The sequence below is a fragment of the Protopterus annectens genome, chromosome 3.part0 (genome assembly GCF_019279795.1).
Source record: "Protopterus annectens isolate FY-2018-M chromosome 3.part0, PAN1.0, whole genome shotgun sequence".
NCBI lineage: Eukaryota > Metazoa > Chordata > Ceratodontiformes > Protopteridae > Protopterus > Protopterus annectens.
Genome location: NC_056731.1, coordinates 1,491,890,976 through 1,492,035,154, shown reverse-complemented (window position 1 = coordinate 1,492,035,154; position 144,179 = coordinate 1,491,890,976).

The window sequence follows — 144,179 nt, the reverse complement described above, 5'->3', positions numbered from 1 at the left end:
AATTTGATCTGAAGAATTGAATTGGTAGAGAAATTTGGGGAGAATATTCATTTTAATCACTGCAGCTTTGGATAAAAGTGATAGGTTAAGTAGTTCCCATCTACGCATATCAAGCATTATTGATGTCCATAATTTATTCAAGTTATTTTGAAATGTAGATAGGCTATTTTGATCCACATGTATACCCAAATATTTAACCCCATAAGTAATGTTAAAAGAAGTTTCAGGAAATAAGTATGGTTTATGTGCCAAATGATTTAAAGGGAGAATATGAGTCTTTTGGGGGTTAATGTGGTAATCTGACGCAAGGGAAAATTTCTCAATAGAGTTAACAAGTTTGTTTAGATCTGTGATAGGTGTTTGAAAGTATATTACTAAATCATCCGCAAAAGCTGAGAAAGGTAACTTAGTGTTCAAAACCCTAGGAATTCTATGGAATGTGTTTTGTGTTATTTATAAAAGTAATGGTTCTAAATACAGATTGAAGAGAAAAGGAGATAAAGGACAGCCCTGTCTTGTACCATTAGTAATCTTTATAGGAAGTGATGTGGATCCATTAATATACAGTCTGGTAAAGGATTCTTTGTATAAAGTTTTGATAAAGTTTCTAAATGATATAGGATTATTAAAGCAGGTCATAACTTGAAAAAGGAAGTCCCAACTCACTCTATCAAATGCTTTTGAAGCATCAAGGATCAGTGCATATAGTGGGTTATTATCATTTCCCGTGAGGTGTATAATGGATTCCATAGTCAGAGTGTTGTCCCATGCATGTCTGTGAGATGTAAAACCTGTTTGGTATGGGGAGGTTATAGATGTTAAAACTTTCTTTAGTCTATTAGCTAGAATAGAAGATAGAATTTTAATGTCTAAATTAATTAATGAAATGGGTCTGTAGTTATTGGGATCCGTTTTGTCTTTATTATTCTTTAAAATTAGTATAGTTTTTGAGGTGTTCCAGTGGAGATCAGCTATGTCATTTATTTTAATGTAATTATAAACCTTGAACAAGAAAGGAGCAATTACTGACTTAAAGGATTTAAAAAATTCTGGTGTGAAACCGTCTGGACCTGGGGATTTACCAAGTTTGAGTTTGTCAATGGAATCCGAGATTTCAAGGAGACTTAGAGGAGCTGACAAAATGTTTTGTTGTTTTTCACTCAACATAGGGAACATTATAGAACTTAGAAAACTATTTATCTGACAATTAACTATAGGTTTAGAGTTTTTGGAATATAAATCAGTATATAATAATGTAAAAAATTGTAAAACTTCCTTGTCCGTGTTATATACTTGATTTTTGTATTGTATAGGCGATATTTTAGGCCTGTCGAAGTTTTTTTTTTATTATTCTTGCTAGAGTTTTGGAAGGTACTTGAGCCCATTCAGAGTAAGTAGCTAATAATCTTTGCTCCAATACTGAGAGGTCATTTTGATGTAATAAAAGAAGTTCTTTTTGAAATTGTATAATTTGCTTATAATATGAGGGGTCAGAGTTTAATCTATATAGAGTTTCAAGAGACTGAATCTTTAGTTTTAGGAATCTTTCTTTATTATTAAATTTTTTTTTAAGGTATGAAGCCTTACTAATGAACATTCCCCTCAACCTAGCCTTGCAAGCAGCCCACTGAATATCATAAGGAATATCTGTTAAGTCTAGGTTATTTTCCATTTCCTGAATTATTTCTATACATGTTTTACTAATGTCTTCATTAGAGAGCAAATTATTGTTCAAAGTCCAACTATTTTGTTTGAATGTATGTCTAGAATAAAAGTCCAAATTTAATTTTAGTAAGATTCTAGAGTGATCAGAAAGAAATCTGGGCTCAGTACTAAAATCTAATAACAATTGTGTAGAAAAGTAGATACAAGAAAGAAATCTAACCTTGACCATGAATGATAACATTTTGAGTAATATGTATAAATATCTTTTTTATTTGAGTATTTAGTAAGTTGTAGAGGGTCTATAAGATTATGGTCCAATATTAAGTCTTCAAGGGATGCTTGTTGATTATAAGAAGAGGAACAGCTAGTGCGGTCTATAACTGGGTTAATTACAGCATTCCAGTCTCCACCTACTATAACATAATGATCTTTATAAGAAGAGAGAATATTATATATCTGTAGAATAAAGAAATGTTGATGACTACAAGGACCATAGATATTTAGAACCAAAAGTGGTTTATCTAGATTTTATATGGTGGAGGTAAAGTAGCACCATCTGCCCTCATTGTCATGTTTTTCTTCGATAATAATCCCCTGAAATTTTTGTTTAATTATGATAGCCACCCCCCTGGAGTTAGAAGTGTCACCAGAAGCTATTATTTTTTTGATCCATTTTTTACTTTTATCTTTGTGCCAGTCATCCCTAGGGATATGTGTTTCTTGCAGAAAACATATATTAGCATGTGATTTATACATTAAATGAAATAGTAAAGATTTCTTAGCTTTGTTCTTAATCCCTCTTACATTCCAGGAATCAATTATTAATAAGTTAGTCATGTAATTATCAAAGGTCTATTTGAAGAAATGCAGGAGAATAAATTGTATGTGCATGAAAAAAAATAAACAAGAAGAAAAAAAAAAACAAAACTTAGTCCCAGTACAACAATTATTATGTATAAAGGTATGATTCGAAATAAAATTAACTTTAGTCTCAGAATCTTCCCACTTCCCTACCCCAGTGCCTACCCACCTTAACTTATCTAAAGAAGGAAGATATAAATAACCTTATGTATGATGTGTATACTTGGTCACCAATAAGTCGCATGTATCAAAAGAAAATTTGAGTAAAGTCCTAAGAAGGACTATAATAAAGTTAACAAAACTAAACATATTTACACAATAATCTAACAACAAGATGCCCGGCATACTTAACCCCATTCACATGTGTATTCACAAACTCCTATATAGTTAATTAAAATTTTGTCAAATAAAGAAAATATTGTTAATCTAACACTATAATATATATTAGTATTGATAGGTGCATGTGAAACATAAATATCGTAGTAGAATTTTAATACATCTAGAGGCAAGTAATCATGTAAGTGAATGTATTAACATAAGAGTATATCTCAAGCGCTATAATTTAAAAGTATCCCGAATAAGAAGTATTAACTTATTTATTTAAGATATTGAAAAGGCTTAAGTAAATGTCATTAGATATGTAAAATAAATGTAATTAAAAAATAAAGTATTGTCAACTAGAAATAAAATATAATATTTATATGTTAATAAACTATAAAAAAAATTAACACAAATGAATCTTCCCCATTCTAAATTCAATTTGTAAGGCTCTAATAGATGTGAAAACTTTTGTTAATAAGAATACTAACTAATCTAGTACAGATTCACACTGTAACTATTAAATCACATTACTTCTATATACTATATATCAATTTACAATATTTATAACGTGTTATTATAGGAATAAATGAAGTCTATTTATGCAATATAATATTATTATGCCCTAGTATAAGTATATATTAATTTCAGGCTTTTGAAACATGCACATTGAAGTATAAACCAAGGGTTTCTAATGACCCATAACATCTATGAACAATACTTATTTAAATAGTGTAACATGACTGTAGTATTTATGAACTTGTAAACCAGTATTAATATTTGCACTATCTTGAAGAATCAGTAACAAATACAGGACCCCTGTTGGCGGGTCACAATTTCAGATTCAGTGTGATAGAGAAAACAAAAAAAATAAAGCATTTTTAAAATTTAAATGCATATCATGCCTGCTAGAATAAATGCAGCCAAAAAAATCCAAAACACTAGATCTGATCAAGTGACATACTAAAGACTTTCATCGCATTAAGAGATCTGGAATACAGATCTTACATTAGAAAGCCTGATTAACATGCGCAAATGCAGCGATAGTATCGCACTTCCGTGGTAAGCCTCCTGATCACGTAAAAAGCTTCTTGCAGCATACAAGTCTTTGGAGCCGTTCTGAGTAAAAAAAAGAAGTTACATGCATGAAACCACGCTGAAACAAGCAGCAACAGTTCACGGCACTAAATACTTGCAATTAACATCAGGAACATCATCTCGAAGCCAGGAGACCACACAATTAACGATCATAAGCCTAGAGGGAACAGACCATATTTTCGATCCCTTCAAAAGCAAACAGCCAAGCAGCAGGAAAGATAACAGCAATCAGGATGTCATTGATTGTACCAACAAGACACTGATCTCCTGGGTATAGCGACATCATCAGACAGGCAAACAGGAGGGAAAGTGAATTGTGCTTGGATACGGATAGTAAATAACAGAATTCTATCCAGGTTGGTAGCGCTGCATTAGCTCGAGAGTTCAGATGTCTTTTTCTCCTTTCAGTTTGAGTGACATTTATGACAGAAGGCCATATTACCAAATAAAACACTCTATAATGAAGATTCTCAAAAACTCTATAAGCATTATGCAGTGAAATAAAAATATTTAAAGCAGTGACATCTCAATAAACCATTAAACACAAATAAAAATAAAACACACTATAAACCAGAGTGTCTTTCTGTGGTAAAGCTTGTCATATACACTGAAAATGAAAAGTATATATATTGAAATGCAAGCTCACTTTTTGGAATTCAAAGTACTTACATTAGTTAGAGGAATTAATTATTGTTTAAGAGTGTCAGGAAGGACCTTGAATATTTTTAAAAATATATCCTTTGCTTCTTGTGGTTCAGAAACTGTATGACTTCTGTCACTGTAGCTAAAAGATAGTGTGTTTGGATACCTCATCCGAAATCTAATTCCCCTTTTTATCAGGTCTGCACAATATGGTGATAGCTTTTGTCTGTTCAATTTTATTTGTGGAGGTAAATCCTGTGAAAAAGTCAGCTTATGATTGTTCCATATAAGATGTTTTTTACTTTTGGCTGCTTCTAAAATACTTTGAGTGTCCTGGTAGTTTAGTAATCTTGTGTAAATAATCCAAGGTAAAGTAGAATCTTGTCTGGCATGCAGGGCTCTGTGCGCTCTTTCAACAATTATGATATTGGTGGCAGTCTCACAATTAAGTAATGCCTTGAATATTTGTTTAGACACTGAGATTAAGTTCTGATTATCATAAGATTCAGGTAGTCCTCTAATTATTATATTATTTCTGCGAGACCTTGCCTCTAAATCCAGTAATTTGGCTTGTATTTCTACAAAGAGAGTATCCTTGGATTTTAAATCACGTTCAATAGAATCTGCTCTTATTTCCATATCCAGATTTTTATTTTCAAGTAAGTCCATTCTATCATTTATTTGTTTTAGAGTTTTACCAAAGTCAGTAAATTGTTCAGAGAAACTCTGAATAGCACTTTGAATGGGTAGTAATGCAATCTTCAATTCATCTAAATAAAAATTAGAGTCACTTTTATCTTTGGCACTTACTTTAATTTTCTCAGTAGGTTGTTTGGTGGTTCTTAATCTCTTAGAACCATTGTCTTTTTCTGGAGAAAGCATAGAGGAGAATTTGGCCTTGGTTGTCTGCGTCTCCATGGAGTCAGAGTTGCCAGCCATGCCCAGAAGAGAGGTGTGAAAACAGGAATTCTGACACAGTGAGGAGCTTCTAGAGTGCACGTGCTCAAAGACTGTTGAGGCCAAAAATGCTCTGAAGTAAATTAATATAAAAGTTTCACTCTTTCATAAAATGAATAATCCCAAAATGAAGAAGATGAGTCAGAGATAAATTCTGTAAAAAAAAACTGTGGAGAAACTTCGCTTAAAAGTTGTTAAAAATTGCAGGTAAATACAAAGCTGTGAGGAGCTCAGTGAATAGGGAGCAGTCTAGCCGGCGATCATCTTGGAATGTTGTTTGGACTTAATCTTGTTTGTTCTTTTCATTGTAACTGAGGGTGCTGATTATTGCTGCTCTGCCTGGTAAAAGAAGGATAGTACTTTTCTTGATATTGCAAGTGTTGCTTAGAAGTGCTGTAATCAGTTTATTTGTTGACACATGACCAACCAGTTGCATTCAACTCTGTTATCTCTGCTAGTATTTATTTTTATTTATTTATCATTTGTTGACCGGGAAAGTCCGACTAGGTTCCTTGCTCCATCCTATTAGAAGCAAAATTTATATGACTACTTCAAAGTGTATGCCTAATAACTATGGTGACCTGTCTTTGAAAAGGTGGCAATAATGTGGTAATCCCTGACCAAGGGTAGCAGGTATTTGGTGTAAAAATATCTCTCATAGGTATCAGTATGCAGCTAGTCCAGTATGGTTTAATTTCTGGTGAGAGTGTTGGGTCTAGTAATGAAGGTGATCAGCTGTCTGAAGGACAGTTTGTTTAAGCAGCTTTCTATATATCTTGTACAGTATAAATTCAAAGGAAAGTGTATGTTATCCTTAGTGTGATATTGTTAGTTATATTCATATATGGAGTATATTCCAGAGCCAGTGAAAGAGAGAGAGAAATATGTAGGAGATAGAACAAGTTTAAAGGTGGACTATAATAAACCACATACACATTAACCATTTAGATTCTAGATCTGTTTTATTAGGGTACAGGATAACTAGGAAAATGAAGGCAAATTCTGGAGCCAAGGAACAATTTTTTATTGGAGTTAGGATTGATGTCTGCTGGCTTTAGCCATGATTCAGTGATTGCTGTTTATTACTAGTGAAACTATATTGTGCATTCACAACATTTGGAGCAAGTGATTCCTATGTAAGAATCATTGAGCTTTATCACCTCTGGTAGGATGATGCCAATAGAAGTATGTTGGATAAAGTGCCAAGGATGGACTTTTAAAAGACTTCAGAAAAATGTTAAAGATATTTAAGAAACATTTTGTGGGTAGCAATAGTGGCAACTATAACAGAGCAATCAATTGATTGAGCCATGTATCCTTTGCAGCCACAACCTACAGTATACAACAATCTGATACAATAATAAGTCAAAACACAGTAATCAAATGAGATAAAATATTAATTTGTCAAGTACCATTTGTTTAGACTTTGTGGGACTAATGTCTATTTTTTGTGATGCAAGTTGTTCTACCTTACTGTGCTACTGGTTAGGTGAAACAAGGTTGAAATACTTTACTGTGGTTATTTTGTTAATTACCATAGACATATTAGGTCTACATAGTTAATACATTATCTATAATTGCCTGGTATGAGGCATGTCTGTGTAAATGCAGAAAACTGAATATGTAGTCATTAACTCAGAATAAGCAGTCCTTAATCTGACTTTGCAGGAGTAGTGTCATTTACATATATGAAGTTGGAATACTTTACTGTGACCAATCTTTAAGTAATACTCCAACATCTGAATTATACAGTCATTATAGTGACTGTAATTGATGGTTGGTGGGACTTTCTGTGGATAGAATGACTTGCCTCTGTTATTGTCTGATCATAGGTAAACAGTTACTAATCTGGCTTGGCAGAAGCAATGTTAACTGCTACATTGTGTTTGCTGAAATCAGTGTAAAATTGTCATTGTTATGGGTTATAAATGTATGTATTTGTAGGGGTGTTGTTGTGTACTTTACATTAACAAGCTAGCCATAATTTCTTAAATTCTCCATTACATATAAATTCAGCACTGGACATAATAAGTAGGCATATTTGGCAGTCTGAGCAGGATGTGTGTGAAGTTAACTGGCTATTCACACAGTGGTACAGTGAGTAGTATTGTTTTCATATACTGTTTGGGCCTCTGGTTGAGTTATTGGCTGTGGTTCCTTCTCTCTGAAATATACATATCGTCACTGCCTCTCTGTTGGTTTTATCCAGATGTTCTGGTTTCCTCCAGCACCCAAAAAAAATTTTGTAGGTGAATTATTCTTCATATCTGCCTGTAGGTAAGTGTGTTTGAGTACATGTGTATGTCCAACTTGTTAAACATCAGGCTTCTTAGAGAAAGGGTCAGAACGCATGTATGTGTATGAAAAATAATATTGCTGATGTTACCTGTGGATCTACATAGTATTGGCTATCAATAAAAAAACAGTTAACAGTTAATAAGAAATAACCATTCACAATTATTGCATAAAATCTAATACAAAACTTCTAGACTTTTAGAACTTCTGAGGACCTGGTGGCTCACAGATTCCCTCTGGATAAATGGATTTTGATCCAGTCCTCAACCTCTGCTCTAGGCTCCACAAATAATGAAACTGTCCTTGTTCATAGATATACATAGAAGGTCACTATAGCTTGTGTGGGGGTGAGGAGAATGTGTTCATTAACTTTCTCCACAATCAAACCTCACCTTCTTTAGGAGCATCAAACTAGAATAAGTACTGTGATTTTTTTCACTTTCATCACAAACATCACACATGTATACAGATGGCTATTTTTGGGTAATGATAAGGAGGAGTGCTGTGAGTGTCTGTGTGAGGTTCTTCCCATCTACCAAATGCACATTTAGAGATTCAGTATCGAGGATGGAAGGTACTGGGATCAAACTTGAGAGGTCTGCAAAATAGTGCACCAAAATTCAACAGAGTCATAAGCAGCAGCCACTTGGGGTAAGAGCTACTTTAAGCATCAGCTGTTGTGTGTGGTACCCTCTAGATAGGAGAACAGACATCACAGACTGTATGTCTAGGTGATTTGGTCATTTCAACTAAAGTTGCCAGCCTTGGGTATTTGCTGGTGTTAAGTGGATTGAGGACCTGATCTATTTTAACCTCTACCAGGGACCAATGATAATGATGGGAGGGGGACTATGTGCCCATATTGGCCAATGTGTGCCTTACTGGGTCAGTGAGCTACCAATTAGCTGGTTTTGAGCTGGCCAGCCTGGGTGACCTGGGAAAGCTCAGCTGAGTGAAAACAGAATGTAAAACCAGTCAATCTGCCAAAAAATGAACTGCTACTCTAAATATAGGTATACTGATAGGATGCTGCTTGGAAGTGGATGACATAATTATAAGGAGGAAACTGAATATTTTGAGTATCCAGGAAAAGAGTGGGAGGACACTGCAGCAGAGTCTACTATTCAAGAGGAGGACAGACTAGAAATGGTATTAGAAATATGGTGACATAGAGTCATCTGAAGACATTGAGGGATGCCATCAGAATTAGTTACAGTGTCATTGCAATTAGTGTAAAGAATAGGGGAATATTCATAATCTCAGCCTATGCACCAAATCAAGATTTTGATAGTGAGAAAGAGTGCATTTCAGCAGCAGTTACAGAACACCCTAGATAAAGGAGGACAAAATTAGTTGGTGTTTTTAATGGAGGATCTGGATTTCATATTGAAACAGACTAAACAAGATGTGTGGTCTGCCTAACTCCACATGGGTGGGAGAAGAGGAATAAAGAATGAAAGGTCCTTACAGACTTCTGCCTGACAAATGAATTGATGGTGGCAACACAAGGTTCACCAGGAAAGATAGTCACAAGATCACATGCAAGAATATGGTCAACATGCAATATAGGCAGACTTACTGGTAAAATTCATCCCCAGTGTAACTGTCAACCTCCAGCAAAAAACACTAATGGTCACAGTTGACTGCAAGTAGTGGGCAGAGATGGCTCTAAGTTCAATAGATAATAGGGTTAAGGTCGGAAAATTGACTAGAGTGAAAGCACACAAGTTCAACACAGTACTCAGGACTCTAGCACCTTAGGAAGAGAGGAAATAGGTGAACCTAAAGAGGAATGGCAATATCTCAAAACAGCATGGATGGAACAGATAAGTGGCTGAGCCAGTAGAGGAAGGAAAGAAAATAGGTGGAGATGGAGAAGAATGGTAGTGCCTTAAAACAGCATGTGTGAATACTATATGACAGATATATGGTTCAGCCAGGTATGGAAATAGGATACATAAGGAAAGTTGTGGTGGAATTCCAAAGACAATGAAGTTACCAAAGGAAAGACGGAATGCAGGAAAAATGGAAAATAGACCATACAAAGAAGGGGTCCTAGATGGCTAACAAAGAGGCAAAAACAGCAATTCCAATAGCAAAGAATAAGGCATCAAATAAACTCTATCAGATTCAAGAAAGTTGACTAAACAAATGATACAAAGAAGCTGTATCAGATTGCAGGGAAATGGCAAAGAGGTAAAGAAGATAGTCATCCAACACCATTCATAAGGGATGCTGGCAACTGTCTGCTCACCAGTGCAGAGGACATCAAAGCAGATGGAAGGATGAAGAAAACCCAACAGAAACTGTACTGCACAACATGCAGCCTGCCAGAGCAGAGGAGGAAGAACCCAATTTAGAAGAAATATGAAGATTCCTGTGGAAAAATTAAGTCATGGAATGTTACAGGCTCAGAAAGTGAAGGTAGACATGAACAAAATGTTGGGTGAATCTGGAGGCAACTCTCCCTTGAAGGTACTTGTGGTATGCAGAAAAAGATATATCTCAGATGACTGGAGAATAAGCATTGTAGTACAGCATGCAAAAAAGGAGACATTCACAACTCTGGGAAGTATAGAGGTATCAAACTCCTATCAGACTGCATGAAAGCGCTGGAGAGGGTAACTGATAAATGAGTACTAGAATAGTAAAAAGTAAGATTGTAGATGTTTAGATTCAGATCAGAAAGCAACACAACCAATCCAATCTTTGCAGTGAGACACACAGTGGAGAAGAAGCTGGAGATGAGAAAACATTTATTTATTTATTTAATATTTGTAACCAGGAAAGTCTGATTTGGAATGAAGCTAATTTTCAGTGGAGGCCCAGAGAGAAATGCTCCAGATGCATTCTTTGTAACATAGGAGGAAACCAGAGCACCTGGAGGAAACCTACATGAATACAGGGAGGACATGCAGACTCTGCACAGCAGGCACCCTAGCCGAGAATCTAACCAGAGAACCTCTTGCTGTGAGGTAACAATGCTACCATTGCACCACTGTGCTGTCCCTACATTCTACCTGTTTATTCATAGACTTTTATATAGCATATGAAAAGGTCTCAGTTTGGGCAGTCATGTGATGGTTCAAAGTTCCAGAAGCATTGTAAAGTGTACTGAGACCTGGAATCTGCGACTCAAAGAGGTCTGCAGGATTGAATGAACTGGAAGTTATTACAGCTACAAAAGTAATTGGCTGTGCTGGCCAATGTATGCTACTTGTTTGTCTTTTCGGCTTTTCCCGGTTAGGGGTCACCACAGCGGAACTCCGGTCTGCTAATAATTGGCAGTGGATTTTTATGGTGTCGAGTTGCCAGCCTGACGCCCAACCTTCAGCGAAGGCACTCCCTTTCACACATGTCTTTTGGAGACCACTCGACCACGCGGAGGACATGCAGACTCCACACAGAAGGCGCTCCAGCCGAGAATCGAACAGGAGAACCTCTTACTGTGAGGCAACAATGCTACCGCTGTACCACCACGGATTGGCCAATGTATGCTACTGCTAGGTAAAAATAGCTAAGGGGGGAATTATCTGGAATCCTGCTTGTTAGTGTTTGACTGTTATGGCATAATAAATGGGGAAGACAAATGTCTGCAAAAAGTCACAATTGTGAATTGTGCCCGCCTATGTGTGTATTCCCTAAGCCATAAGGTGATACTACTAGGGCAGTAGACCAGAGTTCATTTGGATTGTGGTGTTTAAACTAGTTTGGGGTCATAATGGCAATGTAATAGCTAGCAGGGACCACTCTTAGTAGTTAAGATCATTGTTATAGTTACTTACTACACATTGAGCAAGTCTTCACAGACATTTTATTGAAATTTTCAAGACTTTTGTTCATGGGACTACACCCAGAAAACACAGTTTCATTGCTTACTTATGTAATCAAAATGGGAACATGTCATTACTTTGTGTTCTGCTTCTTTCATGACGATTTTAAGTTTTGTCTTCATTTTGGTAACTTGTTGAATGGACTGCTCCTTGATTTTGCTTTGACGTGATGGCTGGCCCTTGGAACTTTGTTGTTTTTGTATTCATTAATGTATTTACTGTACTTTATGGTGAAAAGGCATGACCAAGAGGAAGCAGAACTTTGCAAATGACTTGATTGTTCTTCTATCTCTATGGTACTGCAGCTTCAGTTACCATATTGAAATGGCAGAGATATCAGAGGGATGCAGCACATCCCATGGGATGTAGACAGCTTAGCCCTGAAAAATAGATGTTTATTTTTGTATTTTACTAGTTTTGTCTTTATTGTTTATAATGCTGGTAATAAAATATTTCTTCAAGGCATTTGTATAGCCATGTTGTTAATTTTTCATTTAGTGGGAGACAAGCAGTGATCCATTGAACAAGATGAGATATTTCAATACAACTGTCTCACAGTAAAGCACTTATGAAATGGTTTGTCATTTGCTTACTGTTTCAGTTATGCATTAGTTAGCATATATATGTAGCACATGACAACAATTCTGCTTACCTTGTCAGTTGATGCAGATAACTGCAGCATTATACTAGGATGCATTTATTTGTATTCCATAGTGAGAAAACAACAGAGACTTATCCTCTGGTTCTATTCTCACTGCCACTGAAGGACACACAGACTGTAAATAAGGGTCTTGCAACACACATCTTTGACTACAGTAAATAGAGAAACTACATGTAACCCTGAATGTTCCCCTGCTCTAAAATATGCTATTAGTCAGTTTCTTAAATGCTCCGGTCATCCCCATAAAAGGCTCATACTTTCATACATAAAGCAGTACATGAAGAGGGGCTGCAGCACATTAAAAGCACAAATGTCAAATATTATTCTGATGTATAACACTGACTGACGGTTAGAGAAACATAACTCAGTATCATCAGCACAGTAGCTAGTGACATTTGGTTTATGCATATACCAATATGTACCTTACACCTACCACAGCCAATAGATTATAAAAACACTAAACAGAGCCAGTGGACCACATACTCAGCAATGCAACACTAGGAGTTCACTAATTAGTTATCACAAATACCAGGGTGTGAATCTTCACATCATCTAGTCACAAGACATACAGTCCCTGCTCACCGTATATAATACAAGCAGTACATTGCATTAAACCAGATTTTGTATGAGGATTTACAACTCTAAGAGCAATACAGCCAGACTGTAGATCATGCAAGAAGCCAGTAACATATAAGCATTTGCTGGCAGCAGGGTAAAAACCACAGTCATCCTGCAAAAGATGAGGCAGAATGTCACTGTGCAATAGTTATGCTCCCCACGCTGTGGCACTATCTTGGACCATGCAAGTCTTTAGTTCACTGGACTCTATCCAGAAAATGCAATCTTAATGTATTTAATTATATCAGGCCACTCATATGTTATCACAATCATCCTGTAGTGTAATGATTTTAAAAAAGGCTGCTGTTTACTTAATATCATGGTTTTTAACTAGGTCAGAGGTTAGCAATCTTAAAATAAGTATTATGTTGATTACATTTCTAGCACTCTGTTTCAGAGGTGATACAGATTTGTTACAGATTTGTTTAGTGACTGATTGACTGAGTTTCTCTTCTTGACCTGTAAGTGAACTTGTCTGATGATTCTTTTCAACCCTGACCTGAGCCAGTTTGTCAAATGCAATAAATAAAACAGACATCAGATTATACTGTTGGATGTATAAGAATACAACAAACAGCAGAAGGTAAGCATTACCAGCAGACATCAGAATGTGAGCATTATTACAAATATAATGAAGACAGAAAACAGCAGAATATAAGCATAATTAATGATGCATATTAGTGTAAAATACAACAGTTTTTGTAGTATGTATGTGCAATATATTAATGTTAGGAGCAGTAATGGTTGATCCCATGAGAATGTTAATGTCTACACAATCAAATGAAGAAAGAAATATAGCAACAGGAATGGCAAGGTTTGTAGTTGTGCACACTGTATGTGGTCAAGCACTTATTAAGGTGCTGACCCTTACCCTGCCCCTTCCCCCAACACTAACCATACACCTTGCCTTAAAAAAACACTTCCTTTAACATTACCACTACACAAGGAACTCTCACATACACAAGCATGCACAAACACACTCTACCATCACTACAGTTATACCTTTACCTAACCTCAGCCCTAACCCTAAAATACACACACTTGTACACAAACATAGAAATTCTACCCCTCAGCTATCCCTGACCCAAACCCTAACACTTCAATACATGCACAAACACACTCAGCCCCTCCAAAACTCACTCACTTGTCTTGACAAAACATGCTTTGACATTTTAACTGTACGACTGTCCATACATTTGACATGAAACACCACCCCAGCACTCATTGACCAAATAGACATTTGACAATAGCCATGTAAGTTCGCTCACTCTCTTTCTCAAGATATATATATATATATATATATATATATATATATATATATATATATATATATATATATATATATATATATATATATATAGAGAGATAAACACTATCTTTCTCTTAATATATATATATATATATATATATATATATATATATATATATATATATATATATATATATATATATATATATATATATATATATATATATATATATATATATGTATATGCGCACACATTAGTGTACATTTCTAATACCTATGCAGATGTAGTAGTATGGTTAGATCCTGTATAAATATATGCTAAAGACTTCTTAATAAGCCGTATGCTAAAACAGCATCCATGAAGCAATTGCATTTTTATTCACATTCTAAGTGATATTTTTTTTTCTTGAATTTTATCAGATCATTGATTTGAATAATATTTTTGGGAATGGTTTTCTAACAGGCAGTTGCAAAGGCTTTTTCAGTAGCAGGCAATTTGTACAGTGGCCTCCTTAGAGATGTAATTTCAGATCCTCTAAATGAATATTTTTCTTTAGTTTCAAATAATCTACTGCTAAGGGGGGATAGTAGTTGCTATGCAGTAATATGTACATAAAGATATTAAAGTAAAACATGTCTCAAGTTGATACTGACAGTAAATGACATTTGGGGAGTGCGGTGGTTCTCTCAATCATTGGGCTAGAACAGAGTTTTGAGGAGTGAGTATGGAAATGATAAGCAGTGCAAACTCTTACCTGTACAGAAAAAAAATATTGGCATTGACTGCTATAGCACATTACAATTATGTTGTCAGCATGTTGGAAGTTTTATAAGAAACCTTCACCCAAGTTAGTTCTGTGCTCATTATTGCTTCTTAAGATATTGACGGATACCAAACATCACTGAAGTTGTTTTGTTGTATTAGTTATTGGTTTATTTGGTGTAAACCAATCCCATTGTGACTTGAAGTCCTCCTGTAGTGCTAGGAGATGAAATGCAAGTATTTGCCAGATTTGGTGACAATAATGTTATCTTTTTAAAGAAGAAAATGTATGTTAGAGATGTTCAAGGTAGGTAATTGATAAAAAAATGAATATAAAAGTGAGTCTAATGCCAGCCCCTGAATTCCATGGGTATACTGCTTGTTTTTTTTTAGGAGCTATAATCCATAATCCTAAATGTTCTGTCTGATAGATATTTTTAAATCATATATTTACATTGCTATAGAAACTGTAGGACAATAGTTTTTTTCCCCTAGCAGTCTGATATTTTCCACTGTCTCAAAGGCCTGTTTCATGTCTAGAGAAAAGCAATTACAGGCAGGCCATTGTCCTTATAAATGTAAATTTAGCTTCTAAGGGAGTAGGTAGTGATAAGTGTACTGATATTAGAGTGAAAGTTGTGTTATGACGAAGTGTTACAATGTCACATTTGGTAATGTAATCTAAAATTTGATCATGAATTACTCTTTTCTGAATTTTAACACTGGACAATGGTTTGTGATGGGTCAAAGGCCAGCTTTACTGGTAAAGGAGGGGACTTTAGGTAGTGGGATAATCTGTGCAGAATGGGCCATAAGTGCTATGTTTAGTGGTGCACTAACAATATAACTACCACATTTTAGGAGTTTGGGGTGGATTGGTAGAAATTCATGCTTATAATTGCAGTCAAGTTTATCTTTGAACTTGTAATGTAATGATTTTTTTAAGTAGAATGGGAATATCACAGGTATGTGTACAGTGGAAAGGAAGGACTCATCAGCTCTGTGGTGTTGAACATGGGGTCTGGGACACTGAATGGGGAAACAACATTATCTTTACTGTTAGTTACCAGGTTTTTGTTAAGTAAATCGATGCTGCATATTTGTGAAATAAATTTTAGTGGCTATGTTTCTCATTGTTTTACAACATTGCTTTTGTTGTCTAAAAATGTATGTATATCCCTGACAATATTTTGTGAAAGTATTAGTTTTAATTATTAATCCTCACGATAGCTTTTGGATTTCTAAAAGTTCATTATCACTCTACCAATGGCTGATTGTCAGCCTTCCAGTCTTTTCATGTAGTGTCATTAGCAATATTATTCAAATCCATTGTAAGCCATGGGGACCTTACCCTGAAGTATGAACTTTTTGAGTGGAGATGACTAATCTTGAATGAGTGACAAAAGATTAAAGAAGGTGGATAATGTGATTGTGGAACTTAAAAATTATACTCTATGGGAGAACAGACATTCTTCAACAGGTTACTAATGTCTGAGGAAAGTCTGGCATCGAGTCTGTGGCTTCAAACAAATGGCTCCAATTTTCTTTATGTTTAGTAAATGCTACAGTTTATCAAACTAAAAAAAAGTAAATAAAATATAAAATAAACGAGTTATGGAACAAAAGTAACTGCAGTAGGAGTTACAAGAATTTGCTGTTTTACTTTATCCTCACTAAGGACATGTTTTGTGAGTTATAGAAAATAAGGCAAGTGTGTGATATGCGTATGTGTGTAAGTGTGTATATATATGTGTGTATGTCTGTGCATGTATGTTTGAGAGAGAGTGAGGGAGAGAGTTTGTACTTACATGTTTTGACTTCTTAGGTAAAGAATTGCAGACATAGTCAACAATAACAGGGTATAAAGACTCCAAATTAGGAATATTTTTTTATAATTACCCTAATGCAGCTAAAAGTTGATAGAACAAGAGTTTTTGAAGTAAAATCCTTTTTCTGAACAATAATAAATATGAAACTATAAGGTTTGGATTTATTGACTGACTGTAGTTCACAAATATTTACTAGAAAATCATAGGATCATAGGAAGTTACTAGGCTAATGGCCCTGGGGCCCTTGCAAACCTAGCCAAGAATTTAGCCCATGTTCCAACAAGTCAGCACCCCATGCCACTGTCCAGCAGGTACATAGGTGGAATCCCAGGGGTGTAGTTTCTGTTTCCCATCCATTTATCCAGGTTGTGCTTAAAAAGGTTTAATGAGGTACTCTGCTTTATGCGGACAGGGAGTCTATTCCACAAAAGAGGGAGTCTCTGGGACACAAATCTGTCCCACCAACAAGTCCTATTGATGTCACAGACCAGGATGAGGTGAACATTTTTCAAGAGACAGAGAAAAAAGATGAGACAAAATCAGAGTTATGTGTATTGGGTGAGTTGCAATGGTTTGTACTGTACGTATTTTGTTATCCTTAATGATCATAATGAGACATCTGAGATGTACATAATCAAGAAAGTCACTAATTTCTGCCCTCATTTGTTTGTGTGCATGTGTGTGTGTGTGTGTGTGTGTGTGTGTGTGTGTGTGTGTGTGTGTGTGTGTGTGTGTGTGTGTGTGTAACCCTGTCTCTCTCTCTCTCTCGCTCTCTCTCTCTCTCTCTCTCTGTGATTTCACGTTATACATAACTGTTATTTGTGTATGTTGACATTATTACCTACTTACATAATGTATGGATGTAAAATATAATACAGACAATTTGTAATTTAACGAGTCTTCTGAGCATATACACATCACAGCTTAGGGCACACAGACCATAACTTGGCACCTGGCAATCTACATCTTTGCTTTCATACACTTATGCGTCACAAGACAACAATAGATGTTCCCATGTTGTTTGATAAAGGCATGCTTTATATCCAAACAAAAAGCTGGATACCTAATAGAAAAGATGATTCTAATGGTCTGCCAGAAGGATGCAACTTTTTGGGTTAACTAGGGAAGACGAATACAGGAGTACACTCAGCTAAATGACAGTGTCTTTCAGGAATTAAAGTTAATTGCTGAAATCCATCCAACTTGATAAACTTATTTTATTTAAATTTGTTGAGTGGGGCTGAGCACTGATCCACAGGGACCTATTACAGGCTCAACTCAGGGGTATATACACAACATAATTACAGAGAGAAATACATTCCTAGGGCAATATGCACCTAAGAAAAGCAAACTAGACATTATATGTGAAAATACTACAAAAATGAAAAAAAAGATATATACAGCAAACAGGGATAGTACTGTACAATAAGCCTATGCTTGTCAGGTATTATTCACAATTGTACAATAATTTATGCACACATACATATATATATATATATATATATATATATATATATATATATATATGTATATATATATATATATATACACAAAATTATATACATGCATTTGCCTGACAACTCAAATGACGCTTTCGAAAAAGTAATCAAGGCAAAACCTGGGATTTGCCCTCCCCCTGTTGTGTTGTTGCGTAATGTTATTTATATATATAGTTAGGGGTGGGGGAGCCCCCCCCCCAGTGTGGGGGGGGCCCCCCCCTAGAAGGGGTTCGAGCAAAAGAGCAAATGAGCATGTGTGAGTCATGAGTGTGAGTTGCAAATGAAGTGTTAATGAGAAGTATAACCTATATATATATATATATATATATATATATATATATATATATATATATATATATATATATATAGATATATAGAGAGAGAGAGAGATTAGATACATAGATACTATTATATTATATTATATTATATTATATTATATTATATTATATTATATTATATTATATTATGGTGTGTGTGTCTATATCTACATATCTATATCTATCTGTAAAGAGGGTTAAAGCAGTGTACCATTGCAAGGGGAAATGGAAGTAGTGGATGTCAGCAGGAGTGAAGGGGAAAGGAAGTGTGAAAAGGAAGATGGGATGAGAAAGAAGATTCAGAGAATGAGAAGAGAGAAGTGAGGGAGAGATGTTCAGAGAAAATAAGGAAAGAAACAAGTAGAAAATTAGAGGGCTGAAGGGAAGGTGGTCCAAGGGGGTGGGATTAAGTGAACTATATGGGTTGTAGAAAATGAAAGTGGAAAAGGGAAGCTTGATAGTAAGATGGAGAAGGAAGAATTTCTGCGGATCAGGATGAGGAGGGTATGGGTAAACATTAGAGGGAAAGGTAATCTGGCAAAAGAATTGTTGATGGGGATTAGAGAGGTGTTGTTGAATGTGGTGACAGGAAATGGCTCGTATATCTGTCTACCTATATATATGGATATTATAAGGTCATAGGGAGTATAATGTTAACTCTGGTAAAACAGTCACATTTTGAAGTTTTAGTGGGATACTATTTAAAAGTTATGCTTTTACAATGACATATCAGTAATTTGGAATAGTATGAGGTAATACAGTACAATACAGGTAGGTAATTAACAGAAGCATCGGATTTTTTTTTGTTTATTCAGTAATTTAATTTTATTTCACAGTAGGAAGGTGATGCCTTTCCATAGAGCTTAATCTTCCCATCAGTGTAAGAAGTCAAGATTGTGGTGCCTCATGTCACTGCAATGCTGACAGCACTGTTCTCCCATCTGTGGGATGCCAGCAGCGTGAGTGACAGCCTTGCCAAACTATTCCAGGCTTCAGCGTTATACTTTGTCCCTTTATAACCTTCCTGTAGGAGCCTCCAGCTATTTTCCTTACGGAGAATGTCCAAAAATATTTTGTACTCCTCCTCACACCACCTCTGAGCTCTAAATGGGGCTCTACCCTTCCCCAGCCATGATGTGTAACCTTGAAGAATCTAAGGTAAAATGGCAGAGAATTGGTGACGTAAACAGTTCTTGTGTACCCATCTCTTGCACAAAAACATCGACAGACACCTCATTTGTGTGAAGGATGTCAAAATCGGATAACATAGGCACTGTATGGCTATGGTTCAAATGACACTTTAAGGTGTGAAACATGGCAGTCCTCCCTATTCTGTTGAGATGACATGACCTACAGTGACTCCATTTGCAGATGGTTAAATATGGTAATGTGGAGCTGCCCACAAGGGGCTCAGGTATACTGTATACAGAGCATTGACTACAAGTCTGTGTAGTTAAATAGGTGTGCTCATCACACAAATTAAGTGATTCAGCAACAATAATGAGCTGTGTGCTAATTAGCATACTCATGTTGCCCAAAGGAGTGAATCTAGGTGATATATATGCAGTAAAAACCATAGAGTCTCATCACACTGTGGAATAAAAATACTGTTGTAAGTGTTTGATTCCTGCTAAGGGAGAGTTTGAAAAACTTTCTTCAGAATAAGATATCTGTATAAGGTAAGTGCTACTCCTTTCAAATCTGTTCCTTTGTACAATGGTTGCTTTTGACTGCACTTTACTCTGCTGCCTATAAGGGATGTCAGTTTGTCTGTAGTTTTAAATGTGCTGGCCAAAATGCATTCAAGGGGGATATTGCAAGCGTAAAGCAATTAGTGGCCTGCAGGACTATTAAGCTGGATCAGAGACACATTCCTGAGTGCATGATCTGAGTACTGTTTGGAACAATTTTAGTATTATATGCCTTGCACGTGTCAATAGCATAATATTTGTTAACAGTAGTAGAGTAACAGCCATAAGTCCACGATTGGTTGTAATTCAGTAATTGTTTTGTTGGTGATATGTGCTCAGTAAACTTAGATGCCTGACATTTATGCAGAGTGTAGATACAGCACACTATATGGCCTAGAAGGATAGTAGTAGCAGTGCTAGGATTTGTGAGGACCATGTAGACACAAGGCTTTAAATTCCACTATTTCCTATACCAACAGAGTGATGCCTAAAAAATAAAGCACAAAGAAAAAGACATCTGCCATCTGTTGGAACCTCAACATCTTGTTATAAGCCCAGATTCCCTGATGCTGAGGATAAGATGGTACTACAGGCCCTCTTTCCTTCTGACCAATGGCTCTCTAATGTCTATGCAGCTGACAAGCCCTGCCATGACTGTGACCTGGCTGATATCATCATCAGTGTGAATGTGGTTGGTGTGCAAGACAACCGGCATGAAATTGTGCACCACAGGACCACAGATATGCTCTAGGGTACCATTCAAAGAAAAGAAGCCATGGCATGGGAATGTAGGGTCACAGGTGGGGGATGTCGAATAAGCCACCTCTTGCAGAGATGGAGGAGTTCCTGGCCTTCCTTAAAGACAATACCATTTCTCAGCATCTCATAATGCAGTGCAAAATATCAGAGTAAAGCTGGACATGCCCCAGAGAGTATCCACTGTGGATGCCCTAGATATGTTGCCGAATTTTAGTGTATCAATGCATGAAAGTTCTTTTTACCCCTTAGTCATTGTGCAATTTATCCTGATTATAGTACACCGGTTTTTCTAAGATACAAAAGGTATGACTATCTGCATGAAGTATGGCCAAGGGCATTAATTTTTATCACTTTATAGTTGTAAACATATCATTTGCATGTCTAGTTCATAGGTTCATAGGTGTGTACTAGGCTAATGGCCCTGGGACCTTTACAAGCCTAGCCATAGGATTACCCTGGCATAGTGCCACCCAACCTTAGTTCCCAGTACCTCTGTTGAGTAGAGCCACTGGAGTTATCCTGGGGTGAATTTTCTGTTTCCCATCCACTCATCAAGATTTCTCTTGAAGAAGGTCAGCGAAGTGCTCTGCTTGACATGTATGGGAAGTCTGTCCCATAGCATGAGCAGCCTCTGGGTTAATGACCTGTCCCGCCAGCATGTTCTGTTAATTGTGGTAATGAGGTTGAGGTCTTTGGAGCATGTGGTGTGGAGAGATTGGGATTTCTTTAGATGTAGCATTTCTAAAAGAGCTGGATCAGACATGGCTTTGTAAGTCAAGCAGAGATCATCTCTAAGTAGGCGATATGAGACAGAGAATAGTTGGAGTTTTTTGAGTCTGTCCATTTAGGCAATTGTTTAAGGCCTAGGATCCTCTTCGTGAGGTACTTTTGTGGCCTCGCCAGTTGTTCCAGATGTCTAGTGAGATACTTGCCAAATGGGGCATTGTACTTGATGATTGGTCTAATGAGGGCAGAGTAGAGGGAGACAATGACCTCTTTCCTCTTGGATGTAAAACCCTTAGTAATGAGATGTGGCACATAGAAGGACTTTCTGACCACAGTGGCAATGTGGTGATCAAAAGAGAGGTTGCTGTCAACCTGTGTTCCCAGATCTTTTATAATGCCTTCTCTGTTCAGCGGAATACCATCAGTGTGGAAAGTCATGAGAACTGGGTTTTTCCCAAAAGGGATGACGACACATTTTTTGGCATTGAGCTTAAGGCCATGGTTCTGACACCAGTCATTGGTCTCAGTGAGGCCATTCTGTAGGATGTCAACATCACTTGGGGAGTTGTGCCCCCATTTATGCAAATTTAGTGATGGCAATATGGAAACACAGATATGTTCTCACTTCTGAATTCTCTAAACAATGGGTTATTTATGTCCGATATTTGGATGATATCTTTATTGCTTGGAAAAGAGATGGACAATATGCGAATCAGTTCGTAGATTACATGAACAGTATATGTCCTTATTTCAACTTTACTCGTGTTTTTGATAATGTGGTATTGATTATTTAGATGTAACCATTAATAGAGATCTCCAGCTCAACAGATTTGCTTCCAGGGTATTCCGTAAACCTACTTATTCTAACTGTTTCCTGAGGTTCAACAGTCAACACTCTTATCATATTAAAAGGAACCTTGCTAGAGGGAAGATGATAAGGGGAGCAAGAATGTGTTCCTCTTTGAACTATTTCAAAGTGGAATTGGGAAATCTTGTTGAGATGTTTATGGCATGAGGGTACCCAGAATCAGTAACCCATGAATTGGGTTTGGAGATACTTGAAGGATGGGGTACTAAGTTTATCCCCCTACTGGGTACTTCGGATAGCCACTTCTTGACACATACTGAGAACAGACATGAGAATGTTCTCCAAGACAGTACAATTCCAATGAACTTTAGGCACTCTATGGTGACACAATTTGGCCCATTTGGTTTAAATGTTAGGAAGATTTTAGAGAAAAACTGGACAATTCTGGGTATTAATAATGAACTTTTGGAGAAGTTAAAGTCTCATCCAACATTTACCCATAAGATGGTCAACAACATCAAATACCTCTTGGAACACCCCTCAAATAAGTTGTCGGATAAAAGTATGAGACCATGTGGGATGGGCGCACAATGTGTCTACATACTGAGAGATCAGGTAGTAAGGATAGGTGAACCATTGAAAGAGATTAGATTAGCAGCGGGTAATTGTGGAAGCAAAGGGATGGTGTACATTGGCGTATGTGAAGGATGTAATGGATTTTACATCAGGAAAACTCAGAGGGTTTTTAGAAGAAGGATATATGAACACCTGTATGCTATAAGAACTGCTAATGTTAATAACGCTTTGTATAAACACACATTGATTTGCCCCTCATTTATTGCATATAAATTTGGGATTTTAGAAATAGTGGAGAAAAATGCCAGAGGGGGTAATTGGCACAATAAAATAGAAGAATGTGAACTGCGATGGCAATTGCATTTAAATGCATGTGAATTACCTGGGATTAATGAATTAGCTTTTATAAAGCCCATTTTAGTTGCCAGAGTGGTGGTCTTATGAGACAATATCGCATTCTTTATAATTTTGCAAGTATGCTGCTTGAAATGTATTTTAGTGTAATTTCACTTTAAAAATTAATTATTTGCCTAAATGCAAAGGGTATATAAAGGTGCTGAATGAATTAGAATATGTATTTGATAAAGTCTGCATCTCAGCATACGAAAGCGCTTATACTTGGAGTGTACTTTGGTACTTTGGTAATAAAGACTCGTTTTTATCAATTGGTTCTGAAATCCTTTCAGAGGGAATACAGCTCCATACAGTGGATTTTTGTTTTTGGGTTTGATCACTTGGGGAGTTAATAATAGCTCCCAACTTGCAATTGTCTGCAAACTTTGTCAGCCAGAGTCCCTTTGTGTTGGTATGGACTTCAGAGAAGTAGATACCAAACAGGAGAGGACCCAGGACCAAACCCTGTGGGACTCCACTCATGACTAGTTGGCAGTCTGACTTGGAATCAGCTACTTTCACACAGTGGGTTTTATCTGTGAGCCAGTTTGCAACCCACCTAGTGATATAGGGGTTGATGCCAAGCTTAGTGAGTTTTTCTATGACTCCTGAGTGGGGAATGGTATTAAAAGCCTTGACCAGATCAAGGTAGGTGCTGTATGAATCACCTTGCCTTCATCCACAGCTCTGGTGACTGACTCAAAGTTTTAAGTCAACCAAGTTGAGCAGGCATGATCTACCCTTCACAAAACAAAACTGTGTGGGATCCAGAGTTTGTAGATTCCCTATATCCTTGTTCATTAGGTCCATGATGATGCGTTCCATAGCTTTGCATATCAGAATCGTCATGCTAATGGGGCGATAGTTCCCAGGGTCTGTAGTCACTCCTCCTTTGTGGAGAGGGATGACTGTAGCAGTGTGCTGTTTGGTAGGGACAAAGTCTGAGGTGAGCCGGTGATTGAACAGGGCACACAGGTGAGGTGCCAGTTCACTCTGTAGTTCATGTAGAACACAGCCAGGGATATTGTCAGATCCCATAGAAGCTGTATTCTTGGCATTGGACAATGCTGTTTTAAACTGTGCAGCAGTAATACTGGGTGCCTAGCAATCTACTGGTATTGTGATTGGTCCTTGGGGGGGGTAAATTTGGCAGTAAATCTGTCGGCCAGTATACTGGAAATATCTGTTGGGTCGGTATAGGAGGTACCATTGTGCAGTAGCTCAGAGCAAATCTGGGTATTGCCATGGAGATTCTTTACATAACTATAGAAGGCCTTGTGGTTGTCTTTACTATCTGCTGCAATTCTGTTTTCATAGCTAGATTTAGAGGATTTGATGAGGTATCTCAACTTTTTGTTGAGGCTGATAAGGGAGTTTTTCCAGTCTTGGGATTTCACCTTATTCTGCATCAGTTTCCTCCTTGTGTTGTAAAGTTTGTTTATGGGGGACCATCAGATTGGCTTCCTTTTTTGGAGGAGAGCATCTTGGTTCTATTGGGTATGGTGAGATCCATGCATTTGTGTACATGTTTGTACAGTGCATTGGTGTATGATTCTGCAGTCATGCAACTATTTTCCATTTGCATGGGTGCAGTGAAGTTAGCCACCTCTGTTTGTAGGAGCCCAAAGTTAGCTCTGGAGAAGTCTTTCATGGTGGTTACCTTTGTGAGGGGTGGGTGGGAGGGATGTCAGTTTCCAAGGTGATTAGCCTGTGGTCAAATCTAACTAGGAAGGAGCTGACTATTGGTGTAGAGCAACGGTTGCCCATGTTAGTGATGACCAGTTCAAGGATGTTGCTACCTCTTGCGGGGGTAAGAACGAGCTGGTCCAGGGCATCAGAATTAATGAACTCCAGGAAACATTGGGGCAAGTGAATTGGTACATGAATAATTTACCCAGTTAATGGAGGGGTAGTTGAAGTCGCCTAGTAAGAGAGTGTTAGGTTGGACCTTAATAATCTCCAGGGTGCTTAGGAATGTGGAGTGTGAGTCTTGGGACATGGTTGGGGACTTATAGCAGGCTACAACCTGAATCGCTGTCATATCCAATGTTAACTGCACCTGCAGTATCTCTCATACATTATGTTGGGCTGCCAATCTCGAGGTGTGCACATCCTTTATGAATATGGAAACATCACTGCCTTTGGAGCTTCAGTCCAAGTTCTGGGGCCGAAAGGTGTGGAATGAGTTATAGCCTGGTAGTGCAGGGGTGCTTTGTGCTACCTTGAACCAGGTCTCTTTTACAGCACAAATGTTGGTGTTCTCCATTTTAAGGAGTGCTTTGAGCGAGTGCATTTTGAGATTTAGACTTCTAGCATTGAGCAGCATGACCTTCAGATTGCATTTGTTTGTAGCTGTTATGGTGGCAATTTGGTCTTTGGAACACCATCTATAAAAGGCACTGTAGGGGTGGCAAGAGTCTTTGTTTGTAGCTGTTATGGTGGCAATTTGGTCTTTGGAACACCATCTATAAAAGGCACTGTAGGGGTGGCAAGAGTCTTGGCCAGTATCAGGAAGCCTAGGGGTGACAGATGCAGGCCATCTCTGGCAAAGCATCGAGGTCTGTCAATCATGTCAACCCAGGCAGACAGATACTGGATGACCTTAGAATGACACCAGAAGCTTAGCCAATTGTTGAAATCAATAATTTTATGCTTGTACTGTGCTATCACTCTGGGTGATGGTAGGGTGCTGCTCAAGGCTAGGGTCATACCCCCTGGGCTTCATAATCTGAGAGCTCCTCCATGTCTCTTTTCATGTAGTCCAGGGAGGTACATCTCAGGTCATTCACACCCACATGTACAATGACAGAGTCATATTTGTACCTGTTGTTGAGGGACCTGAGTGTGTGCATTATGTGGTGGATCCTGGCACCTGACAGGCAGCTGACTGTTACTTTCTCTTTATTCAACCTAGTGAGTGGGACATCAGTGTGCCTCACTATCGAGTCACCTATGACTAGTGTGTTGGGCATGCTGTTTTGCCTTAGGGGCTTTAGTTGAGTGGCACACTGTTTAGGGGAGTTATTAGTCTCATGATTAGTGCTGTGTTGTGGTGGTTGAGTGTGTTTCTGCCTTGGCGGTCTCTGCTGCTTGGGTAGAGTTATATTGCGAGCCTCCACAAAGGTGGCTGTGTGGTTTGTGTTTTTATGTGAAGGCAGTGCTAGTGTGTGTTCTGGAGGCTTATGTGTTCCATGTGGTGTGATGCAAGTGTTGACATTCTCCTCTTAACCAGCTCTTCCAGTCTCAGTTTGAGAGTGTGTGGCTTCCAATTTGGATATATAAGTGCATCCCTTGCAAGTCTGAGTGTTGGAAGGTAAGAGGAGAAGGTTGTCGGTTTACATGAGGCAGTTGCTACATTGCCTCAGGATGCTCAAGTTCACCAGGTTAATAGGAGAAAGCACAGGGAACTGACCTTTAGACATGCCTGGAAGGGTGGACATTAATAATAAGTATGGGATCTGTTTCCTTGTAGAATGTTTATTGCTGGTAGCACTTTTGCATGCTACAATAATTGCTATAATAAATCTGGTAAAGTGCTAGACTAATAAGCTAGTATAAGTGCAGAAGAGGAGAGAGGTGCTCAGTCAAACATTTGATAAAGTCTCCTAGAACTCGTAAAATATCTCAGGCTCCAAGACACAAGGAAAGAGCTACTCCTTCTGCACTCATATATTCTGCAAATCCACAAAACTCACCTAGGAATCATTGGGAAAACAGGCCTAAGCCTATAAAGCTCACTAAGTCTGTTTTTACACTGGGAAATGTTTTAGTCACAGGTGACTGTAGATATGCATATAGACTCCACACTCACCAGAATGAGCAAGAACAGGGTGACTGTAAGTTGCTTGTTCAGTGTCAGGATCTGTGAAGTTATAAGGTGCCCTAAGCTCCCTAATGCCCGGAAAATATAATCATGAACTAGTGGTGGCACATATGAAATTGAAGATTGAATGATCTGAGGCACTCTAACCAGTGGGGCATCCAAACAGATGAGATGAAACTTATTTACATGAGTTAGAGGCAGGAAAGACACTGAAAATTTAAGTAATATCTTGATTTCACCAAGAATGATGCCTAGATATAAAGGACATGATAACTGGCTTTAACAATTGCTTAAGTAACTGCTGTCATTTGAAAGGGATACAGTATGTATTAACCTGGGATGATACAGCAGTTAAGACTTACTGTTTCATCATTTATAGCTTACACCCATCATACCAGGGCTTCCCCAAACTGGCAAAAGCCTTTACGTCCTCCATAGTACCTTTTTTTAGGTAGAGTCCTCCTACTCCATATTTCTATTTAGAAAATTCAAACCCAAATTTGGGCAACATCAAGTTAGCACTACTCAGTGCTAGGAGTCTAAATACAAAGATTCCAGAACTTAAAGCCCTTCTGTAACTTGAACACATTTATATTTGTATAGTTACTGAGACATGGTTTCCATTCCATGACTACACTCCCTCTATCAACAGTGCACCCTGCTGAAATGAAAAGAAAAGGCCATGTATTATTGTAGCTGAATTAAATGCATATGTTTCAATAGAGGATACTGGAACAGCAGAAGTTAACTTTAAGAAAAATAAGGGAAATATAAATAAGCTGTTAATCCATTAAAAGGCACTCTACAGTGCTGAGTAGGACTGGACATGCTGGGTCTCGGGAAAGAGCCTTTGTCCATTAGCTCAGCAAAAAGAGGAGAGACTCCAGGCACTGTCATGAACATTTGGATGTGTGTTGTGGCTGTCTGTGCTCAGTTTCAAAGGGGAACACTGTGAGAACTTAGTCAGGTGACCAGATGAGGTCATTCTGCCATCTCTCTTGGAAATGATATTTTAGATATTACAAAGAGAAATCTCACAGTATTGAGTATTCTGTTTGAGAAGCCTGACTAGAAAGATCCTCACTCACAGCATATTTCCTTGCAGTAGTAAGTAACTTAACAAGGGAACAGTAAATATCTTAGATTCAATCAGGACTATAGTGAACCTTAGTTTAGATATTGTTTTTCTTTGTCTGAGTCTGTCCATCAATGTTCTTTTCAATATTTCCTGAGATCTGAACTCTGTGGTTTACTATGAATATATATATTCATAATTTTCATATACTTTTATTATTTATTATTAAATATATTTAAAACTTTTATTGTGTCTGGTCCTTGTAGAAAGTATCTAACCTTGTAGTGTGCTTATATTTATTTGCTGACACTGTGTTGGCCACTCCAGAAAGTCTAGCCATCTTGGTGAACTACTACCATTTGTATTAATTTTTAATATTACACAGTATAATTGGATAACCTTTTAAGAGCCTTATAGTAACTGACTGGTGGCAGTGATAACTACCTTATAGTCTGAGCAAAGTTTCTAGAGTAGGTAATCTGTGCCAGCCTTTCCCAGGTGAGTGTGTGTGTGAAAATTTAAATCTTGAAGTGTGTGTGTGTCAGCTACTTGGGACAGAGATATGAAGCACTGGGTTCACAGAGAGGTTGCTGGAGGACTTGGCTTGGACACTCGGCTGAGGACCTAACCCTACAGCTGCACCAGTGGGGAGTCTTATCGGGGATCTGGGGAGACAGATAAACAGACATTGAGAACCCAGGCTGAGTATGTTCTCTGTGTGTTCTTAAGTGAAATTGTACTTGATGCAGAGAGGTCTTAATCTGGAAATACTAAGTGTATCCATTTGTAATCCAAGTGCATGTCCTTCTCTAGTGCCAGTGGTGAGGATTTATTCTCCTTGATTACTGGCCCAGCATGGGGAAGACACATATTGGTGGCCATCACATACTGGTAGCAGTGGTGGGCATCACATTAATTGGTTGGTAGTGGTGGGACCATCACATGCTCACACATTGTTAAGCAGTGGTGTGGATATTGAACTTCTGTAACCTGTAAGCAGAGGTCATTAAAGAAGGTGTTTGTACTCTCAGCACCCACATGGTGGACATTCAGAGTTTCATATCACAATAGGTTTATTTATTTACTTTTTGTTAGCTTAGTTAGTCAGGGACAGCAGGCAATGATGTCAGCAGAGGATTATGGCAAGACGACAAGGAACCAGTTGGCTGAGATGTGCCAAGCCTCAGGAATGGGGCATGCCAACCTGACTAAAGGGGAAATGATTGCAACCTTAATCACAGCTACACCACAGACCAGCACCCAAGAGGATAAATGTCTGTTGATGGGGAGTTGCAGCTTTCAGAAACAGGAGAGTTCAACTTTTCCACAGAGGACTTAAAAATCTGTCTGGAGTTAAAGACATTTGAACTGGAGGCCAAACAGTTGGAATTAGAATCAGCAGAGCAAATGCACCATTTGGAGGCTGAAGAAAAAGAGAGACTGAGACATCTGGAAGCCGATGAAAATGAGAGGCAGAGGCAACATGAAAAGGAAATACTGACTCTTCACCAGCTTCATGGAGGTAATGCAGAAGGGAGTTACCATACCCCAGAAGCAATAAAGGTCAGTAAACTTCTTCCTCAGTACAAAGAAGGTGATAATTTTGATAGTTTTATTCATATGTTTGAAAGAGTATACAAACAGTATAATGTTGACTAAGGGCTCTGGGAACAGTTCTTCACCCCCTTATTCCATAGTAAAGGTGTAACTGTTGTTTCTAAATTGTCTGATACTGATTGTTTAGATTATGAAAAAGTGAAGTACTGTTTATTACAATGTTTTAAGTTAACACTTGAAACTTACAGAAAAATGATTTGTGAGCATAGACACAAGGCAGATGAAAGTGTATGTGATTATATTGCTGAACCAAGCACTTATTTTCATAGGTGGGTGAGTGGGTGTCAAGTCACCACTTTTCAAGGGCTGGCAGACCTTTTGGTAAGGGAGCAAGCCCTTAGCACTTTGCCTGAGGACATGCAAATCTGGTTGGCAGACAGGGAATGCAACTCTGCAGATGACTTGGGGAAAAAGGGAGATCTATACCTAGGAAGCAGGGTATCACTGCAAAAGAAATGGATACTGAGTGCTGCACATAAGGGAACCCATGGTTGGCAGCCTAAACCACACCAACAGAATCCACCAGTAACAGGGATCATAGGATCGTAGAATCATAGGAGGTTACTAGGCAAATGGCCCTGGGGCCCTTACAAGCCAAGCCAAGATTTTATCCCAAAAAGGAAACCTCAGTCAGCACCTGTCACCCCTGTCAATGAGGGACACAGGTGAAAACCCTTTGACACATTGGTAGTTTCCCATCCACTCGTCAAGGTTGCACTTGAAGAGGGTCAGCGAGGTATTATGTTCAACATGTATGGGAAGTCTATTCCAGAGATGGGGCAGCCTCTGGGCGACAAATCTCCATCAGATTTTGTTGATGTTGCATATTAGATACAGGCCTTTGGAGCTGGTAATATGAGAGGAGTTAGACTTACGGATATGGAGCATCTCTAGTAGAGCAGGGTCTGAGATTGCCTTTTAGGCGAGACACAGATCACCTCTGAGCAACCTGTACAATACCAAGTAGAGTGATAGTGATTTGAGCCTGTCTGCATAAGACAGGTGTTGGGACCCATGGATTCTCCTTGTGAGGTATTTCTGGGGCCTTTCTAGTTGGTGCAGATGTTTGGAGAGGTTCATACCAAACTGGGTGTTATACTCAATTACTGGTCTAATGAGAGAGGAGTATGGAGAAGTAATAACCTCCTTTTTTCTGGATGCATTCTCTTTACTTATGAAATGAACCAAGTAAAAGGCTTTTCTGACCACTGCTGCTACATGATGGTCAAATGTGAGATTGTTATCAACCTGAGTACCCAGGTCTCTCACCACAGGTTGTGTGTTTAGGGCATTGCCATTGATGTGGTAATCAGTAGGAGCCATGTTTTTGCTGACTAATATGATAATACATTTTTTTTTTGCATTTTGCTTGAGGCCATGACTTTGGCACCAGTCATTAATTGCTGTGAGACCCTCCTGCAGTTTGTTAACTTCATTTGGACAGTCACTGACAGCACCCAACTTACAGTTGTCCACAAACTTGGTCAGCCATAGGCCTTTTGTCATTGACTGGACTTCAGAGAAGTAGATGTCAAACAGTTGGAGTCCCAGGACAGATCCCTGGGGAACTTCACTAGTGAGAGATCTGCTATTGGAGGTGGAGGCACCTATTTTGATCTTGAGGGTCCTGTTGGTGAACCAATTTGCCACCCAGCTGATGAAATAGGGATTTACGCCAAGGTGTGTTAGCTTTTCAATGATGCCCAAGTGGGAGATTGTGTCAAAGGCCTTGGCCATGTCAAGTTAAGCTGTATGTACTAACTTTCCTTCATCCAGGGCCTTGGTTACAGTCTCAAGGAGGTCAACCAGGTTCAACAGGCAAGATCTGCCCTTGACGAATCTGAACAGGGTGGGGTCAAGTGTTTGGTGATTGCCTATGTCCTTGTTTATGAGATCCATAATAATGCGCTCCATAGCGTTACAGATCAGACTTGTCAAGCTAACTGGGTGATAGATTCCAGCATCAGTAGTGACACCAGTTTTGTACAAGGGGATGACAATGCCAGTTCTCCAGTCTGCTGGGATGAAGCCTGTACTTAGGCTGTGGTTGAATAGGGAAAGCAACTAGTTCAGGTACATGGTCAGGATAAAAAATTAAATGTTTTAAATGTAACCAAGGGGGCCACGTAGCATATAGGTGTCCATGGGGGCAAGGTGTGGAATATAAGATGGGGGAGCCAGCAAATGGGAATAACAGATTTCCAGTGGTAAGTTTTCTGGAGAGAATAAGGCTACCAAACTGCCAGCAGAGTTTATATCTGATCTTGGTTAATGGAAACAGGCCACTGCCAAGAGAGACAAACAACCTCTGATATAACCTTTGTGAAGCATGCAGTGGGTAAAGAGGAGCAGTACTTGTTTGGGTGGTCCACTTCAGTCAGAGCTTTAGGAGGTATCCCATCCAAATGCTTTTGGCCAGGGTTTACCTTGACTAGGAGGATGGAAAAGTAATCAAGCAAGTAGGTGTGTTTGAAGATATCCCTGCAGGTGTCTTGATATGGAATGATTTTTGATAATGCAGTACGTTGTGTGAATGCAGTGACTGTAGACAGCCATGTGGGTCTGGTAGCCTGGGGAGACCCAGGCAGACCACATACAGGAAACCAGCACTAGTAATGTGGCTACTTCAGGGAGGGAGCTACTCTGTAGTAGTGACTGAAGGTGAGCCAAAGCTGCTGGTGGGTACTGATGTTCCCTTAGTCAGAGTGACTGCAAAGGCAGAGGTGAGTAGGAATACCCTGGATGACAGTGAGGCACCACTGTCAGAGGATGCCAGACTTTTTGTGCCAGGCGAACTGGGAAGAGTTACAAAGAGGTAGTTTAGACAGGCTCAGCTCTCAGACCCTACATTACAAGGCTTGGGGGAGGAAGCTAGGGAGGGACCTGATTCTGAAGGAAAAGGGGATTCTGACTACAGGAACAGAGGGTTAATGTATAGAGATTGGACTCTTGAGGGAGGACTGGAAGGTGAGGTGATACAGCAGATGGTAGTGCCCAGAGCCTACCATCTGGCACTTCTAAACATAGCCCCTGACATTCCCTTTGCAGGTCATATGGGAATAAAGTATAACAAGAAACATATTATGCAGAACTTTTATTGGCCTGGGATTGCCAGGGATGTACCAGGGTACTGCAGGACCTGTGAGCAGTGCCAAAAAGTAGGCAAGGCAGCAGATAAGGTCAAAGCTCTTTTGATGCCTTTGCTGTTTCAGAAGGTAGCTATGGATATTGTGGGGCCTCTGAGTACCCCAAGTTCCACAGGAAAGATGTATATCCTATTGGTAGAAGATTATGTTACTAGATATCCTAAGGCAGTGGCTCTATCCTCCATTAAAGCAGAGAAGGTGGCAAATGCTTTTCTAGAGATTTTCAGCAGGATAGGTTTCCCAAGAGAAATACTGACTGACAGAGGAGCCAGTATCATGTCAGATATGCTGGCTTGTCTGTGAGAGGTCTGGGGGGTGAAACACCTAAAGACAATCCCCTACAACCCCAAGACTAATGGTCTTGTGGAGAGGTTAAACTCTACGCTAAAGACCATGCTATGGGCATTTGCACACCAGGTTAAGAGGGAGTGGGGCAAATATTTGCCCCATTTATTGTTTGCTTACCGAGAAGTGCCCCAGGAATCCACAGGTGAGGGGGGCATTTAGATTTGATTTGTGATGAGTGGGAAGGTGAGTGTGAATCCCACAAGGAGTCTATTGTGGCATATGTCCTTAACCTCAAGACAACTCTTAGGGAGCTCATGGGCTTGACCCATGAGAACCTGGCAGGAGCCCAACAGCAGAAAAATGTCTGGTATGACAGGAATGCTCGAGTCAGAGATTATGCTGTGGGGCAGTAGGTGATGGTTCTCATTCCTATCAGACACAATAAACTGCAGGCAACTAAGGAGGGGCCATTCAAGGTGGTAAGGATGGTCAGTGATGTTAACTTCATGGCAAAACTGCTAGGCAGGAAGCAGGGGCACAAACTGTACCATCTTAACATGATGAAACCTCACCATGATAGAGAGGCCCTTGTGCTGAGTATTTGCAGTGTATGGCAGGAGGAGTCCGAGGGGGATCTGGTGACTGATCTCAGTGAAGCTCAGACTGACACCTCAGTGAAAGAGGTAGCAATGTACCAGCAGCAATCCCCTACCCAAGCTCGAGAAATCTGAGCAGCGTTACAGGAGTTTGGGGACATGTTCACTGGGAAACCAGGGTGCACCCACCTGGTGTAGCACCATGTAGATACAGGGCTACAAAGACCTATAAAGCAGGCCCCTTACATGGTGCCTGAGCAAGTCAGACAGACTCTGAGGGAGGGGATACAGGAGGTGTTGGAACTGGGAGTAATCTAGGAGTTCAGCAGACCCTGGCCTCCCTAGTGGTGCTGGTACCAAAGAAGGATGGCAGCAGCAGGTTCTGTTTGGACTACAAAAAACTAAATAGTTACACAGAGTCAGATGCTTACCCCATGTCTAGGACAGATGAAGTCCTAGAGCAGCTGGGTGGGGCTAAGTATCTGACCACTATTGATCTTATCAGGGGCTACTGGCAGGTCCCTTGACTCCCAGTGTTAGAGACAGGTAAGCCTTTGTGACTCCTTTCAACTTCCATAAGTTCACAAAGATACCTTTTGGTATGAAAAATGTCCTGGTGACTTTCCAGAGGTTAGTAGTTCATATCCTAGCAGAAGCAGGAGATTATACACTTGCTTACCTGGATGATATTGCTATCTACAGCTATTCCTGGCAAGAGCACCTTTAGCATGTCAGGGAATTGCTGGGCAGACTGTAGAGGGCAGGGTTGACCATTAAGCCCAGAAAGTTTCAGGTGCGTACAGCAGAGGTCTCATACCTAAGACGTAGAATGGGGAGTGGTAAGATCAGGCCAGAACCTGCCAAAGTGGAAGCCAATCATGCATGGTTTGCCCCTGTTACCAAAAAGCAGGTGAGGGTATTCTTAGGGACAGAGAGGGACTATAGAAAGTTTGTTCCCAATTATAGTACCATAGCTGCTCCCCTCACAGACCTGACAAGGAAAAACAGGCCAGATAAGATAATGTGGACCCCAGCATGTGAGCAGGCATTCCAGAAGTTTAAAAGAACTTTGGGAGGAACTCCCGTGTTAGACAGCTCAGATTACAGCAAATAATTTGTTGTGCAGGTGGATACTTTAAACCATGGGGTGGAGGCTGTACTTAGCCAGGTTTCCTTAGAGGGAGAAGTGCACCCAGTGGTATATCTCAGCCATAGGCTTCAACCCAAGGAGGAATGTTATGCAGCTGTAGAAAAGGAATGTCTAGCCATAGTATGGGCACTGCAGAAACTTCAGCCTTATCTGTATGAAAGGAAATTCACTGTAGTTACAGACCACAGTCCCTTAAAATTGCTACATAGAACCAGCCAGCAAAATGCAAAGTTATTAAGGTGGAGCTTAGGATTGCAGGCATATGACATGGCAGTACAACACTGTAGTGGTGTCAGCAATGCGACTGCAGATGGGCTCTCATGACAAGGAATGGGGTAGCATATTCCCCAATAGGTTTATTTCTCTCAAGCCTAGTTTCTCAAGGGTCATTTGAAAAACTAGCTTGAGTCTTATGGGGGGGGGGGCGGTATGATGATATGGGGAAGTGTCAGCATAACCAGCTGGAGTTTTGTAAAGAATTATATGTCTTTTGAATATCAAACTGATTTATACAAGATGCTTGTGTTACGAATGCATTAGAACTGTATGTCATTTGTATATCAAACTGATTTTGTACAGATGCTTATGCTGAAAATTTATTTGTGAGCTTTGCTTGTATTAAAATCCATCAACAGTGCTCCCAGCTGAAACTAAGAGAAATGGCCATGCATTCTTATAGCTGAATTAAATGTATATGCTTTAATAAGGCTACTAACACAGCAGAAGTAAACTTTAAGAAAAATAAAGGAAATGTAAATGAGCTGTTAAACCATTAAAAGGCACCCACAGTGCTGAGTAGGACTGGAGATGCTGGGACTGTGGAAGAGCCTTTGTCCATTAGCTCAGTGAAAAGAGGGGAGGCCCCAGGCACTGCCATAAATATCTGGATGTGTATTGTACCATCTATGCTCAGCTTCAAAGGGGGATATTGTGAAAACCTAGTGTCAGGTGACCAGATGAGGTCATTCTACCAGCCTTCTTTGAAATGATATTTTAGATATTACAAACATAAATCTTAGACTATTGAATATTCTGTTTGAGAAGCCTGATTAGAAAGACCCTCATCCATAGCATCTTTCCTTGTGGTAGTAAGAAACTTAATTACGGAACTGTAATTCTCTTAGATTCAGTCAGGAATATAGTGAAACTTAGTTTAGATATTGTTTTTCTTTATTTGTCTGAGTCTGTCCATCAATGTTCTTTTCAATATTTTCTGTGATTTGAACTCTGTATTACTGTGAATATATATATATTCAGTATTTTCAAGTACTTGTATTATTTATTATTAAATGTATTTAAAACTTTTATTGTGGCTGGTCCTTGTAGAAAGTATCTAACCTTGTAGAGTGCTTATATTATATTTGGTGATACTGTGTGGGCCACTCCAGGTGGCGTAGCCATCTTGGTGAACTACTACCATTGTATTAGTATTAATATTACACAGTATAGTTGGATACCCTTTTAACAGCCTTATAGTAATTGACTGGTGGCAGTGATAATTACCTTATAGCTTGGGCAAAGTTGGTAGAGCAGGTAATCTGTGCCAGCCTTTCCCATGTAAGTGTGTGTGTGTGTGTGTGTGTGTGTGTGTGTGTGTGTGTGTGAGACTGTGTGTGTGTGTGTGTGTGTGTGTGTGTGTGTGTGTGTGTGTGTGTGTGTGTGTGTGTGTGTGTGTGCGTGTGTGCGGAAATTAAATCTTAAAGAGTGTGTATATCAGCTACTTGGGGCAGGGACACGAAGCACTGGGTTCACAGAGAGGGTGTTGGAGGACTTGGTTTAGACACTCGGCTGAGGACCTAACCTTACAGCAGTACCAGTGAGGAGTCTTATTGGGGACCTGGAAGGAGACATATAATGAAACATCCAGACCATGGGCTCGGTGTGTTCTCTGTGTGCTCTTAAGGGAAATTGTACTTGATTGTAGAGAGGTCTGCATCTGGAAATACTGAGTGTATCCATTTGTATTCCAAGTGCACATCCCTCTCTAGTGTCAGTGGTGAGGATTCAGATTCCTTGATTACTGGTGGGGATGACACCTATTGATGGCCATCACATATTGATAGCAGTGGTGGACATCACAGACATTATGGGCAATGTCTTTATATTATAATTTAAAGATGTCATCATAGAATTTTAGAAGGTTTTTACATTTAAATTCCTTAAATTCTGTGGGGAGCATTTCAGTCTATCAAATGCAATTTCAGCAAATGCAAAGAAACTGAAGAGAGTTAGGCAAAACCACCTTCAATGAGAGTGGAAGTTGCCTTTTGCTACATTCATGCATGACCCTGGAGTTTGTAAATATAATTCTGGGGTCTGGGGGGTGTCCCCAACAAGGTTAGTGCAGGGGGGGCTTGCACCCTGCAAAAAAAATTGTTTCAGTGTTCACTGAAAGTGGCTTTGGTGAACTGGTTTTAGTTTATTTACATTTATTGAAACCCCCTTTGATGGAGCACCATGAATCCAATTTTATAATATCTGTTTCTGTTGGTTTAGTGGTTTATATAGATATGGTTTCTAAGCTGAGGTTTGGCTTGACCAATGAGGTGGACCTCGGGGATGGTACATACTGAAGCTAATTTTGTTGTGACCAGATCAAATAAATTCAGTTCTATAGTAAGTTAATTTACAATCTGGTCCAAGCAGTTCTTGTTTATAAAATCTAAGTATTGTTGTACTTATCTTACATTGGTGATGTAGATTCCTCGGTTAATCATTGAATACATAAAATCTCCTAGGAAAATAGCATTCTTACTTAGTGAAAGAATATTTAGGAATGGTACCTGATTTTCTGGGGAGATGGAGGGAGTTCAGTTGTCTGCAGTGATTTGATAGTTAATTATATCTAGCATGATTTTAATCTCTGTAAGCTCCACTTGAGGGTCTTTAGGTATTTATCGTAAGGTAAGACAGCCTGTAACAAATATTATAATGCCACCACAATTTCCATCAGGTCTAAAGGAGTGGTAAGTGCAAATCCCAGGTATTGGGAGATTCTTAAACCAGGTTTCTGTATCACGTGTGTATTATGTAAACCCACATCAATACGATTATGGTAGTTTTGTTTTGAAAGTTAGTTAGGGATGTCCTTTAGCTAGATCTTGCCCAAAAAAGTGCCTATGGGGCATCAGAAGCTCTCACCAGTATATAGAAGCCTTTGAATGAGAGGTACAAACTCTCCTTGGTGAAGCATATATGATTGTTAAACGTGACATACTATGCTGACACATACAAACTCTCCCTAGAATGACACCAGGTGTTTAGTCAATTTTTCAAGCCAACCATCTTTTATTTAAATCATAACATCATTTTTGGTGATATAAGTATTCCACTCAAAGCTAGGCTCTTATCCACCCTTGTGACATACATGGGGAGCTCTTCCATGTGTCTGTCAATATGTCTGTTTCCTTATCCCTTATGGTTTTGCATGCCACTAATCTGTCTCTCAATGCTTAATATTCACTGGGCCTTAAACTTAATGTCCATTGTGGCAAGGATTTTTTTAGTGCCCTATTTAGGAAAGTTTTGTCTGTGTACATGTAGAGAGTGATGTAAGTGAATAATGCATAGAGAATGTGCTTATTTGTAAGAGTGTGACCTTGAATTTGTCTAAGTACTCGTATCTTACTGACATTGTAAACTGTGTCTTCGCCTAAATGTTCTATCATGTTCTTGCATTGGTAAATACGTTTTGTTTATGCTTATGTTCATAAGAAATGAAAAAAAGAAATTTCTTATGTGATCCTCTTCATCTGGGTTGCCTGAAAATGCTCCATTGAGATCAGTGTACTAGCCCAATAAGCATAACTAACTAACTAACTAACTAACTAACTAACTAACTAACTAACTAACTAACTAACTAACTAACTAACTAACTAACTAACTAAATAATATCTTTCACAAGTAGGTGATGATGAGTTAAATAAAAGATCATTATTTGTAAGCAACAGGCAATTCTTATATTATCTGAGTATATCAAGTGATACGAGGCTGGCAATAGAAGGTAAATCAGCTGGTATACCTTTCATTTTGACCAAAGGTGTGAGGTGTGCCCGGAAAGGGTGAGAATATACAGGTGTTTTTGTTTCTGGCTTAAACTATTTAACTAAATAAATAAAAAAAAAAAAAAACAATAGATGAAGTAAGAGTCTGGGTTAAAATATTTCATTAAATAAATAAATAAACAAATAAAAACAGTGGATAAAGTAAGTATTTTGCTGTAGACTGACTGTGTGATCTGCCTATGATGTGCAACTATATTCTGCTACTTAACTCTGCAATTAATCAAGCATTAGCTATTGGGAAGTGGAGATGAGTGAGGTTTCTTAGGGAGAATTTGAAAATGAAAGTGCCTGCATCTGTTAAAGACAGCATTGCATGATGCTGTATGGAGTGCAGCCTACCACTGTTAAGCTAAAGAGCTAAAGTGTAAGAACCAATAAGAAAGCAGCTAGAACTCCAGCCAGTAATGTCTACTTTAAAGAAAGAACAATAAACTATTCCCTAACACCAAATAATTGCATCCAATTACACCCTGACTAGAAAACCAACTTTAACTGTACTTTAAAATAAATAGTAAATGTATATGTGCACAAGATGAATGCATTTGATACAGCAAGTGTACACAGTGTGTGCAGAGGGAATACTTATTAAAAGAATTCAACATTTTTTCATAGAAAGTGCCAGATATGAAGCCATTTCTGCTTTGACTTTCCATCAGTAATAAAGCAAGATGAGAATATGTTTGTGAAGCAGAACATAACAAAATTATTGACAGTGTAAACTAGGCTATAGAGCATAATACATGTGATGACAGTGGAAAAGGAAGGGAGAGGTTGTAAATTTTAGGTCAGCTGATGAAGATAACAATGATCATGCTGCTAATATCAGTAATGCATAAGGAGGCTATGGCAATGAGAATGCTGAAGAAACAGATGGAAAGATAGTACTACAGGAAAGAAAGTAATTTAAAAAAGCTAAATAAAGCAAGAAACTAAATATCTGAGAAATGGGAAGGGATATTTTCACTATAAACTCCTTGAATGTAAACAGTATCATTAGTGAAGTTAGTAGGACAACTCTGCAAGATTTCTGTAAACATGAATAAAGAAATACAGAAGCAATATGCTAATTGTCTAAAATAAAAGATTTTACCCAACAGAAACTGTCTGGGCTGTCAGTGGTGTTGTGTTGCTGAACTGCCCGTGTCCAGGGAGGGCCATTTGTATATGTGGTGTGTATATGGAGAACTAGAGCCACCCATTGGGCTAAGATGGACTGTCCATTTATGGATGGGAAACAGAAAATTTAACCCAGAACAGCCCCCTGTACTACTAATGTACACAGGCAGCTCCTAAATGCTTTATCCCATGCATGTGCCCCCTCAAATTATCTATCATATGATATCCATTTATTCCCATTAGGGGTAATATACAATTATAGACAATGGGATTGGCAAGGCTAATCCATAACCAAATGGGCTGAAAGTGGGTAATTAGCTAGGACTGAAATGGCCAGTAAGGGCAACTAGCCTAGTATTTATCTATGAACCTATGAACCTGTAAGACTGGGCTAAGACTGCATACAATATCTTACTGCTTTGTGGGACTTCCTTCATGAATTACATAGAGCTTTGACACATTACCATGCAGCATACCAGCCCCCCAGCATGGTGTGCAATGATTATGAAGACCACCCTTAATAAGGTACAGAGCTCATTCTTATCAAATGAAGACAGAGGTGGTACTGCAGAGGTCAGTTATACCACAACATAATCTCCTTGCAATCACAAAGCCCAGTAAATCTTTAGGTCCAGGGGCTTTTAAACTCAGTTGTATTAATTTTCTGTAAGACAGTTGTGTCTTTTTTTAAAAAAAAAATCATAGAGTACTAGTTTGTAAAATAGTTCATCTGATAAAACTTTAGCCAGTTAACATAGGCTTTTGATTGTGTAGATTTATCATTTTGGCACAAAATACATGGAAAAAAAACATAAGTCTGCTGATAAAATTTAGGAAGGCAGTCAACTTCACTTCACTTTATCCAGAGAAGTTGTAATCAACAAACTGCTATTGAACCAAAGCAACTCACAAAGAAGTTCTAGGCAAGGCTGTCCCTTTTAATACAAATTTTCATCATGTATCTTGAACTCTTCCTGTGGCAAAACCTAAAATTAAAAATAAACTTTTGCTGATGAAATTCTATGAATCTCTTACAACTAACCACATTATATCTTTATGACAAGAAATACACGTATTTAAACATCTAGTTAAAGAAAGTTAAATAAGTCTATTGATTTCCACAGGTCTATATTAGAACACCGAACATTCAAAATGTTGAGTGTTCTAATATCGAACCCTAGGAATCGAAAATTGAAAACATCGAACATTCAGAACAGCAAATTTTTTCCTAGGGAAAAATTTGCTGTTCCAAAGCACATACACACAACACAAGCACACCAAACAAACAGCAATCCACACACATACACCTAAACTCTTACACCTAACCCTACACTAAACTATACACACACCACTAACTATCCACTTTCCTTACCCCAAACCCTAACACTAAGGTCCGTCACTATCGCACAGTCACCTCACCCGTGCCCTAACCCTAACTCACCTACCCCACCCTAACCCTCACGTCCACACAATCACACACTTACCTGACTCGCACCCTAACCCTTACTCACCTAACTCGCCCTAACCCTCACGTCCACACAGTCACATACTTACCTGAACCCGACCTGTAACTTTTCACCACAGCGCTGAAAATACTGAAGCAACAGAAACGGACAACAAAATGCCTTCCCTAGGAAAAAAATTCGGTTTTCTGTTTCTTCGATATTTTCAGCGCTCACTGAAAATGGGTCGATATTAGGACACTCAAAATTTTGAACGTTCGATGTTCTAATATAGACCCGATTTCCACATGCAGCATCTCTAATTAAAAATATCCCTAACTGGATGAGAAGTTACAGTAGATGTCCAGGAAATTAAATATTTGGGAATAAAATGCAAATGTTACTCTTTAAACTGAGGGCACATGCTTTGTTCTCCATTTCCCATGGGCATTCTACAGAAAGTTCCAGAACATCTTCCTGTGACATATTCTTTTCAGCTGCATCCTGAGTCATTTGCTGCTCTTTCATATTTGAACTCACTGACTTATTACTCCACAACACTGATGCCATCAGACTTGCCAACTGATTTGGCAGATTTTAAAAATTCCCTGCAGAAAGAAAGCAATAAATATGTTGTAGTGCTGAATCCAGTAGACCTGCCTGAGCTGGATTTTAGAAACCTTTATGCTCAGTAGTGTGCTATCTTAAGCATTTATCCCATGCTTGGTTTCTTAAAAGACCTCCATGAGTCTTCACTCTATATATGCTACCAAGGAATCATGAAAATCTACTCACAATTTCAAAAATGGCTAGCTCCTTGTTATGCTGGAAAACTAAAAAAGGATGCATTTGTGAAACTGGAAGTTGATCTAGTAACGGATCTAGTAACGGAATTGCTTGACATAGTCCTAACGTCAAATTATTTTACTTTTAATGGAGAATTCTTTCTCCAAAAACGAGGAGTAGCAATGGAACTATGTAATGGGTTACTGGGAGGCTAATATATTAAGGAAAACCCCAGGTTTAATGGAACCTGTTATGTACTATTATTGTTCAAGGGTTTGGAAGGACTTAGCTGTGGAGCTGCTGTTTTGCTGACAAGGGGCCTCTTTACTGGTTTTCTTCTGGTCTTTTTAACGGTTTTTGGTGTGTTTGTCTATGGCGATGAGGAGCCCTGTTAGTCCTGGCAGTCCACAGATTCATAACATCATGTCAAGCGGCAATGAAGGTACCAACTTGGATGTTACCAGTTTACTAGCTGGTCTTTCTCGCAGACTTGACCAGCTCAACACCGGATTTACCATCCGTGCATTGTTAACTCGAAAGGGTTGAGTCAAGCCAGTTCTGAGGACTGTATTCCTGCTGGGCCTGGTAATTTTAATAATGGGGATCTGTTATTCCCAGATAGTGAACTGGACCGATGTACATTTTAATCCACGGGAGGCAACCACAACAGTACTTTTAAATAACAGAGTAGATGGTGCAAACCCTGGTGTACCGAACCTAAATGACTGGCTGCTAGACACAGCACATCTTTCTTTTGGACAGCAAGGTACGCAAAATACTAATGTTGAATTGAATGTTAAAAATGAGTGTCTAGCAGACAAATTAAAATTATTTGATGAAAAATTGCTTAAATTAAAAAAACTACAACTGGAGTCGGCCTACTTTAGGCAATGTGTTGCTGAGAATTTAATACCAAAGGGGCTGCGGAACAGTTTTGCACCCTCAGGCCTTTTAGTCGAAAGGGCCTTTTACACTGATTTGGAGGCACTTTTCCAGCAGCAAGGTGTCCAACTTCTTGAACTCATAATTAAGCATTATGCTTTAAAAATTGACTTACTAATGGAGGAGATCAGTAGCCTGGACAATGATATCAAAACTGACTTGGACTTTACCAGATACAGGTTTGACTATGGGCGGATACTGACCAGTATTGACACCTTGTTATTAAAGTTGAAAGCTAACAAAAACAAAAAACTGTCAAGAGATAGGGCGGCCTACCTCAACAATAGTGCATATCCCAAATTGATGATGCCCAACACCATCACGTCAAACCATACAAACAACAACCAGGTTTTTGAAGTGGTGGATGACAACTATGGTCTGGATGATATAATTGAGGAGGGCACAGAGGGCCAGGCTAGTACTGGACCCAGACGTAGTAATAGAATAAAAGGTTTTGCCAGGAATAATGGTGGACCTAGTGGTAATTCTAACAACAGAACAACTAATTCTAGTAATGGTAATTTTTTAGGGCAACGCAACAGCAGGCCTTACATGAACAGGAGGAAGAACCGGCCCAATTAGTAGATGACTTGGGTTTTATTGGACCCCTTTCACAGAGTACATTAAATGTACCTATTGTTAATGAAAGACCTATTATATTAACTAACAAGAAGGGGGACTTTAAGATCTATAATTTTTCTGACATTATTTTAGATGAACAACTAATCGAATTACTAGCATTTGGTAACTCTTTTGTCCCCAGTAGATCAGGGAGTATTTGTAGAGAAATTATAGAGTTGAAATGTTTTGTGAGGAAACTGAACTTAAAATTATTGTTTAACCAACAATATGATATAGACAACGCTGTTGCAGGAGGTAGTGATGGCAATTTACCAGCATTGAAACTAGCTAGTGTTTTTAATCCACCGTTACACACAGTGTTGCAATTATTTGAGAACACATGTGAGGTGGACTTTAGGTTCCTAGCTGGCAACAACAGTAACACTGGAAACAGGGGTGATTTTAACATCACTAAGGAACAAGTTACACTGCTAGATGATCTTTGTCGTCTACCTGTACGCCTTATCAAACCTGATAAAGGTGGAGGGCTGGTGTTACTAGATAACATCATTTATAATGAGAAGATGACCGAAGTACTGAACACTAATGTCTATATTAAATCATCTATGGGCGAAGTGAATGGACAATATCGTAGAATCAGGGGATACTTCAGGGACTTGTTCCTTTTAGGAAAAATTGACAGTGACTTGTATAACTGTATAGATATAAATTTACCTAAAGTACCTGTCATGTTTGGAATCCCCAAGATTCATAAAGATATTAAAAATCCCCCTATGAGGGCTTTGATTGACGGAAGGTCATCCATCACATACCCCTGTTCTAAACTTATTACCAATATACTAGACAAGTATATGACATCCATACCTAGCATTTGCAAAGACTCCTGGTCCTTCCTTGAGAATATCAGTGTTATCCCATATAATTGTGAGAACAACTTTTTAACCATAGACGTGGTAGACCTATACACCTCTATACCGCACCAGGAGGCGGTAGAGTGGATAGGCCTGATGCTTCAGGAATGTGGGGCCTCTAGACTGGAAGTTGATCTAGTAACGGAATTGCTTGACATAGTCCTAACATCAAATTATTTTACTTTTAATGGAGAATTCTTTCTCCAAAAACGAGGAGTAGCAATGGGCTCCCCTTGTGGGGCTAGTGTGGCCAACTATGTAATGGGTTACTGGGAGGCTAATATATTAAGGAAAACCCCAGGTTTAATGGAACCTGTTATGTACTATACGAGATTCCTTGACGATATTTTTATATTCTTCAAGGGTTTGGAAGGACTTAGCTGTGGAGCTGCTGTTTTGCTGACAAGGGGCCTCTTTACTGGTTTTCTTCTGGTCTTTTTAACGGTTTTTGGTGTGTATTTGTGAAACCTGCCAACTTACGCTAACAAAAAAATGGCAAAGTCCAGTAAAGTCATTGTGCCTTCCCAACATAAGAAAAAACTCCCTTTGTGTATCAGCAAAGTAGCTACAGGCATTACAAGAGAAAACCAATATGCCTGCCTTACACTTCTGACACAGTGTGGGAAATGTATGTGGACATACCATTGTGAATTAACACCATGGACAATGGCTGCGTGCCTGTCGAGGGAATCCATACCTCTCAATCTCTTTGTAGAACAAATCTGGGCAAAGACCACAATAATGGGGGCACAAATGTTCAAAAATAGGGACAGATTTTAAATATTGGTCTTAGAAACTTAGAAAGTTGCTAGAATAACAGGTTTTGTTTTAGCATATATTTTTAACAGATTTGAAGTCTGAAACTCAAATGTTATGTCATTACTTAGTGACATCAATCCTCAGTGATTTTTTTCAGTAAAAAACACAAATTTTTTGAGGAACAGACTACAAATATGAGGCAAAAAAGTGAACATTCTGCAAAAATCTGGACATTTGAGTGGTATGAGTGTGTCTGTATTTGCACCACTAATACACAGTGTATGACTGTAGATAGAGGTTTTCAATGTACTGTATATGCTCTGTAGCTGCACATGTGTAGAGCATATCACCCTTGTGTTTGTATCTGTACTGCTATAGGCTTGACAGAGCTTTCTCTGTCACAATTGCAGAAGTATGGCCAAGATACAAATGTTACTATTGGATCAGCAGTATTAGAGATCACTGCAGTTAAATGTCTGGATCAAACAAATTTGGACTAAGTCATCATTAGTTAACAGACTTAATTATCATAGCATGCTTCAGAAGGCCATTACCCATGCATGGTGTAGTTTTGTAAAAGGTGCAGCATTTCTGGCATAGTGTGCAGTGATTCTAAGGTGTTACTCTACCACTCTAGTGTGGCATTATGCCTTGGTAGACCTGAAAAATAGCTTTGTAGTACCATTGCAGCAAGTTCGTTCCTATGTAAACTGGCGTCTTATGCAAAAAAGTGCCCCCCCCACACCGATTCCCACCCCATCCTGGCCTATTCACACTGTCCAGATTATTTTTTCCTTCCTTTTTCTCACACTTTGTCTATCTTTTCAGCTTTTTCCTAAGGTTATTTATTCATTCATTCATGTTTTATCTAAGCAAGACTGCACTTTGATAACTTTGGGGGGAAACAACGGCATTAGGCTACAGGAGGTCACTAAGCCATGTGGTTTCTAGATGTTCTGAGATTTCTAGATGTTCTGAGATGCATTTTAAAGTTTTTTAAACAACCTTTTCATCCAGTGATGGCCTGAATGAAAACCACGATCAACGGAAAAAATAAGACTTTTCTTTTGCCTGCATCCTTTCAATACACCCTACCTGACCAAAACTACCACATAACAACTAAATTAAGCAGGTGGGAACTGGTGGGCACCAAGAAGTCATGGGGTTGTAAATGCTGTGAAGTACATTTTAGAGATTTTTTTCAACCATTTGATCTGATGATAACTTGAATAAAAATCATGCTTATGGAAAGAAAATTATTTTTTTCAAGGCAAAACTATGCTATATCCAACTTTTAATGTTCAAAGCTGACCAAACATCAGTTCACAATAAACGGAGAAGACAAATGCTTGTGAAGATACATATATCAGATCTGGGACTAGTACCTGACCCCTAGCCATCCCCACCTCAAAAGAAATAGCCACATTGCACAATCATATTTGAAGCTGCTGTTGCCATATTTATATACAGTACAGCATGTCGCCTCACCTTTTATCTCCAAAAGACAGCAACCTTCTGTGTAGCATTCTGATGACAGACTGGAACAAAACCTATAAATAAAAAACAAACAGAACATATTCATTGTCAAACATATATAAACAGCATGTATATTTATTCTCCCCTCAAAAGATAGCCACCTGTATATGCATCAGATGTTTGTGAGAAAAAAAAAAAATAATGATTACAATAATGTTTCCAGCTTGTTACTTCTAAAAACAGTAGAGTGCTACTATACAAGCTATAGTGACCTTCTATACACCCCTCTGAAGATAACGAAATAATGATGGCATAGCCCTCAGCCCAACAGAAGATATAGTGGCCTCTGAAGTTTGAGAGGAATGTTAAAAAAAAAAAAAAAATGTCCCTAGCCTCCCACACAAGTACAGTAACCTTTTGTGTGCACCTATGAACAGGGCTATTTTCAGGCTAGGTGGGGTTCAGGGCAGAGATGATTACTAAGTCAATGTCAAAATCCACTTATATAGCCTTGGTGTGTGTGCACATGCGCGTGTGTGTGTGTGTGTGTGTGTGTGTGTGTGTGTGTGTGTGTGTGCGTGTGTGTGTGTGTGTGTGTGTGTGTGTTTGTGTGTGCGAGCGTGCGCGCAACAGCACCAGATGTTCTGAAGGTCTTGTTATTCTGTGAGGCACTCCTCAACCCTTGCCTGTTTTTTTTCTTTTTTTTTGAAGGATGGCTTATAAACTGAGCAAATCACAATAGGATCAGTTATTTTTATGCAGACTACCCCCACCAAGCAGTTATAGCCACTACTATGTACAATTTAGACACCTGATTGTGATTAAGAATGTCTGTATAATATGTTTAAATTTGTCCCAAACAAACAGTTGTCACACATTAAAATATTGCATATTTCTTCACATAATTACATTAGTCCTGCAAAACCAAAATAATATGCAAACAGCAGCAGGCAGCTAGTTATTTTTTTCCACAGTAGACAGCCACTGAAATTATACTTATTCTGTCCTTGCATATCAGATATCCACTGAAGCAGTTCATCTTACTTCTCACAAATGCACACTAGTCCTGCTATGCCAAACAGTGACTATTTGAAATGAACAAATGACAAAGTCCCTTTCATCCAGCCAACCCGTACCCTCTCCCAGCAGCTATATCCATGGCATCTGATGATTATGTTATATTATTTCACCTCCACAGTCCACAAACAAGTTTCCCTACATTAATGTATTCCAATTGTAGTTGTCCTACACAAATCCCAAAGCCAGAGAAATACTGCCAGACACATCTGGTTGATAACAGCAGCATTGTAAAAATAACAACAAGACTTATCTGTATGCACCATTCCTCTTATTTCAGTCACCCACACAAATCACAAAGCCAGAAATATTGCCAGAAATATATTGTTGATCACGACCAGAATTGTTGCAAAAACAGTAATAACACTTATCTGACCAACGCAACACCATTCATTTCATTTCAGTACAGAATTATGCACAATGTACCTGTTTTTTTTTTTTTTTTGCAAAATTTCTTATGATTACAGTCAGTCAGTAAAGCCAGCCATTACATACTTATACTTCTCCTTGTACAAAAAAAAAAAAAAAAAAAACTGTAGAACCATCCTCCTGGAGCACATGCTGTTCAGTGGGCACATTTCTTTAAGCAGCGGCGCTTTGCTTATTCCTTTATTTTTAGAGGAAAGAAATATTGCAATAAAATATGAATAAACAAACAAATAGGGAAAGAGTGCCCCCTTAAAGCACAGTGCCTTAAGCAGCATCCTAGTTCTTTTATGTGTAAGACCAGCCTTGTCTTGCAATATGGTAGAGAGCCTTTACAACACTACTTCATCACTCCATGGCTTTATGAATTCAGCCCTATTTGCCTATTGTATCTGATAAGCTCACTTTTTTATTCAAAATACATTTTAACACTCATCTTTCATAAGTTCTTCCTACTTAATCTACTTATCCCTGACAACAACTTTGCTGCTGCTACAACTCAAATCCCCAAGGGGGACAAAGCAACCAAACTATAAGCTGTGAAAAAGCAACCTGCCATGTAACACAAAATACTTGGCAAACAACTGCAAAAGCATAAAGCATTGCACAAAACATTCCCAAAGAATAAATCCTTTTAGTGCACAATTGCATGAAGTGGCAAAAAATTAAACATTCGGGGGGAAAAAGGTAACCAAAAAAATCCCTGAGGAGTTTGAAAGAATGTAATGCCCAGAGATATACAGAAAGACAAGTCCCATCAAAAGCACCCTGGGCAGGACAAATTAGCAGAAAGGATCAAAAACCATCACAGTAACAAGAAAAGAGATGTATTTACCCGTAGATAGAGTATAAGCACATGGAGGCTGGATATGGAGTGCATTGGTAGGAAGCACCAAATCCACCAAAACATGCTATACATTTATTTAAGGTACCATGCACATGGGTGTAAAAAACAGCACTGCCAAGGAAACATCCATATAAACATTTAAATGCAATCTATAGCACATGGAAAACTCTCAACCCCACAGACCAGCACATAATGAATCTTCACAAATGCGGTTACATAGACACACACATATGCATATATAAATGGAAAAATCAGGAAATTTGATCACCATCACCACAGCCAAGGTTTCCAGTGTTACTGCAGGAAAGGCAATTGGAAAGCAACAGCACCCAAAACAGGCTGCAAAACCAGTCCAATAATCAGATGGTAAGTAAATGCAAGACCCAACACCCCAAACAATCCAGCAACATCAAAAATGTGAATATAGCAATTGCCATTAATGAGAAACAGATGATCCAGGAATCTCTGTAAAATGAGATTTGATGAGCCCAAAATACGTAGGTAGTCATGCAAGCAGTACGGTTGCCTATTTATAAAACACCAGATGGCAACAGTGCATATAAGACTCACATGGAGGCTGTTGCCACAAGGGAATGCACAACAACCACACAGAAGGTTGCACATTATGCTAATGTCATCCAGGCACACATATAGGGCACACCACATAAGCAATGTACATTGCAATAGGAGACATCACAAAGACATCACAGGATATGGTACTCGAAGGATGATATTCCAGTTATGTAGAAAAACAGTAGATGGCTACAAGAAGTTGCTGTAAACTTCCAAAGAGGATACAATGAGAATGCTGCCCAATGTCACCCCAAATGATTGTCCACCATGTAGCTCAAAGGCAAAAATTCCCAACAGGTCTTACTCAGAAACAACCTTTCTTCATCACAAGTTGCAGGCAAACAATGTTAGTTATTTATGATGAACACTGGGATGTCACATCAGGTGGTCAGACAAGCAAAACCTAGGCAATGTATTAAGCATAGCACAACTGCAAAGGGTACAGAATGTGGAAGAAGCGAGGCACTTCATAAATATATGTAGTGATAAATGTCAAGGAAGAAGTCATGGTGCTGGAAAAGAGCACCATGTTGTTACTCTCACTGTTGACAATTTAAAGATGGTCATAGGCCACAGTGGAGATCTTTCCTGAACCTGTTCTCATGGTTCTACTCAGATACAAGGACAAAGAGCAGATCATATATTACACAGTTGCAGAAGCAGCACAAAGCAAGGAACCACTTGCACCACTCCAACATGCTGTTTTGCCTGTTGGGACAGCAGACCAGAATCTAAAGAAAGGCAGGTAGCATCTCCCCTGGCGATAGGACCATGGTTGCTTGTTGCCAGGGTCACCCTCTAATGTAGTTGGCTTTAACACATTCAAAACATGGTACAGCCTAACAGAATCACTATTCACACAAAGCATCACAGGGCTGAAGTATTTCCAGTGGGACAGGTAGGATACAGTGAACAGCTCCTTAAGAGACACTTGTGTAACACAGATCCAGGTCCAGGTTCTACACTCTGTAACAGATGATCTGGCGCAGGCAGAGTCATTTGCCATGTGAACATGCTTCAGGAAAGGCCATGTATGTGACATTAATGGTGCCCTCTCTGAGTCAATGTTAATGTACTTGTGAATCAGTTAAACTGCAACACCAATGATATCATTAAATAGAGTGTTGCATGTCACATGTCTCTTGATTTTCATAGGACAACATACCAGTGCCCTAAACAAATGGTGTTTAATTGGCAACACTCCATTGTGTAAATGGGAAAGGTGCTACCATTAGTCAGAGCACACAGCTGACCATACCTCACAACCTCTTAGTACACAAATTCTGGAGAAAGACAAAAATGATGAAAGGGCAAAGGCCCAAAATCCATGGTAGTTTTTAATTATTGTGCTTATAATCTTAGAAAGTTGATAGAATAAAAGGTTTTGCATTAGCAATGTATTTTCTGAAGGATGTGAACTCTGAAACTCAAATGTCTGTCATTATTTAATGACTTCAGTCCTTCATGATTAAAAAACTACAAATTTTATGAGAAACAGACCAAAGATATGAGGCAAAAATCTGGTCATTCTGCATAATTTTGGAAATTTGAAAGAAATGTTGTAGACCAGGCAGCCTATGTTACCCCCTGTTGTAAAAATGCACAACCTTTGCATCCTTGTGTTATACTTTCTGTGATACACTGTCACATTTTCCATCCTAAGTGGAATATCCTACTCCTAAACATAACTCAGAGTGGTGTATGCATGATACTCAGCAGGCTGCCTCTTATACTGTGTACAGAATATTAGTCATTATAATGTCCTCTTTCTGGTCATTTCCTGTATATTCACCTCCCTTTCCTTGTGTATCCTTCTGTATTATTGTTACAGGTATGTCCCTGGGCATACTGGCTTCCCTCTTTACTGCAGTCAAAAGTCTTGGGACTGATACTACCTCAGGTCTCGGTAACTGATGGTGTTATATGCTATTGACCAGCTCTCCCTGTTTCTTTCTATCTGCTGTGATGCACCATACTCTGTAGTATGAGTTATTTTTGAGGACACAGCCACAGTATATGAGTCCATTAGCCTGCCATTATGTACAGCACAGAAAGCCCTCTGTTACATTACTAAATGGACTCATCACATTGGTTTCTGTTAGCAGTGAATGTAGTTGGGGACTTACCTGGAGGAACTGCACTTTTGTATGCACTTTATTAAGTATACAGAACTGGCTTATTAAATTGCCTTTTAATAGTCTGTTTGCCAATATTATAATTACCCTTTTGGATACTAAAATCAGACTTGTCAATTTGGCAAGCTGAACAATGGAAGAAAAAAAAGAGTAGATTAAAATCCATTATACTTCATTTTCTTTTTGTTAAATATGTATGTGTGTTTGTGAATGCGTGTGTAAATGTGTGTGTAAATGTGTGCGTGTGTGCATGTGTGGACTCAGATTTGTGCATGCATGTATATATGGGAGTGTTTGTGTATATATCTTTTATGAACTGTGGAGCATTTCTCCCCAGGCCTCCACTGAAAATAGGATCTGTGGAACTTAGTCGGACTTTCTCGGTCAACAAATGTTAAATAAATAAATAAATAAAATAAAATAAAATATTTGACTGATTGCCATTGAAAACTGTCTGCCATATTAACTTACCACAGTGTCCAAACATAGCACATCCCAATTATTTTTCCCAATTTATACATTGGCTATCACATTCCTAAATGTTTTCAGAACACAGATAGTTTCTTTGCCTTATGGGAGAAGATATGAACAAACTGCATAAGGAATCATCACTTTCAGCCGAACACAGTGAAGATGAATTCCTCACTTGTGGTTTTCCATAGGAAATCATTCTAATGCAATTTCTAAATGCATGACATGATTGATTTCTATCTTTTGAGATTTTTGACTTTTTATGTTATTGTGACTGCGGATTTGGTATATATAAATTCTGTTGGGGGAGGTTGCACCCCACATGGAATGCTAGGGGTCTTATAGATAGTTTTCATCATGTTGATTTCATGATTGATTATGTTCCATGAGTTGGTTTCTTGTAACTGGACTAGGTATAGTAGACATATGCTGAAGCCTAAATATCTTAAAACAGAAGAACAGTTGTATTAAGAACAATATTTTTAATCATCGTAATACACAATAATAATAATAATGAAATTATCAGATTATTTTACCCTGCATTGAACAAGGGATATTGAATGGTAAAAGCAAGCCACAGCTTAGCAGTGGTAAGAAAGATTGCCATTCACCAGAACATTTATGTACATGTGCACACACACACACACACACACACACACACACACACACACACACACACACACACACACGCACGCACGCACACACACACACACACACACACACACACACACACACACGCACACACGCACACATGCACACACACACACACACACCACAAACCACAAATATGCACATTTCTAATCATAAACAAACCCAAATATGAACATTTCTAATCACAAACAAAATCAACACCAGTATGCCTAAGTAGGGATCTACTGACAGCAAAGCCAAATGACATAGTATAAAAACAGGACAAGTGGGACAGATAAAGAAAAATAATTTTAGAATTAGAGCTGGACCATAAACAATTGACTGCAAGCTTTAAAATAGCCATAAGTACCTCTATCAGAGGCACAATATTTCTGTTCATAACAATTTTCTGTGATATCAGAAATATATGATTTTCAGATTTTTGCTGATCCTTACAAAATTTATCTTAAATGGAATTTGTTTTACTATAATGCTATATTATACATTGCTTAAATGATTGTGTTTGGAATAATCAAAGTCACACTACACAAACACTTGTTTTCTTGCCTGCGTATTTTCTGAAAAATGGAACATCATTTTTTAAGATAAAAACTCAATCATGCCACTGGAATGTTAGGGCTATATTTATGGATGTTCACTGAACTAACAACTTTTGAATCTGGAAAAAAAATCCCTTAATGCAGTCACAGAAGCTTCATAATTGTGGGAGGTTGTTAATATACATGAAAATAATCAACATTACAATTCAAAACCCTTGAAACAAAGTAATCCCTTTGAGGGTAAGTCTACATTGTTCCCCAGGTATGTGACATAGTCATAACCAGTGCTGAATTTAGAGCTCATCACATTTCATTTTGCTTACATACAGATAGGCTTTGCTCTTTAATTTGGCTAAAGCATATTTTAAGAGTTTTAAGAGAGGCAGCTCTCTTTTAATGCCCCCTCAAAAAAAACACCCCAGCAAAGAGAGTGTATGAAGAGAGAAATGACCAGAGTGGAAGTGTTATACTGACATTAATTCTGCAATCAGACGAGCAACAGAGAGAAGGCAATGCTTTTTTTGTTCAACCATACTGTTGTGTTCCTACCTTTTGATGTAGTTTTTGATTGAATATACTTAGCAACAGTCTATAACTGCTGTTAAGAGCTGGCTTCATCACTTATTTAAAAAAGAGGTAATGATATGATATGAGTTAACAACAAATGATTTATGAGGGCATTTCAAATTATTCTGTGACTTTTACACAGGCATGTCTGTGGATGCAGCCTGTTGTTTCTATCATACATTCAAGGCACAATCATGACGATTACTGAAGTAGTTTGTTTAGCTGTTTCCTTGACCTTCAGACATAACAAGCTCAGACTACTCTACATAAGCACTCAAAAGAAAATTACATATCCTTAGCCAGCAAGAATGAGTCATTGTATACGTCTGTCAGTCATTTTAAGGCTATTCATTCTTCTCTTTTGGTTTATAAATTGCAAAGAAAAAATCATTAGCTATTGACTGATATTCTCTAGACAATCCACATGTATTGTCTATATTCAGACCTCCACAGTTTACTGTCAGATGTGGACTCTATAGAACTTTTATCCTGTAAAGATATGCCTATATGCTGTTAATATTCAATTCCTATTCTTAGTGGCTTCAGCTCTTTACTCAAAAAGTGCTTATGTTATCGACACTTTTCCTGTCAGAAGAAGTCTCCCAGCTGCTTTCTTCATAATTTCTCATCACTACATTTCTTGTTCACATCTATTTGATTAATTTATTATACATTATCTTGTATTATACAACAACAACCTGTAAGAAACAGACTTTGATTTTTCAGACAATAATCCTTGCAAAAATGCATTCAGGTCAGTTAAGGATGTGTGGACTTCCAGAGATATTACAAAAAAAGCATGTGAATGAGCGTATCCAATGCTTACTTATAGTTAGTCTAACTTTACGTAGTCATACCTTCAAGATGTACCACTGGTTATCCAAGGTATTATGCCAGATGAACCAGACAGAATTAGATGCTAAGCAGATTCCTGTCTTAATTATACAGTAAAGGCTCATTACTATTCAAAAATTAGCACATTGATTGGCCAGCCCAACCAGCATGCCTGTTGTAATCGAGCCTATACCAAATGAAAAAACACCAGGCGCTGAAGTACCACTGAGTGGTCAAACTTACTATCAGTACATGCTGAGGGACAGTGCAAAATATAATAAAAGTCAGGTACATTCTGCAAAATTAAACAAACCCATTCCTGATTTTCCTTATATTTTTGCCCTGTTCCCAGCAGAAACAGTTTTTTAACTGTTAAAAAAATAAAAAGCAACAGAGATTCCATGTTCTCCATCGATTTTCCTGCACTGGACTGATGCACTGTGCAAGTGAGAAATCAATCTAGGGAAGAAAACTTGGAAGAAGACTGAAGAGCCCTTATACAAATACATGATTTAAGAAAGGTAAGCAGTTGCTTTCTTAAATAATGTAATTATATAATAGCAATAATCCTGTTGTGGTTGTATCCTCCACCTATGGTTAGGAAACTGGTAAGAGAGGTACAAAACAAGAGGCATAGGGGCATATACCAACCTATACTGGGGGGTTAAAATTAATGAGGAACAAATGGAAATCAACCAAGTTCGGATGGTTCATGATAATGCTCCTTTACTACTTTTAGTAGCAATAGTTATGAATTCAAAGACATCATTAATAAGAACTGGGATTTAATTGCCTTTGACCACAATTTATATGCTAAATTGAAGGACCCCCCCAGAGTAGTTTTTAGATGCGGTAGGAATTTAAAAAGCTTATTACAGACTAGGAAGGAAGACAGTTTAGGAAGCAAGAGGAAAGGGATGATAAAGTGTAGCATGTGCCCCCAATGCCCCTTCATGGAGATTGGGGTCAACTTCTCGATCAGAGGAGTGCCCTATGCATCAATGGAAAAATTTGACTGTAATACTAAAAGTACAGTCTATTTGGCCCAATGTCAAGCCTGCCCAGCTTTTTATATTGGGAAGTCGGACAGGAAACTAAAAGAAAGGGTTTATGAACACCTTTACAGCATTAGAACATCAAAGCAGGAAAATGCTCTGGCTAGACATGTGAGTGCTTTTCCATTACACTCTTTTAAATTTATAGTGATTGACTAGGTTACGAGTGATGGAAGGGGTGGCCCAAGTTCATTATTCCTAGAAAAACTGGAATTAATATGGCAACTTTGTACCAGGGCCTGCTACCCGCCAGGACTGAATGAAGTTTATTCCATATCTTGCATCCTTAAACTAAAGAGTTTAATAAGGTGAATATATACATTATTCACTCTGAATGTGTCTGCATTTAGAGTTGTATATGTGAATGTGTACACTCTTACTCCACCTTTTATCATATTCACCAGACGTCCTTTACAGGATTGTTTTCTCTGCTCCAGTCTTTATAGCTTTTTAGCTTGATGGTTTTAAATTCAGACAACATGGGGCTAATATAAGTGTTTTATTATATATTTTTCATCCTACTTTTTAGAACTGTCATTATTAACTACTACTGAAAGTTATTTAAGATTTTAATACTTTTTAACACACTGGTAAAGTATTTTATTTTATACTGTTTTCAATTTTACACTTCATTCTTGACTTCTCACTTTTTACTGTTATCTTAACTATTGGTTTTAATGTTAGCATGGTTTTTAAATATTTTTAAATATTTTTAAATATCTCTGAATATACTTTTAAAAGGTCTTTTAAGAGTGTTTTCGAACTGATGAGCTATATTTATATTTACACATATACAAATATATTTACTGCATACATACTTGTTTTACAAGAAGCTGGAATTTTAAAGAAGCATACAATGGGTTAATTGTTCTTTTCTGCTTACCTTGGGGGCAAGTTTGTCTTTTGTTTGGAGGAAGTTGATGTGGATTGAATTTGTATTTACTGTTTGAAACATTCTTGTTGCAACTGTCTGATGAAGTCTCACTAAGAGGCGAGACGAAAAGCTCTTTATGGTTACTGTTTTTTTATTGTTTTTATTGTTTGTTTGAAACAAAGTCTAAAGAATAAACTTTGGAAACTACTACTGTGTGCATGCCTCAAGCCCTCTTGCCTGCATTCCTATTTTTGCAGTTACCTGTTGTGGTTGTATCATGATTTACCCACAGGTGGTTTTGTTTAATCACTCAATTCCAACATCATGATGAAACCACACCAACTGTGTGTAAATCCTGATTATAGCCACACAGTCATTGATTATTGCATAATGACACTGTTTCTGTATGGGCTGAACAATACAGTGTAGAAATGTGCTTCTGATGTGCATTGCTATCATTTATAAATAATACATGACTGACTAGCTGTAATGTAGGATTTATCCACAGATCATGCAGTGGGATCACAAGGGGAAGCCTGAGTCATTAAACAGAGTCAACCATGGGTGAATTCTGTGTTATCCACACATAGGAGTGGATTATTGCTATAATACAATGACATTATTAAAAAAAAAAAAAATGCTTACCTTTTTTTAAATAATGCTAATGAATAAATGAGCATTCACGTTCTACCACAGCTTCTTCCTTCTAGCAGACATCTGAAGCATGTTCTGTTCATATGTTTAGCATATACATGCTGATGCTTACTTAATACATTGCTATTGTAGCTATTTCTAATACTTTTGTAACTGTTCATAGGATTTGTATTATTGGAGCTACTTCCATTAATGATATCCCTGACCTGTCAGCATGGGCACCCACAGGCAGGTGCAAGGGGGTGCACTTACACCCGCTTGGAACTGGCTGGCCGAGAAATTAATTTTATTTTAATTTAAAAAAAAAGTTTTTTTTTAAAGGGTGTTCCTCTTTAAGAACGCCCTTTGCATTCATAGGCACCAGAACCATAGAGCGAGGGGGAGGGAAGCCCCCCCCTTTACAGCTGTAAGACCTAGAAGACCCATGCATGCATTGCACACTAACGTAAATTCAAACACAAAAGTGCTCGGAGGTTGCCAGAGTCACAGTGATCCATTTATGCACTGACGTTTTTGTTTATATGCAGGATGAGGTAAGGATTTTTCTGCCAGAGAAGTGCTCCATTTTGTTTATTTGTATACAGCAGAGGCTCCGTTTTGTTTATATACATACTATACTTAAATTTATGTTATTTATGAACAGTTAACAGGCTATAGGAAATTCGCACATATCACCTGAATGTTTTACATACATGAACGTTTATGAGTGATGTTTGTCACTCCAAACGCGTACTCATCATGTGGGATCTTAAAACGTTCATGGTCCTCAAAGTTTCACACCGAAAAGGGTCTGTTACACATTCAATGTTAGCAATTCTTTTAGCTGATACCCATTGTAAAAAGAAATAAATCATATTAATTAAAATATCTTGTTTAAGTAAAAACAGCATATTTAACCATCTTATATCCTTCCTAGCTGAAGTTGTTTGTAAGATCTTAGTTTGTGTTCCACATTATGATGGCTAATGTAATGTTCCATTTTGGAGATGGAAGGTTGAGAGCTATGCTCGTACTACATTCAAAAACAGACTAAAATGTCTGAAGCTCCTGTTGTTCTTAATTTATGTTGCTATGCGGACAGCATCAAGATGGCATAGGGTTGAGTGTCAACGTCATGTGGAGAGAAACTTAAAAGAGTAAAGCAGTGTTTGATATAATCAGTACCAACTTAAAATGTAGGGGAAAGTATACTTTTTAATTTTAGTCTGTAACAGAATCTTGCTGACATATGGATATGTCACAGAAATGCTCATATTTAGCCCGAAATGCTGAATATATGATTTTGTGATTGTTGGGAAGTTTCCATTTGCAGAATGATGCAAAGACCGTCGCTGTTTTCTGATCGTTGCTCATATCCTTATTACTTTGGAATAATTATGAATTAATGTAATCTTTTTCTTGCTCCATTTAATGTGGATGAAGTGTAAGTGTTTTTCTTATATTTAACAGGCTTTAACAGCCCTACTTACATATTAACAGCTCTTTATGTAAGCCACACTGTTATTGTAAACATGAAGAACTAAGGAACAAGCTGTTGTCAATGCCCAGTCTTGGCTTGTGCTGTGCTGTTTTAGTTTATATGCAGGCAGAAGTGCTCTGTTGTTTTTGGATTCATCTCTATGCAGACTCCGTTTACTAAGGTGTGTGTGTTAATCTCTATGCAGGCTTATGCTGGATTGGTTTATGCACTGCTGTTTTAGTTTATGTGCAGGCAGAAGTGCTCCGTTTTTCTAAGGTCCATTGTGTTTGGATTAATCTCTATGCAGAGATTCCATTTACTAAGGGGTGTATGTGTGGATTAATCTCTATGCAAAGATTCCATTTACTAAGGGTGTGTGTGTTTGTAAGAGGGAGGAAGGGGTGTATGGGGGGGGGTCATACCTCACAATTATCCAGATTTTTGCCTCATATTTTCAGATTGTTTCTCATAAAATTGTGTTATTTCTGGCAAATCACTGAAGACTGAAGTTGAGTTTTAGACTTCATATCCTCAGAAAATGCATACTAATACAAACAATTTTATTCAATCCATTTTCTAAGGAGGTCGGGGTATGTATGTGTGTGACTCATACCTCTCAACTGTACAGATTTTCACAGAGGCTGAGGCATTTGTGTGTGAGAGAGAGTGAAATGCCCTATTTAGAGTTAGCAGGTGGAATTTATTTTCAAGGAATTGTGAGCTGCAAGGGAAGAGAAGTTTACTGCTGCTCATGCTAAGTCTGCTTAAAATGTGCAACTGTTTTGTTTAGCAAATGGTATCACTAGTGTGGTGTAGAATTTCAAAACAGTCTTAGTAGCACAGTAGGTAGCATACTTGCATCTTGATGTAGAGGGCTGTAGGTTGTACTCCCACCGCATGTAGATTTGTATTTTAAGGGGGTGGAGTGCTGCAGTCCTGAGTATGTCCTCCTTTGGATGAGATGCCTAGTAACTATGAACCTGTGTTTCCGCTTGCCACTTATTCCTATTGCAATATACAAGCTTAGCATTTTTTTAAATGTAACATAGGCAATTTATTGTTTAAGGGCACTGAATTTGTAGATGAAACACTGAAATATAAAGCTGTTTTCTAGCAACAACCTCTCCATTAGTTTCAGATCTCTTTAATGTGAAATTATTCAGATGACTTTTACTTCTGCAGAGATTGTGCATATTGACTGATATTGGTGGGTTGTAATGACAGATGTTTAACTGGCCTTTTATAGTTGAAATGTTCTGAATTGGGCAATTTGTCATTATTGGTTCATGTTTTGTTTCATTGCTTGTTGGAAAAAAATTTCAAAACTATAAAACACACTCTCTAAGTGGTGCTGTATTAACAAGGGATATAATTCAATTGTTATATATTATAATTAATACAAACAGGAAGATTAATCAAAGCAGTTATGCATGGTTCTGAAATATGTGCAAGGGGCCTATGATTTGAAAACAGTCCAAAGGTAAACTTAACCTGCCACTAGCCAGATGCATTTTCTTTGAATGTGGGTTTCGATGCTCTTTCAGTGAATGCGAGCTTCAAAGGTAGAGAAGTTTTAATGCTAAGTCTGTTTTCATTGTAAGACTATTGCTTTGTTTGAGTTTAGCAAATGTCTATCAGTGTTTGTGCTATAAAATAGGAAGTTACTAGGCTATTGGCCCTGAGGCCCTAAAATTTGAAATAAAAGTTGTAAAATTAAAACCAAATATCTGTAATCATTGTAGAAGTAAAGCATAAAACAGTATGCACACCGAGAGTTTTGAACAGTGTTTATGGCAACTGAGGAGAAATAGCCAAGTAATGGGATACTGGTATGGCTGTGTGTGTGGGGGGAAGGTGGTGTTGAAGGGGGCGGGGTTGGGGGTGGTGCTTTTAAGGGGCGGGGTTGGGGCAGTGCTCCGGGTTTGCACCCCCCTGCAAAAAATCCTGCAGGCTCCCTTGCCTGTCAGTCTTTTTTGTTGCTGTTTATTACAAGGTGAGTGTGCCTCATACCTCTTAACTGTACAGAATTTTACAGAATGTCCAGATTTTTGTTTTGTATTTTGGGTCGGTCCCTCATAAAATTTGTGGTTTTCTAGAAAACTATTGAGAATTGCAGTCACTAAATAATTACATACATTTAAGTTTTCACATTTCAAATCCTTCAGAAAATACATGTTAATCCAAAACATGTTTTTCTAACACCTTTCTAAGTTGATAAGAACATTTTTTAACATATTTCCAGAATTTTTGGCATTTGCCCCACTGCCCGACCATTATATTAGGCTTTGTCCCTGATTCTAGCAGTAAGAGGTTGAGCGGTATTGTGTGCCTGCTGAGAGTTTTGCTTACTGCAGTGACTTTTAGGTGGTAGTGCACACTCAAAGCAGCAGCATACTTAAACATATAGTTTGCTTCTTTTTGTTTTTACACATTGAAAAAGAACAGTTGCAGTCCCTGTGAGTTCAGTAGCCATGCAGGGAAAATAAATATACCAGTGAAACTGCTACCAAACTCTTTTTCCTGAGTAACCTGAGTGGCTGTCTGATCAGCATGCATATTTTTGAATAATAAATGTATTTCATTGTACAATGGTCACAGTATCATCTTGTGTATCAGTTATGAACTGATCCATTGGGGGCTTCTGCTATGTATTTGGTCATTGTGTATTTCATCCTTCACTGCACCTTAAATGTCCATGTGTGGATGTGCAATGTGTCACTGTGTCTTAGCTGGAACTATAAGAATGGCAGTCACACATTGAGTAAGTTCCAGGCAGTGGAGCATGAATGAGTCAATGCTCTTGGGGATTATGTATTGGAGAGAGAACTGGGATTACACCAGCCATGTAGCCCTTTTGGGGGGACCACAGAGGATGCTTGTATGATCTTCCATCTCCCCTGGATGTATCATGGCTAATGACTAAACTAAAGCCAGTGTACACATACACATGCATTATGAACAGACTGCTATTGGGAGTGCAAAGCCACTGATTCGATTCAGTCACATCACATGTGCATATGTCCCTACCACACTGGGAAAAATGTAAGACTGTAGGCTACACACAGGCATGTGTGCTTTCATACAAATGTCCAAAACCACATAGGCTTGTTTAAGTGTTTGTTATAAAGACATTTCTGTAATACAGCATTGTTAGTGCAGCTTGTTGACTCTGCTATGTGCAATTAGCACATATCCTCATTGATGATAGTGTTGGGGCTATATATAACTTATGATGTCACCCCTTTCAAGTTAGCCTAAAATAGTTGATACTGATGCATGGTTTAGAAAGTTGCACAGGCTGTATGATGACCTGTTGCCAATGGTATCTGCACATGTGCAAACATTTGCCAACCAAATCCCAGTCATGTGCTTTGTTATAATACTGGTTTGATACCAAACATTTCTTCAATACCATAATGCAATGTTGGTGATCAGCAATCTGGGTGCCAGAGTGGCAGCTGCGGTGGGGGTGGGGTTACAACAGTTGTACATACCAGAGCTCCTCCTTTTAGTTGATGGGATAGGTTTCTTCTTGACTGGCTAGCAATTAGAGGCTGAAATCTGTAAATCAAGAAATGAGATGACATTAGCACTGTAGACAGATCAATTACCTCAGAAGGTAGGAGTTTGGGAGCATGGAAGTATGGGCAGCAGTGATTTTTTTTTATGATATGCTAAGGCATGAAAATTAAATAAGTAGGCTTAGGTAAAAAGGTCAGTCTTCAGTATGTTGCTATACCTGGATGTCACTGTCTTATTTGTATCAGTTATGGAGACTGAGGATGGGCACTGGGACATGGAAGGCAGAATAAGGTAAAATGACAGAGAGAGATAAAAAGTGAAAGATAGTTTTCTATTGGTACTGCAGCTAACTGTTGTTTTGAAAAGTTTCTGTCACTTAATTTTTTAATGCATCATATCCCCCATAACACCACTGTTAACATCTAGTTGTTTTCCCAAGCTCCTTCCCATTCTCCTTGAGTTTCTAGATGGCAAACCTTAGCTAGGTAGACCTCTTGACTTCTTGAGAAGCAGTGTCTAATGGTTACTCATTTCCAAGCAAACAACTGAAGATTTACATGAGGATTCACTGACTACACTCTGGGAGCTATCAGTCTGCAGCAGGTGGTCAGGAGCCCTGACAGATGGTGCAGTATGTAGCAATGTTATCAGACATGGTACATGCATCCATGTGTCATGCACAAGACATCCTAGCACTACCCTTCATTCACAGGTCACTGCCTGAAGGTCCCTGGTGTCCTCTAAGGATCACACAGTTAGTAGAAAGCCCCCAGCACCCTTCCACGGGACAGGAGGAAAGGGTGATGCCCTCCAACAACTAACTTTCTATGGCACCAGGTCCATTCATGAACCTGTGTTAACAGTGATACAGTTAGGTCCTTTGCCTCTGTGCCAGCATGCCAGTACAATTTAATTTTTAATGACAGATAACTCACTCTCTCTCTGCAGTCAAAGCAGTAATTTAGAGCTGCTCAGTTCTGCCCACATCAAACATTACAATGAGCTGTTAGTAGTCCTGTCTCAGAAGAGAGCTATGGAATAATGCATTACATCATCCCTGCCAACATAGTACCTGATATTCTTAATGTTGTCCTCACTGAGGGGTGGATGCAATACCATGAAATGGCTGAATGTATGGGTTAATGATTGTGTAGCCCTCATTAAATTATTTCCCTCTGTGTCTCTCTCTCTCTCTCTCTCTATATATATATATATATATATATATATATATATAAATGTAAGAGTTTATGGTAACCCACAGAAACATACAAACGTCAAATCTCTGCTGATTGATTCTGGCATATCAGGAAAAAATACTTATCAAAACCCAAAAAGATTGCAAAAGAAAAACACTTTTGTTTTGGCATCTTACAAGGAAAAACCTGACAATGGCGTTCAGACCAAGTTTGTCTGAATAGTGATGGTGTTATTGAAATAGTTTTTCCACAGTAAGGTGAAGGATTAGGGTTGGGATATGGACATGGTTAGGTTTAGTGTTAGCAGGCACCCCCTTCACACACTACCTTAATAATGCCTGTTAACCTTGACCCTGAGTGCGGCACTATCCCTAAACCTAATGCTGCATCCTACCTTAGGAAAAACTGTTTCCTTAACACTATCTCTACACAAGACAGATTTGGACACACTCCACATGCACCAGCAAAAAGATACACATACACATACACACAAGTGCACACACACACACACACACACACACACACACACACACACACACACACACACACACACACACACACACACAAAACACTAAATCTGTCTCCTTATCTAGTACCTAGAACTTACTTTAACCTTAACTGGTAAACACTTGCACAACACTTACTTTATTCCCTTTACTAAATGGCAAAAAGCCACACATGCACTCTTAACCCCTTTTTAGTATATTCAAAAGTTTCAACATTAACAAAAGAAAACCTATCTACCTATCAAAAATCATCTTTCACCCTTTGATCAATGCATAGTTCAACCAGCAGGGTGATTGACAAAACACTCAACCACATAGCTAATCATGCATACATTTATAACAGATACACAGACACACACACACATTTTATATATATATATATATATATATATATATATATATATATATATATATATATATATATATATATATATATATGGATCTCTTTCTGTTGATCGAGTTTTCAGAAACTCAAAATTCATATGGTCCAGACCATATCATCGAGTTTTTGAAAATTCAAAGCTTTTGAATGGAGATTGTGGTATAGCGAGGATATGGAAATTCAAACTTTTCTTCACTGTAGTGCATTTTTGGAGTTGGTATATATAATTTGCAGGGGGTGTGGGGGTACAGGGGGGCTTGCCCTGTTCATAAATATAAAAAAAAATGTGTTTTTATTTTTGATTTTAGACTTTTCGGAAACTCAATCATATGGTCTTGTCCTTATGAATTTCAAGTTTCTGAAAACTCGATTATCTGGCATACATATATATAACCATTAACACCAAAACTACTTCCACTACAGCCAGGTGTTTCTTCACTCTCTGCTGGTCTTAGTTTTGTGTGTAATATAATCTAGAAACAAAAGTTAAAATTCAAAGACTTTAATAAAATAATAAAATAATAATAAACATGGATGAGCGCTTTTCGATTCAAACAACTTTTCTTCAGATCAAATTCATAAAATCAAGCTAAAATATTTGAAGGAATTCCATCCAATCAAAAAATATCTTTGTCCTTCATATATCCAATCAAAATTCAGGATGTCTATTGATTTTAATATACAAGGCTAAGTAGCTATTGGTTGCATCTCTAGCCAATCAACTTTCCCTTTTTCCTTGTTTATCATATCTATATTAAGCTCCATATGTGCCATTCTATGTCCATCAAAAATAATGGATCTTACCAGAATGATCATTAGGCAACCTCAAAAACATTATATCTTTGTTGTCGTGTTTAATGATTTGAGTTCTCATTTGCTCATCTCTATCATATACATTCATTGTTCTGTCTCCTTTCGTAATTTTAAGAGCATTCTAATTCTTGCAGATTGTAAGACATACTTTTCTCTTTACAATTTATGCCAGATCCATTCGATCAGTTTTATTTCTGTCTGCTATTTTCATCTTTATTTGTACAAAATCGAAAGCAGTTATTGTACTATTAATGACATATCTTGATGTCTATTGCTTCCTGCTATTGCTACTTATTTGTCTCTGATTCACCAGTATCAGAATATAAAGCCAGATTATAAGTTGGCAACAGACATCCACTCCGTTGGTCATTACTGGGTATTCTACTTGTTTATTGGATGCAGTCAAAGCCTTCCTGTTTTGGTCAAATGTACTGCATGGCATCCAGTCAAGTTCGCCATCTACTCATGCAGAAATACAATGCCGACACATTACAAGATAATGTATCTCAAACTGTGTAGCGAAACATGTTTCAGTGAGCCACAGTGTTACATCCAACCATTTCTTTTGCCAGAATGGAAGACATTGATGGATATCTGGTACATGATCATTCTAATGAAGCATCTTAACACTGACTCACATTTTTAATAGTCATCCAGTTTACTTTCAATAAAGAGTTCATAACGGCTCTTTTTTATATTTTATTTAATGACATATGGATGTACCCATTGTTTACAATTCCTTTTTATCTCTGATATGCTATTAATATTTCTGGGGTCCAATTGTAGATCTGATGTGAAGATCCATCTCATTGGTCGTCATTATATCTCTTGCATGTTTGTTGGATATAATCAAAATTCTGTTTACTCATTCATAGGAGAAAAATCACATCCTATCAAATTCATCATCTATTCATACCATGTTGCAATGCCTTTTCTTTTGGAAGACACAATATTCTCTGACTTAAAGTGAGTGATGAAGGACTTGTTTTGTTACTTTCTATTTAATAAATATGAATATCATCCATTTCCTATTACACTGATGAAATATTCATTCTTATGTTCATGCCATTACACAAAATAACTAGGCTGTAATAAATTATTGAAAGTGTCATGGAGTATAAAATACCATGACACTATATATACCATAGATACACACACACACACACACACACACACACACACACACACACACACACACACACACACACACACACACACACACACACTATAGCTCTTATAAATATTCAAGCTAAAGTGCAAAATATTCTGTTCATAATCACTGTGCCTCAATCATCAAATTTTTTACAACCTTAAACAAACTCTGTTGTTATTCAGTGATACATATATGAACCAAGTTTAATTATCATCTCAGACATCTTCTAGATCTGATAGTGAGGAACTGAAATGACAAGGCATTGCCTCCTTGCCGCTTCCAGGGGAGAGGGTATGGGGACATGCTGGACCACTTGGCCAGATTATGAGCACTGATCATAATACCAAACTGTGATTTTCCTTGCAATGTCATTGCATAGTCACCAAGTTTTATCTGTAGCACTGCAGACAACACAAAAAATAACTGGATAAAATGTTTCAAATTTGTAAATGCTAGTACTATTAATTGAGAACTTCTCAAAACAATCCCCACTTTTAGGAGGGGTAGAGCAAAGGTTGGAGGAGAAGAAGAAATTGGGGTATCCTTCCAAAATCTAAGTAGTGGAAATAGATCAGCTCAGCTTGTCAATGGAAAGTGTGCTTAAGAGAAAGTCTCATTTGGCTGCAGCATGATGGCAAAGGTGTAGCTAGCTATTCTGGAACCTGGTGCTGTCCCCTGATCTAGTGACCCTACTCCTTCAACTTTAACTTGAGGAAAAAAAGTTTTTTTTTCTGATCTGGTGGTCTTCATGTAAGAAGCTAGTCACAATCAGGCTGATAGTTCTGAGCTAGCCAGGTCTATTTTTCATGATCTTCACAAGAAAAAAAAAATGTTTCCTTTTAAATTGGAGCAAGCTACTTGCTACATTTGCAACAAAAAGCTGCTACAACTCATGCCACAGAAGGAATGTTAAAGTGCCTCATTTCTGACTGCAAAGGCATTAATGCTAGTAACATACTGAAGACTGATTAATTGGATTGGCTGAGGACTGAGGACTGATTGCACTGGCATAGTGTCTGCCACTTGTACCCTGTAATACTTTGCCCCCTGGGAGGCTGCCTTCTATCAATATCTCTGCATGATAGTTCCAGTTGCTCTGCTCCTCTCTGTAGATTTTGGGGCATTCATACCCCAATAACCAGAAAGTCTTCCTGTCTTTAGGGCTGAGATCCCCCCAGTAAAAGGATGCAACTTAGCAGCATGTATTTATCACTGTGTTTAATTAAAAAAATAATAGCAATATTACAAAAGATGGAAATCTTGACAGTAGGAGTCTTGAAACTCAGAAAAATGAGCATGATTTATTATAAATAACAGCAAACTATGAAAATCACTGCCATGTATTAACATATTTTCAGTCCTACATTCCTGTTGCTTATATATATTATATTTAATGTCACTATACCTTGTAGAAAAGGGAGCTCTCCAAGATGTAGCAAGTCTGGATATTAAATGTGACTTCCTTTAGTTAAAGTTTCAAAGGTCATGCTTACAGTTTTCAAACTTTACACAAACCCCCACAAACAAGTTGTCTAATTTCTACAGAAGGTCCCATGTAATGCTAAAAAAAATGAATTTAAAACTTGAAAGAGATTTAACTCAAATGAAAAACGAACTTCTCCTCAGGAAAAAAAATCCTAGCCTCAACATGAAAGGACTGTCAGCAGTTCTGTGATTCATGTACGGAAACCATGAAAAAAAATAGTTCAGCACATTTCATTGTCTCATTTAAAAAGAAGCATACCTACTTATCTTTCCTTCCTACCCACTAAACCCAAACATTAGAGCTAGTCATTTTAAAATAAAACTTTTAACAAAAAGAAACAATCCACTTCAAAATAGTCATAACAGAGTCCTGATGGCTGAAGCAGCTCTATCACTAGCACATCTTATGAAGTCCAGCAAAAGTTAATGTTTTGATTGCAGATATTTCTCACAGTGTAAGACCCTGTGGCATATACATACTTGGTTTTCAAGACACCAAAACATGGGCATAAAACTGTAAAACTCTACTCCAGGCACAGATTGCTAAACTCCTCATTGATATATAGCAATCTCACCACCCAAACTAGTATCTAAACCTATTAGATCCCTAAACAATTTACAAAAAGTAAATTCCCACAGAAACAATAAACACAAGCTAATTAAAACAGGCTACTGCATTGATAAACAGTGTGTATAGAGCTCAGCCTTTCAACTTTCAAAATCATAACAGGGAACCATCATAATCAAAGTAGAGGATCCAAAATTATAGTATTTAAAATTTGCTTATGAATAGATTTGTGCACCTGGGGTGGGGCATAATGTGAAAATTTGCCTTCTTGGGGGTATGACCTGAAAAATCAGGACTTTTTTAGCTCTAACAGATGCACAGCAACATAGCTGCATAGACTAACTGCTCTGAGGGGTCATTTTAAGCCAAAACAATAACTCAAGCTTAGAATTAAACTCTGTACCTTGTGTCTATGAGGTGAAAAACCTTAACCGTTATACCAAACCCACAAGATTACTGTGTTGTTTTTAAATGATCATGGTAAGACTCAAACCTAAATGCTTCTGATCTGAATCAGGCACATCATACCTCTCAACCTCTTATAGCAAGAAATCTGGACAAACCATAAATAATGGGGGACAAAGGACCAAAAATAGTGACACTTTTTAAATATTGCTCTTAGAAACTTAGAAAATTGATAGAAAAAAAAAGTTTTGTGTTAGCATGAATTTTCAGAAGGGTGTGAAGCTTGAAACTCAAATGTCTGTCATTATTCTCTGACTTCAATTCTCAATCATTTACCGACAGTTTGCCAGAAAACCACAATTTTATGAGAAACAGTCCAAAAATATGAGGCAAAAATCTGGTCATTCTGCAAAAATTTGTACAGTTGACAGGTATGCTAACCTCATCTATTAAGCCACATGGCTAACATGCAGCAGAAACATATCCTTAATGAACTGTGAAATTTAAGTTATGCACACATACTTCCATACTCAGTGGCTTTGCACAGAATAACCATTTTATGGCAATTTTTTAACATATCAAGTTTTATAATATCACTCCTTCTGTATTACTATTAAATACAAACTAACATAAAAGAATCTAGGATTTGAAGTGTGTGTTTGTATGTGAGTTTGGGATGGGAAAATAAAAAAAAATGTTTGGTGATCATACGTTATAGAAAGTAAATTTTGTAGTATAAACTTCATTAAAAAATGAGACATCAGTACTGACACCTAAACAGGAAAAAATTATTTATGACTGAAATGGCCAAAAAATAAAAGTTCAAGTACCTTCCAGTCTGCTTTATCTCTTGTAGCTATCCAATAATAGTATAAGCCAAATATTAAAATAAAACACAATAAAAAAGTTGCAGAATCAAATGCATGACGTCTTGAGAGTGTCTACTTTATTCAGTTACTTTGCAGGTTTTTGACTGACAGTAAACCCATGATTTCTGACAATTGGCAAGTACTGTTTGTATGCGTACTTTTTAAATCCTTATTTCTTTATTTACTGACATTTGATTACCAGGAAAGTCCAACTAGGTAGAAGTCTATTTTCAAAGGAGACTGAGGGAAAAAAGCTCCACATTTAAGACCAATAATTATACGATCTTCAAAAATAAAACAAAAACATCTGCAGTTTAAATAATAATAAATTAGATAGAATATAAAACATTCCCCTGGATTTAATAAACTATGTGTAGGAATAGTGCTATTCTTACACAGAGTGACTGCCGTCTGTATCCGCATCTCCCTCTTGACAGTGTGCCTTGCATTTTATTGAAGGCATGCTACTGAGCTGGGGCCATGTACATGGATACTGAATCAGTGTAGGGGGTGTGTTACAGTAGTGCCCGCAAATCATTAACACGCCCCCTGCACTGTCAAAGTGCCATACGGCACTTTACAATAGAAAAAGTGTCCACAGACACTGAAATGATGAAGGGGAAGTGAATGTTATGCAGGGGTTGTTTGACAGGTACTGTAACACACCCCCTGCATTGTGAAAGTGCTGTATGGCACTTTACAATAAAATAGTGTCCTTGGACACATACCTCTCAACCTCTTAAAGCAAGACATCTGAACAAAGCCAATAGTAAAAGTGGGACAAAAGCCCAAACATAGGGACAGTTTTTAAATATTGCTCTTACAAACTTAGAAAGTTGATTGAATTATAGGTTTTGCATTAGCATGGATTTCCTGAAGAGTATGTTGCCCAAAAATCAAATGCCTGTCATTATTTTCTAACTGCTGTCTGTAATGATTTGACCAGTGATTTGTCAGAGAAACAGAATGTTATGAAAAACAGACCAAAAATATGAGGCACAGATGTGGACATTGTGCGAAAATTTGTACAGTTGAGAGGCTGACCTGAAAATGAAGTAATGTCATGTAGGGGGTGTGTTACAGTATCCGTAACACATCCCCTGGATTGTGAAGGTGCCGTATGGCAAGAAAACAATAAAGAAAGTGTCCTCGGACACTTATTTATTAACTGAAGTGTGATGTTTCACTTAAATTAATGCATTTTTTTTATTTGGTTGCATTTAAAGTTTAAGCATAGCTGAGCTGGTTTGCACAGCACAGTGCATTGCTCAGCAGTACTTAAATGTAATGAAAAGCTATATTAAAATATACAGCTGAAATCTTCACAGCTGAGTGATTACAGTCACGGCTTTGTGTGCAGTAGGTGCATGCCATTCAGCTTTTACATGGGGAAGCCTTTTTATATTATTTTTTTATTTATTTATTGATGTAGTAATTGATAGTTGTTAACCAGTGTAGTGTAGCTGGTCCAGAATTTCAGTGCTGATATGAAGTGAAAACCCCCATTTAAATACAAGTGTCCTATACAGTACAGTCACACCCCAAGGTAAGATAATGAAAGCACATAGGGGGATGTCATGTAAAGTAAAATACATACACTTAAAATATTGTATCAATAATGATTAATTAATATCCAATTCTAATTTTATTTTAAAGGAAAATGTTGTTTGCCATTAGCTCAGTTCTGGTAAGCAGTGCTAAGCCAAGCTAAGCAATGCTTAAACAGGACCTATCTGAGCAATACTTAATAGTGCTTAGCTTCACTTAGCTGGTTTGAGCATTGCAAAGTAGTCCCATTCTAAGTACTCCTCAGCTCAGTTGAGCAGGTTTGCATAATGCCAAACACTGCTAAGCATTTGCCAATTTAAGCACTGCTCAACTCAGCTTAGTGGGTTTGCTCACTGCTGAGTTGTACTTAGCATTTTTTGAAAATGGTCCAATGACACCAAAGGGTAGGAATATAGCCTTAATTAAACCACACAGGTGGGAATACAGGCTCAACCTGTTAGAGTTTGATCCCCGTAGAAACTATGGCAGGTGCTGGTGAAGGAGCAAACTTTCAGGTGCAGCTCTGGGGCATATTAGAGTCCATGGTCATGGCTGGGCTCATTGTTAAGAACCATGACAACAGGCTGCTGCAGGGCCAGTACCAGAGCTCACAATACAAGTCTGAGGCCTGGGACTGTCTGGCATGTGATCTCACCAATGCCACTGGCATTCCCACACTGGTGAGCAGATCCGTCACCATTATGATGACATAAAACAGAGGAAGGGGGCACTCTTGGCCCAATGGATCCAAGATGATTGAAACCAGAATGTCCTAGATATTTGTAAGTATATCAAGTGTTGCTTTATCAAATTGTAGTGTGAATATCTGATAGACAGGTATGCATAATGGTGTGTTTGCCCTCCATAGCTGCAGAGGAGAGGACTCATAACATTGAGACCCATGGTGGATGACTGGAGAAGCTGTGCTGACAGTATGGTGAGTACAGATATAACTTGCAGTATGTATAGTTCAATAAATAAGAAAGTGTAGTTGTTTACTGCCATTAGGTATAGTGTGTTCTGAGTGTACTGAATAATGTGTTGTCAGACCAACATTGATATAAGTGACTAATGCTACTATTGATGAAAGGAAGTCAATACTCTAGTAATAATGTGTAGGAATTAATCTGATAATACAGTATACTGTGCTTGCTACTATAACTGACACACATTCATCATCTACAGTATATGCAGTACAACTGAATTTAGAATTTTGAATGTAATAAACCACTGTGGCATGTCACCCTAAATAAAACCTATTGCCACAAACTCTTGAGTTTAATCTGGTCTGTTGTTGAAGAAATACAAGTGTATAGGTGCTTCACAACAAGTATGGTTATTAAAACATGAAGTCATTGAGGTTTGTCTGCTAAGCAGCTGTTATGCATGTGGAGCTGTAAAACAAGATACAAGGAAAATTTATATATGTTCTGCACTAAGATCTGAACCTTGAATAGTAATGTATTATAGTGTGTTCCCTGCAGCATTGTCTTGTGTTAACCTTTGCATTTCAGCTACATGTATTCTTGAATGTAAGTATGCTGACGCAGGCAAGTATGAGACTGTAATAGGTGTAGACTGCAAATATATAATGTGCAAATGTATATGGGTCGGGTATATAGCTCAGTAGTCTGCTATGGTCTTTACAGATCAAACATATTCACATCCAGTAAGGGTTAAATGTGTACACCTGCATTCAAAATATCAGTACACAGTTCACCATCTATCATGCATCAATCTCAGGCATGTATGTTCAACTGTCACTACACTCTTCTGTGACCTCCAACTATATTACATGGTTAGACTGTGTAACCAAGTGAGTTTTAGGCACAAATCAGCCAAGCATCAGACAACAGTAGTTCATTGTGATGAGAAATAGATAGATGTTGTTAATTTTTCAATACACAGACTACGGTTTGAAAGCAGGGAGTGGTACGAAGATGTGTTCATGGTGACACACAAGTAATCCTGAGTTTTTGTAGAAACTGTTACCAGATATTTTCTCCACAGGGCTCACAGATAAAGAACTGTTTGCATTAGCTGTATGAAGGGTATACTAATAAACTGTGTACAAATGTTCCAGTGTCCAGCCCCATGCCTACAAATGACAGCAGGATAGCTATATATGCACCATGCACTCTTCCAGATACATGCCTCTCAAGTGTCACACTGTCATGATTAGTGATCACTGTTGCCAATAACCTTGCACACAGTTATAAATGCACTACAAGTATGCCATTAGCACACTCATACAACATCAGTGCAGGGTACACCTTGTTAGTCATATATGTATCCCTGACATGTACGAGTCCCCTCTGCTCATGTACCTAGAGTTGTCACAGTTTACCCCATACCATTCCAGGTTGACAGTTTAACAGTTATGTATGTGCTACAGAAGCTATGGGTCATAGGTAGATGTAAAGTGAGGGCAGACCTGTAGAGTGTTGAGCAGTACTGTTGTGAAAAATATAGCCTATACAGTTGGTAATGGACTGTTTTTCTTTCCTCCCACCCATTATCTGCATCAATAATAATTATTTATATACTACGGGTATGTTGTTCTCAAAACCTAATTTTGGGACTTGTGTTCTGTTACTGTTCATATATGTAAATGGTTGCATACTAACATACCTTGTTCAGATTCCATTGTTGGCGGCCTGTTGTAGTAACTGTTTCGGGTATGCTCTTACAATAATGACTGTTATTCCATTTATGCATTTTTTTCTGTTTAAAATGCAATATTTCCAATTCTATTGTTCTGGGTTAATTGGAACACCCATGCATGCTGTTATAACTAATGTTGCAATGTTTTGTTCATGACTAACCAATACACTTTGAAAAACCTCAACACCATAGCAAGTTTGGTGAGGCAGATCCCAGGGGATCCACCTGTCACGCCTCATCTGGCCACAGCACAGGGTCCCAGCACATCTGGGACCCGACCTCAAACTGCTTCCGACACTGGTCCTGCAACAGCCTCGGATGGAACCACGTCAGGGAATTGAGCCTGTCCTCCCCTTGGCATGAGCATGGAAAGGACCCTGTCACCTGACAACAGTTCAGAGGTATGGTGTGCAGGGTCATCCAGCATGATTTGGATGACCGCCTGCACCAGATCAAGGGCAGACTGGTGCACCTCGAAGAGTGCACAGTCCTACACCTGTCCTGCACATCCCTAGCTGCCCTTCATCATTTTTTTTCTCCTGCTTGCCCCCATTTTGCCACTTTCCTATCACCCATTTTTTCTTTTCTTTTCTTTTTTTGGAATTATCATGGGTTTTAGTGGGAGTAAGTGCCACTAGGAGAATCTAATGGAACCCAAGTGACTCTTGGCATCACTTAGTGTCATGCAAAACCACACAAACCCACTTAAAACTGCTTTAATCACTCTCTCTCATTCAGCCACTGTTCTGCCTAGCAGCAAAACAGTCAGCCTTGCCAGGTCTTGAACTCAGGACCCTGGACACTACAGTTACAACAACATACCACTACACCAAATCAGTTGTAGGAATTTCTAATGCCTTTGTAAATATATAATGCATTACAGTCATTAAACATTGGGGGGGGGTCATTACTGCCAAGGCTTGAACCTAAGACCCTGTGCACTAGAATCAGAGCAATGCACCACTAAGTCAAATCAGCTACAAGCATTAGTCATGCTTTTGTGAATATATCATGCATTACAGTAATGTAACATTAGGGAAAAAGACAAAGCTGCTATGTTTTGAACACAGAATCTTCGGAACCAGCATCACAGCAGCAGTAGACCACTACACCAAATCAGCTCTGGGGAATTGCTGATGTATTTGTAAATATGTCATGCACTACGGGGATGTACTTTAGGGAAAAAATACATCAGTGACAAATTTTGAACCAGGACACATTTGAACTACAGTGAGAGCAACATACCAGTAAGCCAACACACTTATGGAGTACAATAACTGTTTTTACAAACATATTCTGATTGCCAGTCACACACTACTCCTATATATACTGCCCCAAATCACAGTGTACTTGGGCCTCTGACACAGACACAGAACCAGTACACAGACAAATAAATGCTGCTGGATGTACAGGAGGCCTACAATATCTGGTAGAGCTGACAACTGCACAGACTGTTGCTGAATATCCACAGTTGTGCCCCCTATTCATGGCAGGGTCCTTATAAAACATACTTTGTGTGCTCAAATACTGTCAAGGCAGTGCAGATTAGGGTTACAAAAGCATGACAGACAGCTCAGTGTCACGTCATACCCATCAAAACACACATGTCCATGCTAATTCTCTGTTACACACTGTATGCATGCACATATGTCTTACAAATACACCTGCCATAAGAATGACTTGGTAGCTCCATCTGTTACAGTTCTAGCATCTGTCACATCTAGAAACCCACAGTCCTGGCTTACGGTCCAGTGTGTGGCATGACAACTACATGCATGTCAATACAACATAGAAATAATGGAGTCCTGCAATGTCCAGCAGAACTGGTTGCTCCTACCACAGTCACTGTCACCCGCAGTGCACGTTAAAGCCCTGCAGGGGGGGACACATTTCTCAATTATGAATATGTGTACTGATGTTGCCTAACACTCTCCAGATGGCACTATTATGTAACATATGAACCACAGGCACATGTCTCTCCTAGACTGTTGTGGGTACCCTCAACCAGGCCATGCTCTGACACAACAGCTGACACCACACCCTCACTGACAGTAACAGCTTGCTCTCCCCCAGTGTCTTCACAAGCCCTAGTCTGACTCCTGGCCAGAATGCATCAGCTGTGGCCTACTACACATGCATCAGTATGTCCATCTACCTGCTACAGACCTAACATTTCTCCCAAACACCTAGAGCAAGGCATACACACAACAGCCAAACATAAAGGGTTGGGCAGGATGTTGAGGTTTGCCCCTACAAACATACACAGCTGATAGACCAGCATCAACTGTATCAGCATGCACAGTCAGATAAAAAAGGATCTATGACACTCACATCTGCCTGTCTCCTTACTCACCCCAACACACATTTACACAGTACATTGCTACAGAATCTGAAAGTCTGCTAACAATGGCCAGACATGCATACCTCTCAACTGTACAGATTTCCACAGAATGTCCAGGTTTTTGGCTCATATTTTGTCCTGTTCCTCATAACATTTGTGCTTTTCTGCCAAATCACTGGGATAATATGAGGAATGAAGTCACTAAATAATGATATACATTTGAGTTTCAGACTTCAAATCCCTCAGAAAAAAAGTATGTCAAAACAAATCCTCTTACTCTAGCAAATTTCTAAGTTTATGAGAGCAATATTTAAAATCTGTCCCTATTTTTGGCCCTTTGTTCCCCATTTTGTCATGCTTTGTCCACATTTCTTGTGCTAAGAGGTTGAGAGGTATGCAGACATAGCATGCAAAACTGTTGACATATATCAATCCAAACCGTGGACAGTATCTCCACCTACTCTGTGTGATGCTGTAGCTCCCAACACCTTGATAATATTCTCCTCACAGACCAGGAAAAGGGCAAGGCCCACATGAAGGCCTTAATTATAGCATGGTGTTACCATGCCATTGGCTAATGGAAAGGCACCACAGCTGCTCTGGAAGCAATTAGCAAGTGGGAGACACATATTGGTGCACAGGCCATCACCTGTTCATGAGCATTACCTACAAAAGGCAAGCTGCTGCCTATGCTAAACAGGTCTGATACTTTATTCATGAAGACAGACTGTAATTCTTTACAACACTACTTGTGGAGTTCTATTGATAAAGGAGTACAGCACTATACCAGGTATGTCATACAATCAAGAATGTAATGGAATGCAGATGAGGGGGTGCAGTCATGGGAAATAGGAATTTAAACAGTAGGTTTCAACAACATTTCCTGGACTGACATGCTGCTGTTAGTCTGCTGTCCAGCACCTATGGCCATCCCTGATGGCTATGTCTGCAGTGACATAGATTACAGCTCTGGCCCCTGAGTCACCCCTGCAAGAGTCAGCTCACGTATGACCACAACTGCATTGTCTGTTGTACAATACTGACTGTGACACTGCCAGCCCAGCTAACTGGGATGTTGCAGATAATTATGTCATTTGAGAATATTAATATGATACATATGTTTGTCTTACAAATGTAAGAGACCTATATATGTTATGTGGATATTAAACAATTGGTGCAGAAGTGTGTGTTGAACTCTATGTTATATACTGAGCTCATACCTCTCAACTGTCCAGAGTTTTGCAGACTAACCACATGTTTGCCTCATATTTTTAGTCATTTGCTCATATATTTGTGTTTTGTCTGGCAAATCCCTGGCAAATAATTAAAGACTGAAGTCATAAAATAATAGCACACATTTGAATGTCAGATGACATAACCTTCAGAAAATTCATGTAAATGCAAAACCTGGTATTCTATCAACTAAGTGTGTAAGAGCAATATTTATAAAGTGTCACTATTTTTGTGCCTTTGCCCCCTCCCTTTATTTGTGCCTTTGTGCAGATGTCTTGCTCTAAGAGGTTGAGAGGTATGACTGAGCTTCAGGAGTGTAACCACAGTGTACTGTACTGGCAAAGAACAGAAATGTATATAAAGTATTACTTGTGCAAATGTATGTATTAATAGTAGAAGCTGGAAGCCTTGAACATACAGGCATAAGTTGCAAAACTTCAAAAGTAACTAAGCTGAACTTGTTTTACAAATGTGTTATCTCAGTTTCAGTGCATTAAGCAGACATAAATGTCTACAGCTGGAGGTTTTTGTATTGTCTTGAAACATAAATAATTACTAGGTTGAAAATGTAAAAGTTTTTAACTGTGTTATGACTTCCAGTTTTACACAGACATCAGACAGATATGTACTTCTGATGCAGAGATGTTAAAATGTATGTTAGTTGCTGTTAGCCAGGGAAGTGAAAGCTGGTGACAAACACTGACGTAATCTGAGCTAACCCAGCATTAATGTTGATTATTACTTTCAGTTCTGTCTCTGAGAAAGACCTGTGCATGTTGTATATGTCTTTGTATCTGACAACATCCACTCATCTGCATTTGCCTTGCTAATAGTAAGGAACTAGGGAAATGTAAAATTGTTTACGTATAGATGGGAATATAGTATATCTGTCTGATGTTTGTATGGTCTTCATTGCTCTGAGTATCAGTCATCTCTGCATTTAATTTTGATTTGAAGCTCTTTATTTAAGGTTTGATCCATGGGACAAGATGACATCCCGGGCTGTGGGCAGTGTACTACATGAACTACAAAATGAACTGGTACCTCACCGAAGTGTCATGTTTAATCATAGCCTCACCTCAGGCTTCATGCCCACTGAGTGGCACATAGCTATAGTTTTCCCACTCCACAAGGGGGATCCACCTTGGATCCCGGGAACTACCGTCCCATCAGTCTGATGAGCCTGATCTGCAAGGGCATGGAACACATTATCATGGAACTTATAAACAAAGATATTGGCAACCTTCAAACACTGGACCCCACCCAGTTTGGGTTTGTGAAGGGCCGATCTTGTCTCCTGAACCTGATTGACTTCTTTAAATCAGTCTCCAGAGCTGTGAACGAGGGTAAGGAGGTCCACACAGCCTATCTGGACCTCGCCAAGCCCTTCAACACCATCCCTCACTCTGGAATCATAGATAAACTTACTAAGCTGGCATAAATCCCTACGTCACTCGATGGGTTGCCAACTGACTTACTGACAAAACCCAGACTATAAAATTAGCTGACTCCAAATCCATCTCCAGACAAGTGACAAGTGGAGTAACTCAGGGTTCAGTCCTGGGACCACTCTTGTTTGGCATCTACTTCTATGAAGTACAGGCCAACACTAAGGGACTCTGGCTAACAAAGATCGCAGATGACTGCAAACTGGGAGCCATTCTTGAATCCCCAAATAATGTAGATATTCTACAAAAGGGCCTTACAGAAACAGATGCTTGGTGCCAGAGCCATGGGCTCAAGCTTAATGCCAAGAAATGTATACTTATCCCCTTTGGGAAAAAACATGTACCCATGAATTACCACATAGGTGGCAGTACACTAAACACTGAAAGTGTGATGAGAGACTTAGGGACACAGGTGGATAATAGTCTCATCTTTGATAACCACATTGCCACAACAGTCAGGAAATCTTTCTATGTGGCACACCTTATCACTAAGGGCTTTTCATCCAGAAAAAAGGGGGTAATTGTCCCACTGTACTTATCTCTCATCAGACCCAATATAGAGTACAGCACCCCATTTGGTATGTACCTCACACAACATCTGCAACAGCTGGAAAGGCTGCAGAAATATCTCACTAAAAGAATCACAGGCCTAAAGCAGATGGCCTATGCTGACCGTCTAAAAAAACTCCAGCTATACTTTGTGTCATATCGTCTACTCAGAGGTGATCTCTGCTTAACATACAAGGCCATGTCAAACCCTGAGCTGTTGGATATGCTCCACTTAAAGAAATCCCAATCCCTCAGAGCCACACACTCCAGGGATCTAAACCTTGTCATCACAATGAACAAAACATGCTGGAGGGATAGGTTCCTGACCCAGAGACGCTCCATACTCTGGAATAGATTGCCCATACATGTCAAGCAGAGCATCTATTTGGCCTTCTTCAAAAGGAACCTTGATGATTGGATGGGAGATAGGAAATTCACCCTGGGAATCATGTCAATCACCCTGCTAGACAGGGTTCCAGGGAAGTAAATACTGTGGGAAGAAATATCCAGGGAGTTGTTATGATAGCCTAGTACCAACCTATGAACCTATGACTACTTCTATTTGTATCTTATTCTAGTATTGCATTTGTTTAGTTTTAAGTTTTATGTTCTGTTGGAGTTTTAAGTGTTCTTGGCTAGGGTCAGTTAAAAAAATTACCAAATAATTCCTTTACAAACTGTGAATAGCTTCAGTTAATTAGTGGGATGAGCTGAGAGACAACATGCTCTTTTAGTTAGAAATACCTGTAGTTAGCTGAAGTGTTTGTGTGGTCTGCATTGCTCTGAGTTTCAGTCATCTCTGTATTTAATGTTGATTTGACCCCTTTATTTAAGGTTTGATCACCTCTATTTTGTATCTTAGTTTAGTATGACATTTGTTTTGTTTTACGTTTTCTGTTCTGCTGGAGTTTTAAGAGTTCCCCCTCCCACTCACCCAGTCCTTGTTGTGTTCTTAAATTGGATGGCTTTGGAGTTGCCCACCACTACTACAAATCTCATTTTGGACTCTCCTCCCAGCCCCAGCTTATTCTACTGAGTAGATAGAGATAATTTGGGAAGCCCCCTTGGTTTCCCAAACTTAAATTATCGTGTTTCATCCCTTCCCACTTAACCTAAAAAAATAATGTTACTGTATTTGTGTTTCTTCCTACTTTATTACATTATTTTGCTTTTGCTGCCTGTTCTTAAAAGTACTCAATTTCACTTATTTTGCTGCATTTATTACTGCTTGTTAGTAGCTTGATTAAATTATAACTGTTATTCTAAGCCTTTTGGTTTAAGCACTTGGGCTTCAGGCCAGTTGTTTTACAGTAAGAAGGTTTGTGGTCAGCACTCTTGTGGTAGGAGAGTTAGCTTACATTCTTCTAAGTTGGGCTTTGCTGGTTGAAGGCTTAGTGTCTGTTATTTAAAAGTGTCTTAGTTTTGCTTTAAGCAGTTGGGCTTCAGGCCTGTTATTTTACATTAAGAAGGTTTGTGGCTTGCACTCTTGTGGGAGGAGAGGGTAGATTATGCCACTCTGAGCTGGGAATTGCTGGTTAAAGGCTTATTGTGCCTGCTTATTTGAACTGTTCTTTATGACATTGGTGCACCTTGTTTGCTGCAGCATAGACTAGATTAAAACCTGCTGAATCTAGCTTTGTTTGTACAGCTTGAGCAGTAATCCAGGCCATCTTTTTGGAGAGGGTTCCCCTGCACCCTAGTGCCAGGAGTGTGCAGTTAGAACTTGTCTGATTGAAGACTGCTGGAACAGGGCTCAGTTTTGAGCTTTATTATTGGTTAATTGGTTAATTTGTTTAAATCCGTTTGCTTTTGTTTGCTACTGTTATACTGAAGTGTGTATCTATTATCCTATGTTAAATTTACCTAAACAGAGTTTAAATATCTTTAGCATAGTCTGGTTACAGGTTTTGCTGTATTCATATCCATTTGCATGATTCCTGCATTTCCTGCTACACCATCTTGTGTTGGCCAGGGCCTGGCTGCACTTAATGGGAGTAAGCAAACTGGTTGGAACTGGTCTGGCATAGGGTGTTGAGCTAAGAGCTTGGGGACAAGGGTTGATTAGTCAGTCCAAGTGTTTCTATTTTACCTTCATTTTTGTGGTTTTTAGACCCAGCATGTGAGTGGGTTTCTGCTTGTTTGCCTGTTGCACACTGCCACTGCACAGTTTTAACCCTTTATGAGGCATCTCAGTTGCATTTTTCCCTTATCAGCATTCCTGTGTGAGTGAGGCCTTTGTCTGCAGCTACTGTATTGATTTTCTCCAGCCATACTCACACCTATAGGTACTGTCCTCAGATAATACCCACTCTACTATCCCTGATCTCTCTTCCACAGATTCTGATAACCATGGATGGACAATTTCCTGTGCTTTTTCATGTTAGTCTGGTTGATATGGGCATCCTGAGACAGTGTAGCAAATGCCTTATGTACACAGACAACTCTCTGCTACTACCACTTAGGAACACAATATGTGAGAGATGCAATCACATTAAGAACCTAGAATCCTTGCTGTCTCTGTCACAAGCCAGTACATGATTGACAGACCATGATGCTTTGCCAGAGATGGCCTTCATCTGTCTTTCCTGGGCTTTAGGCTTCTAGCAAAGTCTCTTGCCTCCCCCATAGTGCCTTTACCAGGCAAAGTCATGAGCACAAAATTACCAACATGAAGAATTATTATAAACAAAATGTAATGGTCATGCTAGTAAATGCTAGGAGTCTCAGCATGAAACTGCAGTCATTGCAAGCATTAATTTCCCTGGAGGATGCTGAAATGTGTGCAGTCACTGAAACCTGGTTCAAAGCTGTAGAGAGCACACCAACCTTGCCAGGTTACTCATCCTAACTTACTTTCAGACCCTAAATGGAGGGCTACAAAGCCAAAGGAGATGGAATTTAAATATTTATCATAGACATATACACCTCCAGGCTGGTCAAATGATATGATACACAGGAGACACTCCAAGTGCAATTAACTGTTGACAAAATACCTATTCAAATCATAGCTAGCTACAGGCCCCCAACCATGACTCAGGGCACCCACTCCACCTATCTGGACTTACTTGAATCCAGCAAGATTCAACCCTCTACCCTGATCCTGGGTGACTTTAACTATCTAACCATAGAGTGCAAGACCTATTCTAGCCCAAACATGAATGCCCGGAGATTCCTCGGCTTTGTCAATGCCAGTGCATTGGATCAGCTGGTCAACACCCCTATGAGAGGTCAAAATATCCTGTAACTGGTCCTAACTAACATGAGTAGCCACTGTGGTACTCCGACAGTGTCATCCTACTTCGTAACCCAACCATAAAGTGATCATTTTTGAAGGCACCATCTCCCCTAACCCCACCCCACCCTTGTCAGGGTCAGACAAAAACACTTTTCCAAAGCTGACTACAATCTCCTCAGAGCAGGTATAAGCAGCTTCACAGCCACTGTCCCTTTAGTTGGAACTAGCACTAATGTCTAACCCAGTTTAGGTTTGTAAAAGGCAGATCATGTCTCCTACACCTGATAGACTTCATGGAAGCAGTCACTAAAGCCGTAGATGAGGGTAAGGTGGTTCACACAGCCTATCTAGATCTCGCCAAAGCTTTTGACACTTTACCCCACTCTGGAATTATAGGTAAACTCAGTAAACTAGGTATAAATCCCTATGTCACAAGATGGGTTGCCAACTTGCTCACTGACAGAACCCACACTGTGAAAGTAGCAGACTCCAAATCCAACTTCAGACCAGTGACAAGTGGAGTACCACAGGGTTCAGTCCTGGGTCATCTCCTGTTTGATATCTACTTTTTAGAAGTACATGCTAACACAGAAGGTCTTTGGCTAATGAAGTTCACAGATGACTGCAAACTAGGAGCCATAATTGAAACTCCTAACGATGTGGACATCCTACAAAAGGGCCTCACAGAGACAGATGCCTGGTGCCAAAGCCATGGCCTAAAGCTCAATGCCAAAAAGTGCATTGTCATCCCCTTTGGTAAAAACTCTGTAGCCATGAGCTACCATATAGGTGGTAGTCTACTTAACAGCGAAAGTGTGATAAGAGACCTTGGGACACAGGTGGACAGTAGTCTCTCCTTTGATAATCACATCGCCACAGTAGTCAGGAAATCCTTCTATGTGGCACACCTCATCACAAAAGGTTTCTCATCTAGGAAAAAAAGAGGTAATTTTTCCCCTCTACTCATCACTCATTAGACCCATCATAGAGTAAAATGCCCCTTTTGGTATGTACCTCACAAGGCTTCTACAACAACTGGAAAGGCTGTAGAAATACCTCACAAAGAGGATTACCAGCCTCTAATAGATGCCCTATGCAGACCGTCTCAAAAAAAAACTTCAGCTTTACTCCGTCACATTTCGCCTTCTCAGAGGCAATCTCTGCCTAACATACAAAGCTATGTCAAACCCAGAGCTGTTGGATATGCTCCACTTAAAGAAATCCCAATCCCTCCAAGCTACACGCTCTAGGGACCTAAACCTTGTCGCCACAATAAACAGAACATGCTGGAGGGATAGATTCCTGTCCCAGAGACATCCCATACCCTGGAACAAACTACCTATCTATATCAAACAAAGCTCCTCATTAGCACTCTTCAAGAGAAATCTTGATGATTTAATGGGAAATAGGAAATTCACCCCAGGGATCACCTCTGTAGCACTGCTCGAGAGGGGCACAGGAAAATAATTTTCTTGGGTGGCAAAAGCCAGGGTACCTTTTCAGTTAGGCTTATATAAGCCCTAGGGCCAATAGCCTAGTACCAACCTTGAACCTATGAACCTAAGCCTACACCAAAAAACTATTTGAGCACCTATATAGCTGTATGGACTCAGCAGTACCTGACAAGACCAAATCATCTTCCTCAAGGAAGAGTAAACCTGTCTGGTGGACAGCAGCAATAAACAAACTCTATAATAGAAGGAAAACATTGTTGTCCAGGGCCAAGAAGGAGCAGATGTCAAGTCGGAAGCAATCTCTCCTTTGTCTGAACAAGCATATAAGTCACTGCTGAAATCCTCTAAGGCTAACTTTGAGTCCAAATTGGCTACATCCACCAAGGACAATCACAAGGCCTTCTTCACATATGTCTGCAATCTCAAAGGCAACACCCAAATCTGCTCTGAGTTGGTGGTCAATAACACCACATATACAAACACCATAGATATACCCAACCTGATGGCAGACAGATTCAGTGAAAGCTTCACCTCTTGTCCCCCCATCAGTAAACCAGGACATTCCCAGCACCTGCCTCCCTCCCTTCATCACCATGAAGAAGGTCCTTAATGCCCTCTCAAAGGCAAAACATAAAGTCTACATGGGACCCGATAACATCCCTAGCTGTATCCTGCATGAACTCAGGCATGAGCTCTCAGCTTCATTAGACACCCTATTCAACCAAAGCCTGAGCACCAGCTTCATCCCAGCTGAATGGAAGACAGCCACTGTCATCCCTCTACACAAAGGTGGAGCACTAACTGATCCAGGCAGTTATAGGCCCATCAGTCTAACTAGCCTGATCTGCAAGTCCATGGAACGCATTATCATGGACCTTATAAACAAGGACATTGGCAACCTCCAAAAGCTTGATCCCACACAGTTTGGTTTTGTCAAAGGGAGATCATGCCTGTTAAAGTTGTTTAACTTCTTCAAAACAGTCACCAAAGCCATGAACAGGGGGAAGAAGGTGCACACTGCCTACCTTGACCTAGCCAAAGCCTTTGACACTATTCCCCACTCAGCCATAATACATACACCCATCCAGCAAGGCATCAACCCATTTGTTACCAGATGGGTAGCTAACTGGCTCATTGATAGAACCCACTCAGTCAAAGTAGGGGAGGTCACCTCTAGTAGTCGACCTGTAACAAATGTTGTAGCCCAATGATTGGTCTTGGGGCCTCTACTGTTTGGGAAATACTTTTCTGAGGTGCAAGCCAAAACAAGTAGTCTGTGGCTGACCATGTTTGCAGATGACTGCAAGCTGGGTGCTGTCTTAGATTCCCCTAGTGATGTGAACATCCTCCAAGAGGCCCTTACCCAAACTAATGACAGGTGCCAGAAGCATGGCCTCAAACTGATTACCAAAAATTGCATCATTATCCCCTTTGGGGAAAATGTCATCCCTACCAATTATAACAGTAATAAAAATGTACTAAGCATGCAATCAGTCACAAGGGACTTGGGGACCCAGGTTGATAGCATCCTGACTTTTGACCACCACATTACCTCTGTTGTATGGAAGGCTTTCTACATGGCCCACCTCATAAATAAGGGTATTTCATCCAGTTACAAGGAGGTCATAAGATCCCTGTACTTCTCCCTTATCAGACCCATTATTGAGTACAATGCCCTCTTCAGCATGTACCTTACCAAGCACATGCAGCAGTTGGAGAGACCACAGAGGTTCCTCACCAGGAAAATCCAGCATCTCAAACACCTATCCTATACAGATAGGCTAAAATCCATGTCCCTGTACTCATTCTCATACAGACTGATCATAGGTGACCTGTATCTGGCATACAAGGTCATTTCTTACCCAGCCTCAATGGAGTTGCTGCATATGCATAAGACAAACTCCACTTGTGCAACCTGCACACAAGGCCTTAACCTGGTCTGTAACATGAATGGAACTTGTTGGTGGGATAGATTTGTGTCTCAAAGACTTCATTGTCTGTGGAATAGACTCCCTCTACATGTCAAGCAGAGTACTTCTCTAGCCCTCTTTAAGAGGAACCTGGACAACTGGATTGGAAACAGAAAATACACCCCTGGGATCCCACCTGTGTCCCTGCTGGATAGGGGAAACAGGTGCTGACTTTGAAGGAACATGGGGGAAATTCTTGCCTAGGCTTATAAGGGCCTCCCGGCCAATAGCCTACTATCATCATATGAACCTATTACTTTAGATGTTTGCTGTATTTATTTTGAACTGTCCTGCAATGTTGTCTTAAATTATTCCCTGTGAGTCTGAACTGTGTAGTTACTGCATTGATTGGGTATTGTCTTGTTCCTTTATTAGTTGTTATTAAATATAGTTAAACCTTGTCATGGTGTTTGATCTGTATAGAACTAAGTAAGCTCTGAGAGTACTTGCATATGTATTTGTTGACACTGTATAGCCAACTCCAATAGCCTTGGTCTTGGTCATACTTACTATTTTGCTAATAGGCAAATCACACAGTAGGATTCATCACCCTTTAGTAAGGGCCTTACAGTAGCTGATAAAGAGCTGGATTGTGCAGTCAGAATTACCTTTAAGTCCAGGCAGAAGAGGCCAAAGCTAATAAACCTGTACCAGCCTTTCCTAGGAGTGTGTATGTGTTTGATTCATAAATCATATCTCAAAGTGTGTGTCAGCTACTTGGGCAGTGACCCGAAGCACTGGTCAGACAGAGAGGGTGATGGATGTTTTGGCTTGACCCCTCTCCTGAGATGTTAACTGTTAAGCTGTGCCAGTGAGCAGTCTTATTGGGGATCTGGAGAGAGAGGCAGAAACCAGACCCAGACTAACTGTGATCTCTGTGTGCTCTGAAGAGTAATTCTACTTTACTTTGTATGTGTTTGTTATCCTCCCATTGTGTACATCCCTCACTGGTGGTAGTGGTGAGGATTGAGGATCCCTGATTACTGGGACAGTGCAGGGGCATCACACTGACAATACTTACTGGCGGATACAGCTGGCATATCACATCATGTACCATCATTGAGCCCCTCTCAGTCTGCCAGTGTCATACAGGATTATTTCACAGATTGTCCAGGTCCCTGACCATTCCTTACATACTTTGACTAGGTCGGTGTGTACTCCACAGCTGTATCTGATTGCCTGACACCTATTGCTAGCATACCTGGTGAGACCCTGCAGCAGAACAGCAGGTTATAAGTACTAGTAATGAGGAGTTGCTGGCTCTGGCTCAGCAGCAGTGTGTACATACTGAGCATACAATGTAAGAGAATGGATACAGTACCAGATATTCATGTACCATTACTGTATCCACAGGGGTCTGGAATTTTACAGACACATTCCCCAAACTATGTGGACAACCATCACGTATTGTCCAATTGGTGTCCAGATATGCACATTTGTCTGGCAGGGGGGGTCTGCATCTATCAGGTACATGTACACATTCTGCAAACATCTGGGTACTGCAAATGTCAGACACCTATGAGGTGGTCACCCTACAACACATATGTACTGCTCTCTGTTATTGTGTAGCTCAGATGTTCCAGGAATGTCCACATGCACCTGCAGTAGCACTCACCTATTTGTGGGATGTAGGCTGGATGACATGGTACTGTAATGCTGCCCATAGGGGACACCCAGCAGTCAATGACAGTGATGTGTGTGGACACATAACACAGTCTATCACAGCATTCAGGCCATTTCCGGTATTCCTGGTACCATACAAGGTTACTAGGCTATGGGCACTGAGCAGCCATATGCCTAGGCCACATGTTAGCCCATGTGTATGTGTATGCAAGGCAGCAGCTGATGTCCCCATCCAACAGGGACACAGGTGATATCCCAAAGGTGCATGTTCTGTTAACCATCCAGTTGACCAGGTTACACCTGTGAAGGTGTAGGTAGCTACCCTGCCTGATGTGGACAGGATGCCCATTCCACTGCAGCATGATTGTGTGGGACACACATCTGAGCTACCAACAAGGCCAGTTCAGGTTACTTACCAGGTGGAGGTTGTGTGTGTGTGTGTGTGTGTGTGTGTGTGTGTGTGTGTGTGTGTGTGTGTGTGTGTGTGTGTGTGTGTGTGTGTTAACAGAGTGGACCATGACTTGCACTCATGCAGCAGTCCCAGCAATGTGCAGTCCCTGATTGCCTAGCATGCCAGAATGAGGTCACTCCTGAGGAGTATGTATGAAACCAGGTAGAGGGTTGGCCTAATAGCCTATAGCTGTATGGTAGCATTTTGATGGCCTGCTATTCCTTGTGGTGGGGAAGCTCTGTGATGTCACCAGCTGCTGTGTGTGCTGTGTGATGTGAATGATGAACAGAGAATTTTGCACATTAATGGTCCTCAATGGGGGCAACATGAAACATCAGGATCAGGGGACCAATGCATGCTGCAATGCCAGTATGTTGCCAATACCCACACACATACTGTGCTGATAGATGGCAGGGATATGATGTGGGTATTAGCAGTGGATATTGCTGGCAAAGGTGGATGTATAGGGTCTGTACATAATGGTGGCCCGTGTATGCGGTTCTTTGATGTGTCCCCTGTTTATGTCTTTCAGGTGTGATGTAACGCAGATGGAACCCAGCATTCTCAGAAGCAGAGACAGCTGCAGTAATTGATGCCCTCAGACTCCATCACTGGGTACTGTTGACAAGGAGCCAAAAAAACCTGCAGCAACTCACTGCCCTGTGGGCATTACTGGTAGCAACAGTCAACAATGTGGGACACCTGGACAGGATCTACGAACAGGTCTGACACTGTGCCACTGACTCATACACAATGCACAGCAAAGGGCTGCAGCTGTGGCCAGGGACCATGCTGGCACAGGTGGAGGGCCTGCTACTCAAGCACCACTCTCAGCCACTGAGGAGTTCCTCACAAACCTTGGTTCAGCCACCGCCTTCCAGGAAACTATCCCTACATACGTTGTGAAGGTGGTTGGCACAGATTCCACAGCTGAGGAGCATCCAAGTAAGGCCCCAGTGGACATCACATTAATACTGTGGCATTCATAGTGGCAGCCTTTGCATACCTGTATGCATATGTCAGGTCAGTCTGCAATTGTGGGTGAGGATTTGTAATGCACATGTGCACACATATTGTGAATGTCAGCAATTTGGGTAGTATCACAACTTGTAGTGTACATGTTCATAAATGCACATATTATCCTGTACCAATGCCGCATGTGTGTGTGCTGACAATAACTCTCCCACACAACTCCATAGGTACCTCTGGTGTGGCTGCGGAACATCGACCTGAAGCCAGTGAGTGTGGAACTGTCATGTTGGGGCTTACCTGTACCCTAGGCATGTTAAGGGCAGCCAGTTTCCAATGCACACAACTGTTAAGCTTAGCCATAGTGTAATTTGTGCATGTTCATTTGTGGTGGGGTTCACTGCAGTGCATCACATTGTTCATCACAGGAGCCTATTTGCAGGAGCTGTAACATATTGGCATGTACTTTTGTGTAGGTGTAGCCACTGTGCTATACAGGGGTACATTAGTAGTGTGTACACGGGTGCACTGTGTTTTAGGTGAAGGTCCATCACATATCCCCACTTCTCACTTATCTCACAGTGTATAGTAGTAGCAACATTAACTGGATGTAACTGCACTGCATGCTTTTGAGGGCCTGTCCAGAGTGTGTCTGTTGTGGTCTGATTATGTGTCATGCATGGCATCAGTCAGAAGGTGTGGTCTGTATAATGCCTTTGTGGCACTCCATGTGTGTGTGTGTGTGTGTGTGTGTGTGTGTGTGTGTGTGTGTGTGTGAATCAGCAGACGTTATAGTGCAGGAAGTAATTTACCTGTGTAGTCTTCCCCTCACAGGTGAACATGGGGGTTGGGGTCTTTCCCCGTCACAACCTGATGTCAGATTCTCATCAGACTCTGATGATGATGATGGTCATAGTGGGGCACAGGTGTGGTTGTTGGGGGCTAAATCTGTACCATTGGTTGACATCCCACTTCCACCCCCAATATCCCCACACACAGTCAGTATGTCCACACATACCCAGTACCCAGCAGCCACAGATATTGGACACTCAGAGAGTGGTGGTGGCATCAAACAGGGTACTGTGGTGACTATGGCATCTGTGACTGTAGAAACTAGCCATAGCCAGAGAGCTGTCAAGGTCCCACAAAGGCAGATTGACAGGGGTGCTCGAAGGACTGCTGCCCATCCAGCCCCTGTCAGAAGTGTCACAGCACGTGTCACCCAATGCATGTTTCGGTCCGTCATGGAGGCACATTTTGAATGGTACACCAGATGGATGCTCAGGGTCATGGATGCAACACTTTCTGCCATGAGTGACGACCTCCATGGCATTGATGGTGCCGTACGTCATTTTGCTGATGTTGTGGATAGATGGTGGGCTGGGACATTGTCAATGCTCAACTGTGCAATGTCTGTGCTTGAACATATGGTGGGAGTAGGGTGTCAGACACATGGACATAGGTCAGCAACAACATCAGCTGAGAGCTCACGTGGCCATGCACATTCACACTCCCATAGTGGCAGTACAATCAGCACTACAGAAGGGATGGTCTTGTCCACACCACAATGTAGCAGGCCATGGGCACGTGGTAGTATCATATCTGGCCTTAAGCCTGGTGGTGCCAGTGATACTCCTGGCAGAACCAGATCCTATGTCCATGGCCAGAAACAGTGAACTGTGTATCCTGCCATATATGGTCCTTGGCTGTCCGACATGCCCTCGTGTAGGACTAGCACATGGCTTGACTGTGTGCATACACACAGTCACACATCACTATCACATGCAGGTCACCACCAGACACACACAGCTTCTCTCCATGGCCCAGCTGAACACTACCCCTCCAGACACACACACACACACACACACATGATGTCAATTGTATGGCCCAGCCTAGGCCTTTAGCAACCACACACCACACCCTGTGCATGTCATGATACATGTGCCACATCCTTGATATCCATACCATCAATGCAGAGACATGCTAATACATGTCCGACTCACAGGGTGAATATTGCACAGGTAATTCCAGTGTGTAGTGTAGTAATGTTATGCCATGTAAGGTGCTGTCTACTGGCAATTTTCATGGGTACACATCAAAGTGTATATACTTTTCTGCCATGATGCATTATTGCTGTTAGTACTGCTGACTAATTTTTGTCACACATACCCTATTCTGTTTCTGTTCTAGGTGTCTGTATGTTTACAGCCTGGGGAGCAGCTGACATTACCAAAGCCAAGTATGGCAGAGTGGAAACACAGTGACATTTTCATCATAAAGGTACATCTGTATATGTACATGTTTACTTAGCTGAGTATGCATCCAACAGTGTGTAAGGGACAATGGAGGCAGACAGTGTAACCTTGCATGCATACCCCTTGACACAGCCATCTAGCCTTCATACATGTCACCTGGGTGTTCTGTAGGACCACACGTTTATAGATACAGAGGGCGGTTACTTGAGTACTGGCCCTGGCTCCCTCACAAGCCTAGCCATTACTTTATCCCCAACAGTATAATAAATCAGCACCTGTTGCCCCTGCCATTGTTGGACACAGGTTGAAACCCAGGGACAGATTTTGTTTCCTGTCCACTCATCCTTGATGCAGTTGATGAGGGTATGCACGGTACTGTATTTGACATGTCTGTGGGGTGTAGTCTTGACACAGGTCAGCCTCTGGGAGCCAAACCTGAGTCTCCAGCATGTGTTTTTGCTATCTCATATGTGTCAGTCATCTCATGTCAGAAACGCACACAGAGTTATACTCTCATACTTGGGGCAGCCTTTGAAGGCCTGAGCACAACATTACCATCTAGGCATGCAACAGACATCTGTGGACAACCTGACTGGTAACCAGTGGGGTAGTACTGATTACAGGCTGTCTGCATGGTACAGGTGTTGAGGGCCATGGATGACCTTTGTGGATGTTAGCATAGACTTTACAGTTTCTGCAGATGTCTGCATAGGTGCATAGCAGACCGACCATGTTGCTAATGTATTGTACTGAGGACTATTCAGAGGCAATGTCCACCTTTTGTCTGGATGCGGTCCCTTTACCTATGTGGTGAATCATATACAAGCAGTTCCTGACTACTGCCACTGCTTGTTGCCTGAATGCAAAATTGCTGCCATCCTGAGTACCCAGGTCTGTCATCGAAGTCTGTGTGTTTATGCAGTTAGTGCTGATGTGGGAAATACTGGAGACATGTCCTTGCCATATGGCATGCTGACACTGTTGTTTGCATTCTGCTTGAGGCCAGGACCTTGACAGCACTCCATATCTGCTGTGTGGGCCATTGCAGTGTGTTAACAGCACTTTGTGGCTCAATGACAGATTCCACATTACTTACAGTTCACATGGCCTTAGGCTGTGCCTACGTATGTGGGTGGTGGCAGTTAGCATTCATGCCTATATATGTGTGGGTAATTGGGGGCAGCAAGTAGTCACAGGGCCTTCACATGTCTACATATTGCACACACATAGGAGACACAGATTGTGGTTGCCACCTTATCAAATGTGGACTGTGGGATACGTCTTGTAGTAATGTGATAGTTGGCAGGTCATACCATACCCACAGCAAGTGCATCACACAGGACTTCCTTTGGTTTGCTACTATGACACCTTATTTGTGTGACATTACTTTAGCTTACACTATTTGTCATAACATTACAGTGCTTCTGATGTGCAATAACTGCTCTATGCAATTAGTAGACAACTGCATGAAATGTTTGTTGTCCTACACTCTCGGGACCTCTTTATTGTTTCAGTTGTCACAGGTCACACCTTGCCAAACATGGATTGCAACCTGCAGGGTGGTACAGATGGTGGCCATGCCTGTGACCTTTACATATGTCTGCAGATTGTTCTGATGTTTGACACATATTTTACTTCCGTTTGTCATAACATTGTGGTTTTCTGGCAAACTGTTGGAAAATCATGACAGACTAACATAACAGATTAATGATGGATATTGTCATGTAATAACACATACACTTTGGAAAGTGGATTCAAATGCACAACCTGTTCTGGTATCTACTTTCCATGCATGTCACAGCAATATGTGAAGGTTGTGCTCAATGTTTGGTCTTTGCCCCACTTTTCCGTACAACTTTAACCAGATTTCTTTCTGTGAGGGGTTGAGAAGTATTCTGGTATCCATAACACAGTTAGACTGCTGCAAGGGCATATACATACACACACACACACACACACACACACACACACACACACACACACACACACACACACACACACACACACACACACAGGTGATATGGGTCTCAAACATGCACACATACAGTATCACAGTTGCCAGTATTGAGATTACAGCCCCTACCTATCTAGTTATTTGTATTATGGGGCTACGCAGCTATTGCATGCACCACAGAGCTTATAGAGTTGAAGAGTATCCAAAGGTACTTCTAAGGTGAATGACATAAGCAGGCCTTGTAAAGTAGGGCAATGGGAATTGTACTGGTTGGGAAAGGTCTCAAAATACTTTAAACTACAAACACACACACAGTTGACAGTGCTGAGATTAGTACCCTTTTGGCTTTCTATTAACTGTTTTAGCTAATTGCACTTTTAAAAAGCCATGTTTACTGTGGTTTTGCTGTATTTCTGCTGCATTGTACTGTTAAATCATTTTACTGTGTGTGCACTTGATTTATCTGTTTAAAAGTTAAAATTTAAACTGCATTTAGTACTGTAGGCATCACAATCAAGTACAACAGCCTTTTCTGTGCATTTCTACTGTTTTAAATTGCTTTTTGCTGCCTAATTTCTTTAAAAAAATACTATCTGTACTGCTCATTTCCTATACTGTAATAGCCTGGGTCCCAGATCTGCTGGTTTCAGGACTTTAGTCTGTGTTTCTGAGTGGTCCAGACCTTGTTGTGGTAGTGGGAGGTCTTTCTGCTTATCGGTGAGAGTGGTAAGCATTACAGCAGCATTTCTGTTGCAAGGGAAGTGGTCTCCAGCTCTGAAATTTGCCTTGTTGGCCATTTTGGGCTGATTCCTATCCCTTTCAAGTTTCTGAGTTAAAAACGTGTTTGCACAGGTTTGCACTTGTTTTAGCTCAATGGATCCTGTTTGGCATCCTGCAGACTACTACAGCACCAGAAATGAGAAGGAGAGACTTTTTTCTGATCTAAGTACCCTTTTGGCTTTCTATTAACTGTTTTAGCTAATCACACTTTTAAAAAGCCGTTTTTACTGTGATTTTGTTTTATTTCTACTGCATTGTACTGTTAAAACATTTTACTGTGTGTGTACTTGATTTATCTGTTTAAAAGTTAAAATTTAAACTGCATTTAGTACTGTAGGCATCACACACAAGAGCGACAGCCTTTTCTGTGCATTTCTACTGTTTTAACTTGTTTTTTGCTGTCTAATTTCTTAAAAAAACAAAAAAAACAAAAAAAATACTATCTGTACTGCTCGTTACCCACCCTTTCCTATACTAGAATAGTCTGGATCCAAGATCTGCTAGTTTCAGGACTTTAGTCTGTGTTTCTGAGTGGTCCAGACCTTGTTGTGGTAGTGGGAGGTATTTCTGCTTATCAGTGAGAGTGGTAAGCATTAGAGCAGCCTATCTGTCACAAGAGGAGTGGTCTCCAGGTCTGAAATTTATCTTATTGGCCATTTTGGGTTTACTCCTATCCCTTTCAAGTTTCTGAGTTAAAAACCCATGTTTGTACGAGTTCATGCTTTGCACAGTGCTGCTTAGCTAGGGTTTAACTATTCCCGGTGCCATAAAGTCTGCTGTTCAGTTTTTCCCTTAGAACTAGCTAGTTTCTTAATCTTAGCACTTGAATCTGATTTTCTGTGCTCAGCACTGGCACAGATCTCTTGCAAGCACTAAATAAACAACTAATTACTGAAGCACTCAACCTTTCTCATTACCTAGTGGTTAACAGTTTTTGTACTTAACTTCCTCAAGTTATGTTGAGGAAACAGCTCTAGTACTTACTTCCCTCACTTGTCTAGAGGAAAAAAGTGATTACCCAAGCATGTCCAAGGGACAGCTCCCAGTGTTCTCTCTTGTCTACCTGATGAATCTGGGCATCTTGGGGCAATGTAGCAATTGCCTCATGTACACGGACAACCCTCTCCTCCTACAACCCAACACAACAACCTTTGAGAGATGCATTTATCTAGCCAAATTGGAGGCAAAGCTCTCTCAACCCAAGACTGAACTTGTCAGTTAGGAGCATGAGGTAAATACTTCTTTCACACCACACTCATCACATAGTCCCTCTATACCTTCACCACCAAAACCCACACATAGATACACAAAAAACATTCTCGGAGGCTCTCATTAAGAATCTGCCCAAGCAACAGAGACCTCCAAAGCAGAAATGCAAGCAACCTCCACCTCTCATCACAACTCAAAAGACACATAACACACAGACTCAGTGGGCCACTCAACCACAACGCATAAGGCAAAACAACGTACCTAACACATTAGTCATAGGTGACTCTACAGTCAGACACACTGATGTTCCACTCACCAGAATAGACAAGGAGAAGGTTATTATTAGCTGCCTGTCGGGTGCCAGGATCTGACACATAACCCATGCACTTAGGTCACTCCACAACAAGTACAAATATGACTCAGTCATTGTCCATGTTGGTGTGAATGACCTGAGACGTACCTCCCTGGACTACATGAAAAGAGACATGGAGGAGCTCTCTGATCTTGTAATCCAGGCAGGTATGACCCTAGCCCTGAGTAGCATCCTACCTTCACCCAGAATGATACCGCAGTACAAGGACAAAATGATTGACTTCAACAATTGGCTAAGCTTCTGGTGTCATTCTAAGGGGATCCAGTATCTGTCTGCCTGGGACGACATGGTTGACAGGCCATGATGTTTTGCCAGAGATGGCCTGCACCTGTCACCCCTGGGATTCTGGATACTGGCTAAGGCTCTTGACACCCCTATAGTGCCTTTTTTAGGCAAGGTTCAAATGACAAACCCACCACCATAACAGATACAGGCAAGCAAAAACTGAGGGTAGTGCTACTCAATACTAGAAGTCTAAACCTCAAAATGCACTCACTCGAGGCACTCCTCAAAATAGAGAACATCGATATCTGTGCAGTGACTGAAACCTGGTTCAAGGGTCCAGAGAGCATCCCTGCATTACCAGGATATAACTCATACCATACCTTTCGACCATCTAACCAGGACCGGAACACCAAGGACAGAGGTGTGTCCATATTCATTAAGGATAACCACACCTCCAGGCTAGTTGCCCAACATAATGCATCTGAAATTATCCAAGTACAACTAACTCTGGGAAAAAACTGCAATCCATATTGTAGCTTGCTACAGATCCCCCACCATGATCCAGGATTCCTGCTCTTCTTTTCTTGATAAACTAGAAAACATTAGGGTTCAACCAAACACCCTAATAATGGACGATTTCAACTACTCCACCACTAACTGGTAACACTACTCATGTACCAGTTCTTTTGCTCAAAGTTTTCTAGAATTCATAAATTACAATGCACTGGATCAACTTATCCACACCCCCACCAGGGGCAATAATATCCTTGATGTAATCATTACCAACATGAGTGACTGTTGTACCACACCTGAAGTCAACTCCTTGTAGGTCCGATCCGGCCATAAACTAATCACCATAGATATCTACATCCTGCCCCCATCCCCCATTAAGGAAACCACTGTAAAAACATTTTTCAAATCCAACTTCATGCTTCTTAAGACAGAAATGGCCAATTTCATGACACCCAAGCAGATGGACAATACAATTATGACTGTCGAATCTTATACAAATGCACTCAATTAGCACTTAACATGAGTGCATGGATCGTGCTATCCCTAACAGAACCAAGATGCTATCCTCCAAAAAAAGGAAGCCAATCTCGTGGTTCCCCTGCTATAAACAAATCTTAAAACAGAAGGAAGAAACTGTTGCAAAAGAGAGTAAAATCCCATGAGTGGAGGATCTCCCTGGTCAGCCTCAGTAAGAAGCTGAGATCCCTCATAAAATCCTCCAAAGCCAGCTACAAAAACAAGATTGCCACTGACTCTAAGGACAACCACAAAGCATTCTATAGCTATGTCAAGTATCTAAGTGGCAACACCCAGATCTCCTCTGAGTTACAGCACAATGACACGGAAATTACGGAACCAACTGACATCACCAACATCCTGGCTGATAGATTCAGTGCTAACTTTAGCCCCCCCTCACCCCTTAAAGGGCCCATATCCATACTGGAAGGATGCAGTGCCCCTGCAATCACAACTTAGCAGGTAAAAACTGCACTCTCCAAAGCCAAGAACACAGCATCCATGGGACCAGACAACATCCCAGTCTGCGTTCTACATGAACTTCAGAATGAACTGGCCCCCCACCTAGGTACCATGTTCAATCATAGCCTCACAACAGGCTTTGCACCCACTGAATGGTGCACAGCAACAGTTATATCACTCTACAAAGGGAGAGCTATCACGGACCCCGGGAACTATCACCCTATTAGCTATTATTACCATACAGACATAAATGTTACTGCATTTCTATGGGAACATGGATGTGTTAGGGGGAGGGGGCATACCGCACAATTGTACCAATTTCCGCAGGCTGTCAAGATGTTTGCTTCATATTTTGGGTCCATTTAGCATAGTATTGTGGTTGTCTTGGAAAATACTGGCATATCATTAAAGATCAAAGTTAGAAAGTAATGGCAGACATTTGAGTATCAGACTTCTTACCCTTCAGAGACTTACTGCAACAGCAAGACCTGTTCTAATATCACTGTCTAAGTTTGTCAGAGTAAAATTTCATCACTGTCCCTATTTCTCAGCCTTTGCCACACATTTCTTTATGGCTTTGTGCAGAGGACTTGTAGTGAGAGGCTGAAAGGTGTGCATGGGGCTCCAACATTAACATCCATGCATGTGACCTATGACCCGCAGTTTCTTAGTCCCCCACACATACTGCCTTGGGTTTTGGCACCTTGGGGACTACTGCATATTCTGGGGCAGCCAGTATTGGGTGGACATTTCCTGTTGTCCCACATAGCTGTCAGTGTTCTGCTGCTATCCCTTTAGCCCACCCCATTCCCTTGCATGCATGCAGCAATACCATAGATATACAGTACTTTTCTGAGTACCTTGGACTTAAGCATAGATATGCTACTACAGTCTACTACTCCATTCATTTCTTGTTAAGATGAATGACTTACCTTGTGACTGCAGGAATTGTGAGGACAGTACTTCAGGGCTGACTCTGTCAGATGCAAGCAGTACACAGCCTATACATGGTAAGGTACAGGTAGTGTGATGTGTTTGGCATTCTTTTTACTGTGTGTGCAAGTCAGAGTGAGGTGTTAGTCCCTGGGCCCCTAGGGTGTCAGTGTATGTGCTATGTGTTGCTGCTTTGCCAAAGTCAGGGCACACTGGGCATGCCTATCTCTGCCTACAGGGACAGTCTGAGGGGGTTCCTCCTCCGAGTTCCCCTGTGTCTGTGGGAACCTTGGCAATGGTGGGGGGCTGTGTCCTCCTTCCCTGCGATGTTCCTGATGTAGCTGTTTCCACAGGATCATATTGTGTAGCATGACCGATACTATGAAAATGTGTGCACATGTGGCTGGAGAGTACTGCAGCCCTCCACCAGATATGTCAAGGCAGTAGAACCGCACCTTGCTCAGCCCAAACACATGCTCCACAATATTCTTAGTTTGTGCGTGTCCCTCATTATGGAATTGTTCAGTGGGTGTGTGTGCATTTCTTCCACAGTTCCAGTGTGTAGCCATCATTCCCCCACTAGATGACCGTATGGGATGTCCCCCTGGAAAATGCCTGGTACAGCTGTGAGGCATGCCAGATGTGGGAGTCGTGATAACTGCCAGGGCTCCCAGCACACACATTGATGATAATGCCCTGGGCATTGCACAAGACCTGACAGTTGATGGAATTATAGCGCTTGCGGTTGACATAGACTCTACCCTCCTCACTGGGTGGTGCTTTGTTGTGCACATGATTGTAGTCTATGGCACCCAGTACCTCTGAATAGTGTGCTACATGATGGCAGAGATGCATATTGGTGGTACGCTCCTCAGGGGTGTTGGGGAACTAAATGTGCTCACTGGCATGTGTTAGCATGACATCAAGCACCTGGTGGAGCACCCTGGATGTGGATACTTGTGAAATCCCCATGATGTCTCCAGTAGATCTTTGGAAAGTACCTGTAGCTAGTATTCTTAAGGCTACACATACCTTTGTTTCCACTGGGATGAGTTCCCCTTTTTTGGCTCTGGGTCTGAGGTGAGGGTGGCAGAACTTGGTGAGTTGTTGTAGTATGTCCCTGTCCACCCTGTAGTGCTCTACTATCTCCAGCTCATGTAGCCCCTGAAAGGTTGTCCTGGTTCTGAACACTCTTCTCCTCCTCAGTCAGGGATGGTTGTCAGCATCATCCTCATCACTGCCCTTGGCCTGTAGCATGTAGAGATGTAGCAAAGCAGCAGCAGCCCCTATCATTTTGTCAGTTAAAATTCCCAAGTGTGTACTCCAATGGTGCAGAGTATGTGGGAAAATCAGATTGAAGAGTGTCTGCATATTTTATACTGGTGTGCTGCAGATGCAGCCTGTGTGATTGGCTAACTATTATATATTTCACCTGCCAGGTACATTATTGAGGGGTTTGAATGGCTCACTGTGAGTAGCAGAGGCTTTATTAGTCATTTATAGTTGATTGCCTTTTGTCTGCTATTTCCTTTTATTTTATTTTTTTTCAATTTCCTCCAATTCTAAGCCCTGTGGCATTCCACTCAAACCCGTGGAGCTAGTGTAAACATTGCTGAGCAGAAAGGGCCCTCCCTTGGACATGAACATGCTCAGCATTTCTCTAACCAGCTAAGCACAGCTTAGCAGCCTCAGACACACCCCCTGCTTAGCTGTGCTTAGCTGAGCGGAAACAGGAGCCGCTGAGCTCCATTCTGCTTATGCAAACCATGACACATCCCCTTTTTATGCCAGCTGCCTCTTCTTCCCACACCACCACATTGTAGCCCCTACACGGTTATGTACCTGCAGACATGGTGGCCTATTTTGCTATTCAGTAAACTTAGATCATTTATATATATCTAGCTGCATATTGCCTAGTTAGAGCACTACACGAGAGCCTATGTCCTTAGCAACCACTATAACCTGCCATTGTATGAGTCTGCATGCTGGCCAGTATAATGGGGAAATTCATTTTACCTTTAATAGTCCCCTTTTACTATTTTAATTTTATTTTTTGCAAGATCCATGTTTGCAAGCTGCTGCGCTACACGGAAAGATGGTATATGTGCCAAAAAAAACCCTTTAGATTTTTTTACATTTAGCATCAGTTTTACATGCCAATGGCCATAGTTTTGGCCATTGGCATGCTTTACTTTTAGTTGTCACAGTCCCATTTTTTTTTTTTTTTTGCAGTCTGGTACACGATTACATACCACATACATTTTAACTGCAGACACGGCTCCTACATGGATGCCTCTCTGCTTCCTGGATCAGTAAATCAACTCATTTGCATGGTTTTCACCAGCAAATGAGGTGATTTACATACCGTGATTGCATCTGTGGCAGCATAGTGCTGGGAGGCTCATGCACACCCCCAGCCTTGTTTTCTGGATTACTCCGCTTCCGAACTCCATGTTCATGCCGCACCACTATGCCTACATGGAGGCTTTACTAAATTATCCCCATTGGCTAAGAATTGTTACAAGATTTATGACACTAATTTAACATTTAGAGAAATTTCAGACAGTTTGTAGAGAAATTAAAAGTAAGTTAGTCAAACAGGAATTGCAATATAAAGTAAAGGAAAAACAGGCTTATGGTATATTTAGATAGAAAGTCAGGGAAGAGAATTTGCAGTAAGAAAAAAAGTGAAAAATGGAGATTAAGGAGATATATGGAATGAAAAGGTACTTATTAGCTGTGGAGTGCTGTCCTTAGCTGATCACTGGAATTCCAGACTCTGCCCAGTACAACAACACTAACAACAGAATCATTGCTGCAAATCATTGGTTTGTTTGCAGAGAAATGCAGAAATTACTCTGAGTTCACAGACATTATAAGCAAGATTAATAACAAAAGGTACATAGTAATTACACTGTGTTTACTTTACCATTGTTAAGAGAATGGGCAGACTGTACATTAAACCCTGATTGAAGAATAAACATGGTCCAGCAACGTTTTAATGTACAGGTAATGACCACTGAAAAATGAGTCAGATGCTTCACGGCAGCATATTAACAGTAATAAAACTAATGACCACCAACATTTTATGCTTAATAAGCAGTGCTGTTGCTGTTTAAAGAGTGTAAAATTAAAAATAAACAAAGTGAATGTGTTTATAAAAGTGAGTGAGATCGATCAAGACATTATTTTACACTTGCTAAGCAGGTGTAGCACCTTTTTCTGTTTAGCATGTATAAAATTAAAAGAAACATTAAAAAAAGAAAGAAAGAAAAGTATGCATATGTGTTTATGTTTCTGTCTGTGTGTGAGTGTACGTGTGCTTGCAAGCATGAAAGTAGAATTGTATTTGTGTGTATGTGAGAGAGAGAGAGACAGAGAGACTAAGCTCAATCAAGCAGTGGCAGCCTGCCTCTTAACCTCTTAGCTCAAGAAATCTGGATAAAGCCCAAAATAAAGGGTGACAAAGACTCAAAAACAGGAACAGATTTTAAACATTGCTTTAAAATCAGAAAGTTGCTAAGATAAAAGGATTTCCTTTAGCATGCATTTCCTGAAGGGCACCATCCCCCATTCTGGAATTATAGCTAAACTCACTAAACTAGGTATAAATCCCTATGTCACAAAATGGGTTGCCAACTGGCTCAGTGACAGAACCCATACTGTAAAAGTTGCAGACTCCAAATCTGACTTTAAACCAGTGACAAGTAGAGTACCACAGGGTTCGGTCTTGGCACCTCTCCTGTTTGGTATCTACTTCTCTGAAGTACAGGCTAACACAAAATGCCTCTGGCTAATGAAGTTCGTAGATGACTGCAAACTAGGAGCCATAGTAGAGTCCCCAAATGATGTGGACATCCTACAGAAGGGCCTCACTGAGACAGATGCCTGGTGTCAGAAGCATGGCCTCAAGCTCAATGTCAAAAAGTGCATTGTCATCCCCTTTGGTAAAAAACTCTGTACCTGTGAACTACCACATAAATGTCAGTCTACTTAACTCTGAATGTGTGATAACAGACCTTAGGACCCATGTGTACAGTAGTCTCTCCTTTGATAATCACATCGCCACAGTGGTCAGCAAAGCCTTCTATGTGGCACACCTCATCACAAAATGGTTCTCATCCAGGAAAAAAAGAGGTCATTGTTCCCCTCTACTCGGCACTCATTAGACCCATTACAGAGTACAATGCCCCTTTTGGAATGTACCTCACAAGACATCTGCAGTAGCTGGAAAGGCCACAGAAATACCTCATAAAGAGGATTACTGGCCTCAAACAGGTGCCCTACACTGACCGTCTCAAAAAACTCTAGCTTTACTCTGTAGCATATCGCCTACTCTGAAGAGATCTCTGCCTAACATATAAAGCTATGTTAAACCCAGAGCTGTTGGACATGCTACACCTAAAGAAATCACAATCCCTCCGAGCTACACAGTCTAGGGACCTAAACCTTGTCACCACAATAAACAGGACATGCTGGAGGGATAGATTCCTGTCCCAGAGACTTCCTAAACTCTGGAACAAGCTACCCATCTATGTCAAGCAAAGTTCCTCATTAGCACTCTTCAAAAAAATCTTGATGAGTGGATGGGAAATAGGAAATACACCCTGGGGATCACTTTTGTGGCTCTGCTCAACAGAAGCACAGGAAATTAACTTTCTTGGGTGGCATAAGCCAGGGAACCTTGTTGGCTAGGCTTACTTAGGAACTTGGGCTGGTAGCCTAGTACCTACCTATGAACCTATGACATAATGTCTGAAACTCAAATGTATGTCATTATTGACAGCAAACCACAAATTTTATGAGTAACAGATCAAAAAAGTAAGGTAAATATCTGGACATTTTTTGAAAATCTTATATTTTGGATGTAAAAATACTTCCTCCAACACCAGTTACATATACTACAGCAAATTTGAAACACTGGGCAGAGGAACTATTTTACATCAAAAATATAAAAAAATAGTAATAATACAGTAATAACAAATAAATAAGTAAAAGACAAAAATTTTACAGACAGCCCATTCTGTAAGTGCAATAATGCCCTCTAGGGTGTGTGTTATTGTGCAAATTACACCTTTCCATGGGGTGTAGAGGCCCTTCACTTGAGGCGTTGGAACTCACAACACCCCTGAGCATGCGTTATTTACACAGTAACACACACCCTGTTGGGCATTATTGCTTGCATATATCATAGATAAACAAAGAGTTCTCTATTATGTACTATTGTAACTATAAATAATAAAATACATAAGAAAAAAAAGCAGATATGGAAGTGTATTTATTTAAAAAAGATATAAGCACTTTCATTACCAATATTTGTAGTATAGCCTCTTTTGAGCTTATTTGTTTTAAGTTTCTGTATCTGTTTTCAAACTATTTTTTATTAGTGGTGTTTTGTAGTTAATTATTATATAAACACTACACATTTAATAACTAATAGTCCTACTTCCCTTGACACCCCAGAGATTACCCTATTACACAAGATCAACAAGGGCATCTGAACCTGGAAAGGAAAGGGTAACTTGCATATAACACAAGTGGAAAGAAGAACACGCCTCTCCTGTGCACCTTGATAGCTCACACAGTGTTCTAAAAAGAGAAACGCTGACAGGGCAGGACAAAACAGAATAACAAGCAGTCACATAAAGAGCACAAGCCTGCCCTCTTTTCTTGATTTCTTTTATTACTTTCCTGTATAACACTTTCCACAATTACATTATATCTGTGGCTTCATTGCTGTCTGCTTTATTAACATTGCCAGAGCTCTGAACATCAATTCTCTTTTTTTACTCTTTTTTTTTTAATTTTTACCTCAGGTATCAATCCACTGGGTGCATACTGCATATGTCACACATGAGTATTAATACTCAACTTTGCTGTTCTTTTCTGATATATTTCATTTAGACATTTTGGAAAGCATACTGATTTTTACTTTACAGGCCTGTTTCCTGATAGAATATTCATAGGTTCAGAGGTTCATAGGTTGGTACTAGGCTATCAGCCCTAGGGCTTATACAAGCCTAGCCATAACAATTCCCTGGCTATTTCTTCCCACATTATTTACTTTCCTGGACCCCTGTCTAGCAGGGCGACTGACGTGATCCCTGGGGTGAATTTCCTTTCTCCCATCCAATCGTCAAGGTTCCTCTTGAAGAGGTCCAAAGAGGCACTCTGCTTGACATGTATGGGCAATCTATTCCAGAGTCTGGGGAGTCTCTGGGTCAGGAACATATCCCTCCAGCATGTTTTGTTTATTGTGATGACAAGGTTTAGATCCCTGGAGCGTGTAGCTCTGAGGGATTGGGATTTCTTTAAGTGTAGCATGTCCAACAGCTCTGGGTTTGACATGGCCTTGTATGTTAAGCAGAGATCGCCTCTGAGTAGACGATATGCGACAGAGTATAGCTGGAGTTTTTAAGGCGGTCAGCGAGGGCATCTGCTTTAGGCCTGTGATTCTTTAGTGAGGTATTTCTGAGGCGTTTCCAGTTGTTGCAGATGTCTTGAGAGGTACATACCAAATGGGGCGTTGTATTCTATAATGGGTCTAATGAGGGATGAGTACAGTGGGACAATGACCTCCTTTTTTCTGGATGAAAAGCCCTTCGCGATGAGGTGTGCCACATAGAAGGATTTCCTGACTGTTGTGGCGATGTGGTTATCGAAGGTGAAACCACTGTCCACCTGTGTCCCTAAGTCTCTTATCACACTTTCTGTGTTTAGTGTACTGCCACCTATATGGTAATTCATGGATACATGTTTTTTCCCAAAGGGGATAACAATACATTTCTTGGCATCGAGCTTGAGCCCATGGCTCTGGCACCAAGCATCTGTTTCTGTAAGGCCCTTTTGTAGAGTATCCACATCATTTGGGGATTCAATAATGGCTCCCAGTTTGCAGTCATCTGCAAACTTTGTTAGCCAGAGTCCCTTAGTGTTGACCTGTACTTCAGAGAAGTAGATGCCAAACAAGGGCGGCCCCAGGACTGAACCCTGAGGTACTCCACTTGTCACTTGTCTGGAGCTGGATTTGGAGTCGGCTACTTTTACAGTGTGGGTCCTATCTGTAAGCCATTTAGCAACCCATTGGGTGACATAGGGATTAATGCCCAACTTAGTAAGTTTATCTATGATTCCAGAGTGGGGGATGGTGTCAAAGGCCTTGGCAAGGTCTAGATAGGCTGTGTGGACCACCTTACCCTTGTCCATGGCTCTGGAGACTGATTCAAAGAAGTCAATCAGGTTCAGGAGACAAGATCGGCCCTTCACAAACCCAAACTGGGTGGGGTCCAGTGTTTGAAGGTTGCCAATGTCTTTGTTTATAAGTTCCATGATAATACGCTCCATGGCCTTGCAGATAAGGCTTGTCAGACTGATGGGACAGTAGTTTCCGGGATCCAAGGTGGATCCCCCCTTGTGGATTGGGATAACTGTAGCTCTGCGCCACTCAGTGGGCATGAAACCTGAGGTGAGGCTATGATTAAACATGACACTTAGGTGAGGTGCCAGTTCATATTGTAGTTCATGTAGTACACAGCCGGGATGTCATCTGGTCCCATGGATGCTGTATTCTTGGCTTTAGAGAGTGCGTTTTGTACCTGTGTGGCCGTTATTACTGGAATTTGGCAATCTTCCGGTATTGAGATGGGCCATTTAGGGGGTGAGAAGGGGTGAAGTTGGCACTGAATCGATCTGCCAGGATATTGGCAATATCCTTCGGATCAGTATATTTAATGCCATTCTGTTTTAGCTCAGAGCAGATCTGAGCATTGCCATTTAGATTCTTGACATAGTTATAGAATGCTTTGTGGTTGTCTTTGGAATCTTTGGCAATTTTATTTTCGTAACTAGCTTTGGAGGATTTTATGAGGCATCTCAGTTTCTTACTGAGGCTAGTAAGGGAGTTTTTTGCATCCTGGGATTTTCCTCTTTTCTGCAAAAGTTTCTTCCTTTTGTTGTAAAGTTTGTTTATGGCAGGGGACCACCAGATTGGCTTCCTTTTTTTGGATAAGAGCATTTTGGTTCTATTTGGGATGGCACGATTCATGCATGAGTGGATGTGCTCGTACAGTGCCTTAGTGTAGGATTCAGCAGTTGAACTTTCAGTTCCCGTCTGCATGGGTGTCATGAAGTTTGTCACTTCTGACTTTTGAGTAGCATGAAGTTGGCTTTGGAGAAGTTTTTTATGGTGGTTTCTTTACTGGGGGGTGGGGTGGGATGTGGATGTTAAGGGTGATTAGCTTATGGTCAGACCTGACTAACGAGGGGGTGACCATAGGTATGGAGCATTGATTTCCCATGTTGGTAATGACCAGGTCTAGGATATTGGAGCCCCTGGTGGGACTATGGATTAGTTGATCCAGGGCGTTGGAATTTATGAATTCCAAGAACCGCTTCGCAAAGGTGTTGGGACATGAGTAGTTTTCCCAGTTAATGGCAGGGTAGTTAAAATCACCCAGTATTAGGGTGTTTGGTTCTGTCTTAATATTTTCCAGTATGTTTAGAAAGGTGTAGTGAGAATCTTGGGGTATGGTGGGGATCTGTAGCAAGCTACAATTTGGATTGCAGTCTTACCTAGTGTTAGTTGCACTTGGAGAATTTCAGACACATTGTGTTGGCCAACTAGCCTGGTGGTGTGAATATCCTTGGTGAATATTGACACTCCTCCACCTTTAGTGTTTCGGGTCCTGGTTTGGTGGCCGAAAAGTGTGGTAAGAGTTGTAGCCTGGTATTGCAGAGGTGCTCTCTGGAGCCTTGAACCAGGTCTCAGTTACTGCACAGATATCGATGTTCTCCATTTTTAGGAGTGCCTCGAGAGAGTGCATTTTGAGGTTTAGACTTCTAGCATTGAGTAGCATTACCTTCAGATTTTGCATGCTTGTACCTGTTACAGTGGTGGTTTTGTCCTTTGAAGTTTGTCTAAAAAAGGCACTATAGGGGTGGCAAGAGCCTTAGCCAGTAACCTGAATCCCAGGGGCGACAGGTGCAGACCATCTCTGGCAAAGCATCGTGGTCTGTCAATCATGTCATCCCAGGCAGACAGATACTGGATCCCCTTTGAATGACACCATAAGCTTAGCCAATTATTGACAAGGTATACTTTGTTTTATGAGTTTTGGTTTATTGTTATTTATCTATGTTTATTTTTCTCAGTCCACATATTTACTAAGTTCTCATTCTGTAGTGATACAGACATTTATCATATTCAGTTCATATATATTTAACATTCATGACTTGTATTTAGAAAATTTATTTTAGTATGGTCATAACAAAATCATTATTGGATTATTTTGCTATTGAGAATTATTTTCCCGCAGTTACATATCAGCTATTCTATGCCAGAGAGCCATGTTCACACTGTGCCAGAAATATGTCAACAGTCTTCTCAACATGAAGAATCAGTAGCTGCTGACCAAGATCCTCCTTAGATCCACAGTCTGTCACAGACAGCAATCTACCATGTAAAATAAGCTTATTCCTCCTACTTTTGTCTGCAATCATAGGCTGGGAACATAGAAACATCGTCTGGTAGGCTAATTTTGAGCTTTTCTCTCTGTCTCAGTTGATGTATCACCACTATGGTCTGTTAAAATAAATCAGTCCACTGGCCATTCTCTCAAGTCCATCTGCTTTCACTTACAAACAAGACACTGATGCATAAACTCCTACAGCTGAGGTATATGTGCCCTCCTCACCAGCAGACAGCAATCAATGCCATTCAATAAAAGCACCATGGTCTTTAATTTCAGGTGTTAATTTTCATGCCAGCATCTTCTCATAAATCAGTGAACTGCTGCACTAGACACTAGAGGTCACATTCACTTGAAGCTATAAGGACATCATCTGAAAACATCAAAGATGACACCATCATATTTCCAATTTGTATGGTCTTTAAACCTTGTCTGTGTCTTATTATACCCATGAAAATAAAAAACAGTAGGGGAGACAATACACTGTCTTAGTGGAACCCTACATCACCCCTGAATATGTTTGAGTTCATGCTGGAAATAGGGACATGACTCTTTGCTCTTCAAATACAGTAACTGGTTAGTATAGGGCAATGGCTCTGATTTGTCATACTGTCATATCATTTCCTACAAGACATTTTAGGGTGCATTGCCATATGCCTTCCTCTGAGATCACAAAATGCATGAATACAAAAACAGCAATCTCATTCCACAGGAATTAGAGAAACAGGGAAATGATTAAAAAACACCATTCAGGATGAAATATTCACTTGGAAATTTATTAACTGAATATTATATCAGTTTATTTTTACATGTGATTTTTTTTATATAATCATGTCATTCTTTTTTATATCAAATTAAACATTCTTTTAGGAGACATCAACTGCACCTACATAAACAGGAAGACATACATCTTCAAACAAATATGCAAAACATTTTCTGGACTTCATCAATTCAATTTCCCTGACTAATTAGTCCACACTCCAACCAGAGGTGAAAAAATCCTGGACTTGGATCTTACCATTATTGACACACTTTTTTTACACCGATTGTAAGTTCCTCCATGGTCAAAACAGACATCAAGTCAATCACATTCACCATAAGACTATTGAGGATAAAAAATAAATTATGTATTGTTACTATTATGCAAGAAGCCCAGAATTTCCAGACAGAAGATATACAAAAAGATTAAGAGAGAAATTACAGGAAAGAAAAATACTTGCACAAGAAAAACTGTCAGAAGCTTCAAATAAAAAATTGTCTTCTTTAATGCAACAGATTTATGAAAAACATTTTACAGACCAAGAAACTTTGGGGGTTTTGGAAAAAGAGGCAAATGAGGAAATGCAAAAATATAAAGGACAAAATCTAGAGATTTTTTGAAAGGTATAAAAAAGAAATATGGTTATGGGAAAGAAAGAGAGATCTGGTATGGTGCAATATTTATGCAAAGGAGAATGCCAAATTAATAGAAAAAAAAAACAGCCCAAAAGATGTTCAAAGAGAAATACAGGCAAAGGCATTCAGATATGGAAAATTTCACAATACAAAAATAAGATCACAAAAAGGGAACATAGAACAGAAGATTAGTAAAGTAGAAGTTAAAAAAAAATAGAAGTTGAAGTTATGGAATACCTGCGAAGTGAAGGATTTAGTGTACAAAGTGTAACACAGGTTATAACACAGCATGATGGAACGACGACACCTCCAAGTAAGGACAAACATGAGGAGCATGAGACATCTGAAGAAATATGGACATGGGAAAGAAAAAAATAGATTTAATATGGTACAATATTTATGAAAAGGAGAAAGCAAGACTAATCAATACAAAAAGAGCAGCAACAAAGATATTTGAAGAGAAATAAGGGCAAAGACATCCAGATATGGAAAATTTTAGAATACAAAAAATAAGAAAACAGAGGAAAAGTAGAAAAGAGGATTAGTAATGGAGAAGTTAAAGAAATAAAAACTGAAGTTATGAATTACCTGCAAAGTGAAGGATTTAGTGTAGAAAGTCTAACTCTGATAACATCTCAGCAGGATAGAGCAATGGATCCCCAAATTAAGGAGAAACCAGTGAAGCGGGAAACATCTGATATACTGCCATATGAAGATGCTTTGGAGCCTTCCAGGGGAAAACAAGTATGAAAGTTCACCTGGAGTTGCACAGCAAGGGAAGGAACAAGAAACTGTGGCAGTGCTGATAAATTCAATGTTGTGGAGTGATAGGCCAGTGAGTTCCCATATGAAAGAGCAACAGATGACACAGGATGAAACTGAAGAGAATGTAGCACAGGAAGATGTTCTGGAAGTTTCTGTAGAATGCCTGCAGAAAATGGAGAACTAAGAATGTGCCCTCAGTTTAGAAGAAAATGATCTAAGAGAAGAGTCGCTTGATTTAATAGAGATGGACAGACATATTAAGATCAATGAAACAAATAGTCTACAGAAAGTCAATAAAACCCAAAAAGTTAGAAGTTTGATAAAACAAATGAAAATAGTAATTAGGACTGTTCATATAGATTCATGCAATATAACATAAGTAAATAGGATATATTACTGTGGCGCTAAATTAATAACAGATAAAGTCTTAGCACAAAAACACAGGGCAGTAAGGAAAAGAAAGGGGAGATATCAAATGCCATTATGGAAGTATCAAATAGAGAAAACTATTAAGCAACTAAGACAAGAACTGTCACTGTTAGAAAAAGTATAGAAGAGGAAACAAATCAACAAAGATACTTAGAAAGATAGACGTGGTCAAAGCAATGTGCAGTATCAGAATGGATTAGGAGCTATCATGTACTCAAATAATAAATTAAAAATATCAGCACAGGCAGAAAATCTTAGAAGATATGCTGATAAATAGAAAGGAAAAGTACAAAGTAAGCAATTTATTAATGACCCAAAAAAGTCTTATAGAGAATTGGGAAATAAGGCAAAAGGAATTTAAACACCGCCAAAACAAGAAGAAATAGATGCATTTTGGAGAAATATCTATGAAGATCCTGTGGAATATAACAAAGATGCTAGATGGACAGAAGAAGTAAAAGAAAGAATAAGAAGTTCAAATGTTCAGGATAAGAAATGGGATGAAGCAACAGCCAGTGAGATGAAACAAAGTTAAAAAAAGTTCCTAATTGGAAAACCCCATGCACAGATACATTATTTAACCTCTGGCAAAAATTATTAACATGTTTACATGAAGATTTAGTTATGAGTAAGAACTATTTATATTTGCACCCAGAACAGACACCAACATGGTTAATAACAGGAAAAACAATACTCCTATGTAAGAGTGAACCTGCAAGCTATCCTAAAAACTATAGATCAATAACTTGCCTTCTGATGATATATAAACTATACATTGGAATTGATGCCAATAGTTTAGAGTCATTTAGAAGAAAACTCAGTCATGGCAATAGAACTAAAGAGTAACAAATGAAAGTCATATTGGGTCATTTGTTATTAAACAAAGTCATAATGGAGAACTGTAAAAATGGGAAGAATGTAAATATGGCATGGATAGACTACAAGGAAAGCATTTGATAGTATTCCACATTCATGGATAAAAGAGTGCTTAAAAATGTGTAAGATACACCCCACACTGATCGATTAAATTACAGCATCCATGAAAAAGTGACAAACCACATTGCAGTTAAGCCATGATAAAGGACACATTATTATTTCAGGGATATTCCAGGGTGACTCTCTGTCACCACTGCTGTTTTGTCTGACCCTTAACCCATTAAACTGTCTACTTAACAGATTAGGTCATGGCTACAATTTGGCTTCCAGAAAACACAAAATATAAAGATTTCTCAGCTTCTTTTTGTGGATCACCAGATGAGGAACTAAAAGCAAAACTACAAGTGGTCAAAACTTTTTCAGATGATATAAGTCTGTCATTTAGTCTTGATAAACATGGAAAAGCAACCTTAAAAGCAGGAAAGCTGCAGCATTAAGAAAACATCAGTTTGGGACAAAAATGTGATATAAAAGAACTTGAGAAGAAGGGAGTGTATAATTATTTGGGAACTGATGAAGGATCAACAATAAAACATGAACACATATGAATAAAACTTAGTAAGGAATATTTTAGAAGACTAAAATTAATCCTGAAACCATCATTGACATCTAGGAATAAAGTCCAAGCTATAAACTAATTTGCTTTTCCTTTCTTAACTTACAGTTTTGGAGTGATTGACTGACCCCAAAAGGGGTTGGACTGGTTGGACAGGAAAACAAGAAGGATGCTTAATACTCATCAAATGAGTTATAAAGATCAGTGTATACCAAGACTATATATTCCCCATTCTGAAGAAGGTATGGGCCTCCTCAAAACTGATTACATGTGTAGGTCTGTACTTGTGGGACTGCATACATATCTGCTGACCTCACAAGACCCAGATGTAGTGAAAGTTTTAAAACATGAGAAGAATAAATTTAAGATGAATTTCCTTCTTAGTTGAGCAGAAGCATATTGCTGTTAAGCAGAAATGGAAATCAAACCAGAAGTAGATAAAAATCTTGTAGTAACTAAATGTGCCAAAAAAAACGAAAGAATATAAGGTGAAGGATCAGATGAGAAGGCAAGAAATGTGGAAAATGCATAAATGCAGTTTTAAGTATAGAAAACTCTTCAAATAACCCTATGTTGATCAGGGTCAAACACATAAATGGTTAAGGAGAGGTTAATTTAAACCAAAAGAAGAAAGGTTAATATTGGTGGCCCAAGATAGTGAATTATGTACATGTTGGTTTACAAAATCCATTGAATATGTAGGAGAAACAGACAAATGTAGGTTTTGTAAAACAGAACTGGAAACAGTGCACATCTTGCTACTGGTTGTGATATATTAATAGCAGAAGGACTGTATATTGAAAGACATAATAATGTGGTGAGACTGTTGCATTGGAGATTGTGCAAACATTATAATGCTGAAGTAGCTCAAAAACAATGGCAAATGAGCCACAAAGCATTATAGAAAATGATGAAGTTATATCACATGGGATCACCCATTACCAACAGTTCAACAATAGATGTGAACAAACCACACCTAGTAAACCATGAAAAGAAGACAAAAGTAGCATAGATCATTGAAATTGCTACACCCAGTGACTACAGTGTCTTACATACAGAGAGACCCAAAGTAATATAATACCAGGATTTGCAGGCAGAAATATAGGCGGTATGGAAGAAGGATACACAGGCAGCTCTAATAGTAGTAGGTCTTATAAAAAAGGCTTTACAGTCGTACTTAGTTATGTTACCGATACACGTAACTCTGTATGAATTGCAAAAGGAGTCATTACTAGGTACAGTCTGGGTAGTGCGAAGAGCACTTCTGGCTAACATCAAAGACTGAAACAATACTATTTTTATGAACTTTAATCATACTTTGACTTAGGAATGGGTCCATTCATGTCATGGTATTAGAAATCCAAAATACTTGGAGAATATTAAGTGACTAAATATTTGCTCTTGTGATATAACAGATATAAATAGGAACAAATGCAAATAAAACTCAATAAGAAATACTTCAGTAGACTAAAACTAATACTGAAAACTGCCTTGACATCTAGGAAAAAAGTCCAGGTTATAAACCAATTTGCTCTTCCGTTTCTGACTTAGAGTTTTGGGGTGACTGATTGGCCCCAAAAGATATTGGATCAGTTTTACAGTTTAGCAGGAAAACAAGAAAAATAGTTCATGCTTATCAAATGATATATATATATATATATATATATATATATATATATAAAAATCAGTGTATACCAAGATTATATGTTCCTTGTTCTAAGGCGGTATGGATCTCCTCTAAATTGATTACTTGTATAGATCTGCAGTCATGAAACTTCATACAGATCTGCTGATCTTACCAGATCCAAACATATGGACATTTTAAAACATGAGGAGAAAGAGGTCAAAGATTACTTCTCTGCTTAGTTTAGTGGAAACATTTCAATATCAAGCTGAAATGGAAATCAAACCAGAAGTAGCCATAACAGACAGCAACTGAATGTGCCAAACAAAACACAAGAAAGAATATAAGGATAAGGATCAGATGAGAAGGAAAGTAATGTGGAAAAGGTATAACAATTGTGGCAAGTACAGGGATCTCCTGGAACAACCTCATGTTGATTAGGATTTGACATAGAAATGGTTAAGGAGAGGTGAACTGAAACCAACAGATGAAAGTTTAATAATGGTGGCCTAGGACAGTGGACTATGTACACACTGATTTACAATGTCCATTGAACATGTGGGAGAAACAGACTAATTCAGGTTCTGTAAAAGAGAAATGGATACTGTCACACATCTTGTTGGTTGATGTGATACACTCATGGCAGAAGGCCTGTATATTGAAAGACACAATAATGTGGCAAGACTGTTGCCTTGGGGATTGCACAAACATTATAATACTGAAGTAGTTGAGAAGCATTCTAAACATGAACTACAAAGCATTGTAGAAAATTATGAAGTTTATATCACATACATTGCCCATTATAAACAGTTCAAAAAACAGATGCGAGAAAAACAGATACAGTAGTCCAGGAGAAAAAGACAAAAGTAGCATTGATTATTCAAATTCCTACATTTATAGTGTCTTATGTACAGAGACACAAAGTCATAAAACAGCTGGATTTGCAGGCAGAAATGAGAGCATTGTGAACAAAGGATATCCAGACATGTTCACAATCAATAGGAGCAACAGGTCTAATAAAAAAAATTACAGTTATATTTTAGCTATGCTATCAATACATGTAACTCATATAAATTGCAGGAGTTGGTTCTGGACACACAGCAGGTGCTGCAAAGAGTACTTTGGTTAACATCAAACATTGAAACAATATTAATTTCATGTACTTTAATCATTCTCCAGACTGCAGGACTGGGTCTCAGCCTACTACTCTTTTGGGACTAGCCATCTCGGGATTCATAGATCAGTGGCCATTTTGTGGACTTAGCTGCAGAGGATTCACATTTTGTGGAGGACAGGATTCACATTTTATGGAGGTGTGTGTGTGTGTGTGTGTGTGTGTGTGTGTGTGTGTGTGTGTGTGTGTGTGTGATGCCATGGTGGTGGGTAGAGAATAAGGAGCCAGGTGGCAGGAGCCTAAATTCCCTGCCTACCACCATTTGTAAAACATTGCCAGGTTCTCTGGTTTGATTCTTCACTGCGGTGCCTTACCTTTCTGTGGAGTCTGCCTGTGTTTGTTTCCTCTAGTGTTCTCCCATCTTACAAAGACATGTGTCTGTCTGCCTCTGCTAAAAATTAGCTTTTGTTCCAAGTCAGACTTTCCTGGTTAATAAATGTTAAAAATGACACACATTTGAATATCAGACTTCATATTCTTCAGGAAGTACATGGTAACGCAAACGCTTTTATTCTAGCAATTTTCTAAGTGTATAAGATGGAAATTTGAAATTTGTCCCTATTTTTGGGATTTTCATCCAGATTTTTGTGCTAAGGTTGAGAGCTATGGTAAGAACTGAATTCACTGAATATGTTTGGGAGCATTACTGGCTTTGTCTGGGTGTTTTTTGCTAAGAGATTGAGAGCTATGGTGAGAAGTGAATTCACTGAATGTTTGGGGGCTGTATTCACCCATTATTGGCTTTGTTCAGGTGTTTTGTGCTAAAAGGTTGACAGCTGTACTAAGGTGAGAACTGAATTCACTAAATGGTAGCCATTTAAGTTCACAAAGCAGCTGATTTGGCATAGTGGTATGTTGCTCTGACTGTTTTGCACAGGGTCCTGGATTTAAGGCTTGGCAGTGAAATGCATGGTGATAACATAGCATTTTATTCTAGCAACTTTCCAACATTATACAAGCAATGTTTAAAATGTGTCCCTGGTTTTTGGGCTTTTGTTCCCCCCCACAATAAACTTTGACTTTTTCCAGATTTCTTTGTGCTGCAAAGTTCAGAGACACAGCTGAGTGATTAGATTTTACAAGAAGCTGAGAGCTGCAGGGGGGCAAAAGTTTAGTGCTGCTTATGTCAAGTGGGCTTGTCTTGTTAATAGCACAACAGGTAGTATATTTGCTAGATAGATGCATTGCTGATACTGTACTTTGCAAAGGGGTGGATGCTGCACTCCTTTTGGCAAAGATACCTAGTAACTATGAACCTGTTATCAATTTGCCATCCATTCCCTATTGCAATATTGCTAGCTTATCATTTTTTTAGTGTAAGATAGGCAATTTATTCCTCAAAATTTATTTGTAGATGAAACAATGAAATACAAAGTTGTTTGCTAGCAGCAGCCTCTTCATTAGTTACAGATCTCTTTAATGTGGAATTATTTAGATGACTTTTACCTCAGAGATTGTGCATATGTACTGATACTGGTGGACTGTAGATGTTTGAGTAGACTTTTAGGATGGAAATGTTCTGAATTGGGCAGTTTTGTCGCTACTGGTGCATGCATTTTGTTTCATTGTTTACTGGAAAATTTTCAAAATAAATTTAAAACACCCTCTAAAACTGTACTGTATTGTACAAGGAATACAATTTAATACAATCAGGAAGGTGTATGAAAGAGCATGTGTATGTTTAGTGTGCAGATTTGAAAACAGCCCAAACCCAAAGTTAATCTGCCACTGGCAAAATGTATTTTCTTTGAAAGTGGGTTTCAATGCTGTTTCAGTGAATGTGAGTTTTCAAGGGCAGAGACGTTTTAATGCTAAGTCTGTTTTCATTGTGAGACTGCATTGCTTTGTTTAGCAGATATGATATCTATTAGTGTTTAAATGCAATATAAAACTTTCAAATGAAGTCCAAATCATCGCAGAAGTCAAGCAGTATGCACATTAGTGTTTATGGTTTTTGGTTTTCGGCTTTTCCCGGTTACTGTTTATGGTAAATGGGGTGAAATAGCCAAGTAATGGTTCATTGGAATGGCTGTAGGGGGGGAAGCTCCATTCGACCATGATTTTGTGAGGGGGCTGAACTATACCTCGCAACTATCCAGATTTTGGCAGAATGAAGAGATTTCTGCTTCTTATTTTTGGTTTGTTCCTCATAAAATTTGTGGTTTTCTGTCAAATCATTTAGGAATGAAGTCACTAAATAATGACAGACACTGAGTTCCAGACTTCATAACCTTCACAAAAATGCATGCTAAAGCAAGACCTGTTATTCTATCAACTGTCTCAGTTTATACAAGAGCAATTTTAGTACTGTTTATATGTTCCCCAATATATTTAGCCTTGTCCAGATTTCCTGCATTAACAGGTTGAGAAAATAAATTGCTTTATAGAATTAGGCCTATCCAAACCTCTCAACTGTACCTGATTTTGGCTCAAATGTTGCTCTTCCCAAATGGCAATTTTGGAAGAAAACATGATTAATAAATAACTGTAATAATCAGTTATAGGTTGCTTTTATTTCAGAAATGCATGTAGATTATTTTATTTTGTCAGCTGCTCAATTTAGCAGTACTAATATTAAAAAGTGTCCTGGCTATTTTATATTTTTGAATCACATTTTTGGTCCATTTTTCAAAAAATTGTGTTTTTCTGCAAATTAGAGGCAAATCATTAAAGACTGAAGTTAGAAAATAATGACAGACATTTCAGTTTCAGATTTCATACCCTTCAGAAAATTCATACTAATGCAAGACCTACTATTCTATTATCTTTCTAAGTTTATAAGAGCAATATTTAAAAATTGTCCTTATTTTTGGGCCTTGTGTCACTTCTATGCATATTTGTCAGTTGATTTCTTTGCTCTTGAGGTTGAGACAATGACAAATGTGGGTGTCAGTATCAGACCAGAATCAGACAGACAATTGTGTGACTGTTGCACCCCACTCCACTCCCCTCCCTATGTAGTGACTGTTTCAGCAAGGCAAGGAACAGTTATGCAGTGTAAAATGCAGACTATCCCCCCCATCCAAGGTAGACAGGTACACAAATACTTCATCATCTGTTGATTTTTCCTTGAACAATGGTTCTGTCATATTTTTTTTTGTGTTGATTTATGCTATTTATTCAGAAATGAGATTGTACCGTTGTTTTAAGTAGGCTAGTCTGAGATTGTAAGATGCAAGTATGTTTTAATAAGCATACTGTTAACGAATTGCCAACACTGAAAGCCTTTCTGTTGTTGCCATGCAGTGAATACTTACATAACTAGATAACATATAAGCCTTGGGTATTGAAATGCATATGACAGTATTTGTAATAAAGGACAGGATTACATTATTTTAAGAGCTCATTACAGGCTTTACCTGCAAACTAAACAGAATGCCAATCTATCATGTGTGGTCCATATCCTGTGCAGTAATCCTTTAAGCAATGTATGTTGAGCTTGTTTCCTGCTTGCTTTTCATTTTTTACTTTGATCATGGTTTCTCCATGAAACAAGTAGATAGTTGTTGTCAAGCAGCAGGTCTTTTACAAGTGGGGGTATCACAGAGATTGCTACATGTTACTTGGTACTTTAATAAAGCTGAATATAAATTATAATTAAAGGAGAAGTGGTTTGAGTTGAGTGTTGCTTGTTTTTTTATACTTGATTTTAACTGGCATTCCAGTAATGCATTTAAAAAGTAATTTTTTTTCATGCTTCACAACCTTTTTGTTTCCATCTAGATAAGTAAGCTGCCATGCAGCCAATGGATTGAAATATTTTTTCTTCTACACTTTCCTTTTTCTTGATTGGACTCTCATAATGATGGTTTAAAGTTACAGTTTTGTGGTTTTGATCCCATTCAGCTGTCTTGATTTGAAGTCACCAGCCGCCACTGTCATTCTCTGACTTGGGAACGGAGCCCATTCCCATCATGGTATTAGAAACCTACACAACTAAGAGAAATGAAATGGGGAAAAAATAAATATCAATCCCTATTTAACTCACTGGATAGCAACTGGCTCACAAATATAATTCATTAAGTTATGGTGAGTGGCTCTTCCTCCTCCAAAAAACCTGTCACTAGTGGTGCACCTCACAGTTCAGGCTTTGGGTAACTTCTCTTTAGCATTAATTCTTGGAGGTCAAAGCTACCGTTAAGGGTTTATGACTACATCTGCAGATGAATGGAAACTTGGTGTCATCATAAACTCTCCAGAGGATATCAGTATCTGCCAAGAGGACCTATCCCAAGCAAATAGCTGTTGTCAAACCCATGGATTAAAACTAAATACCAAGAAGTGTGTAATAGTATCCTTTGCCAATCATGAATCTCTTTGTAACTATCACATTGGCAACACACCCCAGAAAATTGATCCCATAGTTAGGGATCAGGAAAACTATGCTGACAATGATCACCATGTAACCACTGAAGCAAGGAAGTCCCTTGTCATTACACAGATTATATCGAAAGGCAATGCATCCAAAGCCAGGGATGCTCCAGTACGCCAACCTCTGGCAATATGGCTCAGCAGTCTGCTGTCACGTCATCTATGGCCAGCCTGATTAGATTAAGTGGCCTAAAACATTGTAGCAACTATATTATACTTACCAACTGCTCACTACTTCTACCAGTGGATAGTACAGACTGCAAGATAAGATGCATGGAGGATATCCTCTTGCATTAGCCCACTGGTAATAAGCACCATACCCCATCAATTATAACACACTAGTGACCCATGTCCTATGCTGGGGCTTTGATAAACTTTACCAAATTGTCCTAGAACTCAGTATAAAATATCTCAGCCTCCAGCACACAAGGCAACACTTACTCCTTCTCCACTCACACATACTGTAAATCCACAGAGATCACTCAATAGTCATCATAAAAGCAGGTCTAAACCCATAAGGTCCACTAAGTCTGTTTTTACACAGGGAAGTATTTTATTTGTACTTGAATCTATACTTAGGCATGTCAACATCACACTCACCAGAATGGACAAGAACAGGGTGATTGAAAGCTGCTTGCCTGGCACCAGGATCTGTGATGTTACAGGGGACCAAAGGTCCCTGGCTACAGATTTCCATGCAGCAAATTGTAACATTGCAAGAAATTTATGCAGACATAGGTGACCTTACTGATTTAGACCTAATCCTTGTCCTGTTTTATGAACCTAGTAAGCTTCTTTGAAAAGGCTATAGGGGATGTGCACCGTGGTCATCCTCTGAACAAGTCTTATCTTGACGTGGTCAAGGCTTTTGTCACTATGCCAATGCTGTTATTATTGAAAAATTAGACAATCTTAATATAAATCCCTACATTGTCCACTGGATTGCAATCTGGCTATCCAACAGTTTCCAGTTTGTGAAAATTGCAAGTTCCCTTCAATGAATATAAAATTGTAACTAGTAGGGTACCTCGATTATCAGTTCTGGACCTTCTCCTGTTTGGCATTTATTTTGCAGACTTCCAAGTCAATATTTCAGAAGTGTGGTCAACTGAGATTGTTGATGGCTGCAAACTAGGCACTGTTATCTGCTCATTCAGTGATATGGAAATTGTACTTGCATGGTGTATCAAAACTGGTCTCAAACAGAAAAGAAAAAGTGCAGCATAGTAGCATTTGGAAGAAAAGTTGCTCCATTTCTTATGTTATATCTCAACTAACCCTCAAGGTGCTAGTTCTTAAAGCCAAAAACCTACATAAAAAATTACACTCCCTCCAAGTCCCCATTACACTCGAGAATATAGACATCTGTTCAGTTACTGAGATATTGGTTTAAAACAGCAGCGCAAACCCAGGTAGTACAAAATTTCAGTGCCTCCCACACTTTTAGACCAGTAGTTGCACAGATAAGGGGTAAAGGCAGAAGTGTCTCAATATACATCAATAATATGCAGACCTCTAGGGAGGTCAAATAGGATGACATGCTGGAGTTTCTGCATGTGCAGATCACCATAGACAAAATTCTGTAACATATTTTAGCCAGCTATAGATCGCCCTTCATGTCCCAAGAAGCACACAGTGCATAATTAGACCTACTGGAAACACTTACCATCCAATCTAACACCATATTCATGGAAGACTTTAACTGCCATGCTATAGAATGGGAATTCTACTTGCTCTCAAAACTACAAACAGAGAAATTCCTGGACTTTGTAAATACAAACACCCTTGACAAAATAGTCAATATGCTCCAACATACTGGACCTCATGATCACAAATATGGGAGAACACTGCACCCCCTCTCCTGTAGTGTCTTGTCCTCCCTGGTAAGGTCCATCCATAAAGCTGCCACCTTCAAAATCAAAAACAATTCCATAATCCCATTTCAATCAATAACAACTAGGAACTTTTCCAAGACAAATGATCTTCTATTAATTGATGATTTGTCAAAATTCAATGCCTCTCCAAACCTCAAGAACACAATAGTCTAGTCGCATAGTTAGTACTGGGTAAGAGGGGCAACTGCCCCAGGCACAAACTGTTGGGAAGGTGTGATCAATTGATCACAATCTCTAATGTAATACCACATTTTAAAGGCCAGTATTGCATTTGTGGTCAGACCTTGAGTGCTGTATCTCTCTATGTGTAGTCTAAACTGTAGCAACTGCTTAATACATTGTAGCAAACAGTTTGCTACAGTTTAAAAGTAAAAACAATCAGTTTTTTAACTAAACCTTGAATGCTGTAGTAGTCCATAAAGGCAGGGAATAAACTTTAACAACTGTTTTCTATATTTGTAGCAAGCAGAATGCTAGAGTTTATTAGAAGAAGAAATTCTTATTTTTTTATAAACTGGAAGAGGGTTGGAGGCAGGGCATAAAAATGGGACCTGAATGGATAGGCAGGAGGGAGGGGTGCATGTTGGTTATCTGGCCACCTGATTAGTATGCTAGTAGAAGGAACATTTTTTGTTCTCTTCAGTGGAAAAGCTAGGTGGCAGGTATGGATCTGTAATAAGCTGATCACTACAATGTAGCTATTTGCTTCATACAGTAAAGTGGCCTTTTATTCTCTCTCCTCACTTGAAGACCTGAGGGTGGGTGTGGCACTGGTTCAAGGTACTGTCTCAGTGGGCTGGTTGCTCTCAGATACTCGGTCAGAAACCATGTCAATGACTTAATAGAGGCTGCTGTACCTACCAGAAGTAAGATTATGACTAGTTTCAGAAACAACTGCCCTGGTGGCATCCCAAATTAACAGGATATACAACAAAAGAAAAACAATTATGGAAAAATCAAGAAGGGTAATTTCAATAATGACAAAATCTATCTCATCAAACTAAATATTGAGTCAAGCAAAGCCAACTTTGAAGTTAAGATAGGCTCCAGGTGAAAGATAACAATAAGGCCTTCTTCAGCTACATCAGAAACCTCAAAGGTACCGCACAGCAATATGCTGAACTGGTGGTTAATGCTGCCACATTCACTGAGCCTGGAGATATAGCAAACCTGCTAGAGGACAAATTCAGTTCCAACTTTACCCCCCCTTAACACCCTAATAATCCCCCCTAAAAATCCCCTCAAACATAACCCCTCCAACTATAACTAGGGAGCATATTACTGGCTGTGCTTGTTAAAGCCAAGAACATGGCCTCCGTGGGCCCCAATAACATCCCAAGATGCCTCCTGAAGAGTCTAAAATATGCCTTATCAGGACCCCTGGAATTATTATTTAAGTACAGTCTTAAAACAGGCTTTGTGACATGTGAATGGAGGACTACAATAGTCACCACCCTTCATAAGAGAGGATTTTTTACAGATCCTGGAAACTATAAACCCATTAGTCTGACTAGTCTTATTTGCAAAGCCATGGAAAGAATTATCATGGAAATTATCAACTAGGACATAGGAGATCTCCAAACACTGGATCCATCCCTGTTTGCCTTTGTCAAAGGGATGTCATGCTTAGTAAATCTGGCAGACTTCTTTGAAAACTTCATTAAGGCAATGGATGAGGGGAAAACCATGCATACTGCCTACTTTGATCTGGCTAAAGCATCTGATGCAATACCCCACTCAGGTATTGTCAACAAACTTATAGAACTAGGTATAATTCCCTTTATAACACAATGGATAACTAGCTGATTCACTGATAGGACCCATGAGGTTAAAAATCAGTGAGACCACCTCCACAAAGAGGCCAGTCACCAGTGGAATCCCCAGGGTTCTGTGCTAGGTCTGCTCATCTTTAACACATACTTCTCGGATGTCAAGACTAATGTCAGAGGCCTCTGGTCAACAATGTTCAAGGATTGCAAACTGAGAGCAGTCATTGAATCTCCCCCAAGATGAGAACACCCTTCAGGAATGCCTAACACAGACAAATGCTTGGTGCAAAAGCCATTGGTTAAAAACTTAATAACAAGAAATTCATTATAGTACCTTATGGGAAAGCATCCACTCTGGGTACTATGTCATTTAACACAACACCCCTAAAAGTTGATTCACCAGCCAGGGATCTGGGAACTCATGTAGATAGTAACCTAGCCTTCCACCAACATGTGTCAAAGGTAGTAAGAAATTCTTCCGTGTTGCTCAGCTTATAAACTAGGGCATGACATCCAGGCCCAGAGAAGTCATTATGACACTGTACTCACTCCTCATCAAACCTGTCACAGAGAATAATACCCCCTTCAGTATGTACCTGACCAGACACATGCAGAAACTGGAATGTCTACAAAGGTTCCTTATAAAAAATACAGGGAGTAAACACTATCTTCTATGCTGATCACCTCAAAGCCTGTCTCTTTACTCAGTATCATACAGACTTCTGAGAAATTATCTTTGTCTGGCATACAAGGCATCCCTGGATCCTGTTTTATTGAATCTTTTACACATCTGCAAAACAAACAGCATCAGAACTACTAGATTAAAAGACCTAAATTCTGTTATTGACACAAACAGGACTTGCTGGAGAAACAGATATGCTCTCAGAGAATTCCCATTCTCTGGAACAAGCTCCCCATCCATGTGAAGCAGAGTTTCTTCCTATCCCCATTTAAGCACAACTTGGACCAATGGATGGGTAATCAGAAATTCAGCCCTGCTGAGGCACCTATGTCTGTGATGGACAGAGGCAGTTACTACATCACTCCCTATATAAATCAAATTTGTGGGTCACAGTTGGGTTGCATGGCTAAGCTTGTAATGGCCCTACTGACCATTAGCCTAGTACACAACTATGAACCTATGAGCTTATAAATAGTACTCAACTTCAGATAGATATGGTCATAAGAGACCTAGGATAACTCTCTTTCATTCTATCTTTATGTTTCTGCTATAGTCAGGAAAACATTTGATCTGGCCCAGTTGATTTCCAAAGGAATATCTTCAAAATCCAAAGAAGTTATCCTACCACAGGACTCTTCCCTTATCAGACTTATCATTGAATGCAATAACCCCTTTGGTATGTACAAATTCCAGCATATATCTCAGTTGGAAAGGCCCCAAAATTTTCTAAACAAGAAAATTAAAGGTCTTAAATTTTCTAACTAACCCAACAGATTAGAGTGAGAGCTTATACTCAGTAACCTAAAAGTTGTTATGAGGTGACCTGTGTTCTGTTTTTTTGAGCCATGAAAGACCCAGCATCATATGACCTCCTGCTTGTTTGTAAAACCACTGAAATGGATCGATTTCCTGGTACTGCCTATGCAGAAGACAGTATGCCCTTGGTTTGAGGAGTTTCTCTGTGTGATCCTTTCATCACCTGATGATGTCCCATTTCAAGATCAGGATTTTTGCACCTTTGCTGATAACAGCCTGGGCAATATATGTACTGAAAGATCAGTGATATTAATGGAAACTTCTATGTAAACATGAGCATTATAAAATACAAAGATGGAAGGGATATATCAGGAGCAGAAAATATTAAGAACAAGTGGTATGAATATATAAGAAGGATTTATATAATGGCATGTTTTTTAATCAAGTGCCAAACATCCTTGGAAAGTGAAGTTAAATGTGCAATCGAGTGTTGTTAATAACAGGGCAGCAAGATGTAAAGTTATTCCAACATCTGTATTTAAAATCCTTAAAAATGATGCTGTTGTAGTTTTGCATGAGATTGACCTGCAAATTTGTTTAACATAACAGTGAACATTAAATTGAAAAGGTCAAGTTATATTTCAATCTGAAAAAAGGCAAAGCTGAAGAGTGCTCAAATTGTGAGACAGTTTCATTTACTTCACATGCTATCAAGGTAATGCTCACGATCCCCCAAGTCAAATTCCAGCTATATATGGACCGATAATTGCCATAAGCACAAGCTGTTTTACAAGGGGCAGAGATTCCATAGTTCAAATTGTCAACATCTATTGGATAACAGAATGTATAAAGGAGTTCCAGAAAAAAATAGTGCTGCTTTAATGACCACTTTAAAGCATCTTAATGTGTGGACCATAACAAACTCCACTGAACTGACCATAAGTTATCAGTGATTATCCTTAAACTATAGAAAGTCCCTCCACCCTCACAGTAATTAATTCCTCATTTAAGTTCCAGTACTCAGAGATGCATCTTGTAAATGCCTTACTGACAATGCAATTACATGATCTAATGTCATATGCACAGTTGATCACATAGCCCTACTAACTCATAAACCAATGCTCTAGCCATTTTAATTTCATTATTTTTTTCCCTTTTTTGACAGTGTAAAATTGACTTCAAACTAAACAGTTACATGTCAAATGAATTACTTTCCTGGAATATGTGATGCAAAGTATATAACCTTGTAATTTCTTTTTACTTTGCATATTTCTTTTCTTTTCTTTTTTTGGCATTCTGGAAACAGCTCAAATCTAATTATTTAAGAAATGTTCATTCCTATTCAAAAACATGCTTGCTGATTGGGCAGCCCAATCAGCCTGCCCAGTGTAAATAAAGCATATACCAACACAAAATGTCCGGCCATTCATGTATCATTCAGCAGCCAGACTTTGCATTGATATAGGCTTCCTAAACTTTTGTAACAGATTTTCTGAATTATAGCACAAAATATAAGGAAAAACAGAAATGTTCTACAAAACACTGAACAGATTATACGTTTGTTTACCAGCTGTGATCATAGCTGTCAAATGTCCACAGGTATGCAGAACATCCCTTATTTTCTTCATATTTCTGTCCTGTCCCTCATATTTTTTTAAAATTTCATCAACATTCCTCTTGTAAATAATGTCAGCCATTAGAGTTTCATTATTCTAATTTGTTTAATAAAATAGCTGAGACATAACTCCAAAGAGACACGGAGTGCAGTGTCATGAGCAAGCAGCATTCATTAGTTTTCAAACCAAAAGGCTGAAGAACACTAACATTCTGTTATAGAAAAAAGATAGACGATTTCTTTCTTAAATAATGTTATTGAATAATAGCAATAACTTTCTCCTGGATGTGGGTACCACAGGATTTACCTATGGCTGCCTTTGACTGAAGCACTTGTGATCAAACCATACCAAGTGTGGGCAAATTCTGTGATACCCGCACCAGATAATTGGGTCATTGTTAAAATATCTGCATGATGAATTAGTTTTTGTGTAGGAATATACTAAGTACAATGTTTTTCCTTCATTCTTTCTGTGATCAGTGCAGGTTAACAAAGTTAAGAGAATAAATAAATATAAATAACTAAATACATATTGACATAATCCAATCACCTTCTTTCTTCAGACCATTCACTTTTACGTTCATGTTCAATGCCTCAGTTGCCTCTTGCAACTCTTCTAGTGCCACCATCATTTTATTTATGTCTTGCATTTTGGATCACCATCTGTTCACTGTATCCCTGGTGATGTCTTTGTCATTCTCCTGAGAGAACATTAACTTCAGTTATTAAACAGAAATCCAGAGATCTCTGCTAATGAATGAATACTACAGGTGAATACAGGAAAGGTAGCTCTCCATGCTAGCTGTCCCTTGCTACCATACACAGACATACATAGTTTTAATCTCCACTCAAGATAACTTTGCATAAAATGAAATCTATTGGCCTGACTACTTTAACTATTAGCGACAGTACCTCTGGCCTACACATGCTTTGTTCTGCTCTTTGGCAAATATTTTTATTCCTGTTCTGATTGTTTGATAAACAGTGTTCAAGAAATAGGTCATCATTTTGGCTTGAATGCATATATTGTGTGACTAGGGTCTATACTCAGCTACAGAAAACAAAATAAACGTGAATGGATAAATACAGAACATGAAACATTAAAAGGTACAATTAGCAAACAACTACTTCAACAAAAATAAATTCATTGAATGGCCATAGATGGCCAACAAAATTAGCACCAATGAACGCACAGCAAACCAAGGTAACCACTTAAAAAGCACCAAATCCAAACAGTGGAGGACTTCCACAGAGTTTATTAAAAACTTTCTAAAACGAACTGAGAAGCGTCCTCTAAGTCGAGGTAAAATACAAAGACAAAAAACAGTAGGTTAACCGCTTTAACATAAATAATAATAAATATAGCATTTGTAAACATAAGGAAAACTGTACCCTCGTGTTCACTATTAGTTAGCATCAGCTCTGGCGACAAATTATGGAAAACTCACATACATTTGTGGTTAGTAGGGGTATGGATGAACAAAGTACTTAGTAAATACTAACCAAGACCATGCTCTTTAGTGCCATAGTGAACACGGAGGGTGGCAGCTTTGCTAGTTTGATATTCTTAGGACTTGTGATCGAACTAACAGGACCGGACAAACGAGGAGGTAACCTAGTCCTGAATGCTTCCTCACACTGTTATGTTTCTTGTACCTCTTATCATTATCTTCCAAGTAAGGCAGACCTGTTTTTAAAGAAAGACTATGTTTTAACTATTCACATACCAGGTTGAAATAGTGGAGCAAGTAGGTCGGATTTTTGTCGCTCATTTTAACATTTCAGCACTTTAGGGCTGACAGTAATTACGGCTTTTGAAGCCATCCTTGTTGTCCAAAATTATGTTAAATGTATGTATTGAGGGTTCTTGACACTGCAACCTTTGTTGGTATGATTGAATTGTTTTAACTTTCGCACAAAAGTTAGTGACATATGACAGATAGATGAATAACTTGTTTATATGGTTGACCTTGACCTATATGTTTAAAACTCACTTGAAGGGATTTACTGAGAGGTGATTGGTTAACATTATTAGGGGAGGTTATTTAAACCTATCGTGAACACAAGTGAGTTGTCTGAAGAAGTCCAGATATAATCCAGATGAAAAGCGCTTAACCTACTGTTTTTTGTCTTTGTATTTTACCTCGACTTAGAGGCCGCTTCTCAGTTTGTTTTAGAAAGTTTTTAATAAACTCTGTGGAAGTCCTCCACCATTTGGATTTGGTGCTTTTTTCATAGTTGGCCAACAACCAGGAAGTAAAGCGACGCATAAGGCAAGTGAAGGGAAACTTTTTAAATTTGCCCTATTCCCCACTGTAGTGCAATCTTGGAGTTGGTGTATATAGTTGGGGGGTGGGGGAAAAGCTCCCTACCTTGGTTGGTTGTGTTATTGATGTTGACTCACTATGGCCATTTGTTAAATTTATTTTCATTGAAGTAGTTGTTCTCTAATTTTATCTTTCAGTGCCATTCGTTTTTTTTATTTTCAACAGCTGAATGTAGACCCATGTGACTATGGGAGAAATTTGTCAGTGGAACTAATGATAACATGATCTTTGCTGAATTTTCCTAATGAGCCTTCATTTTCTTGAAACTGTATGCAGGCCAAAGCTGAAATGGACCCACTTGGATCAGTCATATAGACAAACAAATGAGATTAAACTGAGGTAATTATAACAAGGAGGATTAAATCTCTTGCTAGATCTCATTAACAAAAAAAAAAAAACCTAGAAAATACAGTTGTTGAGGCAAAGCCATAATAAAAACAAAAACAAAAAAAACACTTCCACTGTACATAAATTCATATGCACTGCAGTGTATGAGTGTTATTTTGTTATATGTGCATCTTCATGAAAACAGTATAGCAACCTCACACAGGTGCATAATTCTATAATGATACTATTTCAGTAAAGTAATGTGGGAAAAGGGAGTTTGATGCAGTTTTTTCCCATTGTTATGCCTAAATACAATATTGTCACTTGCACTGGATTATATTAAAGAATAACAGGCATTTTAGGGGATAATGAGCACTTCTGATTAAGTCTTATGAATGCCCCTGCCCATTACTACAACTATGAGCACCCAGTTTTGTTACACCAGTTGCCTGTGTCATGGAAATTACAATAGCAAAGTTAGATATAATGTTTGAAGAATGCAATTCAGAATGCAAGTACGTCTTTTAGGAACATAATAAATCAAGAAAGAAGTCTATCAAGAGGAACATGTAAAACCAGAGCATTGCTGTGATCTGGTGAAGGGTCTAAGGGAGGCAGCTACAATGTCTGACCTACCACTTATAGATTCAGATGCATTTCATAGAAAGTCTGATTTTCATATGACAGCATATTCATCTATGTTTATGCATTCTTGACTTAGAAGATGTGCTCCAAAGTATGAACCTGATAGTGTTAAATTTTAGTTGACTGTCAATTCTGTACAATGTAGGGCTGTCTCATTAACAACACCAAAACAGTTATCATTCATTTCACTTAAAAAATGTAAAATGAATGCACGTCTGCAGTGAAAGCTAAGAAGAGAACTTACTTTGACAGGATTATTTCAGAAGTGCTTTAGCTCTTCTTATTAAATGCATAATTCACTAGTCAGCATTATTATGTAAAACATGCTGCTGTACTCATGAGTATTTCATTTCTTTTGGTCAGTGCTTTTATGTAAATCATTTGTCTTACATTGAAAGATTTTCATAAATTACATTTTCAAGTTTTATCTCCTAAAATGTATCCTTTTTGTTTCTGCTTCCCCTTTGAAACTAGCTTTATTAGGACTGCTGTCAGTTTTATGACCCAGGAATTACAGCAAGAAAATTATATGGGCTGGATTTCCTGCAGAATATTAAGCTATGCATTACTTTGTTACACTGACCATGACAGTTAATGAAAATAGAATGCCTGCACTATATTCTCCATGTGTATATGCTAGAGACAGAAGTGTGGGGACATGCTTTAGCAATAAATCCACGACTGGGCATGGGTAACACTGGATTTACCTACAACTGCTGTGGTTTGATCACGAGAGCAAAGTCTGAATGATGAAATAAAGCAACTGTGGATAAATGCTGAATTACCCACATGCAAGTGTGATATATTGCTATTATGAAATGCATTGTTTAAGACAAAAAAACTCATTTTTTATAAATAATGTCAATGTAAAAATGGACTTTTGTGTTCTTTTGCCAGCTTCTTATAGTCTGCCGCCAAGATATGCTCTGTGCATGGTCTAAGACTATATTCCTGTACAGTACATTGCTTGTCTGCCTTTATTTCTTTCTTTTTTTTTTTTTTTATGTGTTTCACTGTTATGATTTGTATGCTGCCTTTAAAGAAAATCTTGAGACAGACACTACAGGACTTGGGAGAAAATTGATCCCCCTCCACCTCCAGGACAAATAATAGTTCTCAACTGTTCCTTATATTGCCTTGTACTTCTTAAAAGTTTTGATTTCCTAATGTGAGACATTAGAGTTTCATACTTTTTATTTTTTAGTAAATGCATGCTGATACACAAGTGAATCAGAATACTATAGCAAGGATGTGGAATTATTTTTCCTTTTTTAACATTTGTTTTTTTTTTCTTTTTTGTTTATGGAGAATGAAGGGTAGAAAAAACATTTCACCCTTCTGTTTGATGCATAATGTTTTCTCTGGTTGCAAAGAAGATGGGGCTGCTGTAAATATTGTAATAGCTACAGCTGCCTGCAGTTAAGTTTGGTTATCAGATTATTTACTTATTTAACATTTGTTTACCAGGAAAGTCTAACATGGAACAAAGTCAATTTTCAGTGGAAGCCCAGGGAGAAACACTCCAGATGCATGTCTTTATAACATGGGAGAAAACCCACACCAATGCAGGAAGGATTTGCTGACTTTATTCAGAAGACATTCTAGACAAGGATCAAACCAGAAAACCTCTTGTCATGAGGCAACCACACTACCACTGCACCGTCCAAATAGCAGAGACAAGAACTGGGCAACTGTAGCTATTTGTTTTAACTCATTACATCCAAGTGACGCCTCCAGGTGCATCTGCAGTTACCTCCTACTGCTCCTCTAGGCGTCAAATATTACTTGTTCGTACTTGCATTAACAATTCCAAAACCATGCTGCATTCAGGGTATCAGAATATTTTATCTTGAAGTATACATGGTGGCAGACACAACTGTATTGATATTTTACCTCTGTCATTAAGTATTTGTTAGAATTGTAAGGTGATAACTTAATTTTTAAAGGCTCAGGCCACACCCACTAGGAGTTAAAGGTACACACTCAAAAGAGTTGCACTGGAGGGAATGAGAGTCACAGCTGCCAAGGTCTAGTTTGTTTTGTCCACTTTGTGCAGATGAAAAGACAGCAACTTTTCTTACATGGAGTGAAGTTCATGTTCTCCACATTGCTAAAGTGATTAGAAGGAGGTGACTTGCTGTTGGAAATGGTTGATTTAAAATAGGCATGCCACATGGACTGTGCAATTAGCATCATGTTTCTAAATACTAAACATGACATTTTATAATAGTGTTTTTCATCTTGTGAGGAACACTTCCTTGCTCATAGATTTTCCTACTTGGTTATAGAATTGTCTGCTAAAACACAATGACACTGTTACAAAGCACAAAAGAAAGTAAATTTGTTAGTCAGCTAAATGCTAAAAATTGCACCTGTTCTATCTTGCAATGCATAATAGAACCAGCATGAAAAGTGTTTGCTAATATATCTTATATTATTTTGAATTTGTTAACCAGGGTGGAGCAGTGATCCTACTGGCCCCATTTTAGTCTCAGGCTGGATAAAAAATGAGAGATACGTGCCATTAGAAATTGATATAATAACAAAGCACAATATATACATATATCACATACAAAGTGAATACCATAGTTGGCTTGAGTATAAAGGCAATAGATCAATAACATTATATACAGAGTGACTGAAAAAACACAGTATATACATGTACTAAATATAGAGTGGCTTCAGAGTTGGTCTGTTGAAAGAATCACAATCAAAGATAGAGTTAGAGCAAGGTATGTAGACAGAAGGGAATGAAGAGGTTAAGTTATATGACCAGAGAGACAAAGACAGCAGTTTCATTTTCCTAGAGTCTTGAAATGTGCTTTATTTGTGAATGGAAAGTAGGATAACAGGAATACTTTTTAAGAAAAAAGGGGAAATATTCCCATAGTTTAGAACCAAGTACTAAGAAAGCATGGTCTGTGCAGTGAAGTCTAATTTGGGGGTGGGTTTGGAGGAGAAGACATGAATGATTAGGATGTCTAAGGTTGCATGTTGGTGCATGTCTGGATAGTCTGAAAATTAGTAGAGGAAAGGTGTGATTTTTGATAAGTTTAAGTAGTTGAGAGGCAAGTAGAAGGTCAGTATGTTGTTTCACAGTTAGCGAGTTAGTTTTTTCAATGGTTTTGCAGTGATGAATCTGCAAATAGCATTTTAAATGGATTGAATGGTGGATATATTTCTTTTAGAAGGTACAGCAATTAGTGGGAGACAATATTCAATAAGAGCCAGTAAGATACCTTTTCCTGTGGCATTTCTACAAGTTCTGGATAGAAAAGGGGAGATCATATTAGCCCAGGATAGGACAGAGTTGATTTGTGTGCGTGTATGTAGTCCAGGTGGAGTCAGAAATTTAGGTAGGGGTCCAACCAAACCATAAACATTTGAATGAAGTTACATTTTCCTTAGTATTATAAACATGATCAAGGATTTTTAGAGGCCTGGAGACAGAAGTGAGCTTTTGTCTTGTGCTAAAAAAATCATAACATTGATTTTGTTTTAGCGGAGTTTAGTAGTAATTGTTTATCCCTGGCACACTGAATGAGGGCATGAAAATCAGCCTGAAGTTTGAGTTCAAGACAAGAGATAGAATAGTTGGAGCAGAATAAGACCACATCATCAGCATAAAGCAGGAGAAGAAGACTGGGTAAGTCAAAAGAAAGTTTGTTAATGTAGATAGAAAAGAGAAGCGGTGACCGAATATATCCTCGAGGGACACCTTTCTGCAGAGGGACTGATGTAGAGGTAGATGAATTGAAATTAACTGAGAAGAGGCAGTGAGAGAGGAAGTGCTTGAACCAGGCTGTGTGTCACTAATCATATCATCATGCATGGTAGAACTTAGCACAGCTGACAAATGCAGGGGTTCAGAAAAGAAATGAAGGGGGAGGGACACTGTTAATGGTATGGCAGTGAAGTGCTTGTCTAACAGTCTCAAAGTAGACACCTCATATATATATATAGTTAAATTACACATGCAGGTCTCTAAATGCCATTCTATATTGATGGTAGTGATGTGTATAACTTTTTCCAGCTTGTGGGTATAAAAATGAAAAAGCAGCTTTGAGACAGCAAAGAAACATGGAAGTACATGTCTGATAGATTTCTGGAGTGGTGCTGTTTACTAGGTAAGCCCTAATGTGCAGCTCACCTTTAAGCAGTAGCTCAACACAATTCTTTGTCTTCATCTGGCCATCAATTCCTTGAGCTTTTTAGAAGGGCTGTAGCTTATGATGCATAATAAGAATGACTCATCACCAGATGAATAATTTTTTAAACAGATTGGATGATGCTGCTAACTTAACCTTCTGATAAATGGTAAAATCTACCTTGTTTATACTGATGATCTAAAAATGACTCCATAACAAAATAAAAATCAACAATGTAATATAATTGACAAGCCAGTTTGCAAAAACTGTTTTGTACTGCTTTGATCCATACAAGTGCAGCATTTGGAAAGTGATAAATAGTTATAGCAGACAACTCCTGTTTATAAGCCCATGTTAATGCTTACAGTGCAGACAAATATTATCTGAATAATATCGAACGATCATATTCTGAAAGGAAAAAAAATAACGTGGCCCACTTCTCAGATTTTACAGACTGAAATTACCAAAATATTATTAAAATTAACATAAAGCTCTTGAAGGACCTACATAAACAGAAACCAAAAAAAAAAAAAAATAGACATATATTGTAAGTAACAAGAAAAAAAATATGCTTACCTACAAAAGGTATGTGTGGCTAAACACAAATAGGTATTGCTGATAGTCATTTAAACAACTAACAGGCGCAGATCATAATTCAGAGCAAGCTTTTTATGCTTTGTTTTGTTAACCAAGTCAGCCCAGTGGAAATAAGTGCCCTTTTTCAAGGGTGATTTAGGAGCATTGTCTGTTTAAGTGACTTGAACAGTACACACCAGAGGACCATGTGTACTTAAGGAAAACCTTTAGGAAATTCTGAGCAATAAGATAGGCTGTCAAATGGCCCAGCATTGCACTTTTAGTTTTCTGGAAGACAGCATCAATGCTGCATGCAAAGTAAGACATTCTGTACAGCTATTATGAGTTGCACTCTGCAACATTATTATTAAGCCTGGAAATGGTAAGATAACAACATATTACATTACATCAAGGTCTTCTGTTTACTATATTTCTAATCTGTTGTCATAGCAATATAAGGTTGCTAGAGATGATGACACATTGAGGCTGCCTCATGGCTTAGCAAATCAAACCAAACCAAACCAGTTTATTCATTATTGATGAGGGTTATAGCTGCAGCCCTCATATGAATTACAAGTCATGATTAAGCGTATGGCTGGTAATTTATCACAGATGCACCCATCACTGAGTTGCACATTCTGCTTTGCACATGCTCATCCCCATCTTCATTTTTTATTCAAGATTAGTGCCTCAGCATCAATTTAAGAAGGTGGTATTTTCTTTAATTATTTTTATGCCCAAAAGGGGTGATGATAGTCTTCATAACAACCTGATTTTGTTTTTCAAATGAAATCTCTTCTTTGCATGGCTTATTCAGTACTCCTAAGATCTAATGTTCTAATGGCATTACAATTCCTTTGGATTGTTCTCTCAGTTCATTTAAAAAGTAGTATCCTGAATGATAATTTCTTGTAGAATTTCTCGTTAAGTATCAGATCATAATTTTTAATAACTCCTTTTCATGCATGTTCTTCGCCATTTCTTACATGGACATCCATTAGGCTATGTTGTATGACAGCTATAAACAGTAGCTAATTAATTGATTTTGTAAATTGAAGTCATTTATTGCCTGCAGGAACTCTTCAATGAACTCAGTTAATTAGTCAGAGGTGCTGTGTTCCCTGTCTTTCTTTTTTAATCTCCCTACTTAGTGTGACTGTCAATGTACCAATGCACACTAATAGAGCTGACTTGTCTCTATGCATCAGTGACTTCAAAATGTTTAACCCTGCAAACATTTGTGTTAGCATGTTGTTGTGTCTTTCGGCCTTTCCCGGTTAGGGGTTGCCACAGCGGAACTCCGGTCCGCTAATGATTGGTAGTTGATTTTTATGTGCCGGGTTACCAGCCCTGACACACAACCTTCAACGAAGGTACGCCCATTCACGCATGTCTCCACGCAGAAGACGCTCTAGCTGAGAATCGAACCAGACAGCGTCTTACTGTGAGGCACATTCCCTAATACTTGTTTAGTTGTTATAGTTCTTAGAGTAAAAGAAGGAAGGAAGGAAGGAAGAAAGGAAGGAAGGGCTGTAAACAGAGCACTGTGTGTGCTTTTTGAGGACCAAAATGTGAAAGGTAAAGGACATTATGATGTAGGAACCAGTCATACATGATGCACATTTCTAAAGATAACACAACACATTAATTCAAACCTAAAATAGTGTTCACTTTGGAGGCTGAAAATCATAGAAATGTAGGACAAAGGCAACAATATATGTAGAAATGTAAGAAACATTTTATATGGAGAAAAATAGACAGCTGAATAGGAAACATTATGTTTACCACGCAGTTATCTTTTGCTGTATTGCAAAACAAGCATTGAAGTACTCGAGGCAGACAAAATGTCAGGGGAAACTATCATTTAATGCTGAGAAAATAAGTCCTGAGCTCTTTTATATATTAAAAAAGTCAAAATGTGCAAAGAATTGATGGCAAGCTTGTGATTAATAAAACAGGAAAAACATGCAGTAAATCAAATGCTAATAGAAGTTGCACCAAATATAAACATATATTTAGATGCATGTGAAAGTAACACTGTCTATCAGCTGCATGGTATATAACCAAGTTTATGACCTGTAAGCATGAAATAAAATTAATGTTTATGGATGCAGTATCTGAGGTTATCATTCCCAGTGACAAGTTGTTGCAAATCAAAAAATGATTATAAGTCTGTGTCAGTTTTCACCAGAGATGGGATTCATAGAGAAATACTACATCACCCAAACAAGGCTTGCATTTTGGTGACAATACACAGCAGTGTAAAGCAAACCTAAATGTACAAATTTTACCAATCTGTTTGACGGAGCAGCTAGCTATGTTCCAATGGCATCGCTGGAGCAAGAAAAAAAAGAAAAAAATTGGCCAACCAAAGTAGAACAGAACAGACCAACCAGTAAGATATGAAGCAAGGCAGCAGCCATGTTTTGCTTGAAGACAACTGGCTTGCGGTGAAGCAAGCTGTCAGCAAATGCAATATAGTTCTAACCTGCAGCACAATGTAAACTGCTGATATTAGGTGTTCAGTGACCTGAACACTTAATGATTCACTGAAAGGAGACAGAATTGAGGCAAGAACAGTTACACAAAGAAAGGAAACATAAAGGAAAAGCAGATGTGGGAAAACCAAGGCACTTTTTTGTGGAGATAAGTACTCCTTTTTTGTATTTATGTAGAAAGAAGAGATGAAGTAAAGGAGATAGGTATAAATGGGTGAGGAATTTTGGGGAAGGGTATTCTGTTGGGGGCAGACAAATACAAAACAGTACTGATAAATATGTATTTATCTGCACATACTAGGAGGGGGTGGGAGACATGGGCTGGACACAGGCAAACATGGCTGTATAAGTGATGATGAGGAAGACTGGACAATGTAAAAACAGTGGTTTGTGGCACAACAGGCTAGTGGTGCACATGGCTGAGGATAAGGTAGGACGTGGGCAACATACTGGTGGCTGACTGACCCAGAAGGATGTTAGCTGTATCCTAGAAGATGGTTCGTATGGCTCAAATTGGCTGATAAATGGGGTCTACTGGTTTATTTATTTATTTTCAGTTTGATTACCAGGGAAGTCCACTGGGCCGAGAAGTGCCCGGGGAGAAAAGCTCCAATAGCAATACAATACTATGAAGGTTACAAAATACAATAAAGGTTACATAATGTAGAGGTAAAATACAAGAGTGAGATTCATACATTCAGGAAACTGCAAAATACATCATAGGACAGTATAAAACAGGCACTTTTTTTTTTTTTTTTTTTTTTTTGAGGCTCTTCAGATGTTTACAATGTTTACATATTTACAAACTTGGAGTTAATTAAAGTCTGCTAGTTGATCACATCTGTTATGCATTTGAGCAGGAGCATGAGCAGTGCCACACAGAGGGCAATCACATCTCAATGGGTTTCTCACAAATCCTGCTATATTGATGGCTGGAATGCAGCAGGTGACTGAGCTGAAGTTATCTGGCTGGGAGAGGTCAGAGCCTACCCTGAGTAAAGCACTTCCAGCCCTCTCCCCTCCCACAGCCACTGCCAGAGGGGTAGGATCCAGCTGCTACTGATAGGCCTGCCATTCCTCAGGTTTATGTCATGCAGGAAGGAGACACAATGGGAAATATAAAGGCTATACACACCGAGCTGAGTGGAGGAGGGCCAATGACCACAACTCTGATCTGTGATATTTAACTAAGTATCCTGTTTTTGGTTTTTTTTTTTTTTTTTGCTTATTTGTACTACATATTGCTTTTTCTAGCCATCTCTAGCCCTTTTTTATCATTTGCTGCATATTTTTTACTGTATTTTATTCTGCCAAGGAGTGTATCATATAACTGATTTGTTTGCAGTTAAAATAATTCTCTAGAGTCTCCTTGCTCCTTTATCTCTTTAAAACTTTCATTTAGTGGCTCACTGCTGTTTTTCTGCTGTGATAAACATTTCTGTAGTGTTTTCTGCCTAAAACAGTGTAGCTAGTAGCTATATCATAGTTTCCCACACACCCTCCCTATCGGTGTCTTGTTCTTATACTTGATGGTTTGCAGTTGCCTGCCCCTACTGTAAATGTGTCCTGCGATACTCCTCCCAGTCTAGTGTCATTAGCTCATTCTACCTAATACAGAGAGAATATTTGAGAAGGCTAACTCCCTTAGTTTCTTAACCTTGAATTATCATCTGTTCTTCCTTTCTCCCTTTCCACTTTACTTGAAAAAAAAAACTTTATTCAACTGCTTGCTGCTTTTACAGTATTTGTGTTTCCTCCTCCAACTCAGTTACTTCATCTTGTTTTTTCTGCTACAAGTTCTCTAAAGTGTTTAATTGCATCTTCTCTGCTGCATTTATTACTGCTGTTTTTAGTTTTTTTTAAACTTTAAGTGTTATTCCAAGCCTCTTAGTTTTGGTTTAAGCACTTGGGCTTTAGGCCTACCCCTTAGCTCTCCCTGGTCTCTCTTTCTCAGATTCTGACAAATATGGTTGATATGGGCATTCTGAGACAGTGTAGCAACTGCCTCCTTTACATGGACAACCATTTGCTACTACCACCTAGGAACACAATTTGTGAGAGATGCAATTACATAAAGAAGCTAGAGTCTATACACTCTCCCTTACAAGCCAGTACATCTGGCACTGAGAAGGTTATCAACACAATCACTACACCTCAAACACCCCCCACAGCTACACAACACACACATATATGTGGAGGTCCTCAACAAAAACAAACCCAAACAAAGGAGACCTAGAGGCAAAAACACATGAGAACCCCACAACCCCCCACACCACATGCCATGCATAGTCCACACACCAGTGTCTCGCAACCACTAAGGCCTAACCATAAACTCAACATATTAGTCATAGGAAACTCCATTGTGAGACATAAAGATGTGCCTCTCATCACGCTGGATAAGGATAAAGTCACGGTTAGTTGTTTGTCAGGTGCCAGAATCCACCATATCACACATGGACTCAAGTCTGTCAACAACAGGTACTGTTATGACTCTGTCATAGTCCACGTTGGCATGAATGACTTGAGGCATACCTCCTTGGACTATATGAAGAGAGACATGATTAAGCTCACTGAATATGCGTCCCAGGCAGGTATGTCCCTAGCCTTAAGCAGCATTCTTCCATCACCCAGAATGATGCCTCAATACAAACAAAAAATGATTGACTTTAACAATTGGCTTAGTTTCTGGTGTCATTCCAGGGGAAACCAGTACCTGACAGCCTGGGAAGATATTATTGACAGATCACGATGCTTTGCTAGAGATGGCCTGCATCTGTCTCACTTGGGCTTCAGGCTTCTGGCAAAGGTCCTTGCCTCCCTCATAGTGCCTTTTGTAGGAAAAGTCATGAGGTCAATACTACCAACATAAACATTTCAACAAAAAGCAAATTAAAGGTCATGTTGCTAAATGCTAGGTGTCTAACCATGAAACTGCACTCATTGCAAGCATTCTTAACCCCGGAAGATGCTGGCATTTGTGCAGTCACAGAAACCTCATTCAAAGCTGTGGAGACCACCCCAGCTTTACCTAGTTACTCATCCTATCACACATTCAGACCCCAAACTGTGGGCAGCAAAGCCAAAGGAGGTTGTATTTCAATATATATATATATATATATATATATATATATATATATATATATATATTAAAAACAGGCACACCTTCAGGCTGGTCAAACAGTATGATTCTCAGGAGACACTCCGGGTGCATTTAAACATTGACACCCCTATTCAAATTATAGCTAGCTACAGACCCCCAAATTTGACTCAAGATGCCCACTCCACTTATTTGGACCTTTTCAGATCTATCAAGATTCAACCCTTTACCCGATCCTGAGTGACTTTAATTACCCAACCATAGATTGGAAAAACTACTCATGCCAGAACACAAATGCCCAGAGATCTCTTGATTTTATCAATGCAAATGCCTTGGAACAGCTGGTCAATACCTTCACAAGAGGTGATAATATCTTGGACTTGGTATTAACCAACATGAGTAACCACTGCAGCACCCCTACAGTATCATCCTCCCCGGAAAGATCTGTCCATAAAGTGGTCACTTTTGAAGTCACCATCTCCCCTGACCCCCTCTAGCTAGGGTCAAACAAAAAAAATGTCTCCAAAGCTGATTACAGCCTCCTGAGAGATGGTATAAACAGAGTCACAGCCCCTTTCCCCACTGTAGGGACTGGTAGCAATGTCCAAATCTACACAGAAGTACTATATTAGCATTTATATAGATGCATTGAATCAGGAATACGCGACAAGACAAAGTCATCCTCCACAAGGAAGAGTAAACCTGTCTGGTGGACATCTGCAATAAATAAACTATATAACAAAAGGAAAAACAATTACTGTCCAGGACCAAGAAGGAGCAGGTGCCCAATTGGAAGCAATCTCTCCTTAGCCTGAACAAGCAAATAAGAGCACTAGTGAAATCCTCTAAAGCCAACTTCGAGTCCAAATTGGCCACATCTACTAGAGACAATCATAAGGCGTTCTTCACATATGTCTGAAATCTCAAAGGAAGCACCCAGATCTGTTCAGAACTGGTGGTCAAGGACACCACATACACAAATGATGTAGATATAGCCAATCTACTGGCTGACAGATTCAGTGAAAACTTTCCCCCTCTGTACCACCATCAGTAAATCAGGACATCCCCAGTACCTGCTCCCCACCCCTTATCTCTAGGGAAGAAGTCATCACTGCCCTCTCAAAGACACAAAATACAACCTTGATGGTACCCTATAACATCTCTGGCTGCATCCTACATGAAGTCAGGCATGAACTTGCAGCACCATTAGGCACCCTATTCAACCATAGCCTGAGTACCGGCTTTGTCGCAGCTAAGTGGAGGACAGCCAATGTCATCCCATTACACAAAGGTGGAGCATCCGCCAATCTGGGAAATTATAGACTCATCAGCCTAACTAGCCTGATCTGCAATGCCATGGAATGGATCATCATGGACCTCATTAACAGGGAAATTGGCAACCTCCAAACACTCGACCCCACATAGTTTGGCTTTGTCAAAGGGAGGACATGTCTGTTAAATCTGGTTGACTTTTTTGAGACAGTCACCAAAGCTATGGATGAGGGGAAGACAGTGCACACCACCTACTTTGACCTCACCAAAGTCTTTGACACTACTCCCCACTCAGGCATAGTAGATAAACTCTCTCAACTAGGCATCAATCTATATGATACCAGATGGGTAGCAAACTGGCTCACTGATGGAACCCACCTAATCAAAATAGGGGAGACCACCTCATGCAGTAGACCTGTAATGAGTGGCGTACCCCAGGGATCAGTCTTGGGGCCTCTGTTATTTGGGATATACTTCTCTGAGGAGCAGGCCAAAACCAGTGGACTATGGCTGACCAAGTTTGCAGATGACTGCAAGCTGGGTGCAGTCATCAATTCCCCAAGTGATGTGGACATCCTCCAAGAAGTTCTCACCCAAACAAATGACTGTTGCCAGAAACATGACCTCATGCTGAATGCCAAAAAATGCATCATCATCCCCTTTGAGGAGAGTGACATCCCCACATATTATCATATTAATAACAATGTCATAAGTACACAATCAGTAGTGAGAGATTTGGGCACCCAGCTTGATAGCAACATGATCTTTGCCCACCATATTGCTTCTGTTGTACGGACAGCTTTCTACATGGCCCACCTCATAAGTAAGGGTATCTCATCCAGGGACAAAGAGGTCATAACATCCCTGTATTCTTCTCTTAGAAGGCCAATTATGGAGTACAATGCCCCCTTCACCATGTATCTTGCTAAGCACATGCAGCAGCTGGAAAGACCACAGAGGTTCCTCACCAGGAGAATCCAGGGCCTCAAACATCTACCCTACACAGATAGGCTAAAAGCCCTGTCCCTCTACTCAGTTTCATACAGAATCCTCAGGGGTGACCTCTGTTTGGCATATAAAGCAATCTCAGACCCCACCTTGATGGGAATGCTGCATATCCGCAAGTCAGGCTCCACTCGAGCAAACTGTAGGCACAACCTCAGCCTGCTTTGTGATATCAATAGGACTTGTTGGCAGGACAGATTTGTGTCCCAGAGACTCCCCCATCTGTGGAATAGGCTCTCCCTCCACATCAAGGAGAGTACCCCATTATCCCTTTTTAAGTGTAACCTGGATAACTGGATGAGAAACAGAAATTACACCCATGGGATTCGACCTGTGTCCCTGATGGACAGGGACTTTGGGTGCTGACTTGTCTAAACATGGGCTAAACTCTTGGCTAGGCTTATAAGGCCCTCAGGGCCAATAGCCTAGTAACTTCATATGATCTTATGATCCTATAACATTACTGAAAAATTGTAGAAAAACACCATGGAAGTGTCCTTATGTTGACAGAAGAACCATAAAACAAAGCAAAAACTTAAACAACTACTACAATCTTCCCTGAATATGCTTTTAAAATATTAAACACCAAAGGAGTCACTTACAAGGCATAAAACACAATAAAGAGAATTTATTAAGTGCTTTTGTCCCTCTAGATACAGTGATTTCTTCATAGAGGGACGAAAGTGCTTTGTTTTGTTATATTACTGAAAAATTCTTAACAAATGGCACAAATAATATAGCACAACTTAGTAGGTAAGTGGCACGCTGAGCATGCTATGTAAAACGTATCACCTGCCTCTTGCAGCAACTAACATTGCTGGCCTCCTGTTCTCTCTGTGCTGAAAATCACATAGGAGAAAACAGCCATAACAGAAAGGTGTAGGTGATATACAGATGTCACTGTAAAACTGCACTCCCATATATTTCTATATTATACTCGATGCATAGTAATGTACACAGAGCTTCACAACTAAGCTGCAGCCCCATATGTACATGCATGACACAAAATAAGTCAACATGTGCCCACAGCTTCATAACTGAAAATCTTTGCATTACCCCACAGTATGCAGCAGTGCCAAGAACAATAGACAGGTAACAGACACAGCACAGAGACAACTCCCACAGTAGTCCATCTGGTTTCTCTTTTCAGGAAATTATCTTTATTTGAACCACAACTCTGACTTGACAGAAAAAAAAAATAAAATTACAGTTTGAAAAAGAGTACTAACTGTAAATTCTAAGTCACTCGGGCCTTTCCTATCATCCATTTCTTACTGCTGGAGATATTTAGGGTGGCTGTGCCAAGGTTATCATATCAGTCCCCGCATTACTCTCTGGTCCTGGAGATACAGGTGGCATCACTAAGCATCTCAGCAAGATTATGCTATGCATCCTCCTTATGAAAACAGGATCCAAGCAGTATTCCCTGAAATAGCTATGTAATAGGTAAGGAATAATCTTCTTCTAATTACCAAACCAGGTAGTCACTCTTTGAGGGGCATTGCATCAGTATCAATTTCTATGAATATTTATAAAACAGGATGATAACCTGAGATTCTCACTGGAAATGTGAATTCTGAATCATAAGCAGAACAGCATGTTGCAGCTATGAAGGGACACATGCATACACACTCAGGCATCATGTATAAGCCATCACTCAAGATGTATCACTGGCATGTTGTGGACCTTAGCTGTGTGTCATGTTGCCTGTGCACTGAAATAGCGTGATTCATAGATATTTGTGAATTAAACC